Source organism: Schistocerca serialis, chromosome 1 (genome assembly GCF_023864345.2).
Source record: "Schistocerca serialis cubense isolate TAMUIC-IGC-003099 chromosome 1, iqSchSeri2.2, whole genome shotgun sequence".
Lineage (NCBI taxonomy): Eukaryota > Metazoa > Arthropoda > Insecta > Orthoptera > Acrididae > Schistocerca > Schistocerca serialis.
In genome coordinates this window covers 712,655,297-712,758,668 of record NC_064638.1, presented here as the reverse complement: position 1 = coordinate 712,758,668, position 103,372 = coordinate 712,655,297, and the positions used below count along the sequence as shown (strand labels likewise).

At 41.6% G+C, this 103,372-nt stretch overlaps 1 protein-coding gene across 1 annotated transcript; it reads right to left on the bottom strand.

Annotated features, from left to right (window-relative positions):
- Window positions 1-847: 847 nt before the first annotated feature.
- On the bottom strand, window positions 848-88,476 carry LOC126458104 (odorant receptor Or2-like). The gene is made up of 6 exons (XM_050094933.1): window positions 88,401-88,476; window positions 77,082-77,910; window positions 52,043-52,142; window positions 31,921-32,022; window positions 28,843-28,998; window positions 848-1,021 (listed from the first exon to the last, which is right to left on the bottom strand). The coding sequence occupies exons 1-6, from the start codon at window positions 88,450-88,452 to the stop codon at window positions 965-967; spliced, it is 1,296 nt and encodes a 431-aa protein (XP_049950890.1). The 5' UTR covers window positions 88,453-88,476; the 3' UTR covers window positions 848-964.
- Window positions 88,477-103,372: the final 14,896 nt, after the last annotated feature.

Genomic DNA, 103,372 nt, shown 5'->3' with positions numbered 1-103,372 from the left:
GCATGTTCATAACTTTTTAAAATAAACCAACCATTCCGTTCCAAAATGCGATTGATTCAGAAATCATCTCTTCACTGTTTGCCTAATTGTATCATAATGCTATTGATCTTATCTTGGTACAATTTGTGTCCAACACATTGCATTCAGTTTTCTAGCATTTCTCACACTATTTAATTCGAATTGACAAGAAAAATCACACTACAATATGCAATAAACAGCAGAAACGTTCATACTCATAATAAGATCTTAATGCAAATTGAGGCCTTTGCACTCATTACCTTACAGGGTCCACTTTGTAAACAGAATATTGGGTTCTTGTGTAGATAAACTACAATTATACTTAAGAAATACAGTGTCCATCTGCAACTCACTACCGTAGCAGGATCATATAATACGCCTAGTAATTTAGTACTTTTATGTCACTTCACGTTACTGGATGTCTATACTTTATCTATGTGATAATTGTATTGCAAGCTCTTAATGTGCTTTATTGCTAACTGCACATATAATACATCATCCTTATGTGAAAGATTTAGTATTTGCCCATAATCAAATGCTATTGTTTATCTGAAGATTGATTTCCATGAGTAAATATTAAGTGCACGCTCTCGCAAACAATCAACATGATTCGATATTCTAATTATGTAATTAACATATAAACACCATGATTCTCACAAGATTGTCATTGCGTTTGATTAAATAAATTATAAAACATTTGGTATGTATACATTTAACCCAGTGAATTTTTTTTTTCGAAATATGGTAGTCTAATTTTCGATATACTGAGTTAAAACAAAGTAGTATCTATCAAGTTTTTTTAATGACTAAGGAACGTGTTGCAGTTGAAATAACAATTAACCATCTAATAGAGAAATATTCGTCCTGTGTTTATTCATATGGCTGTCACTTTTGTTTTTCAACATCTCGCGTGTCTTCTGATCCATTTCCGAATGAGATAATCTGTTTAACGATTTCTCATTTGCCGCAGGAGAGTGTAGAACGTGTACGACGCATTTATCAGCTGGAAAGGAAGAGGAAGAATTATTTTTTTAGTTAAAACTAAAGTTATTATTTATGGCAATAACGCTCAGCAGCTAAATCGATAATAGAACTATCTATTACCTAGTTTCTTTAAAATATGACGCAGTATTAATGAACTTTGGTGTTACATGTAACGACTAAAAAAAAGCATCCCCATACCAAGACTACCAACCACACTGTTTGGAAACTACAAAAACAGAAAATTTTTAATGTTTAGAATTACAGTTAAAATAATATAGTTTACTGCAGTCCAAACTCACTATGTGATAGTGTGGCTATAATGGTTTAATTTTGACTGTCATTATCAGTACTGCTATAAATAAAATCGGGTCTATGTTAATTTAAAGAAGTTCGTGACAAATCATTACGTAACATATTCTGATGATCAATACAAGCTAAAGGCAAAACCTTGGTCAGTTGTTGCATCGTAATGTGTCAAGATTCATGTGCCCCTCCGGCTTTACACTATTTAACATACATGTTGACGATATTATCATCTTTTTTAAAGAATTCGAAGAAGATATTAATCTAGTCGTATGACACATCCAAAAATGCAATTCGAAGTTACAAGGAACACAAAATTACAAATTTTTTGCTGTCAAAATACAACATAAACAACAACACACATGAGTTAAGCATTTTACGAAAATCTTTAACCACAAACATAGTAGGAAACACATTTCTGCAGAGCCCATTAAATAAAACTAAACAGCTTTCGGTATTAGACTGTGGTATCTTACAGGTAAGCTGAAAAACTGATAGATAGTTGTATCAAAACTGACAATAATTCAAAATAATAAATAAAATAAAGAGAAATATACTTAAGTAACCAAAATACTCTACAATGACTTATAGAGAAAACAATTTGTGATGACATTTCTAAAAGCATTATTAACTGTGGCCGTAGTGGTTGCGTGTAGGTACTGTGATTGTTGTGAATAAATTATTTGTTTGGTACTATAATCAGTCACATTACTTATTCAATTTTATTTCAAAACATTTCAATGTGTTTCGAGCATATTTTGCTCATCATATGGTATGGTTTTGCTTGCTGTGATAACAAAAATTACTAAATTAAATATATGACAATTTATAAGCTGTGATCCCTGTAACGTTGAAGCAATCGCTTCTCGTGAGAAAATGATGTGTGAATCTCTGGGGGGTTCGAGAAAAGACGTCTAATAGCATCAGCTCTTGCTGCTGCTATGGTGTCGCGAACCACTGGACTTTACTTCTCCACCCTTCTCATTCCCCGTCACTGCTCGCTTTCTCATGAGAAGCGAAATTTTAACTTAAAACAGAAATTTTTGTATTGTACGACTGCAGAAAAAGGCGTAATGATGAACCAAACGTGTTCAAAGTACGTTACAATAAACTGAACTTATAATAGTAAGCCTAGTAATACTACGGGGGGGCGGGGGGTGGAGGGAGGGGTGCTGAAAAGTAATGCCACCTTCGGATTTTTTATGCTGTTCTCAATGTCGGTTGAGATATTACACGTCATGCATACACGGTCGACTTTCTCGCTTCGCTGACACAAGTTGCAAACCTCAGTCGCTAGAGAGCTTCGAACTATAGCGTGCAACATGGCGATGTGTAACGTGACTACGTCGGTGCGTGAGAAACAGCATGCTGTAATCGAGTTACGGATTCGAAGAGATCGCCCTCACATGTAGTACCCTCTCTTTCAGCGTGATACGGCCAGAAAACATATGAGGGCTGGAACATCGTCAACAATCTGACGCCTTGGCTGCACTGTCATTGGTCATCCTCCATACTTTCCCGACTTGACCCCTCCGATTTTCATCTGTTTTCAAAACTTAAAGAACACCTTCGAGGACCTCACGTTGATAGTGATGAAGTGGTGCAAGCAGAGCTGAGGTCGTGCTACGTCATCATAGGGAGACATTCTACAGTGGCGGTATCAATGAGATGGTGTCCTGTTGGGAGAAATGCGTTCGTCGCCAGGGTGACCATGTTGGGAGTTAAGTATGAATAACAAAGATTTATAATGTTAATAAAGTCTGTTTTATTTAAAAACCTTTAAGAGTTTTCACATAAAAAATTCGAAGGCATTACTTGATGATGTTTGGTTTGTGGGGCGCTCGACTATGCGGTTATCAGCGCCCGGGGGAATTACTTTTCATCACGCCCTAGTACAAGAACTGTATTGAAGTGAATATAGCCTTGCGCACAGCTGGTAGGCTTCATGACAAATTCACAATCATCATTATGAAGAGGGATGGCGATACACTTCAGGTGTTGCAAGGTATCACATTCAGGTTGTTTTAAGAAGTACGGTGAGAATATCAGCGTAAGGTTGGCAGTGCGGCTAAGAGAACACGGAGGCCACTAAAGCTATAAAGCCTGCCTTTGCTAATCATTTATTAATGTGAATATATCTCGCAGACAGTACTATATACGCACTGTAACTTGCATCATCTTGCAAGGGCTGGTGGCAACGGAGGAATAAGTAGAGTGCCTTGCATATTTCAACATGTGTATCACATCTACCGATTTCCATCCCATTCGGATAATTCCTACGTGGTGCGTCGTTTCAGTTACTATGTTATCGTATACATCGATTTTCAGATTGAAGGAAGCTTGCCGAACATGTGTGATTAATTTCGTTTTTCAAATCACCAAATTTCCCCTCTTAATTTCATGTAGAAGCAAAAGGTATGGCGTCTTCCCCCGACATACTGTACATGTTAACTTATTTTTAATTGATAATATACTTTAAGCTCACCATCCATTTTTTAATTTTTCAGTGCCATAATAAAGACCACTATCGCTTGCAGTCCGCTTCACATAGTCAATACTCAACGTATTGTCAGAGTAACGAAACTACGTTGACAATGTTATCGCATAATAAGCAGTGCGGCTCAAAAGCCACGCACGAAATTGCACTATGCCTGACGCTAACCATATCCACTGAAAATGTCGCAGGCATTTTCTGTTGCAGCCTGTCCTTTATTTCGAGGAACATAGTTGCCAACGCCGTCTCTTGGAAACGTTTTGCGGTCCAGCGAGTATAAATGCGTATTTGTTGCTTAGCAACTGACGCCAACCATCAGTTCAAAGCACATCGTTGACATATTAATGTGTGACCTAAATAAACGGCTGTTGTTATTTTGGAATAAACCGTTCTGACTTCGAGTTTCAAATCACGATAACCTCATAACGCGGAAGCTGAGATACCCTGCAAACATTTCCGCTTTGTTATGGACGTCTACAGCAGACGTAAAATTAAACAAAACGCAGCTTAATACGAAAACAACACAGGTAAGAATTTCAGCTACATTTTCACACAAACACTCACATCATTCAGAAAGTATGTGGAACGTCTGACCTTTCAAGGTCGGTGCTGAATTGGTTGAACGATGATTATGAGAACCTTGTCAAACCAGTTCCAAAGAAATTTCGTTTTATCTGTCCTGAATGTGAACTAAGTTCAGAGAAAACGATGAAGTAGTCATTCGAAAATACGCAACATGAGCTTTTATTTTTTTAATTTTTTACTGGATCACTCCTTCCAAGTAATAGCACAGAACTTAATCTAGAATTATAAAGAAGTTTATGTGAGCAAAATACGTGGAAAAGATAGTTTACGTTGAAGAGTTTCTTTTCTTTGTTACACATTCTTACTCTAAAATGCGCGCAATAGTCTGCTGAATGGTTGCCGTCAAGAACTATGCGGATACTTGACCCAACATGTTCAAAGGTCAATATCCTACACCGAAAATCTTGTGTAGACTCATCAAAATCTATAAAAATGGGAAAGGAAAAGTAATTTTGTGCCGCTTCGCTTTGTTGTTCCACTTTGTGAGATGAAAGCACTTTTACTTCTAGACAATGGCCAATCGTAATCATCGTCGGTTGTGCTTTGAACTTACCTTGACGCAGAAATATAATTACTTCTTCTGCTACTTGGTGCGATGAATGTACTTCGACCATTAGATGAGATTTTTCTTCCATTTGGAGATATTTTACGGAATATTAAGAGAAAACTAAGTTAATATAGACAAAACACTGCGGCTTCTAGTGTACCATCGTATCAAAATTCTTATGTTGCAGCCCACTGGCAATTCTGTCTCCTCGGTCTGAAACCAATCTAATCAAATACGATTGGCATTCCTCATAATACGCAGATTAGTGCGGGCACATTTCTAACTCTGGCCACGTCTGTCTGCGAATCACGTGATTGTCAAGTGTAACCTTAATTCAACGTTCATGATGCTTAAGAAATATGGTTTGCAGCTTTGGAGCAATAGTTCATATTTTTCAGATTGTTAAAAGGGATAAATTTTTACTTGGAAATCACGCATTTACTGCACGTGTTCTTTGCATATTCGAAGAAAACGGTGCAGATGAAGTATAAGTTGTATTTGTCTATGCAGAATTATTAGTCTCTTGATTCTTTTCAGTCAGCGGATACAGCGTTTCACCTTGTAAACCAAAGGCAGCAGTAGCGAAAGAGCACAGTTTCGCTTAGGACAAAAAAATCATGATTGTACATCAGACAGCTTAAAACTCAGAAACTATGCGAAAAATAATATACTTTCCCACTGTTATTTTGGTAGAATTCAGCTCATACAGTCATCCGAAATTCTGTTTGCGGAATTTGTTGTTTCTGAATCGTGGAGTAAAAAGCGGTTACGGTTTGAAATTACAGAAAAAAAGTTGGTTTTCACACAGAACCAATATAACACGAACCATTAAAAAATGAGGCACAGAAATTCTGCAAAAAGCTTCCACAGCTACGGTCGTAACAGTGGTGACAAAGATGATTTTCTAATAAAGATATGGATTCTAATTCATTATTTCCGGCATCCCGACTAGAAGCAGTGACTCTTAGTATTTCACTCTCGTAGGTCAAATTCTTGATGATGTCTAGTTCCTGGCAGCTGCTTTGTCATCATGTCAGCGATGTAAGCGATGTCAAAATTTGCCCCACTGTTATAATATCTTCCGAATGTCCTCTTCGCCGGCCGCGTTGGTCTAGTGGTTCTAGGCGCGCAGTCCGGAACCGCGCGACCGCTACGATCGCAGGTTCGACTCCTGCCTCGGGCATGGATGTGTGTGATGTCCTTAGGTTAGTTAGGTTTAAGTAGTTCTAAGTTCTAGGGGACTGATGACCACAGTAGTTAAGTCCCATAGTGCTCAGAGCCATTTTAACCATTTTTTTGAATGTCCTCTTCCGTAGCTCAGTGGTCGGCGTAGCTGACTGCTTTGCGGGAGACCCGACTTCAGTTCCCGGTATTGCCAGGGATTTTTCCTTGGCGGAAGAACTGCATTACGGACCACTCAGACTCGTGATGCCAACTGAAGAGCTACTATACCTAGTAGTAGCGGCTCCAAGGTCAGCCAAGGAACTCCTTTCCATACCGCACCCAGATAGAACCATTGGCTGAGGATGACACCACTGTCGGGAACTTGACTCGCCTGAGGCCAGAATGGGAAACTATATCTTCCGAATCAGTTTTTTCCATGATGAAATGGTGGCTATTATCAACGTGTTCAGTGCGACCTTTGTATCCACTCGCCTTTGACTGGTCAACTGCATCTTTGTTGCTCCTCTTTTGGAAGAGGAGGATATACTTATCTTTGTAGCCGTTTCAACCAAAGTACTTCCTGACTGTCAGAAAATAATGCCCATGTACCCTGCTTCTGCGTCGAGAGAGCTACTGTCGATGGTTTTTGCTGTTCCGAAATTACTTTCTACCACATATCTGGTGTCCCCAGCCCAGTCGCCTTCTACGTATCCTATCATGTCATGGCCCTTATCTGTAGGAAATTGTAGTTTGAAACCTTTAGATCCTTTTCGACGCCGTAGAATTCTTTTTACAACTTGTCGTTGAGGTATACTTGTGTTATTAAATCGACTCACCACTACAATCACATATGCAAGAGCTAGTCTAGCACCTAATTATGCATACGTTAGGCTTCTTTGTACAGGACATTCTTCATGACAGCTCTTTGTCTCTCTGTCTTTGGTCTCATTTCATGACTCAATAGTTGCTTATTATGTAGCTATGTGGATACCAGATGGCAGTCTTGCATGTTTTTTTTCTAAAATCTGATTTAAGTAATGGTTCTGATCGCAAATAAATCTGCATGTGATCTATGTCATCTAGAAAGTTGCGTGTCACGATAACAACCTTCAGAACTGTTATGTCTACCGTGTAATCTAAACTGCATATATACTGCGAAAGATGTTTCATTTACACCGTATGATGACGATGATGACGTTTGGTTTGTGGGGCGCTTAACTGCGTGGTTATGAGCGCCCGTACAAATTCCCAACCTTTGCTCAGTCCAGTGTCGTCACCTTCAGGAATGATGATGAAATGATGAGGACAACACAAACACCCTGTACACCGTATGTTTCATGCGCAGACGAATGTATGTTTTATTGTCGCAATGACTATGCTTTTCCTGAAATAATACTTACTTAGTAAAACTAAGTTTATGACGTTTGTTTTGTAATCTCATGTCACTGTCAACTCCATGTTTAAAGATCACGTTATTCTCATAATAGTGAGTGCACGTGGCAACCTGCTTCAAGCAACAACACTCGACTTTACAGACTTTCATACTTTCAGCAGGAATGGCAGTCTTCGTGAGCCACTATTATAATAGGTATATACATTTCTCAAAATTGCAATCAGCTGTATGCTTCTGCCATTTCCTTGTATGCTTTTCATGTCAGAAGATATGTCACCATCTGGAGATACAGCTCTCTGAGCCTTCAGTACATCACCTTATGTGCCACGTGATTAATGTGTCTTCAGATTTATGAATAGAAGAAGTTGGGTTAACAGTCTGAGCCAAACATACTCCTCGCACGTAACTTACCTACAAGGTGAGTTACCTACACGTTCTTGAAATCGGGTTATGAACATTTTACAAGAGGGTATGGACACAGAATTCATTCAGATATTCAGTTTACCAACTGACCTTTCGTTACGCAAAATAAGCTGTACGTATTTTTCAATATTACAGTCAGATAATGTTACAAACCATTTCTTGGGCACTAATCTTATATAGAAGAGGCATTTATTCAGGTTATGTTTCAGGATACATATTTACATGTCATCCAATAATTTGAGCACAAATTAGGCACCTTGCAAATAGCTGCGATGAGCATATCTCTTCCTTGATTTTTGCTGTAATCGCAGAGGTCAGATGTGGAGCTACGTAAATTTAAACCTTATTGAGCTTTATCTAGTCTGATGTTCTAACAGCGACTACCCTCTTTAACTCTGTGCTTTATTAAATCTATTAATGCTTTTGTCTTTTACTGTTTTGTCACTTGATCAACCATAAGAATTTTAACAAATTCTTTCAAGCTGTCTGACAAAAAAATTGTAATTACATTACAGTGATCAGTGTCTAAATCGTGTTTAGCAGCTATACTAAATAAATGTCTGAGTGAATTGTATCGTATTACTGATGCAGATGTTGCTTCATAGTCTAACCTTGTGCATAACGCATAACCACCAGACGAAATTTACCCTTTTAAGTCTCATTTTGTCTTAAAAATCTACATGGAGTCGATAGCTTTTGTTTGCTTGCACGAAGGATTGCCGATTCCCATTTGATTTTCCACATGTGACTTTAATTCTTCTGAATTGCACAAAGTGATTTCAGCGAGTCCTTAGACTGCGACGTTTCTTCCAAAGTGGGATTTTCTGATTCTTGGGAATCTTTTGTATGATAGGGCACATAATCTTCCATTTGCTTTGATCTCGGTGTTTGAGAAGATCTTCTGAGTACCTATTGAGATGGTTCGAAATCTTTTTTGTATTTCGACTGAGCCTGATTCTTCTAAAACGTTGTTTTCCGACCTGGCGCTCCTTCAGTCGTCATGTGCCTCAGTGTTTTTCTAATTCTGACTCTACTTCTTCTGATCGTGTTCTATTTTCCTCCGTATCTGTAAATGGAATAAATGTTTGGTTTGGTTCAAGCAGTTGATCAGATGTTCCTGGCTTTCATTACTCTTCTGAATTGATCCTTATTTAAATGTCTTCAGTCCATGGTCTCGTGATCTAGTGGTGAGAATCGCTGTCTCTAGTTGACGAGGTGCTGGGTTCGATTCTCACCCGGTTTGGAGATTTTCTTTGCTCGGGGAGTGGGTGTTTGTGTTGCCCTAATAACTTACTTTCATTATCATTGATGCGATCGTCGGGAGGCGGCCAAAGTAGATAGACTTGCACCAGGCGGCTGAACACTCCCAGACATGTTTCCCAGCCAGTGATGCCATCACTCATTTCATTTTTCGTCTTTAAGTAGCGGATAATATAATTCTTTGTTGAACAGCATGGATCAACCCGTATTACTTGCTGTCTTCGCATATCCGACAAGTATGCGCTCAACATATTGTTTTTGTCCCAGCTGCAGATTTTGGTATGTGGGCACATGCCTTATTACCAAATAATCTTAGATGTCGTAGGTCAGAGTATTTCATCTACCTGATACCCTACAAACATTTTAAAATCGTGATTAACCTCACGTACGTGGTATTTAGTGCTGACAGTGCACAAAAACAATTTCTCAAATAATCATCAGTCAGAATTAGAAAATACACTGCTACCCGATGGGTGTGGTTTGCATTGAGTCCACAAATCTGAATGTATCAAGTTCAGAACCATTTTATGTCTATAGGTGGAATGCGGCAAAGAAAGTCTAATTTGACAAACTGCCTATTGGCTTCTGGAGGGTAAAGCTTTGACAGTGCTAACCGTTGCTGGAGGGTAAAGCTTTGACAAAGCCAACCACTTGTGCTGGCGAAACGCCAGTAAAATCATCGGCCGAAGAACCCGAGACAGAAGCCAATAAGCAGTTTGTCAACAAGTGGCCACGAAAGCATTAACTATTTTGTGATGTCTAATTTGTTTACCTTCTAGGTACATAACGCGCAGATTGTCAACGGCCACTTTATATGTGATGCTACTAATTAAACCTTTTCGTAATTCTTCCATCACAACTAAGTATATTTCCCTAATCTTCTATGCTACTGATTTGCATTATTAGACAAGGATACACCCTTTGGCTCTATACTGTGGCACTTGGTTGATTCACTTTATACATTGCGTGGATGAACGATGCAATGGCTATAAATTTCGTCTTGGTACCACGAATGTGACAGCCTCTATCATAAAAAACGGCTGATCTGTCCTTTTACATTATTTCCTGTACTCAGTTGAGGCACGTAGAACCCATCTTGTCTTCGCCTGCTAGTGCTTCAGTATGTGTACAATTTGTCCCTTTTACGGCTAGGTTCTCTACGTTACCCACGATTATTTTTGAACTGACAAGTGAAACTCCCCATCGCAACCCCCCTCAAATTTAGTGGTAAGAGGCCCCATGGGACAGCCCGTCAAAAACTGAACACAAATTAAGTTCGAAAGCAGGAAGAAGGTGTATGTGTGTCATCTAATAGGGATCTCTTATCGAAGCACCTAATTTGTTCGACTGGTAAATGAGTCAGATATGCCTCCTTGTCCTATATGGGTGCTCCTCTGTGATCTGTCGAAACATACGTTTTTTTTAACGTTTGTGAAGTTGAGTTCCGTTTTGGAAGTCTTGACTGCTGAATTCCTTTGTTGTAACATAGTTCACACCCGTTTATTTGTTGTTTTCATTTCTGTGAGACGTCTATGTGCCCGCTCTCACTATTTATCACATTACTTGTGACGGTAACGTATTTCTACATATACATCTACATAGATACTCTGCAAATCACACTTAAGTGCTTGGCAGAGGGTTCATCGAACCACCTTTACAATAATTCCCTACTATTCCACTCTCGAACAGCACGCGGAAAAAACGAACACCTATATGTTTCCGTGCGATTCTGATTTCCCTTATTTTATTATGATGATCGTTTCTCCCTATGTAGGTCGACGGCAATAAAATATTTTCGCATTCGGAGGTGAAAGTTGGTGATTGAAATTTCGTGAGAAGATTCCGCCGCAACAAAAAACGCCTTTGTTTTAATGGTGTACCTCCCAAATCCTGTATCATGTCCTTGACACTCTCTCCCTTATTTCACGATCATACAAAACGTGCTGTTCTTCTTTGAACTTTCTTGATGTACTGCGTTAATCCTATCTGGTACGGATCCCAGAGCGCGAAGCAGTGTTCCAAAGGAGGACGGACAGGCGTAGTGTAGGCAGACTCTTCAGTAGACCTGTTACATTTTCTAAGTGTTCTGCCAATAAAACGCACTCTTTTGTTTGCCTCCCCACAACATTTTCTGTGCGTTCTTTCCAATTCAAGTTTTTGGTAATTGCAATTCCTAGGTATATAGTTGAATTTACTGCCTTTAGATTTGAGTGTTTTATCTTGTAAGCGAAGTTCAGCAAATTCCTTTCAGCGCTCATATAGATGCCCTCACACTTTTCATTATTTAGGGTCAGTTGCCAATTTTTGCACCACACAGATATCTATTCTAAATCGTTTTGCAATTTGTTTCGATCTCCTGGTAACTTTACTAGATGATAAACAACAGCCTCATCTGCAAACAATCTAAGACAGCTGCTCAGATTGTCTCCTAAATCATTTATACAGGGTGTTACAAGAAGGTACGGCCAAACTTTCAGGAAACATTCCTCACACACAAATAAAGAAAAGACGTTATGTGGACATGTGTCCGGAAACGCTTAATTTCCATGTTAGAGCTCATTTTAGTTTCGTCAGTATGTACTGTACTTCCTCGATTCACCACCAGTTGGCCCAGTTGAAGGAAGGTAATGCAATGCACGAGGATGCAATGGACGAGGCAATTCTTCGTGCAGTTGACGATAGCCCTAATGTCAGCGTCAGAGAAGTTGCTGCTGTACAAGGTAACGTTGATCACGTCACTGTATGGAGAACCAGTTGTTTCCGTACCATGTACAGCGTGTGCAGGCACTATCAGCAGCTGATTGGCCTCCACGGGTACACTTCTGCGAATGGTTCATCCAACAATGTGTCAATCCTCATTTCAGTGCAAATGTTCTCTTTACGGATGAGGCTTCATTCCAACGTGATCAAATTGTATATTTTCACAATCAACATGTGTGGGCTGACGAGAATCCGCACGCAATTGTACAACCACGTCATCAACACAGATTTTCTGTGAACGTTTGGGCAGGCATTGTTGGTGATGTCTTGATTGGGCCCCATGTTCTTCCACCTACGCCCAATGGAGCACGTTATCGTGATTTCATACGGGATACTCTACCTGAGCTGCTAGAACATTTGCCTTTACAAGAACGACACAACATGTGGTTCATGCACGATGGAGCTCATGCACATTTCAGTCGAAGTGTTCGTACGCTTCTCAACAACAGAGTCGGTGACCGATGGATTGGTAGAGTAGGACCAATTCCATGACCTCCACGCTTTCCTGACCTCAACCCTCTTGACTTTCATTTATGGGGGCATTTGAAAGCTCTTGTCTACGCAACCCCGGTAGCAAATGTAGAGACTCTTCGTGCTCGTATTGTGGACGGCTGTGATACAATACGCCATTCTCCAGGGCTGCATCAGCGCATCAGGGATTCCATGCGACGGGGGGGTGGATGCATGTATCCTCGCTAACGGAGGACATTTTGAACATTTCCTGTAACAAAGTGTTTGAGGTCACGCTGGTATGTTCTTTTGCTGTGTGTCTTCATTCCATGATTAATGTGATTTGAAGAGAAGTAATAAAATGAGCTCTAACATGGAAAGTAAGCGTTTCCGGAAACATGTCCACATAACATATTTTCTTTCTTTGTGTGTGAGGAATGTTTCCTGAAAGTTTGGCCGTACCTTTTTGTAACACCCTGTATACAAAGGAAACAGCAGAGGACCTATAACACTACCTTGGGGAACACCAGAAATCACTTCTGTTTTCCCTGATGACTTTCCGGCAATTCCTACGAACTGTGACCTCTGACAGGAAATCACGAAGCCAGTTGCAGAACAGAGACGATATTCCATAAGTAAGCAATTTCACTAGAAGTCGATTGTGTGCTATAGTGTCAAAAGCTTTATGGAAATCTAGAAATAGGGGACCAATTTGAAATCGCTTGTCAATAGCACTCAACACTTCGTATGAGTAACGAGCTAGTTGTGTTTCACAAGAACGATGTTTCCTAAATCCGTGTTGACTGTGTGGCAATAGACTGTTATCTTTGTGGTATTTCATAAAGATCGATCACGTTATATGTTCCAAAATAGTACTGCAAATCGATGTTAATGATATGAGCTTGTAATTTTGTGGATAACTCCTACTGCGTTTCCTGAATATTGGTGTGACTTGTGCAACTCCCTAGTCCTTGGGTGCGGATATTTCGTCGAGCAAGCAGTTGTGTATGATTGTTAAGTATGGAGCTATTGCATCAGCATACTCTGAAAGGAACCTAATTGGTATACAGTCTGGACCGATAGACTTGCTTTTATTAAGCGATTTAAGTTTCTTCACTACTAAGAGGATATTTACTTCTAAGTTACTCATGATGGTAGCTGTTCTTGATTCGAATTCTGGAATATTTTCTTCGTCTTCTTTGGTGAAGTAATTTTGTAAGGCTGTGTTTAGTAACTCTGTTTACGCAGCAATGTCGTCGATAATATTTCCATTACTATCGCACAGAGAAGGCATTGCCTGTGTCTCGCCGCTAGCATACCTTACATACGATAAGAATCTCTTCGCATTTTCTGCAAGGTTTCGAGGTAAAGTTTTCTGCAACAGTGTTTGACCCATTTTGTGTACCAAGGGGGATCAGCTCCGTCGTTCGTTAATTTATTTGAAATAAATCTCTCAGTTGCTGTCGATGCTCTTTCTTTGAATTCAGACCACATCGGCCAACACTTACATTGTTAATTTGGAAAGTGTGGAGATTCTCTTTCAAGATTGCGTCAAGTGAATTTTTATCTGCTTTTTTGAATAGGTATATTTGTCGTTTGTTTTTGGAGGATTTGGGGCTTATAGAATTCAAATCGCTACGACAACCCTGTGTTCATTAATCCCAGTATCCGTTTTGATGCCCTTTATTAGCTCAGGATTATTTGTTGCTAGGAGGTCAAGTGGACCGTTTACTATTTGCGTGGATTGGTTGGTTGGTTGATTCGGGGAGGGGACCAAACAGCTAGGGCATCTGTCCCATCGGATTAGGGAAGGATGGGGAAGGAAGTCGGGCGTGCCCCTTCAGAGGAACCATCCCGGCATTTACCTGAAGTGATTTAGGGAAATCACGGAAAACCTAAATCAGGATGTCCGGACGCGGGTTTGAGACGTCGTCCTCTCGAATACGAGTCCAGTGTGCTAGCCACTGCGCCACCTCGCTCAGTATTCGCGTGGGCTCGTGAAATAACTGTTCGAAATAATTTTCAGAGAATGTGTTTAGCATAATTTCGGATAATGTTTTATGCGTACCTCCAGGTTTAAACGTGTATTTTCGCAAACGAATCAAGGGTAAATTAAAATCACCATTAATTATAATTGTATCGGTCGGGTAAGTGTTTGCAATTAAACTCAAGTTTTCTCTGAACCTTTCAGTAATTGTATCATCTGAGTTGGGAGATCGGTAAAAGGATCCAATTATTATTTTAGTCAGGTTGCCAAGAATGACCTCTGGCCATACTATCTCACAGGAACTATCTCCTTCGGTTTCGCAGCTAGATAAACTACTTCTAACAGCAACAAACACGCCACGGCTAACTGCGTTTATCCTATCCTTTTGGAACACCGTTAGGTTCTTCGCAAAAATTTCAGCTCAACTTATCTCCGGCTTAGCCACTTTCAGTGCCTGTAACGATTTGAGCATGAGTGCTTTCTATTAGCACTTGGAACTCTGGTACTTTCCCAACACAGCTACGACAATTTACAACTGTTATTCTTACCACATGACTCATATTCTATAACCAACGCATAGTATGACAACTGCCGAGACTACAGAAAGAGAAAAAAAAAAAAACATTTCAATGAGCGGAAAGACAGTTCATAATGGTATGAAAAAAAAAATTGGCACGAGGGTATTTTGTAAACGACTCGGCCGCACTAACTTGTTTATTTGGTGTAAGATTTTCCTACTGTCTTGTTTTTGTTGCGACGATTCTTCTCTGTGCGCCCATATTTGTGCAACTGTGACATCTCAAACTTCTGGGAATGTACTGTGTGTTAATGTGGTTGTCCGTTTTATTTGGCTGAAGAGTTGCATCATTGAAAACCGAACTGCCGCGAGCATCATCTTCACTTTATGCGGTAAATTATTTTTAACGAAATCTATTTTTATCGGCGTGCCGGAGTTCTCTAAACTTATTAGCACTGGTTTGTACTCATAAGGCAGCTCTACTAGTAAAATACATCCTGCTCAAGTTAAGATCATTCAGTTTATTTGGCGCTGAATGATTTGACGAGCCATCCACTAGGCTATCTTACCAATAAATCTGAGGGGGGTGCTTTGGAGAGTTTCCCTTCCTACATAGACAAACAGTTCTCCAGTTGTTAAGAGTGTCTCGGCAATCATATTCTTCGGTGAAGTCCTGAGTTCTCGTAGATTTAATTTCTCCCGCGTTTCTTTCATAGTTGAAATGTTCTCTAGATGCACATAAACAGTAGGGTCAGCTCACAATATTACATATTTTAGTCCTCGCAGTACTCATGTAAATCTTCTGATCTCGCCCGTTAAGCACTGCCACAATTGTTCGTGTTTCAAGTAAGTTTTTGTCGCAAACTGCCACGTGGTGCAATTATTTCTTACTTTTCTTTATTGTTTAATGGCAACGTATTAGCACTGAATGAGCTTATGCTGTCGGTGTTCTACATTTTTCTCTTGAAATGAACTTTCTTGGCGTAACGGAGACATATGTAGCTTTCTTTGCTTCAAATAAACCTTTTTCTTTGCATAATGCTGGCGAAATGGGTGGACTGTGCGCATAACCTGTTGTTTCCTAATCCTTAAACAAAAAACGGTTACGGTTTGAAACTAAAGAAAATAGACTTTATCTTCACATAGGACGAATGTAACACGACCTGTTATAAATTGTAAAAGCACAGTAAAACCTACAAAAACTTGCATGACAACAACCGTAGAAATGGAGCCAAAGATGATTTTCTAGTAAAGCCGTGTATTGTAACACACAATTTTCTGCATAATACTTAAAGGGTAACTGCCAGATAGAAAAAATCAACACCGCGCCGGATCATGAGACAATCGAAACGCGTCGTCTGGACAACATTCATTAAATTCGTGGGTAGCACCATTCCAAATTGTAAGGAAACAAATAATCTATCTAGATTTCTTCCAGAGAGTTTGATGAGTGGAGATGTCTAGAAAAGTTAATTAAGGCAGCAGCAGCTTTATTCAGAAATTTATTACCAGATGGCTACTACGAGGGCTATCCACAAAGTACATTACGTTTTGGAATTAAAAATAAATAAAGTATTGGAAATTTTTTTTATTGTATACAGATGAAAGCCACACTTAAATACTACTTTTCTACAAAGTTGCCATTTAAATTAAGGCACTTATCGTAGCGATGGACGAGCTTGGAAATTCCTTCGTCGTAAAATTCGGTCGTCTGCGCCTTCAACCACGTGGTTACCTCTTCTTGAAGCTGTGTGTCGTCATCAAAATGCTACATAGCCAACCACTTCTTCATTGCTGGGAATAAGTGGAAGTCGCTCGGTGCCAGGTCGGGACTGTACGGCGGATGAGGAAACAACTCCCACTTAAAAGATTCGAGAACTTCACGAGTGGCATTTGCCGTGTGGGCCCGGGCGTTGTCGTGAATCAGCAAGATCTTTGAGCCCAACTTTCCCCTGCGCTTGTTTTGTATTGCACTTCTGAGGTTGCGCAGAGTTTGGCAATACCTTTGAGAGTTTATTGTAGTGCTTCTTTCCAGGAAACCCACAAAAATCACAGTCGCCATCACCTTCCTTGCCGACATTGTCTGCATGCATTTCTTGGGTTTTTGGGGGGAATTTGTGTGCCCCCACTGCATTGACTGCAATTTTGTCTCGCAGTTCACATGCTTAACCCATGTTTCGTCACCAGTAACGATGCGATCGAGTAATGAGTCGCCATCTTTCTCGTAAGCGTCCAAAAACGTTAACGCTGCAGCCATTCGCTGATTTTTGGGAATCTCTGTCAAGATTTTTGGTATCCATCTTGCACAAAACTTATGGTAACCAAGCTTTTCGGAAATGATTTCGTGCAACAAACTTCGTGAAATTTGTGGAAAACTCACAGAGAGTTCCGTTATTGTGAAATTACGGTTTTCACGGACCGCGGCATCGACTTTTTCGACAAGTTCGGCAGTCACTATGCTGGGTCTTCCACTTCGCTCTTCGTCGTGAACGTTACTTCGGTCATTTTTAAATTTTATGTCCCATTGACGCACTCCACCTTCGGTGATTATGTTGTCCCCATACACTTCACAAAGCTGCCGATAGATTTCTATCGGTGTACAGTTTTTTGTAGTCAGACACCTTATTACAGCAGGCTCTTCACACTTCACGGGATTTTCAATTAACTCTGACATTTCAAACTGTCACAGTAACTCAACGGAGTACAGCACGAACCTCTCACTAGAACGGCAGGATGCCGACTGAGCGGCGGAATGCCATGACACCAAGAAGGCCGCGCTAGCCCCGTCCATAACGGACACAAACGAAAACGTAAAGTACTTTGTGGATAGCCCTCGTATCTTAATTAATTCTATTAAAATACTCTGAAATCAAAGCTTTTTTTGTAGAAGAGGTATTTAATGCGACACACAGTCTATACTAAACGTTAAGGACTCTAGGCCAGCCGCAGTTCATGAGGAAGTAACTCAGAATTTTTTTGGGAAGTAGACGGTTCTATACGGACGAGAATCCTGCCACACATTTTTATTCTGTGAGGCGTAGCTAGCAAGTAACAGTGATCGCTACCACAATTAAACGCCACTTGTGGAGGTTGTCGTATTTGTTCCGTTTTAACGCCACCAGCGTAGCAAATTTCATGTTTTTACAATTTATTTTAAAGTATTGTCCTCTGCGATCTGGAGTGAGGTAAAGAAGTATTTTTACCCTTTGGACCATCAATTATCCTCCTCTTTACGGAGAAGAAACGATCCCAGAGTGTACAATTTTGCGTTATTCGGTCTGTAGCTCGTTGAATTACACGCTTTCGTGAAGAGCTCAGCCATTACAAGAGGCATAAGCATTTGAAAATCATTGCGGAAAAGGTACTAAAATCAAACGTATCTAGAACTGTATACGAGAGCATGCTTGGAGCTATGTTAAGAGCAATTCTGTTAACTCTTTATTTATTAATCAAATTAGAATTTTGTATTCCCAGAGTAAGATAATTTTCTACTGTTCCACTTTATCTTCCTTACCCCGTGCAAAGAGGTCTCACGATATTTAATTGATTGAAAGAATAATTAGATAGGGAATCGTGGCATTGTATTATACACACGAGATAATATTGCTATAGCACAAATAATTTCCGGTTGTTGCCACGTGAAGGAAACTGATATAATAGGAGGTACATTGTACTTACACAATTCAACGACTATCCTCCAACTTTCACTGTAATCAGTAAGCAATATTCAGTCAGGGTTTTCTCACCGCGCTGGATGATACATTTCAGTTGGTCCTGTACTAGTCCTTTCCCTACTACATAATGCAAAAGATTTTCGTTGAACAAAGTTGGTAAGAGTTGGTGTTTACATTATTACACTGATCCTACTCCAAAAGCACTTTATTTAAAAGAAATAAGGGAGATTATAACATTCACAAGAGACGAACCGTGCATACAGTATCTGCCTTTATAATGAACAACTAAAATAGTCTGTGCATTCGCTTTTGAACACGTACAGGTGACAAATATTGAAGTCTATGAAAAAAACGTAAATTAGTTACAAACTACGGCGTGCACACACTTTATACAACATGTAAACTTCACTACAGATATTCGGTTTTCGGTTAGGACATATTCGATATGCCTACCATCACTGACGATGATGTGGCGCAGACGAATAGCGAAATTCTGCTTGACCCGCTGAAATGAAATGAAATGTCGTGTGGCTAGGGCCTCCCGTCGGGTAGACCGTTCGCCTGGTGCAGGTCTTTCGATTTGACGCCACTTCGGCGACCTGCGCGTCGATGGGGATGAAATGATGATGATTAGGACAATACAACACCCAGTCCCTGAGCGGAGAAAATCTCCGACCCAGCCGGGAATCGAACCCGGGCCCTTTGGATTGACAGTCTGTCACGCTGACCACTCAGCTACCTGGGGCGGACCCTTGACCCGCTGAAGTGTCGGAACATCGATGCTGTCGATGACCTTCCGAATGGCTGTTTTCAGCTCAGCAATGGTTTTGGGGTTATTTTTGTTCACCTTGTCCTTAATATAGTCCCACAGAAAGGAGTCGTATGTGTTCATATCCAGAGAATACGGCGGCCAATCGCGGCCAATGCCAGTGAACATCAAACACACTCCTCCTTCGATGGGGTCAATTTCCGTCTTGCATGAACCCCATCTTGTCGAAATCAGTGTCACTTTGGGTAATGGAGATGAAATCATCTTCCAAAACCTTCCGTACTGTAGGGTAGTCACCGTGCCATTAAGAAATATCGCACCGATTATTCAGTGACTAGACATTGCACACCACACGGTCACTCGTTGAGGGTGAAGAGACTTCTCGATCGCGCAATGCCGATTCTCAGTCCCCCAAATGCGCCAGTTTTGTTTATTGACGAACGCATCCAAATGAAAGCGGGCTTCGTCCCTATGCCATACATTCGCATACTAATTTCCATCATCCCCGGCGGTCAACTTTACAGTTTGAACGTCCTAACGCAAACCGTTCATAAGTTACAACGATTTTATTTCATATACGAGTAGTTCAATAATTGTCACCCTGCGTCATGTGACAGGGTACGCAATGACAGATTCATATTAACGAATAGGAAACTTCGACTACTCGTGGTGTTGTCCCTAGATAAGGGAAGAGAGAACAGCTTTTACTTTTTTCAACCGGAGATATAGAATTATGTACGACTTTTTCTAACTGTTATCGCAAGCACCCAGTATAAAAAAAATTAGTCGAAGTTAGACATACCCCGGAGATTCCTTAATAATGGTCTCAATTCGGCGAGGAAGAGGCTCCACATGTTGCTTCAGCTGAAGCGAGTCGTTGGCGATTAGATTCCGTAGAACCACCAAAATACGGTGATGTTGTTCATCTGCTGTTCAAGAATGTCTCAGGCATTTTCTGACGAAATAAGATCGCATGATTTGGCGCGTGCGACAAGTTGAATGTTCATCAAATCACGAACACGCGCGATGCAGCCCTGTGAAGGCTGCTGTTCTCTACTTGGAAGACGAGAGAAAACTAGAGAAGTAGAGAAAAGGACTGCGTTTGATCACTGAGAACATTGCAATACTCATTTTGGGTTATGTTCACGGCAGTCCGAATGGTTGGTCGCAAGTCGTGGTACGAAAAACACTCCAAAAATATCACAGGACCGCTTTAGGCCTGAGCTTCACGCTTCATGCACTAAGGATTAAACGGCTAATTGGGCGGTTAGTGCACCAGGGCCCACTCTAGGTCGGGCTACCCGCACATTAGCCCGGGGCGCCAAAATTTAGGAGCGTCATTTTGGCTGTAAGTGTGAGAAAAATACCGACCTGTTAAATACCCAATAAGACAAAAATCTTAAAAACATAAAATGTAAACTACAGGGTGCTACAAAAAGGTACAGCCGAACTTTCAGGAAACATTCCTCACACACAAAGAAAGAAAATATGTTATGTGAACATGTGTCCGGAAACGCTTACTTTCCATGTTAGAGCTCATTTTATTACTTCTCTTCAAATCACGTTAATCATGGAATGGAAACACACAGCAACAGAACGTACCAGCGTGACTTCAAACACTTCGTTGCAGGAAATGTTCAAAATGTCCTCCGTTTGCGAGGATGCACGCATCCACCCTCCGTCGCATGGAATCCCTGATGCGCTGATGCAGGCCTGGAGAATGGCGTATTGTATCACAGCCGTCCACAATACGAGCACGAAGAGTCTCTACATTTGCTACCGGGGTTGCGTAGACAACAGCTTTCAAATGTCCCCATAAATGAAAGTCAAGAGGGTTGAGGCCAGGAGAGCGTGGAGGCCATGGAATCGGTCCGCCTCTACCAACCCTTCGGTCACCCAGTCTGTTGTTGAGAAGCGTACGAACACTTCGATTGAAATGTGCAGGACCTCCGTCGTGCATGAACCACATGTTGTGTCGTACTTGCGAAGGCACATGTTCTAGCAGCACAGGTAGAATATCCCGTATGAAATCATGATAACGTGCTCCATTGAGCGTAGGTGGAAGAACATGGGGCCCAATCAAGACATCACCAACAATGCCTGCCCAAACGTTCACAGAAAATCTGTGTTGATGACGTGATTGCACAATTGCGTGCGGATTCTCGTCACCCCACATATGTTGATTGTGAAATTTTACAATTTGATCACGTTGGAGTACATACTGACGAAACTAAAATTAGCTCTAACATGGAAATTAAGCGTTTCCGGACACATGTCCACATAACATCTTTTCTTTATTTGTGTGTGAGGAATGTTTCCTGAAAGTTTGGCCGTACCTTTTTGTAAAACCCTGTATAGTCATATGAGTGGTTTCGCATCGCTTACTTTCATTATTAGGACTTCTCTCGCTGCGCCGCCTGTTGCTGCGCGATAGAGAGCTTCCGTTAGATCTTGTCCACTCCCTGACGCGGCGAAGATTCTTCGCTCACTCCGAGACACCGTTGCGGCGGATGTATGACCTATTGTTCAGTGGCTCGCCTAACAATAGGTCATTCAACGAGCGGCAGCCGTGCGGCCGTTGCGGTACGGAAGCCTCAGAACGCAACTCCTAGTCGCGCTTGTCCGGTCTTATAAAGGTAAACACAGCTATCATCAAGCTGTTGTTTATACTGACATAACTAGTTTATCGTAGACCGATTAAGGAATCGCAACTATGACACTGTTTTTAATTAAAATAAGGATTTAATTTATCCGAAAAGGCAGTCTACTGAATAACAAAATATTGTATAAGATCTGAATGTTTCTATATGTACAATTATTGATATTTTTGCTTTATGAAGATGATTTTTTGAATCAATAATATAAGACATTTATTAAGTTCATTGCTTCGATGAAACACGTTTCATAATAATATATATGAATAAATGAACTGAATGAAATCTTAAAACCAAATTCGTAAAATTGTTTTTAATAACATGAATTTCAAAGGCGAAATGGAGAAACTTGATTTAAAGGAAAGAAAAATTTTAAGAAAAATCGTAGTACCAAAATTTCAAGACAATAAGATTATATACATCAAAAATGAATCTCTCTACAAGAAAATTAGAAAACTTTCAGATACTATGCGAAAAAGAAGGATAAAATTTTAGGTTCATCTTCTCAGAATGAATTGCACAGATTAACAAAACAATCTTTGACTTTTTCCGTAACCGCAAAACGAAACCCAGCTGGATTAAAGAAACTGAGAAAGACCTAGTGGAATTAAAGAATTCAGAAAATTCACTTATCGATCGAACAGCTAAATTAATTGCTAAAGATGTAAACACAAGGTTCCAAGACAAATCTACACAAAAGTCCAAACCCTTCAGCTCTGAAGAAGAGAGGAAAAGAAGATCAGAAAGAATGAAGAAATACTGGGCCCTAAGAAAAGAACAACCCACAAAGACATGATTGATCCAGCGTACCCCAAAGAGGGTAAAACGAAAGAAGAAAAAGGACTATAATTTGTTGAAATATATGTCATTAAAAATGCATTATACATAACACTAAACTTCCTTTACGTTCACAGGTACGAAACTTATTTTGTGTAGACCATAAATAATTCCAAGCAAATTGACAGAATGTAATTTTGAAGTTATGTTCATTAGGGTTTTATCTTACTTAGAACAAAAGTAAATCTTTATTTTTTGTGTTTTTTAAAGCTCACATTGTTTAATTTGAGTTATGTGCACGTCTTTCCCAGACCGTCTAGCAGTTAAAGAAAACTGTCTGATACCAGTATGAAAAACAAGGAGTGAAAAAGGAAATCGAAAGGCAAAAACAAGCTGGCCCGTTAAAAAAGCTGTATCGAGACTTGTACCAAAAGGAGCGATGACTCTGAGACTCCAACACCATGTACGGTTGTAAAAGAAAATACGGAATCACAAAGGATTATAGCGATAAACAGATGTACTAATTTCCAAAATCAGTTGGAACTGGCGACACTCTGACTCCATCGTCGTCAGAGGAAGTCACTGAGAAAACACCACCACCGTGACACCCACAGAAAGCGTTCTACGAACTTCAAATACTAATCCAGCATTGCGGCCAAGAATTTTAACATGTGTCGAAATAAGTTTTTTAGTAAGACATAGTTCACATAAACCATTACATAATTGCAATTTTTCTTCCAATGACAACAGTACACCTTTTATAAGCAATAGATAGCAAGTTTTACGGTACGGTACTCCACAAAACGCGTTTACGTTTTTGTCACAAAATTTTCGGCTGTGTTGTTAGTTCTCTTTCAAAGGATGGTTTTAAAAGTTGGAATCACGTCGACGAAAACTTTAAAAGACCATGAGATTTTCAAAAATTATATTCAGGCCCAAAAATCATGGCTAGAAATGATGAAAAAGTTAAAGTGTTGTAAGACTAGTACAGATATGGACACTCAAAGAATTATTAACGCTGAAACAAATCGATAGAACGTGGTGCTTCTAAGAATCGTAGCAATTACTAAAATACTTGGTAAAAATGGTCTGGCTTTTCAGGACACACGCGAAACGTTGTTATACTGTAGTAACGATACTTTTTTAAAAATAATTGAGTTGCTATCTGAATTTGGTCCCACTATGGGAGAGCACGTCCGTAGATTTCTAAGGAAAGAAGAGACTAAAGCTCACTATCTCATGACAAATATACAAAACTAGATAATAGAATTGGTACATCAAACTGTAAGATTTCATATTATTGATGAAATAAAACAAATTCAAATATCTTTCCAAAATTTTAGACTGCACTCGTGACAGTAGTAAGGTAGAGTAGATGACTCTTGCAGTTAAATACAGTATCGCTCAAAAGTATTTTGTAGAGGCAATACATTCGGAAAAAAAATTCTTCGGGAGAAAGCTTAAATGAAAGAACTTAATTATCAAATCTTTATAATGTGCATTCTATTTTCTTAGATAGATTTTACAATTTTTGCATCAATGATAAAACACAAATGAACAAATTACATAGGCTCAAAAGTATTTTGTCAGAACTAAATTGAAGATAAACAATAATGAAATCTTACCCATGTTGTTCTTGGCTTAACACTTGGTAGCATAACCGTTTTCGTGTATTGCAGCAGCACACCTGGACTGCATACCATTCGCGAGTTTGGCCAGTAGCGGCTGAGGGAGCTTATTCCATTGCTCACACAAACCTTTGTGGAAACACTCCTTGGTGGCGCAGTTTTGTTGACGAAGACGTCTATTCAGATCACCGAAATATGTTCTATGGTTTAAGTCTGGAGTTTGGTTTAGCCATTGGAGTACCTTTACTTTGTGCCGCGTCAGAACTGTCTTCACATGGCCAGAACTGTGCTTCGGACCATTGTCATGCTGGAATTGCTGGTTACGAGGCATATTTCATTTTCCGTGAACTATCATGTGGTCTGTTAATATTTCACGATACCTCAGACCATTCATTACGCCATGAATTTCGACAACAGGACTTACACCACTTCGTGAGAAACAACCCCACACCATGATACTTCCTCCTCCGTGCTTCATGGTGGGTACTTTGTACTTTCTGTCATTCCTCTTGTTTTTCACCGTCTAACGTACTGTACCCTTCGGAGGAGAAGAGATTAAACTTGTTTCAGAGGTCCATGAAGCGTACCTCTTAGCAAACTGTAGTATGGCCTTCCTACTTTTCGCACTCATCTTAGGTTTTCGAGAAGGCCGCCGTCACTCAAACCTGTAGCTGTTAGGCAACGTTTAACATTCGAAATATGGAAAATCACCCCGTGTTTTACCTGTAGATCACTACGTACTACCGGGGCTGATTTTTTGGAATCACCCATTGATTGCCTTCGGATGATCCTATCTTCCTTTTGGGTGATTATTCTGGGTCGATCACTTCGTGCATTGTTATTTATCGTCTTCCTTCTTTCCTGAAGAAGGGTCCAGATTCTCACAAGCTGTTGTGAGATGACTAAACACCTTCGCAAGGAAGGATTGAGGTTTACCTTGAATCAGTGTTGTTGAGATAGCTTGTGTACAGTATACTAAATATTCATTATTTTACGCATTGCTACAAGTAAATAAAAATATTAGAATTACATTTGCTTTACTTAGTTAAGTTCGTTCCAGTCTTTCTGTTCTACAAAATAAGTATGATCTACGTGGAAACACTGTTCACGACTAAAGTCCGTGCTTACCTGCATTCACCACGGGGAAGTCAAACAGTCTTCTGTCCGATCAACCGGTTTGTTTTGATTCTGCATGTAGATAAACACACATACCAACCTACTAGTTTAACTACAAAATACTTTTGAGCGATACTACGAATTTCAATAAATAAATTTGAGGTTGATGTTGAGATTAAAATTAGTGAAAGCATTTTATGCTTCTCACCGCTCGAAATATCCATAGGAAAACAAATATCGGATATTATAATTGAAGAACTAAACGACCAATAGCGGCGTCAGTGAAGCAGGGGTGCAATCTAAAATTAAACAATATAATTCCTGAGCATTCTATGCTCCATGTAGTAGCCACTCCCTCAATCCTGTTAGTGATGCGAAAAAAGCAACCTTGGAAGCCACTGATTTCTTCAACATTGTCCAAAAAATATTTTTTTTTTTTTTCGGCATCTATTTTTCGATGGGCAATACTTTTACAATATGTTCAAAGTTAGCTCTGAAACCACTGAGTAACACTAGATGTAAGGACACGATAGACCCTTTAAAAGTATTGAGTTTCCAGTTGGGAGATGTATACGACACCTTGCTAAGCATTTACGAAAACCAAAAAGTAAAGAGAATGAGATTTTCACTCTGCAGCGGAGTGTGCGCAGATATGCAACTCCCTGGCTGATTAAAACTGTGTGCCCGACCGAGACTCCAACTCGGGACCTTTGCCTTCGCAGGCAAGTGCTCTACCACCTGAGCTACCGAAGCACGACTGACGCCCGGTCCTCACAGCTTTACTTTGGAAGGTAGGAGACGAGATACTGGCAGAAGTAAAGCTGTGAGGACCGGGCGTGAGTCGTGCTTCGGTAACTCAGATGGTAGAGCACTTGCCCGCAAGAGGCAAAGGTCCCGAGTTCGAGTTTCGGTCGGGCACACAGTTTTAAACTGCCAGGAAGTTTCAAGAAGTAAATAGTTTAAGAAGACAGGAGCACTTGGGTTTATTAAGTTGTATTAAAATGTTTAAGTTTTTGTCTTCATTAATTATTTTCCATAAAATACTAAATTCCAGTACTTCAAGAAGCAAGCTAAAATGTAAATGTCGTGTGACCAGGGCCTCCCGTCGGGTTGATCGTTCGCCGGATGCAAGTCTTTCGATTTGACGCCACTTCGGCGACAAGATTTTGGTCTAGCATTTGCACTTGATCTGTTACAGAATTACAAAACATTTTTTACAAATCTTCTACCGGATTCGTCCTTCGATGAAACTATTATTGATGCAAAAGCACTTACTACCGAAATTGATGTGGAAGCTAATTTTGGAGCAGCAATTACACGAAACCGGCTTAGAAGAATAAAAAGGGGCTTCTCATACGAAGCATGAGATTTACCCATTAAGATCCAAAAGAGCAATATAAATTCCGGTTTTTTATTTTATAATTGATCAAGCACTGAATACACTTGATCCTAGATTTGAACAACTTAGTAATGACATTAATTTTTATATAACATACAATATATGAATTAAACACGACACCCAAAGAAATGATACTAAGTACCGTAAAATTTAGAACATATTGTAACCTATGGTGATCCTGTTTACATAAATGGAGTAGAATTAGCATGGGAAATTTCAGCATTATCTGGATTTTGGTCAAAAAGAAAGCCTGAGCAATGTATTGAACTTAATTATAAGATAAATTTTGCCCAAATATTACTATTGCTTTAAGAATATTGCTAAAATATCAATAACTGTAACTAGTAGCAGAAGCAGTTTCTCTTAGTTAAAAGTAATAAAGAACTTTTTACATTTGACTACTACACAAAATCGCCTTAATGGTTTGGCCATTTTAGAAATTGTCCATGAAATTACTGGTCAAGTAAATTTGAAAGATGTGTTAAGAAGTTTGCAGAACTGAAAGTAAGGGAAAAAAAATTGTGATTTTAGTGTAGTTGATGTTGTCTTGTTTTATTTTCAAAATAATAGCAGTTAAAAATCTAAAAAATTCATGTGGATAACAATTTGTGGCTAGTTGCAGATATTTCCTAATTAATTTCTACTGTTTAGTATTACTTATTAGTATTAACTAATGTTGTATGTTTCTTCTAAAGATATACTTCTATTAAAATTTAAATAAAACTATTTGTTTGTGTTCTGTTTGGCCCATTGAAGACGTGCAAACATGTGTGCCCCTGTTAGCAATGTACGTTTGCTAGGTATCAGACTGCAAATGACCACTACACGCTGTTCCCAGCGCATTGTTCACTCGGAAGATGATCGCGATGGACCTACATTCACTGACTTCTGCAGTTCCTTGCAGGTTTGAAACCGATGGTGATTGACAAAGCAAAGTCTCATTTCCAGTCCCTGTCGGTTAGGATTTTTTTACTAGCATTGTCCTCAAGTAATTTTACATGTCTGTGAGTGGTTCACCACTCCTTGTAGGCACGTTGGCAGTCTCGATGATGCATCAACATATAGGTTACTTTAGTCGCGACGTGATCATGGGCACATACAAGCACTATAGCTCCTTTCTACCATTTTGTCACGTCTCACCATCTTACCGTGCTGATTCCATGCAACAGACTATCACATAAAACCACTCTATGGCCATGATTTTCGTCGGTGGTGGAGGATCACTTGACCGACTGCTACCAGTCCTACATTGTCTATAGCGCTATATTTTGATCGATGAGATTTCCACACTACATAGGATGTGAACATATAATATCCATATGGATTATCAAAGTGGATTCTCACCGTGATGATATTTTCCACCAACTATCAATTTAACTGACTACAAGTCCCTTCGCCGAGAGGGAGGCATCCCTTGATTGTTTAGTGGCTTTGCAATATAATCATTCACTGAAAGATGACTTTGATGGAGCACTAGACCCGACACGATGCCAGTTACCAAGTGGATGATGCTCCAATGAGGGTGTCATTTTGCGGTCTCTTACAGAGCAGAAGCTGCTCTTGCAGGGTGGCCACTTACCAAACATAATCGACTTGTTATTCTCGAGGATTTTTCGGTGACCTTACGTTACTACTCCTCCTAATACGTACAATTGATATGAAATGCGAAGAAAATTCCGCCATCATTGTGGTAAAATTGGAAAAGTACTACTGTAATGGGAATAACTCTTCTTTGTGAGACAGTCTTCGCTTGGTGGTCAGTTGCGAAACAAAGATCCCCAGTGATAAGCAGACCGTACTTGGTCTCCACTTACTGTTGCTGTAGCAGATCTTGAAAACGACGCCCATTTACAGAGAATAAAGGGTCGCAATTGGAAGGATTTCTACGGTGCTCAGCTGCCGAGAGGAAGGTAGCACTGTTGGTGGGGTGGACCGCTTACCGACAGAAAGGTGTCCCTGTTGACGGGGTAGACCTTGCCGGCGGTGAGCTGCAGTGGCCTCTGGGCTCTGCACATGACGATCCGCAGCGCGCTGGTCACTCGCCGACCCACGCCCACCCAGGCGCAGCTGTACGCAGCAAGCGACACGGACAGGCCCTGTAGGCACCATGTGTCTCATATATAGAATGAACCAGAAGTTACACGATCCTAAATTCCAAAATTCAAATCTCTATTAATGCAGTTATAATGTATACATTCGCAGTATAGAGGGTGTTTCACAAAACATGTTACACACTTCTAGATGCTGTAGAGAGGACTTGGCAGATCAGGTTTTACATAGGAACCTATGTCAGGAACAGCCATCCAACGACGCTACAAATCGTAAAAGTTAATACGCGCCGCCGCCAGTAAATGTATGTGTATACAGGATGGTTCCGTGATGGGCCGGCCGCGGTGGCCGAGCGGTTCTAGGCGCTTCAGCCCGGAACCGCGTGACCTCTACGGTCGCAGGTTCGAATCCAGCCTCGGTCATGGATGTATGTGATGCCCTTAGGTTAGTTAGATTTAAGTAGTTCTAAGTTCTAGGGGGCTCATGACCTCAGCAGTTAAGTCCCGTAGTGCTCAGAGCCATTTGAACCATTCCGTGACGATGTTACAAACTTTCAAGGGTGATGGAGATGGATAAATGTATCAGTTTGAGGTAAGGGTCCTGTCCCGAAACGAACGAGTCGAAAGTTGTAAGAGAAAACCGTTCTGATACCTCTGGCCGTGGAAAAAATGTACTGGTACTGTTGTTGCTAAGATTTTAGGGTAGGCAACTTCGAGAGGTGTTGTATGGACCAAGAAAAGAAAAAAAATGTTTAGTGAACATGGGCTCTAAAATGCACATCTAAGAAACTATAAGCAGTTGATCAACAGAGGAGATGTGTTTCACACCAGCGAAGGTGAAAAAGTGCCATCTCAGAAAGTTGCATACCCTACATTCTTAGCAACAACAGTACCGGTGCGCGTATTCCACTGTCAGAGGTATCAGAATCATTTTCGCTTATAACTTTCGACTTGGAACCAATACCTCAGATTGATTCGTTTATTCTTGAAAGTTTGTAACATCATCACGAAATCACCCTGTATATACATAGATTTACAGGCGCCGGCGCTTATAACTTTGACGATCTGTAGCGTTATTGGATCACGTTTCGGACATGGTTCCTATGTAAAACCTGATCTACTAAGTCCCCTCTACAACCTCAAGAAGTGTGTAACATGAATTGTGAAACACTCTGTATATTTTCTCATAACATATGTTGAAAATGACCTCCGTGTGGTGTAACACAAGCTACAATATATTTTTTCATGTTAGCTGCTGCTTTTTTGGATAGTGCTGCACTATGCTGACTATTTCGTCTTTGATGTTCTGTTTCAGTTGTTCCAATGTGTGATGATTGTCATTATTGACGTTATCCTTCAGATATCCCCGTAGAAAAAATCGGGAGACATGAATCTAAGGATGTAGTCGGCCACAGACACGTGAAATAATGAGTCCACCAAAGGACTCAAGTAACGTTATCACGGTGCTATTCGCTGTGTGTGCTGCTACACCATCTTACTGCAGCCATCAGCGTTGCTCATCAGTCCCTAACAATGCTACGAATTGTTTGATGATGTCCTGCTAACGTCCAGCTATTATAATATCCGAAAAAAAAGGGCCTGCAATTCTTTTTCATGAAATTGCACACCAAACGCCGCCTTCTGTGAATGTAATGGGGTCTCATGGAAAACGTAAGGGTTTCCTGAACTCCAATATCTGTCATTTTAGATGTTAGACACTTCATGAGAGTCAGAAACATAACGCAACACCTGAAAACTGTTACGAATAAAACGCGAAATCCACTTAGCTGACACAGTTTTCGTATCGACTTTCATTGTGAACGTAGCTGAAACGCGCACATCATTTCCAATGAGGCATCACTTAACACCGAAGGTCCGCCAGAACTTTCACAATTATTCACACTACCAGTTTTTTTGGAACGGACGACTTCGCATGAAATCATTGATTTTCTAGACACGCTTGTTTGACGAAGAGCTACACTAGAGTTTTCCTGACATTTTAAGGAAGACTGCGATTTGAAGCAACTTTCAAGAAATGACACACGTTGAACCTGGGAAAAACACATGTCAGTTTGCACACAACTAACTCAGTACTGACATCAAAAGGGTGTGCTGTGTGTGCTGTTACACCATCTTCCTGCAGCCATCAGTGTTGTGTATCATGTATTTTGCGTCTCCCTCAAGGTCATCCGTTGCCAATGTAAGCATTCCTGCTGGTAACGTGGTGTGTCAGCAGTGTCAAAGTTTGTCAAGAATGTCTTCTGCCGCTCATCGCAATGCGAACTGGCGTTTTCGATCGCGAAATGTGTGGCAATCAACGCTCCAGGGAAAGTGGTGGTTTCATTGAGGCCTTTTATGCCACCCCATTGAGGCCTTTTCGTACCGATACTGAACGGCAGTGTGAAATGTTTTCCTCGGCCACTCACAAGAAAACCGTGTGATTTCAAAGCTGGGAGCCGCGGTCCTGACCTCTATGGCACAGGAGCCGAAGAAAAGGTTGAAATGTGGGTAACAGGAGTGTCACGAACTTCCGATCGTGTGATACGTCCAAGGTGGCACTGGGCAGAATTTTGGTGAAATTTGGTGCAAATATGAAAGCATTAACCCACCTTACAGCTCACACGGACTTCTGAGCTGTGGCCTTTCTTTCACATATGTCGACACCTTGCCGTTGAAGAATCGTTGAGTCCGAGATTGACGTCGCATGGCGCTATGCTTTTGCACCATTACAGCGGAAGGTTGTACGCACCTTTGAGCCAAATTTCAAACTCAAGTGTAGCCACGTTTAGAAATTAAGATATTTCGAAAAAGTGATTCTCTAATTCTGTTGAGCAGTGTAGTTTGAATTCTAAAGAAAGTTTTTTAAAAATGGCTTTAAAGGGTCTATTACGAAAATTCGAAAACTGTGGCAATTCCATTTGTTTGCTAATATATTCGTATAACTACCATTAATGAAACATTATTACTTACTGCTTCCATTATATCATGTCCACACCAGCAATAGACGAATATCTGTAGAGCCGGGATTGGAAGGAACATGGCGCATTTTATCACCCCACTGCCTTCGGGATTCTGAAAGGACACAAGGCAATTCGATAACTGATACCAGCAATAGCAGCCTAAAACTACTTTTCGAACACAATAGCGCTGTAGGTAAAGTTTGACCACCAAAATTCTGAGATAGTTTTCATGTGGAATGTTCCATTTTATTTCGAAATAACTCACTGTTCTTGTCACTAGATACCTTTGCTGTATGTCAAGATATCGATCAAAAACACAAGGTGATGTCAATGAAGTGAACCTGAAGTAAAGATTGTCACTTTGTGATATTGCTCCATTTGATTAAAGGATTCTCCTCCAGTTAGACAGCCATAGTTACCTTTCTCTTAGCACTTTAAGTATAGGAGTTGGTAATACAAATTATTGTGTACTGAATGGTCCTTTCAGTTAATGCTAGTGTTGTAAAATATCCTGACAATTATTTATAATCATTTAGCTATTCTTATTTGTTAAACCAAGGTCTATGAATAACCGTTTTCACTTTACCCGACCTCTTGCATTGTCTTGGAGAATAAATAAATTATGTTTGTTCATACGACTTTTTTAAATCGTGTTTACGCATATGATGTGCATAAAAAATAGAACATTCCTTCAGCGTAGATTTAACCTTAAAATACACAAAATTATTTTCTTTCCTGTATTTTCTCCTTATCATGAGCAATTCGTAACAAGATATTGTCTCTCCAAGGCAGGCAGTCTGCTTTTCGATTTCGCGAATGCTTGTTTCAGTAAGGCTGATATGATTACGGTTAAACCGCAACCACATCCAGATTCCTTACTGTTGAAAAGTGATGGTAAGGATAAAAGACAACGTGATTCAGAGAGGAAAACAGATTTTAGAGCAGGATATAAATTCAAATTTCTTTCAAGAGCAGTAATCAGTGCCAATCATCTTGTACTGCTGTAACCTAGCAACTGACGGGTAACTGACATTTACAAAATCACAGAACTTTTTGAGTCTTTCTCGTAGGGGCCTAAAATATGAAAATACTTGTAAACTTTATGTTGATATCAAATGGCAGCTTTCCATGGGCTGTTTCCAAACTGTAGATAATATATACCATGCAACCCACACCTATAAGATACACTGAAGAGCCAAAGAAACTGGTACACCTGCCTAATGTCGCGTATGGCCCCCGCGAGCACGCAGAAGTGCCGTAACACGACGTGGCATAGACTCAACTAATGTGTCAAATAGTGCTGGAGGGAACTGTCACCATGAATCCTGCAGGGCTGTCCATAAAGCCGTATAAGTACGAGGGGGTGGAGATATCTTCTGAATAGCACGTTGCAAGGCATTAAAGATATGCTCAACAAACTTCATGTCTGGGGAGTCTGGTGGCCAGCGGAAGTGTTTAAACTCAGAAGAGTGTTCCTGGAGCCCCTCTGTAGCAATTCTGGACCTGAGAGATGTAGCATTGTCCTGCTCGAATTACCCAAGTCCATCGAAATGCACAACGGACATGAATGGATACAGGTGATCAGACAGAATGCTTATATACGTGTCACCTGACAGAGTTGTATCTAGACGTATCACGGGTCGCATATCACACCAATTGCACGCGCGCGACACCATTACAGAGCGTTCACCAGCTTGAACAGTCGCCTGCTGACATGCAGGGTCCACAGATTCATAAGGTTGTCTCCATACCTCTACACGTCCATCCGCTCAATACAGTTTGAAAAGAGACCCGTCCGACCAGACACGATGTTTCCAGTCATCAACCGTTCAAAGTCGGTGTTGACGGGCCCAGGCGAGGCTTAAAGCCTTGTGTCGTGAACTCATCAAGGGTACACGAGTGTACCTTCGGCTCCGAAAGCCCATGTCGATGATGTTCCGTCGAATGGTTCTCACATTGACTCTCGTCGATGGCCGGGTATTGAAATCTGCAGCAGTTGGTGGAAGGGTTGCACTTTCGTCACGTTGAACGATTCTCTTAATTCGTCGCTGATCCCGTTGTTGCAGGATCTTTTTTCGGCCGCAGCGATGTCGGAGATTTGGCGTTTTGCCGGATTCCTGATATTCACGGTACACTAGTGAAATGGTCGTACAGAAAAATACCCACTTCATTGCTACTCGGAGATGCTGTGTCCCATCGCTCTATTGCGCCGATTATAACACCATGTTCAAACTCACTTAAATCTTGATAACCTGCCACTGTAGCAGCAGCAACCAATCTAACAACTGCGCCAGACACTTGTTGTCTTATATAGGCGTTGCCGACTGCAGCGCAGTATTCTGCCTGTTTGGAAGATCAAGGTCTTCATAAAGAAGTTGTTTGCTCCAAGGAGTTAATGTATTATTAACAATGGCTTCAGCTTTGATTCGTTTACAGCTGAACTTCACATCATAAAGTTTTATGTGTCATTTGTTGTACAATCCATGGAACTGTAGCTATGACTACGACAAACAGTGTGGTATGCCAAAGTTCCCTCAGCTGCAGCCAATATAACCTTTTCATTTCCTTGAATTTCACAAATTACGCTTTTACTATTCACCAAATCTATCCTGATATATATTAAAGCTCATAACTGTAACATGTGTGGTTCTCACTACATAGAACCGACCTTAATGAAAAGTCTTGTAGCAGTTAAGGTGAGGTACCAGATTAACCTTCAACGACAGTATTGTATCTTTCGTTGTTTAACTAACATAAAAGTTCTGTGATTCTGAATATTATGGATCTGGTTTCATGATAGCCCTTTAGTTTCATGATAGCCTTTAATAATGCATGTTTTAACTCTGTAAAGATATGTTTCATAGAAACAACGTAAGCAGAATTTCTTAGGATGTATGAAACATACTTACCCAATGTCTTTCTTTCTTTTGGTGAAAAAGCCATTTATTTTAGAACTTGCTGCAACAGCAGCTGAAGAAGCCATCATATGTTTCTTTGCCATGCTGAATAATATCAGAGTTCACACCATGTGCAATCGAAAAAGTGGCATTGCAAAAAGTTGGAAGAAAAGGTGTATTTGTGTTTAGGCATAATAACTTAGTTCAATCACCTGCCATCACTAGACTAAACAAATTTCATCTGTCTTCATTAGTAGGGGACAACCTATGTGTCACCCCACTCTTCATTGTTGCCAGATTTATTCAATATGGCGGCGATGATGTCATCCAATATGGCGGCATGTAGACTTGGCAACATCGCATGACGTCATCCAAGATGGCGGCTTTTGGTGGGAGAATAGTCCAATTGTGCTATGTCCACTAACCTAACATCAAGAAAAAATGGCGGGAAGTTTGAATTTTGGCGGGAAAATAGTCCAATTGTGCTACATCCACTAACCTAAGCCTCCAGAAGGAAAAATGGTGGGAAGTTTGAATTCCAACACGATAATGCATGCAAAAACCGTACTTGTCTTTGTTATTATTGATTATCATTTATTAACATTCATTATCATTCATTGTGATTTATTATCATTTATTGTTATTTATTATCATTTATTATTATTGACCTGCCTCCACTACAAAATTCCCTCCAAATTCAAATTCCAACACGATAATGGCTGAAGAGCCTTACTTTTATTTATTATTATTCATTATTATTTACTAACATTCATTATCAATCATTGTCATTTATTATCATTCATTATCATTTATTATCATTAATTACCATTTATTATTATAGGGCTACCTCCACTAGAAAATTGCCCCAAATTCAAATTCCAACACGATATTGTCTCGAACACTGTACTTCTATTTATTATTATCGTTTATTATTTATTCAATATGTCCGATTTTCTCAGTGAGAAAGCCACTTGCCTTACATCCATAACAAAAATCTATCACAAGTTCAAATCCCAACACCATAATTGATCACATGTACGAGCTTTCTCTGTCACTTACCTTTTTTCACTGGTAGCCTATCATAATCGTGTCAAATAATAAACTGCACTTATAGTAACATAAGTCACGTCCTTTGATTTTGCAGCAGGGGAAGGGTCTGAAGACTTTATTTCAAGCAGAACGGTCATCACTTGTTCTCCAACACAGTCAGCACACACATCTTTGATATTGCAGTGCAGTCACCATGACATCTGTACTCCAACTGAATTAGTTCAAACCCTGCCACCTCCTGGCCAGCGCACGGAGATACTGCCTACGCATGTCACGTGAGGCAGCCGGCCACTAGCGCGGGGAGCGAGCCCAGCGATTGCTCCCACGTCGTGAACATGTTTTCTCTGGACATGCTGGAACTTGCAGAGTTTGACGTCACAGCGGCCCCTTGTATGCTCACAAAGTGTATTCGTCGCCTCCGCACGCTTCCCGCCAAAATTGTCTGCCTCGGAGCTGAATCACACAACGGTCGACCGTTCGCTGCCACACTTTTGGCGCCACGTTCAAACCTGTCGATGCCAACCGCTCACCATCCACCACGTGTCCCTGTGCGAGCGAGAACGCAGTGCTACACTTTTGGCGGCAAATTTTGCTCGACAGTGGAATCCGCTATGACTATATAACAGCACTTTTATACCACACTAGAACGCCCGCTAGTTGACTCGCTCTCACACGCGCGTAATAAGTGTACAATCGCTGCGCCACCGCCCCGCTTATGTCACACACCCTCCATACACACAACGGATATAGCCTTCTGTAAATAACTGGAAAATGACTCTTTATTTCAGACATTACAGTCATGCAGGTGTGTCCCAGCTGACACAGCAAAACTCCAGAGCGCAGCTGACGTACACGCGGCCAGCTAAGCCCGCTCTATCGGCAGCTCCCTGGCCGGCTGATATCAAGCGACCAGTGGTGTCCGCACACCCCCTTGGCCAGTGCGCGAGGTTGGCGGCGAGCGGTGCCTCAGGCTCCAGCCACAAACGGTCAGCCGCATTTGCCTCAGAGTCCGACTACATAAACATCTTTCCGCATCCACGAGTCCTTAACGCTGGACAGGATGGAAACTGTCGACCGCGTGCCGGACAAAGGATACGTTTGGCGCCAGAGTTTGACCGACAGTGGAATCCACCATGACCGTATAACAGCGCGTTTGCTCGTCACGAGAACGCTCGCTAATTCACTCTCACCAACCTGCTATATTAAATAATTGAATTTACAATTTCATATACGTATGCAAACGTGTTCAACTCCCTAATTTCAACTACTTTTCGAGGACCACACCGCCACCTCCTCCTCCTAGGAACCAGCGCCAAGTTTGAAATCTGCCAGTAAACAAAGCCCACTTGCACTTCTGCCACCAACCTCAGAAAATTGTTTCAAACTAAGCCACTAGCACTCAACCTCTTCCTACACGTTTCTGGTAAATGGACTCACCCTGCACTAGGTCCATTGATGGAGGAACGAATTTACTTTGTTTAGGAATGGAGTATATGTATCACAAAGACATGTCCCACATCATACAGACCTGCAAAACACTCCTACATAACTCATTTATAATGTTCTAGACACACACTTGCTAATTGTAAACAGTTAAAAATAACTCATAGCATAACTTACAGACATGCGAACTGCTCGTAAATAATGTAAAACATTTACCTCCAAATAGTTAAACAACTGCTAATTTTCGGAAATAATTTCAGTGCATAGGCTGATGGAAGGAGGAATGAGTGCACTTTATTTATTTGTGATATATCTTTTTGAAACGTTTACTACTCATAGGTTTAGATATGTAAGCCTGACATAAGGCAGTTTCTGAACTCCAGTAGTGCACTACATTTGGCAACACAACCACACCCATCAAGATATTCATTCCAATGCAGACCTCTAACTCCTCTACAGATAAATTTGTCCAGTTATTTGTCTACTCACTCACATTGTGACGAGATTGCCGTTATTGCGCAAAAACAGCTCAGACTGCGCTGTGCTGCTCGGAGAAGTAAGGAAGGGCTGCACTCTATTTATTTGGAGCTCTTTTATTTAGTTGTGGAGTATATTTGTCACAACACACCTGCACTGATCCGACTGTGGTCACCTGACACAGGCCACAAACACGTAAACAACTCCTAATTTCACCACACAATAGCAAACAGCTCTTAAATAATGCAGTACACAATATCAGCAGACGAGCTCTATACTCTTAAACTCTCCAAATAAAGCACCGCACAGTGCACAGACATGCTCGCAAAATAGTGCAACAGACGCGCCCAAACACCACCAGCTGCCAAACCGACCAAAAGTCTCTGCTCGGCCTCTATTGTCAGAATAGCTCATAGCTTGTTGACACACTCGATTAACGAGGAAGGGAAAATATTTACTACTCGCATGCAACCGAGATGGTGACGGAAAATCAGTCACTCTGATCTGTGCTGCAGGCGCGTGTTATCATTTAGAACACTCTATTTATTTTTTTCGAACAACTTATTTAACCATACAGTATATCTATCACGCTATCACAAAACACCAATACCAGATGTGCCGTGGGCCATGTTGCACAGCCCACAGACACGCACCCAATCATAATTTCGTACACACTATAGCGAACTAAATAATACATCACACAGATGTGTAGGTACGCTCAGTACTCGTAAACTATCCTAATAGCGCATAGCAGAGCCTGCAGATCCGCTCGCAAAATAACTCAGCAGATGTGCGTAGGTACCCCCACTCTGCACCCTGCTCACAGGATCGTGAAGTCACCCATCTGTCTGATCTCAGACCTCTCACAGCCCCTGCTCGGCTTCCGCAAGCGTGAACTGGCGCAGTCAATGCGCTCGTCAGCGGTCAAAGCACACACATACGTCTGTCCAGGACCACGATCCCGAGCCGCGACCACCGAACACGGGTGCAAGTCAACTTTATATCAACGTAGCATAATTCCAAAACACAGCCTCCATACGCTAGACACATCATAGCAGTACATGTCTTTACCTCCTATGACACTGTAGCACACTGCGCATTGCTCCTCACACGACATTACACCGCCCTTTAACTAAACATAACTACACATCCCTGCTCTCGCCTCGTCGCGTGACCAGCCATCTAAAAACCTTCTCAATATCATTCTTTCTTTACAACATTTTTTTAAAAATAAGATCTAATTTACACCTCCCACCGCACCTAACCTCACACCTGTCCTACCATCAACATACGCAAACGTCCTCAACCCTATCTTGACACTCATATATCACCCCATAAACCATGCCCATCAATCAATTTACCATTCTCATCCCCTCTTTTAGAATTACAAACGTAGCCTCTATCTAAACACCAATCAACTCATCTTTCTCGCACTTTCAACAGTAAAATTAATTTTACACACACCCAGAAATACCAAACCCAAACAAAGAGTCTAACTTTTATACAGAGCATCAAGCACATACGACATTCACACCAATATTCAAAGCCTGGTCCATATTTACCACCTCTACCTTCAATTAAATATTATTACCATTGCCGCAACATTCTGCCAGCGCTCGATTTGTACCTATTTTTCCGCTCACTAGCGGTCGAATATCACTATCTATAGATTGCATTAATTTCCACATAAAAAAATTCTGCCCCCCCCCCCCCCCCCGCCCCCGTTAGAGACTCCTACATCCGAACACATAGCATCGTTCAACTATCACTTGCTCTTATCTAATAACTCATCCATCAGGTCTGGGGGCTACGTCATCCCTTTCTTTCTTTCTTTCCCTTTTTCAGCAGCAGACAGCTATTTTTTTTACAGTGGTAGCTAAACTGCGCCATCAACTTAAAGTCACCATTCGCGAAACGTATCTTCAAATACGTAAACACACTTACTCAATTACACAGCGGTCCTGCTGAGGACATGACCTTCAATATTACAGTTCTTCTTAATCCAATAACCACAGAAACAAGTACTAAATGCTCAAACTAATCCCATAGCGCCTTATAAAGCGAGTGTCCGAGCGCCGGCGGCGGCATGTCAAAGCCAGCAAACCCGACGTCATTCACCCATCGCTCACAATTTCCACTCGCATATATAAAACCATATTCACTCCTGCCAAAACTCACTTAATAATAAAAAAGCATTCTCACTTTCTAAGCATAGATGAGTATACATTTATCTTCACCCATCTGATCTCTGCAATTTAAGTCAGAGAAAGACATATCTATTACCTTCTGCAACCTGTCTATAAACAGAACGATCTCAGTTACTACAACAGGACCTTGTTTTGACCATTCGCTGGAAATGCGCGCAATGCTGTACGCCTCAAACTAGGTACAAGTACAACAGATCCTCAACACCCTATCATCTTTATCCTCTACGATCAAACAGTGAAAAAGTCACGAAGGCACCAATGCGATCCACCTCCAGCGCGGACAAACGAAATTCACAATACTCCCCCCGAATAACTCAGAGTGCAACCATCCAAGAATTCCTAACAGCTCGCCAAATCCATAACCTCAAACTACAGATGCCTATATGAACAAAATCATATTAAATATACACACACATTGCAGAGACCCCTTTAAAGTTTATCACCCATACTCTAAGCGAATGAGAAGCTGCCTCTGGCCCTTGTTCACACGGTGTTTTCTAACACACTTTTGCACACTGCCGAGCATTTCGTCTTTCTGCCGCGACTTCAAAGTCACTGTCTGATTCTAAACAGACATTAACACAGACTGATGCATGGCCTCTCAAAGGAAACTATACCTCACACCTTATAAATCATATTCTTACAGTCGATAGCATAACATTGAATGAATTTAAATAAAGGACAGCCACAACACAAGGAAAATAGAAGAGCCTGCTGGCGTTGTAGCGACTTCCCTCGAAAGTGATTGACCACCTCTACATTTAAACTGATATGTCGCAGTGACCGAATAGTTTATAACTTTGCATTCCATTTCTAGTGATTGGTCATTTTTGTACACAAGTACAGGATCACCGTTATCGGTGCTAGCAATCCTGGAAGTTGTGGTCCATCAACCAAAATTTCTCCCCCAACTCAATCAAGCGTTGTCAGTCAATCATTATCTCGTACCCAATGCACAGATGTGCACCACCGATCTACTGTAATATTATCCATCACAGCTGATATCGTGAAAAATTTTACAGTAAGTCCAACACTGGCCAATCATGTGACAACTTGTTTTCTTAATTTCAGTATCGTAGCTAAACCATACATTCTCTACTTTGCAAGTATCATTGCGACCATTCATAGACGATTGCCCAGCACGTCCATTCACACTTAATTCTCGAACACATAAAGATGATCGAATTATACCAGACAACGCTATACATATTTCTAAGACCTCGCGCACAGTACTCGATCAATCTCTCTGCGTATAGCGGTCACAGAGCTATCTAGTCCTCTTACGTTAAAAGACCATCCTCACCTCGGCATTGACCTACCTACCCCGCAACATCGCTACCCAATTATTCCTCAACCGAGCAGACGAATACAGCTACACTCCACCTCTATTGACTGAATAGAGCTTTCCTAGTCCTAACCCATCCAAGTGCACCACATTTCTCGAAATCTAAGCAAGTCTTGGAGCTTAGCACACCATATCGATCTATAGTAACAGATCTCAAAGTGTCTTAATTTAATAGCGTACAGTTAAGAAGAACAAGAACGGACCGATATTTATACACAACGTAGTTCGATAGATTTTTAAGAAAAACATCCAATTTATCATGTGTAAATTATTGTTCTAGTGTCCATGATCGGTGCAACGAAGGTTCCGGTAGGAGAGAGAGAGAGGGAGAGAGAGAGAGACCATAAAGACACACCCCTAAAACTAGAACGTTCAGCACTTAAAAACGGGCAATAACCTTAGATCGCTTACTTTTCCGTCCTGTCAGACATACATCCTTCTCCCCGTTAATCTTACGCTGAGCTATCTCTACCCCAATCGTAAAATTTTCCTTGCTATGATGCGAGCCCAATATAGCCCTGCGGACACGTCTAGTGCCCAATGATCACACGAGATCACGAGTCAGAAATAATACTACTACTCCATCAGGTCTATATAAAAAGTGATAGTTATTAGCAGCCGGTACATCCTACAAGCAAACAGATACGTATAACAGCAGCGTCCAACATGTGAAAATTACAAGTCATCCCGTCACCGATTCTGTAAACACCCGTCTGTCGGGTAAGTGTGTACACAATGATTACAGCCCCTCATAAATACCCACAGCTAACTTAGTTATGACGCTAAAGTCTCGATTTTACACCAAGCATGCGACAGGGTGGGGATCGCATAAATCAAAGTGCGTTTAGAGGAATGTGTCAACTTTCATCACACATGAGATGGAAGTCCTCTGATGACCGACGGGTTCACCGTTAACGATCGCAAGTAGACAGCGCCTTAAACCACATACCGAGCACGTAGCCGCATACGACTAGAACGCTGGCTATATCACGTGACTAAAGCAACTAAATAGAATAATGGAAAAAAAATCTACCTTCACCAGCTCGTCCTTCTCTAGAATAAATGAGTCAACGTTTGAATCGTACCTAGTTGCAGCTCTGTCTCAATCGATCATCCCGTACACTCTCTGTTATTTAACACAGATGTGAGTAAGTTTATACGTGAATGATTCTCTGTCCTCCTGAAAAGCATCAAATACAGTATTCAACTCGCGTGTATCACTGCTACCTCGGTAGACATACACTATAATACGAACTCAACGAGAAAAAATTGATTGCCTTCCTTATTGGGCTCGCTTCGACGTCATCGTTTTCCTGCATTCCTCTTGTTGCCGCATACTTGACTCCATGTACAAATTCCCCCCTGCGAACCAGAAGATAAGCAAGTACGTTCTCATTTTTACCGCATTTCGGTGTATATTAGGTTAGTTTATATCTATGCGCTAATCAGTTTTCGTATTTCTTTCGATTTTATGTCAGATCCATCCATGCGACCGTGACATTAGTTATCGTTCTGTGTTCTAAAATTATCTCTAAATGTAACCAAGGCGTATCCAGTCACCTCCACATTCGGAGTGCGCTAGCTCTGTTTTCTGTATCTCTATGTACAGTACATTTCGTCTTTCATATACATATGGAAACGTGTTCATCTCCCTAATTTCAACTACTTTTCGAGGACCAGACCGCCACCTTCTCCTCCTAGGAACCAGCGCCAAGTTTGAAATCTGCCAGTAAACAAAGCTCACTTGTGCTTCTGCCACCAACCTAAGAAAATTGTTTCAAACTAAGCCACTAGCACTCAACCTCTTCCTACTCGTTTCTGGTAAATGGACTCACCCTGCACTAGGTCCATGGATGGAGGAACGAATTTACTTTATTTGGGAATGGAGTATATGTATCACACAGACATGTCCCACATCATACAGACCTGAAAAACACTCCCACATAACTCATTTATAATGTTCTAGACACACACTTGCTAATTGTAAACAGTTAAAAATAACTCATAGCACAGCCTACAGACATGCGAACTGCTCGTAAATAATGCAAAACATTTACCTCCAAATAGTTAAACAACTGCTAATTTTCGGAAATAATTTCAGTGCATAAGCTGATGGAAGGAGGAACGAGTGTACTTTATTTATATGTGATATATCTTTTTGAAACGTTTACTTCTCATAGGTTTCGATATGTAAGCCTGACATAAGGCAGTTTCTGAACTCCAGTAGTGCACTACACTTGGCAACACAACCACATCCATCAAGATATTCATTCCAAACCAGACCTCTAACTCCTCTACAGATAAATTTGTCCAGTTATTTATCTACTCACTCACATTCTGACCAGATTGCCGTTATTGCGCAAAAACAGCTCAGACTGCGCTGTGCTGCTCGGGGAAGTAAGGAAGGGCTGCACTCTATTTATTTGGAGCCCTTTTATTTAGTTGTGGAGTACATTTGTCACAAAACACCCGCACTGATCCGACTGTGGTCATCTGACACAAGCCACAAACACGTAAACAACTCCTAATTTCACCACACAATAGCAAACAGTTCTTAAATAACGCAGTACACAATATCAGCAGACGAGCTCTGTACTCTTAAAATCTCCAAATAAAGCACTGCACAGTGCACAGACATGATAGCAAAATAGTGCAATAGACGCGCCCAAACACCACCAGCTGCCAAACTGACCAAAAGTCTCAGCTCGGCCTCCCCCAAACATGACCTCAACACAGTCACATTCGCACCTATCACCGGAGAAATTGATATCGCCTATGCGCCTTAGATTACGCTCCGAGGCAGGCTGCGTGCGCGTGCGGTCGGCGGGGAAAGGGGTTCCAGAGTCTCCAGCCAACTTCAGCTTCTGAGCACTCGTGGCAGCCGACACATGTGAAAGCTGCATTGTTCTTCTCATGTATACCGCCGACGTCACAGGTCTGGACCTGCCTTCACGTTTATTGTCAGAATAGCTGATAGCTCGTTGACACACTCGATTAACGCGGCCGGGAAAACATTTACTACTCGCATGCAACCGAGATGATGACGGAAAATCAATCACTCTGATCTGCGCTGCAGGCACGTGTAATCATTTAGAACACTCTATTTATTTTTTTCGAACAACTTATTTAACCATACAGTATATCTATCACGCTATCACAAAACACCAATCCCAGATGTGCCCTGGGCCATGTTGCACAGCCCACAGACACGCACCCAATCATAATTTCGTACACACTATAGCAAACTAAATAATACATCACACAGATGTGTAGATACGCTCAGTACTCGTAAACTATTCTAATAACGCATAGCAGAGCCTGCAGATCCGCTCGCAAAATAACTCAGCGGATGTGCGTAGGTACCCCCCCTCTGCACCCTGCCTACAGGATCGTGAAGTCATCCATCCGTCTGATTTCAGACCTCGCACAGCCCCTGCTCGGCTTCCGCAAGTGTGAGTTGGTACGGTCAACGTGCTCGTCAGAAGTCAAAGCACACACATACGTCCTTCCAGGACCGCGATCCCGAGCCGCAACCGCCGAACGCGGGTGCAAGTCAACTTTATATCAACGTAGCATACTTACAAAACGCAGCCTCCATACGCTAGACACATCATAGCAGTACATGTCTTTACCTCCTATGACACTGTAGCACACTGCGCATTGATCCTCACACGACATTATACTGCCCTTTAACTAAACATAACTACACATCCCTGCTCTCGCCTCGTCGCGTGACCAGCCATCTAAAAACCTTCTCAATATCATTCTTTCTTTACAACATTTTTTAAAAAAATAAGATCTAATTTACACCTCCCACCGCACCTAACCTCACACCTGTCCCACCATCAACATACGCAAACGTCCTCAACCCTATCTTGACACTCATATATCACCCCATAAACCATGCCCATCAATCAATTTACCATTCTCATCCCCTCTTTTAGAATTACAAACGTAGCCTCTATCTAAACACCAATCAACTCATCTTTCTCGCACTTTCAACAGTAAAATTAATTTTACACACACCCAGAAATACCAAACCCAAACAAAGAGTCTAACTTTTATACAGAGCATCAAGCACATACGACATTCACACCAATATTCAAAGCCTGGTCCATATTTACCACCTCTACCTTCAATTAAATATTATTACCATTGCCGCAACATTCTGCCAGCGCTCGATTTGTACCTATTTTTCCGCTCACTAGCGGTCGAATATCACTATCTATAGATTGCATTAATTTCCACATAAAAAAAAATCTCGCCCCCCCCCCCCCCCCCCTCCGCTTAGAGACTCCTACATCCGAACACATAGCATTGTTCAACTCACTTGCTCTTATCTAATAACTCATCTATCAGGTCTGGGGGCTAGGTCATCCCTTTCTTTCTTTCTTTCCCTTTTTCAGCAGCAGACAGCTCGCATATATAAAACCATATTCACTCCTGCCAAAACTCACTTAATAATAAAAAAGCATTCTCACTATCTAAGCATAGATGAGTATGCATTTATCTTCACCCATCTGATCTCTGCAATTTAAGTCAGAGAAAGACATATCTATTACCGTCTGCAACCTGTCTATAAACAGAACGATCTCAGTTACTACAACAGGACCTTGTTTTGACCATTCGCTGGAAATGCGCGCAATGCTGTACGCCTCAAACTAGGTACAAGTACAACAGATCCTCAACACCCTATCATCTTTATCCTCTATGATCAAACAGTGAAAAAGTCACGAAGGCACCAATGCGATCCACCTCCAGCGCGGACAAACGAAATTCACAATACTCCCCCCGAATAACTCAGAGTGCAACCATCCAAGAATTCCTAACAGCTCGCCAAATCCATAACCTCAAACTACATATGCCTATATGAACAAGATCATATTAAATATACACACACATTGCAGAGACCCCTTTAAAGTTTAGCACCCATACTCTAAGCGAATGAGAAGCTGCCTCTGGCCCTTGTTCAAACGGTGTTTTCTAACACGCTTTTGCACACTGCCGAGCATTTCGTAATTGTAAAGTCAATTATAGCGGGGTGGTGAGAGTGAATGAGCGAGCGTTCTCGCGACGAGCAAACGTGCTGTTATACGGTCATGGTAGATTCCACTGTCGGTCAAACTCTGGCGCCAAATGTATTGTTTGTCCAGCACGCGGTCGACAGGTTCCATCCTGTCCAGCATTAAGTGCTCGCGGGCGCGGAAAGATGTTTACGTATTCGGACTCTGAGGCGAGCGTGGCTGACCGTTTGTGGCTGGACCCTGAGGCGCCGTTCGCCGCCTACCTGGTGCGCTGGATGTGGGGGTGTGTGGGCACCACTAGTCGCTTGACGTCAGCCGGCCAGGGAGCTGCCGATGGAGTGGGCTCAGCCGGCCGCACGTACGTTAGCTGCGCTCTGGAGTTTCGCTGTGTGAGCATGGAGAATTCAGTTGGCACACACCTGCATGACCGTAATGTCTGAAATAAAGAGTCATTTTCCAGTTATTTACAGAAGACAATGTCCATCGCGTGTATGGAGGGTGTGTGACGTAAGTGGGGTGGCGGCGCAGCGATTGTACAGTTATTACGCACGTGCGAGAGCGAATCAAATAGTGGGCGTTCTAGTGCGGTACAAACATGCTGTTATATAGTAATGGCGGATTCCACTGTCGAGCAAACTTTGCCGCCAAAAGTGTAGCACTGCGTTCTTGCTCGCACAGGGACACGTGGTGGACGGTGAGCAGTTGGCATCGACAGGTTTGAACAGGTTGAACGAATACACGTGGTGAGCGGACAAGGGGCCGCTGTGATGTCAAACTCGGCAAGTTCCAGCATGTCCAGCGAAAACATGTTTACGACGTGGGAGCAATCGCTGGGCTCGCCCCCCGCGCTAGTGGCAGGCTGCCTCACGTGACAGACATAGGCAGTATCTCCGTGCGCTGGCCAGGAGGTGGCGAGGATTTGAACTAATTCAGTTGGAGCGCGGACGTCGTGGTGACTGCACTGCGATGTCAAAGATGTGTGTGCTGACTGCTAGAGAACAAGTGATGACCATACTGCTTGAAATAAAGTCTTCAGTCCCTTCCCCTCCTGCAAAATCAAAGGACGTGACTTATGTTACTATAAGTGCAGTTTATTATTTGACGCGATTATGATAGGCTACCAGTGAAAAAAGGTAAGTGACGAAGAAAGCTTGTACATGTGAACAATTATGGTGTTGGGATTTGAACTTGTGATAGATTTTCATTATGGATGTAAGGAAAAAAGCTTTCTCACTGAGAAAATCGGACATATTCAATAAATAATAAATGATAATAATAAATAGAAGTACGGTTTTCGAGACAATATCGTGTTGGAATTTGAATTTGGAACAATTATCTCGTGCAGATAGACCTATAATAATAAATGATAATGAACGATAATAAATGATAATGAGTGATAATAAATGACAATGAATGATAATGAATGTTAATAAATAATAATGAATAATAATAAACAAAAGAAAGGTTTTGCAGCCATTGCCGTGTTGGAATTTGAATTTGGAGGGAGTTTTCTAGTGGAGGCAGGTCAATAATAATAAATGATAATAAATAATAATAAATGATAATTCATGAAAGTGAATGATAATAAATGACAATGAATGATAATGAATGTTAATAAATGATAATCAATAATAATAAAGACAAGTACAGTTTTTGCATGCATTATCATGCTGTAATTCAAACTTCCCGCCATTTTTCCTTCTGGAGGCTTAGGTTAGTGGATGTAGCACAATTGGACTATTTTCCAGCCAAAATTCAAACTTCCCGCCATTTTTTCTTGAGGTTAGGTTAGTGGACGTGGCACAATTGGACTATTCTCCCGACAAAAGCCGCCATCTTGGATGACGTCATGCAATGTTACCAACTCTACATGCCGTCATGTTGGATGACGTCATTTTTGGCTACAATGGAGAGTGGGGTGACACATATGTTGTCCCCCTACTTTCGTTGTTCTCAAAATGCGCTAAACAAAGACAACAATAAGTGAGATAAACACTGTTTCTGCATTCCTCACAATAATAAATGGTAAAAATTGTTCGGCTTTTAATTTTGAAAGACGAAGTCAAAAGAACCGGGATCTATTCTCTTCTCAAGAAAAGCCTGGGCACGCGGGACACACAAGCAGAAAAAGTGGACTGTCCCTTTTTTTTACGGGATGATTGGCAGGATTTTCGTTATGGAACCACTGTGCTAAAGACCCTTGAGGATATCACTAGATCCTGTGTATTACAACGCTCCGATGCATACGTGAACTGCATTGAACAGAAATTAATCTGAAAGTCTTTTATGAAGTTTATTTAGAGAACCGACTCTTGACGATAATGCATTACCGGTTACACCTCATGATATCTAACAGATCTTATTTTTTCGACTCAGGTAACTTCCAGGAAGAAAATCAGTGACTGTAAGGTCAATATAGTATCAAATGGTAAACTGGATGTCAGGAAAGACAGGAAAATATTTAATCTCAGCAAAGTGGAATGGAAACATATTGCAGATTATCTGATTCATTAACATCATTCATTTCTTATGACGAAGATGTCGAATATCAATGGATAAATTTCGGGAGTATTGTATACTACACTTTGGCCGTGTACGTGTGGAGGTGGTCTGCGAGGGATGTTAAAAATCCTTCGTGGTTCTACAACCGTGTTAGTAAGTTGCTACGAAAACAGAGAGAGTTCAACGCAGATTTAAGCAAGTGAATGCCTTGTTGACATACAAAAAAGTTTGAAACTAATGTAAGCAGGGCATTTCGAGAAGTGGTCATTGAAGGCAAAATTTTGACGACTATTCTGATGAAAAGTCTAATACGTTTTGGTCTTGTAAAATCAGTAAACGGATCAAAATCTTCCATACATTGGCACAGAGATCATTCTGGTATCGAAATTAATGGAGAGAAAGCGGTAATACGTTACTAACATTGATAATTCGAACTCGTTTCACTGAATGGATCTCTAATACGGTCCCTTCTTTCCAACATCGCACTAACGCATAAATGAAGCAAATAAAAAAAAGTAATGGTCAAACGGAAAATCAATATAAATTATAGCAGGAAAGACAACTGAACCTGATGAGTTAAGCTGTACCTGTTCTAGGCACCTTATCCATATTTGTCCCATTAGCAGCAGTGGCGAGCTCAAGACAAAGAGACGCAAAAGCATCTGCAACAGATACTGAAGACAAAGCTGTCTCATGTTCAGAATCTGTTTTATATCCATGGTGACAAAAACTCATGGCTGAAACCTTGAGTACTGTAGACAAAATACTGTAAAAACAGGGGAGTCAGTTTGAAAGTTATTAAATCTGCAGGTTATCGGTTAACTCTAACTGAGATTAAAAAACATCTTTAAAAATGTTGGAGGAAATAAGAAAACGTGGGAAGAATTTTGAAATTCTTAATTTCCAAGAAAAAAGAAACACTGTCTAGTAAATTTAAGGATCGAGGTAAAGCGTCTAGAGCAAGTAAACTTAGTCATTTATGATGAGTGCTTACTGCATATTGAAACTGTACCAAAGAAATGAAAAGATGGATAACATGTGGAAAGAAACTTCTGAAAAATACAACGGTTGCGAACAATAAAATATAAGACATGATATAAGAAAGATATGTGAAAATTGACTTATAGGGAGTGTAGTTCCCGATGATTCAGGAACTTCGACAATAGAGAGAAAGAGGAGAAATATCAGGAAACCTTTGAAATCTGACTGCGGAGACGGATGGGGAAAATTAATTGGGTAGCCAGAATAGAGTGTGGTGGCGTGTTTGAAAGAGTAAAGGTAAAAGTTAACTCTCCTCAACTATGTTAGATAGAAATAAGCAAACTGAGTTGAATACATTTTAAAGAAAAATTGTTTGCAAAAGATTGTCATCGAAGGGAAATATAAGGAAAAAGAAGCAGAGGTAGAAGATACTGACAGCTGAAGGGAATAGCAAGTAGTACGATACAGAATGTTGTAGAGGACAGTTTTCAAATGGAACCTATTACTGAACGGATTTATATATGATGATGACGATTATGATGAAGGGTTTTATCTAGAACAGGGCCGGCCACGGACCGAGAGCGCGGGCCACGGCCGGGCCAAGGCCCCGCCTGTATCGCCTTTGCTCGGTCCTTCCCGAAGTAGTCTGCGCAGCGCGACATTTCGTTTTGTATTGCGGTGTGGCATTTTTCGTTCGGCACAGCCCTCTTCAATTCGGCAGAACTGTGGTGTAGCGCTGTTTGCCCTTCGATATTTATTCGTGGCATGAAGGACGTTCACGGGCCCAGTGGATATTTGCACAAAAAGAGACACTCTACTGATTTATCGTCACAATCCTTCAAAAATGAATGGGAATGACAGAAGAATGGGATTAGGATCCTCACGTGAGGGAGGGCTGCATATTTGCTACGAAACAATACTACATTACCATACAGAAAGAATTTAAAGATTTAATTGACAGTAATTGAGTAAAGAATTACAACGATCTACAGACGGGATTCATTGTACAGTACATCAAGAAGCACTTTGTGCTAAATTTGCAGGCATACTGCACGTGAAGACATTGCTGATACGAAGAGTAAGATATTGCAAGATGAGGAACAACTTTCTGATCTGATTTTGATGCTTTTAAAAAGGAATCGCGTAATAGAAGGGACACATTTTCACAGACACAGTCTAGTTCCCTAAGCTCACTCCCGTTACAGAAAACGCGAGGTTTGAAGAATTCATTATGACCTTTAAAGAATTACAAAGATAGTTTTCTAAACGTTTTTAGAATACTGTCAATCTTACATCTGTTTTCGAGCTGCTTTGAAGACCGTTTGCCATTTCAGTTGAAAGCGCCCTTGTGCATGTGCATATGTAACTGAATGACCTGAAATGAAATTCCCGTTTTAATGATAAATTGTTTCACGTTAAAATTGTCCAGGACGTCTACATCGTTTTCCTCAGGTAGAGTTTCCACGTCTCCATGATGTTGCAAAAGTGCTTCTGTATTTCGATGGACATATTTGTGTGGAAGGTCTTCCTTTCAGTTATGAAACTAAATAAGTGACGATTTCGTGGCAACTTGAGTGCGAAAATTTGGGCAATTGTCTGCGTCTGTGCGTATGCCGACAGCTTGTACCAGACAAAAATTGTCTGTAGCGTGCCAAAAATAATTAAATAATAATGAAATTTTGTTTTGTCTGTGATCTATGTTGTTGAGAAACGTGAAATATAAAACCAAGGCGTATGCAGTACGACAGCACTGTTATTTGAATGCGGCACGTTTGCAGTTTTCCCTCCTCTTTGCTCAGCGTGGCGTGGTGATGGGGGGAACGTGCGGCGAAGCTGAGCATTATGCCACTCGTGCCCAGGGTACGGCCCGCGAGCAGAAATCTTGGCCGCCCCTCGTATGTAACGTAAATTGTAATGTAACTGTAATAACATTGCGATACAATTCATTAATTTTCATGAACTAGATGTCAACATGACATTGAATCCTACTTTCCTATATTATTTTCCAAAGTGTGTCATGCTGTTAAAATTACGAACCACGACAGTCTGTATTCAGAAATATCATAAATTATTACAAAAAAAGTTTATTTCTCAGTTATGATTGTTAACATTTCGTCTTAGTTTCTTTGATATGTCACTGTCGCTGCTGAGATGACCGCTGTTTTGCTAAGACAGTTCGGTATCTCACACGTAACTTTCTACTCACAAATGTTATCTGGTACAGCGTGACACATACTGCTACCACGCTGCACAGGAACTGTGTCAACACCACAGGGCTCATGACTCTCTCCAAGAACTCCAAGTACCTGAAAATCAGAAACAGAAAGATAAAATTCTGGTATCATCGCAGTCGAGAATTCCAACGTTCCACAAATTGTGAAAGACTTTATTTTTGTCTTAGTTTGCAGTTTACAGTAAATGATGACCAGTTTCACATGAATTATAACTGTGGACGATATTTGAAAACAGTAATCATCGATCGTCATTTACTGAATTCTGTAATCTATGACTGGACTAAAGAACTTCTTCATAAACAGAAAGGACTGAAGGAGGCGTTGTGGTCCTGTGATGCTTTGTGGGTAGACAGAATCTCCAAGATATTACAGGAAAGGTATACAATGAAAGTTTTCTTGTGAGTTACAGATAATATGGGTGGAACACCGTGCTATTCCCCTGGGAACGAGAAACATTTATCTATGGTTGACATGAAATGTTTAAATGAACTGTTATTCTGAGTACAAAAGCGTATGTAGAAATATTAATTATGTCACTGTGATTTACAGGAAAAGCAGTATCGATAATGAAGGATAATGTAACAATGAAACAATAGAAATGGATTTTCAGATTTATTTTACTTTGGTTTGAATCTTCATACGAGAAAGACATGGTTGGGTACGTATGTATCTTGTAATATATTTCTGGTAAATATATGCTGTTATTTATAACCAAACTACTTATTTCAGTAGCGGTAGCATCCCTACAGGTGTGAAAATTTAACTGTACTTTTTTTTCAGAGATTAATAACGTGTAGGACAGCCACAGACATACATTACTAGGATGGCAATACCCTACATAGTATCACTGACTGAAGCCAGCACTTTAATACAGCAATGTGGCGGCGAGAGCAAACTACATGTAAACAGCTACTTATTTACTGATAAAACACTCGTAATAAATGGTGATAAACTGATATAACTACGTTACCTTCAGAGTTCTGACAAAATGGTTAATAGATACGTCGCGTTTGGTTGTAATTTCTCGTACTGTAGACGGAAGATACAAGGAAAGGAACATTTCACAGTGCAAAAATTACAAGAAACATGTTATATATTTTTGCTTTTGTGTTATTTGTAATCCTAAATAAATCTGTTACAGTTCTTTTCCTGTACCTAGGGTCAACATTGCCGACGCAGATACCCAAAGATGAAATTCTTTCTGTACTGCGCTGCAAGATAGCAAAAAACCATTTCCCCAACATATTTTGTTGGAAACGTACAGTTTACCCATTATCTTTTTCAATGACTATTGTTATGAAAGTAGTTGCAGCGACTTCATTTAATAGACATATCTGTGCTGGCATTTTAACAACTCCATAGTGTTAATTTGAAAACATCGTTAACAACTTTATTATCCCAGATTGTAACTGAACTGGTAATTATTGTGATACTGCTCAGATGGGAACAGTCTGAATGCTCCTGGCTGGTTTTATTTGTCGTCCTCGGTTTTCTACCACTGCCTGTAATCTTAATGGGGGAATTAACAAGAATCTTTCCGGGGAATGCTAAACTTTACCAGACTGTTTTCACTCGTTGCAGCAGTAGAGAAAGAAATTGGCAAAAAGTCATTAATATAATGCCCAAGTAATAGCAAATAACAATACAAAAAGCCTTATGTGATAGCTATCCTTAAATACTTGCTGATAGTTTTCTTAAACACAATTTTGAACTCACAATCAATGTAATCGATTGGATAACAATGCCTAGTGAATTGATTAGTTAATAACTATTTAGAACAGGTATAACTGCAAACTCGCTAGAAATGTGAACCTACGGGTATGTATTTGAAAAATTATGTATGAACAGATTAAGTAGTAACTGGTTAAAAAAATACGATGGCGAACCCACGGCTGATGTAAGTGTGTACAAACAACATGTAGGGAAGCCGCCTACTCACGCCTTATGAAATTCACATCAGTCTTTCCATTGTGTGCCAGCCAGTCCGCTGTAACTATCTCTGACGTCATAAATATTGCGAAATACTTTAAAATGAAGTAAATAACCTGAAACGTTTCTAGTATGTCAGGAGTAATACAAAATCAATATGTGTTGGATATCAGTTCAATAACTAACCATTTTCGAAATTTGGACGTTTTTCTGTAAAAATCATTGGCGCAACAGAAAAGAGCTAGAAACTTAAAAATTTATATTTAGATTCCTTTTGCATAATAATTTAGTGAAGCAGGGGATACAACCCGTCGGCTTTGACCAATGACATCATACATTAGTCATAGTAATGTCTTTACTTCGAGGCATAGATAATAAAACAGTTCTGTGCTCCGGATAAGCGCTATCATTGTACATTAAAATAATTATTCGTAACGATATTGAGGTAATTTGGAGTATTAGTTTGTTATTGTAGAACAATATTTAGTGTCTTATTTTCATTATAGGAATGGATTTGTCTGTTTGTGGGTATGTAATTTCCGTTAGTGTCTGTCTACGCGAGCTTCGGTTATTCCTCGTTATTTCCGTGTGATAAGTTCACTTTTCCATTTGCTTCTTTCACTGTATTTCACTATTTTGACATATTTCACTGTTTTATTCCACCAATATGTGTATTTTCGTGTTGTGTGAAGTACATAATAGAAATTTCTCAGCTGTCGATGCTCTTTCGTTTCCCAGCACTAGTATCAGTGACACATTTTCGAATGTGTACTTGCTATATTACAGGCGAAACCCCCGACACAACTAAAATTTGTATCCCGTCCTTCACTTCGCTTTTACACTGACGACACAATTAAAATTTGTATCCCATCCTTCACTTCACTTTTACACTGACACTATATATGTCAATTGGCGATCAAGATAACAAATGTAACGAATGGGATACTATTAGCGTCCAAGGCAACAAGAAAACTGTACCCCATAGTGAAGTACGGGATACAAATTGTACATGTGTCGTCTTCTTGTCTCCGTGTAGTTCAATTGAGGTACAGGTTGCAAATGTAACGTATGTCTATTTCCACCTTTTCGTTTCCAGTGTACATATATAGAGGTCAACGGAAGTCTGGTATACATATATTACATACATAGGTCCTTCTGTCATCAGTAGTACTGATATGTACGTAACAAAAGACTGTTAATAATAGCGGAGACGAAATAAACAACACATCAACAATTTGTATCCCGTTTTCCACTTAGGGTTTGATACATCGTTCAAGTGAAGAACAGGACAGTAATGCTAGTGAAAACGAAGAAATCGGCGTACGCTGAACTTGTATCCCGTACTGCACTTAAGCAATACAGTTAGAAAGAGTTTCGAGATACAACTGACACACATGTAACGTGATGTATTCTTTGCTAGTAATATACTTCATTCATTTCTTTCCATTGTATTTTGCGGAGAAATACTAAGATACAAACACGCGATATCGTTAACGTGAAAATACTACTGGCCCTTATCTATGTGAAGTACAGTTTTTCTCTCTTGCATTCCTTTGTTTCTGAACATTCTTCTCAGCTCTTTCATCTTTGTAATACATGCTCTCTGGCCAATTCTGACGTCATTGGTCAAAGCCGACGGGTTGTATCCCCTGCTAAACTAGACCCCAATATTCTGGATCTCACAAATTAAAATTTTAGTTGAAATTCATGATTTTCTGGTTTTTATCTTAAAAATTAAGGAAGCAAGATAGATTAAGTAGGCGAATAAATGAAGCTAGGATGTTTAAATTTAAGTAGAAGGGAGATCCGCTATAATCATAAAGATGTGAGAAGTTTCAACTGAATAACTATAAAACTATAGCGATAGCGTATCTCCAAATGGCAAGTTCAGAGCTCGTCTACTGCATGTAGTGTAATTAAATTAATTATCTCGCCCAAAATATTTGACTTAGCCACGTCAGACTTTTATTATGATTACTTACCTGTGTGCTGATTGCACATTTAAATTGAGAGCTTCATTGGCCATCAGCAAAAGAAGCAATGATTTATTCGATAACTTAAAGTGGTTCATTACTGGTCCAGCGGCTAGTCGGGAGAGCAGATTTGATCAGACGTTCCCTTAGCCGTCCGCACCACGGCTTTATATGTGGCTTTATATGTAAGAACGCTGCGCGAGGAAGGAAGGCCCCAGTTCTCTACAGACGCTTAGCACACCACCTGTGCCGGGAGTGGCGTCGCGTTGGTATCGTTGATATAAACAGCCTCGGATGCAGTAATAAGTTACTCGGGATACGCGTAACCATGAAATCGTTTTCGAGTGAAGTGTTAATTTTGGGATGACGTTAATGATCTATCTTTAGTTTGCGTATGTCGTATTTTCACTTGCCGCCGCAGGACAGACATTCTACCATTATTTAGCGTGGCATTTGATGAACATTTGGTCTGTGACTTTCAGAATATAGTGAACATTTTAGAGAGAATGGTTTTTGATTATGAATCCCAGACAATCTCCTAATTCCTCAGAGCTATAAGCTGTAGCTATAAATGTATTTCTCAGATGAAGTGGGCACTAGGAATTCTAATTACAGGTTCATGTTTTGCTAATCACTTTCTGGTTGCCAATATTGTAGTTAGAGAGCCAGTGTTGAGAACAGCAAACAGCATAAATACAAAACATTTATTCTAATATTCCACCCACCGCCCCACAAACAGAGCGTTACGAATTTGCTTTTTTGTTCTTGTGAATGCATTGTGACAATCTGTGAAGTGACGAATTGAAGGACAGTATGCGTGGAATTCCTGTCCAGGGGCCATTGAACTGGTCCTCTGAGTAATGTAATGAACCTGCTCAGTCGCGTTTGGTGGTAATAAAAGCCTATAAAAACGAGTCGATACGTGAAGTGTTCACATTTCCTTTGCATAGGTGGTCACAACAGTAATAATACCAAACACTGAGAAGCAGTTAAGGTGGAACCATTGGATACTAGAGCATAGGTACCGTTTACTACATACTATAATATTTTGTCAATTTACGTAGTGTTTCTTATATGATACGTCCATGAGCTACAGAAAGTGAGTATGTGGGACTAGTACATGTTTGACAGTGTGAGACAGTCCTCTTATTTGATGGTTTCCCAGGACCTAGCAGAGCTTTCGTGGCGCTCATATATTCATTCTGTGACATTTCCATGGCTCTAAGTAATGTATTATGATGGACTCAGTACGGAATAGATGTATGGAGAAGTCTTCAGTTACTAAAATAATTTCTTCACTGTATACAGTGTGTTACAAAAAGGTACGGCCAAACTTTCAGGAAACATTACTCACACACAAATAAAGAATAGATGTTATGTGGACATGTGTCCGGAAACGCTTAATTTCCATGTTAGAGCTCATTTTAGTTTCGTCAGTATGTACTGTACTTCCTCGATTCACCGCCAGTTGGCCCAATTGAAGGAAGGTAATGTTGACTTTGGTGCTTGTGTTGACATGCGACTCATTTCTCTACAGTACTAGCATCAAGCACATCAGTACGTAGCATCAACAGGTTAGTGTTCATCACGAACGTGGTTTTGCAGTCAGAGGCGGACCAATTCCATGGCCTCCACGCTCTCCTGACCTCAACCATCTTGACTTTCATTTATGGGGGCATTTGAAAGCTCTCGTCTACGCAACCCCGGTATCAAATGTAGAGACTCTTCGTGCTCGTATTATGGACGGCTGTGATACAATACGCCATTCTCCAGGGCTGCATCAGCGCATCAGGGATTCCATGCGACGGAGGGTGGATGCATGTATCCTCGCTAACGGAGGACATTTTGAACATTTCCTGTAACAAAGTGTTTGAAGTCACACTGGTACGTTCTGTTGCTGTGTGTTTCCATTCCATGATTAATGTGATTTGAAGAGAAGTAATAAAATGAGCTCTAACATGGAAAGTAAGCGTTTCCGGACACATGTCCACATTACATATTTTCTTTCTTTGTGTATGAGGAATGTTTCCTGAAAGTTGGCCGTACCTTTTTGTAACACCCTGTATAGTAGAAGTCTTGCTTACAATTATGAGATCTTTTTGAGTGTTAGAAATTCTTTTCTGTAGGTTTTCGTCTGGAGTGAAGCCTTGTACAGAAGTTTAGCGTGGACGATAAACCTGACAAAGCGAAACCAGAAGCTTCTGAACTGTGGTGCTACAGAAAGATGCTGAAGATTTCATGGGTAGACAGAATTATCAACGGAGAAGTACATTATCGAATTGGGGAGGAAAGAAATGACATGACTTGAGTAAAAGAAGGAATCGGTTGCAATGGCAGATATCAAGAAATTGTCAAGGTGATGCAGGAAGTGTGTGTGGCACTGGTGGAGAGGTGAGGGGAGGGGGGAGGGGTGGACGCAGTAAAAATTGTAGCGGTGGACCAACGTTGGATTACGATAAATAGATTCAGATGTTAATAGTTATCCAGCGTCACGGAAAGTTACAATAAATAAGTTTACTTACTGAAGGCCATATCAACAACAACGAGACTATTACAGGTTAGCGGTTAGCAGTCAAAGGTATTACAGTCTGCTGGAGTCGTCCAGTGGATATTTTCATGAGGTAATTACTCGTATATATGACATGCGTCCTCATAGTAGGGGAGCACATGCCACTGAATGTATTTTCTAGGGTACTTTGACGGCTGCAGTCTATAGGGATGACACACTGTAACGGTAAGTGCGAATCTCTTGTGACGCGTATGGAAACTACATCCAACTGATGAATGGCAATGACCGATTACACAGAGCTGATCGGGTAGACGAATACTTCCAGCATAGCCTGGAGTGGACAGTTTGTTTCCAGGAAGTAAATCCTACTGAACATGCATTTGTTGTTGTGGTCTTCAGTCCAGAGACTGGTTTGATGCAGCTCTCCATGCTACTCCGTCCTGTGCAAGATTCTTCATCTTCCAGTACCTGCTGCAGCCTACATCCTTCTGAATCTGCTTAGTGCATTTATCTCTTGGTCCCCCTCTACGATTTTTACCCTCCACGCTGTCCTCCAATACTAAATTGGTGATCTCTTGAGGCCTCAGAACATGTCCTACCAACCGATCCCTTCTTCTAGTCAAGTTGTGCCACAAATTTCTCTTCTCCCCAATTCTGTTCAATACTTCCTCATACGTTATGTGATCTACCCATCTAATCTTCAGCGTTCTTCTGTAGCGCCACATTTCGAAAGCTTCTATTCTCTTCTAGTCCAAACTATTTGTTGTCCATGTTTCACTTCCATACATGGCTACACTCCGTACAAATACTTTCAGAAACGACTTCCTGACACTTAAATCTATACTCGATGTTAACAAATTTCTCTTCTTCAGAAACGCTTTCCTTGCCATTGCGAGTCTACACTTTATATCCTCTCTACTTCGACCACCATCAATTACTTAGCTCCCCATATAGCAAAACTCGTTTACTACTTTAAGTGTCTCATTTCCTAGTCTAATTCCCTCAGCATCACCCGATTTAATTCGACTACATTCCACTATCCTCGTTTTGCTTTTGTTGATGTTCATCTTATATCCTCCTTTCAAGACACTGTCCATTCCGTTCAACTGCTCTTCCAGGCCCTTTGTTGTCTCTGACAGAATTACAATGACATCGGCGAACCTCAAAGATTTTATTTCTTCCTATTCCAAATTTTCCTTTTGTTTCCTTTACTGCTTGCTCAGTATACAGATTGAATGACATCGCGGATAGGCTACAACCCTGTCTCACTCCCTTCCCTTTGATGCCCCTCGACTCTTATAACTGCCATCTGGTTTCTGTACAAATTGTAAATAGCCTTTCGATCCCTGTATTTTACCCCTGCCACCTTCATAATTTGAAAGAGAGTATTTCAGTCAACGTTGTCAAAAGCTTTCTCTAAGTCTACAAATGCTAGAAACGTAGGTTTGTCTTTCCTTAATCTATCTTCTAAGATGAGTCATAGGGTCAGTATAGCATCGCGTGTTCCAACATTTCTACGTAATCCAAACTGATCTTCCCCGAGGTCGGCGTCTACCAGTTTTTCCATTCTTCTGTAAATAATTTGTGTTAGATGAACATGCATAGAATCCCCAAAACCCTTATTCCGCCACCAAGCAGCTCTGTTGGCCACATAAGGTGTTTCTGCAGTATAGGGGGGCGTTACCCCCTACCATCCTGAACATTACAATCTACATTGTGCGAGCATCATCGCGCATCCTCTTCCTTAGGCCAAGGGCACCGCTCGCCGTATTGTCGTTATGTATGCCAGTATTGGAGAGACTTCACACACGACAAATGCTACTCTCGTTACACAGCCTATTTTCAGGTTTACTCTATATGCGTATCACTGTGCCTTCGTCACAAACTATCGAGTGAAGCGAAGCAATAGTAAGATACTGACTCGCATTCGGGAGGAAGACGGTTCAAATCCCCATCTGGCCAGCCAGATTTCGGTTTTCCATGGTACCCTAAATCCCATAGGACAATTGCTAGGATGGTTCCCTTTAAAGGAAACTGGCGATTTCCTTTTCCATCCTTCCCTGGTTTGAGCTTGTGTGCCATCTCTAATAACCTCTATGCCAAAGGGATGTTACATCCCAACCATCCTTCCTTAACATACACAAAATCTTTCAGACAGCTGCACTGCTGAACATTAAAACTGCATACCAGGATGGATAGCAGATTTTCATTATTATGCTTATACAATATAATATGTAAAAGAAAGAACGCATGAATAAATTTTTAGTTGATTTTTAGGTACACGGGGTGAAAAATTTAGTACACATAGTTCTACCTCTGGCACTAACAAAGACTCTAGTGCGGTTGAGAAACGAGTGGAAATGAGTTTACATGGCAGATACGGATCGTCATTCCATGTTCGTTACCTCTGCACCAGAGATGAAGCTAGTGATTCTTGGCGCGCCGTGACTACGGCACGTTGACCAGGGCAACAGTCCAACACCCTCTGTATTGAGATAGGTCAGGACAGCATGAACAATACGTGGTCTTGTGTTACCTTGTTGAAAGATAACTTCATCTAAACGTCGAAGACAGGGCTCAGCCACCAGGATTAACACGTCGGAAGTGTAACGGCTTCTGTTAAGATTACCGGCTATGCTAATTAGAGGTTGTGCACCCAATGGTTTCTGATACCACTGCACCTGGTGCTGTGGCCGTATAATGATGGCGAATGCAATCTGGCAGCGTTCGTTCTATTCGTTATGTGTGTATCATGATGCTATACTTTTTCATTTTGAGATAAACAGTAGAATTCTGTTTTTGAGGGGGTCGTTGCGTGATTGAGCTTCGTTTTCGCGAGTGTCGGACCTGCGCTTAGAGCATCGTGAGCCATTGCTCTATTTTCAAATTGTCGAGATGGATAGTCTTCATATAGCAAACAGACTAAGTGTATTGTAGGATTTTGTTTCTTGTAGGAGCAATTTGGACATTCGGAGCCTGAAAACAAAAACTCAACCTTAGTTACACACAATGTTATATATATTTAAGGCTCTGCTACGTGACTACATCAGAAACGTTTTACTCTGTCTTGAAGCCTATGCTCGCTGGAAGTTTTAGAATTCTCTGCAATAGGAATGTGACATAATAAAATTACTACTTGAGGACTTGGAACCGAGTGCAATTGGAACATTTATGTGGCCAGCATTCTTTGAAAGTGTAAAATGTGGGCGTCTTTGAAAATGAATATATTGCATTATTCATTCATGCTGTCGGTACTGCGTGCCTGCGGTTACACTATGTGGGTTAATATTCGTAGGTGAGATCCTATGAACATTAATTTATGGACTACACGAATCTACAGATAAGAAGACGGGTAAATGCGTGTCTGATCAGATCCCACGCTATCGCTGTTCAGTTAAGTATTACGTACGTTATACCAGCGGCATGTAGGATGAAAATTTACACCATGACTCGACAAAAACATAAATGAAAGAGCGGAAAATATCTGCTGTTGACAACCATTTACTCACTCCCTAAGAAACAGGGAACTGTAACGATGTTGGCACTTTGCAGCGAATGGTCATATTGTTCCGTCACCCATTACATCACAGTCACGAAGAGATTCCGACTGTTACATAATTTCATATAGGTTGTCATCGCGTCAGACGACGAGGGACTATCGTGACTGACAAGGGGAGCCCACAACGCGGATTTACTAGAAACTTCGTACACTCGTAGTACTCCATGAGGACAACAAAATGTGTAAGCAGTAGCCCGTACTTTTCAAGCATTATTGAGAAAATCGCAAGATAATTTCGGTCGTCGAATATACATCTGTGCGTGGCCATTTTAACCATGAAGCTGCTGCAACCGAATGGTGCCGGCGCGGTGGCTCGGCGTGTTAAAATGGCTCTGAGCACTATGGGACTTAACTTCTGAGGTCATCAGTCGCCTAGAACTTAGAACTACTTAAACCTAACTAACCTAAGGACAGCACACACATCCATGCCCGAGGCAGGATTCGAACCTGCGACCGTAGCGCCTAGAACCGCATGGCCACTCCGGCCGGCTCAGCGTGTTCGGTCACAACTTTATCTACCCTTTATAATAAAAAAACTGAGCGAACGGGTCACCGATCAAACTGAACGGGTGTCATCGGACGTGCGTCCTGAACAAATTCAACGAACAATATACAAAAAAAGGGTTTTTTTTGGATGTGTTTGGCGTTCAAGCCCGCTGGATCGAGTTCCGTTCGTCAGGTTTTTTTGTATTTTCAACACAGTCATTTTCTTTATTATTTATATTACAATTGATATAATGGGGAAAATACGTGTAATCAGATGAAATTTTATTAAATTTACGATGTTATTTGGCAGTCTACTAATTTTTATTATCACAAATAATGTAATATTCATAACTATCGACTAGTAAACGACCAAACGCATAACTCCGTCTTCAGGCCACAAGTGGCCCATCGGGACCATCCGACCGCCGTTTCATCCTCAGTTGAGGATGCAGATAGGAGGGGCGTGTGGTCAGCACACCGCTCTCCCGGTCGTTGTGATGGTTTTCTTTGATCGGAGCCGCTATTATTCGGTCGAGTAGCTTCTCAATTGGCATCATGAGGCTGAGTGCACCCCGAAAAATGGCAACAGCGCATGGCGGCTGGATGGTCACCCATCCAAGTGCCGGCCACGCCCAACAGCGCTTAAGGGGCCCGGAACGCCCTATACTTGCAATGTTAAAATAACGCTTATAAATTACATCTTTCCTCACAAAGTATTTGAGGTAGGAAGTTGAACTTTTTACAGATTATTTATTGGAATATGGGCTACAACTAAACACAGGGATTTTACAAAATTTTAGTTCAGTTATTAAAGATGATTTTTTTTTCAATTATAATGAAAATTCACAACATTTTTTTGCAATTTTTTATTTATATATTCAAAAATATACAGTTTTTTGGAAAAAGGCTGTGTTAAATTATGCAGAAGGTACTGTGTAACATTTACTGAAAGTTTGAAACAAATATGTTTGGAAGATCCTTAGAAAACATGTAATTAGTATGAGAAAATAAAAGTTTTGGGAATCGAGCGACAAAGATTGGATTAACTTTTTAGTGCATTCCAGGTCCATAGGATGGATTATCTTCATCCTCTGCAAACTCCTCCTCCAGCTTCCTCTTGTTCCTCCTCCTGTTTACTCTTGCTTGTATTTCTAGACTCTTTACAGCTCTGTCTGCTGCCCGAAGGCGTTCCTTGTCTAAAGCAAGCATCGGCCGTTGTTGTGTTCATAGATTTTGCTACCATTTTCTTCAGTTGCAGTTACTGCAACACTGTTCCAAAAGGTGTTCATGTATGAACACTTATCACATTTCAGTTGTACTTCACTAGCAAGTCCTACGTGCTTTATTATGGAGAGTTCCAGACCAACTTCACTACAATGAATACATCTTACACAGTTTGAAAAAATTCCTTTGAGAACCGACATATCAAATATTTCATTCACATCCGATTCGCCCATAAAACATTCATAGTTTTCACTCATTGAACCAAGCTTCTTCTGTGAAGTATTTTCTTTCCCACTTTGACTGTTATGGGCAGGTGTACTTGAGAGGTTAGGTTCACTCACTTGGTTATCGTCTTTATTGTTTATTGTAATAACACATACCTTTGGCTTTCCAACATTTCTCCTTTTCTTAAAAGCCTTCAGAGTATTTCTAATAACTTTACTTTTACTCATTATTATACTTCAACAAAACAGAGACTCAAGAAACAGAATTAATTACGAATATTTTCGAGATAACGACAGAGTAAATAAACATGAAACAATCGACAATCACACCAGCGATATATATTGAACCATCACAGGTTAGCCACAACACATACTTTATCTCACATCACTAAAATGCACCTGATGAACACGGACGTTAATAATAACACCATTTGACAGCAGTTTAACAGCGCCACAGTGAGTCACGCCCATGTAGAACACATTTCAAAAAAAATTTAAAAATAGTTGTAGTCTTCGGAATTGAATAAATTATATATCTATTAAAAGTTAATGGTCTGCAGATTCAGAAAACGCAAAAAAGTAAAAATTGAACTTTTCATGATTTTGAGCCTTTCCGGAGCCCCTTAACTTCGGTGATCTCACGGGGACCGGTGTATCCACTGCGGCAAGGCCGTTCTCCACCAAACGCATAAAGTGATACTGAAAATGTACGCTTGTCCGTGTCTTCAAAACTGTTCGTATTTAATCGAAAGAGAACAAGAAATTGCTTCTCGGAAGACGCTATTAAAATACACTCAATAGTGCATAACCAATTATCAGCACCGATTTTTAAGGAAATACAGCGTTATGCATGGTTTGCTCACAAACTATCGTCTGAAAGTGAGGTTTTTGAAAACGTTAACGCAGTTTGTTTTTCCACGTAAAATGTCAAAAGACCTTGTGTATGCGGAAACATAGCATTCATTCAATGCAGATGGTGCCGTATAACTTCATGTTTTCCATGTTTTTACGAAAAATACCATCCTGCAACTTGCACTCGTAATGTCTAAAGCAACGAGTAATTGATATATCTTTCGAAAGCTGTCTGTGCCGGTCAAAACTTTTTGGAGGTAACAAGTCGTTTCGGGCTCCTCCCAGGCATAAAGGATTTCTCAAATCACGGACAAGGATACATTTTCAGTATCACTTTATGCGTTTGGTCGTTTACTAGTATATAGTTATGATATTACATTATTTGTGATGGTAGAAATTAGTAGACTGCCAAATAACATTGTAAATTAAATAAAAGTTCATCCGATTACACGTATGTTCCCCATTATATCAATTGTAATATAAATAATAAAGAAAATGACTGTCTTGAAAATAAAAAAAACTGACGAACGGAACTCGATCCAGCGGCTTGAACGCCAAACACTTTTTTTTAAATATTTTGTTCTATATTGTTCGTTGAATTTGTTCAGAGCGGACGTCCGATGACAGTCTTTTAGTTTGTTCGATGATCCGTTCGTTCAGTTTTATTTATTATAAAGGGTAGCTAACGCTCTGACCGAACATACTTTTTTTTTTTTTTTAATCGTTGGGTTTGGCCGTTGCGGACGTCACATGACATCCGTTAAAGTTCGTTTGTTGATCCTTCCACTCAGTTTTTTTATTGCAGAGGCCAACCAGCTCACTGACCGAACACGCTGAGGTACCGTGCCGGCAAACATCCATTTAGTTCGTTGTTGATCTATTAACTCAGTTTTTTTCAATTACAGAGGGCAGCTAACCCTCTGACCGAACACGCTGAGCTACCGTGCCGGCGCCATCTGAACTACCGTACCGGCGCCACTCGGCTGCAGCCGCTTCATGGTTAAAATGTCCAAGCACAGACATATATATTTGACGACCGAAATTATCTTCCGATTTTCTCAGTAACGCTTGAGAAGTACGCGCTACTGCTTACACATTTTGTTGTTGTCATGGAGTACTACGAGTGTACGAAGTTCGCTGTAAGTCCGCGTTCCAAACGTCGTGGCCTCCCCTTGTGAGAAGATATGAAGAGAGTGCACTACAAGTAACAAGTAACGTAGTAACCAGTAGGGGTTATGTTTCGACAATATAATATACATAAGGTAGACAATGCCTATTGACAAGTCTGGCTTCCTCCATGGATGATCATGCACCATCTGTATACATATAAGAAAAAAAGAGAGTTACTACATACTGGCCACACTGCGTCCAGCTTTGAGATTTCGTGATTTCTTGCTGGTAGGGGGTTAGTTTCCTGTTGATTCATTCTTCCAATATCAGGATGAATCTTCATGCATGTGCAGCATCTCAGGATATACATTATCATAGAGCTGCTATAAATTATTTCTCTAGAGTACACTAGCAGCGATTGCCAGAGATGATAGGCTGTCTATATTATGCATTAAGGGTAACCCATACATAAGCATCACAAAATCCGTCACTCTGGCAAGAATACCTGTCCCAGTTTTATTGTTCGGCTGTTATTAAGGTATTATAATATACTTTACAATTATCTTAGATGTACTGAAAACAACTGAAGAATAACCGTCATCAAGTACTACGTAACTGTTGTTGCTTTTAATTCCTAGATATTTTCAAATCTGTCGCAGCTGTTGAAGAAGAACTCCACTTTCTACAGTCGGCGACGCAGAGTATTTATGGAAACTACTTATGTGCAGTGGCGGAGTTACATATAGGCCCACTGGGCACAGGCCTAGGGGCGGCACCTTAAGGAGGCGGCATTTTTTGCTCTGTACTCATTTTAACCTTTTACGTTTTAAAATAACTGCGCTTACAAACAACAAAAATTTTTAATATTGTTAAACAACTTGCTAGTTTAAAGAAGCCTTAAGAACGAAATTCGACAATACAAGCTTGGAAATATACATAGTTTACTTGGTGACTGAATGGATATTTAACATTGGGTTTCTGTCTGGTATCATTTTCATGAACATTCAAAATATTTTGAAATAAGCTGTCGGGAGTGCAATCTACAATACAATGTTTGAAACGTTATTATTCCGAGAATGTTGTCGGCTTCTACTTAACCCTACCATATTTTCCCCGTGAAAATAGCGGGACCCCCGAAAAGCTGTGATAAACTAATCAGCAGTTTCTTAAATACTGTAACATGTGTGGGCCTCAGTATGTAAAACCCCATTCTACTTAAATTTCTTGTAGAAATTACGGAGAAGTATCAAGTCAGCTCTCCATTACTGCAATTAATGTGAAAGCTCTGTGGTCTTCAATATCTGAACTTTAATTTAATGACATCCGTTTAACAAAACATGTTGATACTGGGAATGTTTTACATTTTTAAACACATATTTATACGAAAAGAACATAAGCAGAATATCCAATGTGTGAAATACACTTCAAAACAGTTTAAAAATTTTATTTTATTTTTTACTTATTTACTTTTTTTTGCGAAAAAAGAAGAAGAAACCAACTGCCGTTTGTCTCAATTATTGCGCTGCATCCTGCATGATACCAAAGTTCCTACTCTGTGCAATCGAATAGTACGTGGCATTACAAATTTAATATTAAACTTCTTAACTGAGCTTTTTTTTTCTTCGAGGAAAGGTTACTTTTATTTCATGTTGGACAAAAGTTGCATTTGTGTGTAGACATAAGAGCAGTGTTTACACAGATGACAACACATCACATCAGCTGCCAACAAGACTACTTAAGCTTTGTAGTATGTCTTCTCTGCCTACAGCAACCGCTAAAATGCTACAAGAATAAGTTGGGTAAGAGTCGATCCAGCACACCTCACTGCAAGAAATTTCAGAAGTTCTTTTCTTTTTAAATCAGAAAGACAGCGTCAAGAATATTCAGAACATATTTGCGTCCCAGCAAAAATTCCGGCGACGCGGGAAACAGAAGCCAAAAAAGGGACTGTCCCGTTTTCTTTACGAGACGAATTTCAGCCGGCAGGTGCGCTTCTAATGTTCACTGACAACAGAGAAACAGGCGACAATGAAATTAAATTATTCCGGATTATCGTTCTTTCATAGCACAGTTACGTCGAGTAATCTGAGTTGGTAAGTTCATCGCTCCGTGTTTAAAGGAAAAATCTTTGTGCCCGTGTGCCGTGTTTAAAGTTAAAAGCTATGTGCTCATGTACAGTGTAGTACGACTGGAACTGGATACAGTCTTTCTTTCTTTCCTTTTACATTTTTTTCTTTTGTTTTAACTGTTGGTTGACAATTTTGTAAGTGCCTTAACATCAATAACGTGAAAAAAGCAAACGTGCAAAATTAACTGAGGCGGCATTCCGGAAATTATCGAAGGAAAGGCGAGAACGAGAAGTGAACGTTCTAAAAACGCTTGACGGAGTAGATAAATTTTTCGCAAAAAATGTTCCTGGTTCGACTTCGAGTTAAAGTAGCACGGATGATATTTCTGGAACTGCAGCTGTAGTAAAAGAAGTAAATAGAGACAAAACAGAAGTTTAAAATGAAGAAAAGCAAATTGTTCCTGATTTCGAGTTTCACTAAAAACTAAGTGTCGAGTCAGACATTACAAAAATAAATCGTGTGTCAATGAACCAACAATCGACATTCTCTTACAATGTGGCGTTAATCAAAATTGTAACGCTGATTTTTCTAATTGAAGAAGATCGGTAGGCGATAAAACCAGATATTTGAACAAAAATGTATTTTACTGTAAACTTTTAAATGGTGAATCAACTTTGCGTGATTTTCTAGTATACTCCTGCTTTTTTTTGTGCACCATGTAAATTGTTCGGAGGTATGGCCGCGATTACTACTAATGTTATTGCAAATTGGAAAAAATATTTCTAATATTTTATCTCATCACGAGAATTCACTTGAACACAAAAATTCTGAGTTATCACTCTTAAGAAAAAAGTCACTTGGAACAATAGATAACCATTTCGAGTCATGTGTTGAGACAAAAAATGTACTGGTGCACGGTCTTGAAAAGAGTGTTTGCAGTAGTGAAGAAGCTAATAAGTTGTGAACTTCCCCTACGTGGACACGTTGAAAGATTCCATTCATTACGTAATGGTCAATTTGTGATGTCTCTTGAACTTATAGCCCAGTTTGATCCTTTTCTCGCAGAGCACACTGAGCGATATGGAAATCTGTGCTGAAATAATGAGCTTCTTTCTGAACGAATAAAAAGAATTATCATAAGTGAAATAAAACAGGCCATATACTTCTTCATAATAGTAGATTCTACTGAGGACATTTCACATATTGATCAATTATCTTTCATATTAAGTTATGTGAACGAGAATGGTGAACCTGTTGAACGTTCCCTTCTGTTTTTAACAAACCCGGGACACAAGTCCGAAAACAGCTGAGGCCGTACGAAAAGTCCTGTCTACAAATTCCATTGATATCACTGACTGTAGACGCCAGTCATAAGACAACGCAAGCAATATGTCAGGAAACTACACTGGTTTGCAGGCACGCATTAAAGTACGAAATCCGAAAGTGCATTATGTGCCTTGTGCAGCACAGTCTTTGAATTTAGTCAGCACTACTGCTGCAAGCTGTTGTCGCGATGCATGTTCGTTTTTCAATGTAGTGCAAAACCTTTATAATTTTTTTCTCTGCTTCTACACAGCGCTGGGATAAACTTCCATCTTTCATGAAACCAGGAAGCAAAACGGCAAAAAGTTTATCAAAAACACGTTGGTCAGCAAGAGAGGAAGCGTGTGTAAGTCTATATGAAAACTCGGAGGGCGTTTATCAGTACCCTCACACATATTGCCAATAATACGTTTGAAAAACGACCTGTGCGAAATGAAGCTTCAGCTTTATTGTATCAACTCAGCACACTAAAAACAGTATTCGTGATGACAATTTGGAAGGACATACTCAAGAGATTAAATAGCGTAAATCTGAAATTGCAAAGTGTACATATTGGTACTAAAATAGTGCATGAATTATATGAATCACTTGTAGGTTTTATTGCATCTATTCGTGGCATGTTCGACTATTATGAAAATAAATCCATGCAGGGGCGGTGGATTATCATATTACACTGGATAAAATGACTTCAGAAATCAGCGAATATATTACTTCAACAGATTCAATCGTTTTTGTATAATTATGCAGCAATATACACTCCTGGAAATGGAAAGAAGAACACATTGACACCGGTGTGTCAGACCCACCATACTTGCTCCGGACACTGCGAGAGGGCTGTACAAGCAATGATCACACGCACGGCACAGCGGACACACCAGGAACCGCGGTGTTGGCCGTCGAATGGCGCTAGCTGCGCAGCATTTGTGCACCGCCGCCGTCAGTGTCAGCCAGTTTGCCGTGGCATACGGAGCTCCATCGCAGTCTTTAACACTGGTAGCATGCCGCGACAGCGTGGATGTGAACCGTATGTGCAGTTGACGGACTTTGAGCGAGGCCGTATAGTGGGCATGCGGGAGGCCGGGTGGACGTACCGCCGAATTGCTCAACACGTGGGGCGTGAGGTCTCCACAGTACATCGATGTTGTCGCCAGTGGTCGGCGGAAGGTGCACGTGCCCGTCGACCTGGGACCGGACCGCAGCGACGCACGGATGCACGCCAAGACCGTAGGATCCTACGCAGTGCCGTAGGGGACCGCACCGCCACTTCCCAGCAAATTAGGGACACTGTTGCTCCTGGGGTATCGGCGAGGACCATTCGCAACCGTCTCCATGAAGCTGGGCTACGGTCCCGCACACCGTTAGGCCGTCTTCCGCTCACGCCCCAACATCGTGCAGCCCGCCTCCAGTGGTGTCGCGACAGGCGTGAATGGAGGGACGAATGGAGACGTGTCGTCTTCAGCGATGAGAGTCGCTTCTGCCTTGGTGCCAATGATGGTCGTACGCGTGTTTGGCGCCGTGCAGGTGAGCGCCACAATCAGGACTGCATACGACCGAGGCACACAGGGCCAACACCCGGCATCATGGTGTGGGGAGCGATCTCCTACACTGGCCGTACACCACTGGTGATCGACGAGGGGACACTGAATAGTGCACGGTACATCCAAACCGTCATCGAACCCATCGTTCTACCATTCCTAGACCGGCAAGGGAACTTGCTGTTCCAACAGGACAATGCACGTCCGCATGTATCCCGTGCCACCCAACGTGCTCTAGAAGGTGTAAGTCAACTACCCTGGCCAGCAAGATCTCCGGATCTGTCCCCCATCGAGCATGTTTGGGACTGGATGAAGCGTCGTCTCACGCGGTCTGCACGTCCAGCACGAACGCTGGTCCAACTGAGGCGCCAGGTGGAAATGGCATGGCAAGCCATTCCACAGGACTACATCCAGCATCTCTACGATCGTCTCCATGGGAGAATAGCAGCCTGCATTGCTGCGAAAGGTGGATATACACTGTACTAGTGCCGACATTGTGCATGCTCTGTTGCCTGTGTCTATGTGCCTGTGGTTCTGTCAGTGTGATCATGTGATGTATCTGACCCCAGGAATGTGTCAATAAAGTTTCCCCTTCCTGGGACAATGAATTCACGGTGTTCTTATTTCAATTTCCAGGAGTGTATGATGCAATGTATTTCAAACACATTTTAACAAAAGAATAAGAGCGGAAAATAGCTCACTATCTAAACCAATAAAGGATATTTATCTTAAACGGGTGTCTTATTAGCTATTAATATACATTTGATGTATATTAATGTACGAGTACCACTTACAATATTCAAGAAAGATAAATATGCTGGGTTTACCTACCAACATTTAAATTGCTGACTGCAGACAAAAACTTCGAAAGCGCCGGACATCTGGGTCAAATCGTATAATTTTCCCGGGCACACACATTCTGTGGACACGTTTTTAACCTGAACTCCAAAACAGTTACCAAAAACTACTTTAAGCAACACTCAATTTTACCGATTTGTCGGTGGAGGACCCCAACTCTCCTTTTGTTAAGCGATATTCCATTCCCCCAAGCCCCCCCCCCCCCCCCCTCCCTTGACCGACTTCTAGAATCGCCCCTGAATCCATGGAGATTGTGACTGATACAGACTATGAATGTACCAATAAAAGATCATGAAAACACAAACTTCATGTTGACAAAGAAGCGGACTCTGAAGAAGTATTTCTGACTAGAAGGGGAAAATCTCTATTTCATTTCTTACGCTTTGCTACAGATTCACGTATTAATACCGAACGTGTTTTTTTATCTGCTACACATTCAAGTTATTAGATCGTAATTTAATTTTAATTTTGAACGCATCTTTGTGAGATTACATATGAATTTCTAATGTATGACACGTTCGCTTCAATTTTTAGATCGTAACACAACTTTTTTATTTTCATTTTCAACGGTTTCGTGTAAGAGAACGTATTAAAAGTAAATGTATAACAAAAATCCGTTGTTTCCTACACGCTCTGCTGAATTTTTAGGTCATAAAAGGAAAGTAATTTTCCTTATGTTCGTTTCTGCTGTCTTTCAACAGAAGAATGTGTTAACACAATGCGGTTTTAAGTTTGTTTTATCCGCTGCCGTACACCAAGTACGGTTCAGGAACCATATTACATTTTCATTGAGCGCGACTGGACCGCTGATGCGTCCTTCAAAACAACGAAACAGCTCACTGCGCTCCCACCTAAAACGGCAATTGTGAAGTGATCGGGCAATAGTTATTACTTAAAAGATGTTTTTGGTGCAGGCGCATATACGCATATAATATGGTATGCCTATGGCGCAAAAGTTTTAAATCCGCCACTGCTTATGTAATTAGTGTCGTTATGGCATAAACAAAGCACATTGGAAATACGATTTTATTACAAAGAGCTGTAAAAGGTCCAATGAGTAATATAAAACTGATGACAGAAACACATCAGGTTTATTCTTCTTCAGAGTGATCTCTATCAATCGCAACAGTCTTGTGGCAACGGTTACAAAGCGGCTGAGAATTGTCAGCCCGGGTCCCTTTGAAATCCAGTGCCTGACTAAGAACGTTTAGCACATAATAAGGGAGAACGAAAGGGAATGAACTTCAGTGTTGAAATGGGCTGTGATGTTATGCCAGTAATTGCAAAACTGAGTCAAATTTACAAAGAACTTGGCGGTATGAGCCCACTTAAAAGAATGACGTTGCATCCCCTCCAGCCAGGATGGATGCACCGATCCGGTTGGAAAGAGTGTATTAAAGCCGTTATATCTTTTCCTAAGGCAAGCTTGTCCTCAACTATTGTAACTGGTCATTGGTATCCTGGGTGCTGTCACTGGGATCGAGTTGACTTCTGAGCTGGTCCCATACGTGTTCTATCGGGAATAGATCTGGGGATGTCGTTGAGCATGGCAATATCTCAACGCCACCAGACAGATCATATAAGTACCTGGTGTGTCTGATCGAGCATTGTCCTCTTAAAAATGACACCACGATATTGTCACATGAACGGTAACGCATGAGGACACATACCGATGTGTCGTCAGAGTTCCATTAATTACTGCCAGCTATGCCCTAAAGTGACAACCGACACCCAGCTCCATACACCATGGTGCCAGGAATAACACCGTTATGCTCCCCCCAGAAGAATACGACCTCTTCCTAGGTCGCCGCCATATTCATCGACGACAGCTATCTGGGGCGGTGCAGAATCGCAATTCATCACTGAATCCAATGGGACGTCATTAATCAGCAGCCCACGCTTCCCAGTCATGGCACCAATCCAAATGCTGCCGTTTGTGTTGTACTGGCAACGGCGTAGTCTACGCATGACACGGTAATCCCTAGTCCAGCGGCTACTATTCTCCGACCAATGGTGCGAGATGATGCAGAATATTGAGGGAGTCCATTACGTGTTCTCGGATGGCAGGCGCAGATGTGAAGGGGTTACGATGTGCTTGGTGCCCAACACGGCGATCTCCCCTAGTCGTGGTCAGACGCGGTCGACTAAAGCACTCATGACGAGTATGCTTGCCTTCACATTCCCATGAATTCTAACATCGGGCCACTGTCACATATAAATACCGCACAAATCCGTGTATCGCACGATTCGACCAGCCAGCTAAATGTAGTCCCACAGTGAGACGTGTTTCATACTCTGGCAGGAGCCAAAAACGCTGTCTCACACAAGTACGCTTGATTTCAGTGTCCTTCACAGTGCTCACTGAACATCTGGCGCTGTCCTCGCTCCTTATGTACCGGACCGAGTTTTGTACCAACACTAAACACGACTAACACTAAACACTCTGGTGGCCGTTGTACCTGTCACCGTGAACTGTAATTCTAATCATTTGCATACTGACCGACGGTGTGTGTGTGCACAAAGTTACATTGTCTTCTGGGTGCTTTGTTCTTTTTTTCAGATAGTGTATATCAAAGATCTGTTGTCTCGATGTTTCGATGATTATCGATGTGTAACGCTAACAGAATGCACCGTGACGACTAAAACTAGTTACACTGGTTTTGTTGTGAACGACAAAAAATTACAGTGAGGCTCCGGCTTACACAAAGAGCTACATAAAGAGTAAATAAACTTTCTGTTAACGTTCCAAAGAGTAATCCTATAGATTACATTTGTGTAATATGTACTGATAATTAACTTTTCTGAGCCTATGAAAGATCTCCACATAATGTGTTTGTTTTCTAACACTTCCACGGTTATTCTGTAAGTGGAATTTATTTTCTGATGGATGTAAAAAAGCTTCGAATCAGAAGGCGTGTTGAGGCTACTGTAGTGTGGACCAACTTCTTGATACATATTACATAAGAGTTAAGCTTTGTGCTAAGGCAGGGCTTAACAACTGGCCGGTTTTGAGCGCGAGTACTCGCGTCTGCTCAGGCACGTGCTCGCGAGCAGGTGCAAGGTCCTGGAGCAGGGAGGGAGGGGAGGGAGGGGAAATGCGCGCGCATGCTTGAATAGGGCCGCAGCGTGCCTATTGAATTCGCGCCGACTGTGTAACGTTTAAAGTACTACGATCAGCTCAGATAACAGTCACTTCGCTGGTTAAGAATCATGTCAAGTCACCGTTGTGTAACCCCAACCATGCTTTCGCAGTTCAACCCCCTTTGGGATGAATTGTATCGGTTTACAGAAAAAGATGGTGTTGCAAAATGTTTAGTATGTCACAAAACGCTGAATTTTTTTAGGAAATTTAATTTGCAGCGACATTCTATGTCGTACCACGCGAAAGACTACGGAAGTGGAAAATGTGATGGACCAGATCGTGCACAGGAAGCTATTAAACTTAAAAGGAAGCTATCCGAAGAAGATCTGGACGACGAAGAAAAACCAACTGAGGCAGCTCTCAGAGTGAGTTACAAAATTGCTTTGCTTTTAGCAAAAGCCCTGTGCCCCTTCACTGATGGCGATTTAATAAAAGAATGTTTGGTAGTTGCAGCGGAACATTTGTGTCCATCTCAAGTTGAACAGTTTCGGATTGTGCCATTATCTAACATGACCATTATGTGTCTCATACAGGACATGGCATACGACGTCCAGAGCCAGCTTGCAAATATCTGTAAAGATTTTATGGCGTATTCTCTAGCTCTGGACGAAAGCGTTTATATCACTGGAACAGCACAGCTTGTCATATTTATTAGAGGTGTTTATAGAGATCTTCAGGTGAGGGAGGAGCTCCTCGATGTAGTAGCCATGAAGAACACTACAACCGGAGGTGATATTTGAAGTAGTGTTGAAAATATAGGATTGTCGTGGAATTCTTAAGTTTCAGTGTCTACAGACGGTGCACCAGCGATGACAGGGAAAAAATCAGGTTTCGTTGCGCTGTTGAAGGAGAAAATGCAAAAACTGACCGTGCCGAATGAAATAAGGGCCGTTCACTGTGTGATCCACCAGGAAAAATTATGTGCAAAGAGTATCGCTCTAAAAAATGTGATGAGTGTTGTTGTTCGTACAACCAATTATATAAGGAAGCATGGGCTACAACACAGGCAATTTAAAAGCTTTCTTGAGGATGTAGAAAGCCAGTATGGTAGCCTGCCTTAATACAGCGAGGTCCGCTGGCTTAGTCGTGGCGAATTATTAAATCGATTTTTTTGCCTATTAGATAAGATAAATATGTTCATGGAAATAAAAAACGTGTGTTCCTGAATTGAAAGAGCCTTCATGGAAATGTGATCTCGCATTCTTAGCAGATTTAACTAGCCATCTGAATGCTTTGAACATTTCACTACAAGGTAATGATCTGCTAATTACTCATTTCATAGATAGAATACGAGCTTTTAAAATGAAATTGACACTTTGAGTGAGTCAGCTGGAAACAGGAAATCTAGCTCATTTTCCTAAATTATCATGATGTTCACAAAGACTGTGAACGTTATTCACATAGTTTAGTTGCCCTTAAGGAAGAATTTGATCAACGCTTTCAAGGTCTGACAGCACTAGACAGTGATTTTGAACTGTTCTCCTCTCCATATTCGGCGAATATTGAAGAGATTCGTCCTGAGCTGCAACTAGAAATTATTGACCTGCAGTGTGACAGAGAATACAGAGACAAATTTCAGAACAAGAAAAACATTTTGGAATTCTACAGACACTTCCGTCAGGATAGATTTCCTCGTTTGCACAAACTGGCGGCTACAATTATATCAATGTTCGGTTCCACGTATGTTTGTGAACAACTGTTCTCTGCAATGAAATGTAACAAGACGCGCCTGAGAAACGCATTGTCTGATCGAAATTTAAAATGCACGCTGCGCCTACAATGCAAAAGAACAATTACTCCGAACGTAGATGCAATTGTAAAGGGCAAAAAGTACAAGATAACCGAGAACTCCACACTTCAGTGACACCTTTTATTGTGTAACAGTTCACAAATTAATGCGAATGTAGAGGCATACACTAAGCTAATAAAATTATGTGCCACGTGTACATTCTCCTTTATTTGTTTCATTTGTCGCAGTAATAATTCGTGAGTGACATCCCTGCAGGAAGCCGCGGATTTACATTGACTGGCGGCAGCTGTTGTGTACCCCACGTGACTCTCCCTCCTCTCCGCTCTGGTCCGGTAGTGGGGGTAGCGTGCTCGCGCTGCTCCGTGCTCGCGCCTTGCTGCTCGCAGCTTGCTCCGCGAGCACGTATGTTGTGAAGCCCTGTGCTAAGGGAAACTTACACATAACGTGTAACTAACTCAGTGAACTTACTTTAGTATTGCTTGATGATGTTTCACACACTCGCACAATTCGCTGTTCATTCTGGTAAAATTATCGGCGCTCCGCTCCTGATGTCGGTCGTTTCTGCTGAGGTTGAATCCAGTGGACCTGGATAGTGAAGCCCGGTCTTCTGTTGACCCTTCCTGTTTCAGCTGTGTCAGCCGAATGTTGAGGATGTTGAGCTGGCCCGTTACCTGGATCATGATCGAGGCGAAAAACATGTCCATGCCGAGGCTGGCGAAGTTCCAATAGAAGACGGCGTGGCACTCCACCAGGTAGGCGAACAAGTACCAGCCGCGATTCTCCCTGTGCAGGCCGGGCAGGCTGACCAGGGGCAGCGGACTCTCCCTGCTGTCTGGCGGCACGTGCGACACCAGCGGCACTACGCACCACATCTGCCCCAGGACGTTCATGTACGTCAGGCAGCCAATCGTGAGCCGCGCAGCCCTCCGGCACGCCTTGCGAAAGGCCGCCATGAGGTCGCCGTTCCCCTCGCAATATGGCCGCTGGAGCGCTACGAGGCCGTTCAGCTCGCTCACCAGCCGGCTGTACGTCTCGCAGTGTCTGAAGCAGTGGACCATCTTGAAGACGCCGTTGACGTTGGTCATGGCAGACACGAGGGCGAAGGTGACCTCGGTCATGTCCCCCCACAGCAGCCAGCTCCTGACGATGTCCAGCCCTATGATGTTGAGCAGGCTGCCACACACTGAGGCGAAGTACAGTGGGAACGCGCAGGACCGCCAGCCGCTTTTGGAAGCTGGCCGCCATACCCCACCAAATCGCAGAACCTTCACATTGCGACGTAAGACGTTGTTCCAGTCTGAAAAATAAAAGGCTTTACACTTTACTCATATTTTTAAAAATGTACTCTATCTGATCAAAAGTATCCAGACACCCCTACGTAATGCAGAATTGACCACTTTATGTCACGAGAGGCGGATCCTCCAGGATAAAAAAAGGTGAGGAGAGAGTAGAGAAGCAGTAACAACAGAATGGGTCGATCAGGAGAGTTCAATGGCCTCGAACGTGTAGTAGTCACTGTATGTCACCTGAGTAATAAATCCGATACTGTAGTGCCTGTGGTAGTCACAAGTACAATGCAATGTTGTTCACATGTGCATGCATTGCAATATCGCATTTATCCGCCGACACCTGACAAACGACTTTCCATTACGATGTCTACCCTGTACAGAAATACGCGTAATGGATGTACGAATGTAATGGAATAGTTTCTGTTGGGCGAATGCCTGGACAAGGTTACATGCCATCACGTGAAGTATGAAAGGGGTGGTGTTATGGTACAGGGGAGTTTTTCGTGGTTAGGTTGTGGCCCCCTTTCTGTGCCTAAATGGGGAAGGATATGGACACATTTTACAGTGTAGTGTATGGTTGACGGCATAGGGAAGTTTGGGTCTAGCCGTGAGGCATGCTCGGATTGCCTAATGGTACGGCGAACGCTAGCAATCCGAGTTCAAAAAAATTGTTCAAATAGCTCTGAGCACTATGGAACTTAACTGCTGAGGTCATCAGTCCCCTAGAACTTAGAACTACTTAAACCGAACTAACCTAAGGACATCACACACATCCATGCCCGAGGCAGGATTCGAACCTGCGACCGTAGCGGTCGCGCGGTTCCAGACTGAAGCGCGTAGAACCGCTCGGCCACTCCGGCCGGCAATCCGAGTTCAAGTCACGGTCTAGCACAGCTTTTCATTGTCATCATTACATTATACAGCTCATGATGCGAATACATTTTGTGAGTAACAAATACATCAGAGGCATTACAACCCTCGTGAAGCTGCCCAAGGCGACCGTTGTTGACATGATTGTGACGTACAAACTCGAAGGAACAACCGCTACTAAATCAGCTGGAGGAATCACTCTTGAGTTCCAGAGTGCTATCAGCAGTTCAGCTAGCTCAGTGACTGTGTGTGTAAGGAGCTAAAAAGAGTGGGATACAATGGTCGAGTAGGTCCTCATAAGCCACACATTTCTGTAGTCATTGCTAAGTGGCGCCCGAGGTCGTCTAAAGAGAGACGCGACGCCACTGGATGGTGGACGACTAAAACCGAGTGATTTGAAGTGATAAATCACGCTGCACCTTCGGCAATCTGATGGAATAGTTTGTGTTTGGCGAATGCCTGGACAAGATTACATGGCATCATGTAAAGTATGGAAGGGGTGGTGTTGTGGTACGGGGGAGTTTTTCGTGGTTAGGTTGTGGCCCCCTTTCTGTGCTTAAATGGGGAAGGATGTGGACACAGTTTACGGTGTAGTGTACTGCGTACGGTAGAGAAACATTCCGGAGACGATGATTGTTTGCATCAGCACCCTGTCATAAAGCGACATTTGTGTGGCGAGATTTGTGGGCAATAACATGCCTGAAATAGACTTGTCTGCCCAGAGTCTCGATCTGTACCCAATGGAACAAAATGGTTCAAATGGCTCTGAGTACTATGGGACTTAACATCTGAGGTCATCAGTCCCCTAGAACTTAGAACTACTTAAACCTAACTAACCTAAGGACATCACACACATCCATCCCCGAGGCAGTATTTGAACCTGCGACCGTAACGGTCGCGTGGTTCCAGAATGAAGCGCCTAGAACCGCTCGGCCAAACCGGGCGGCCCCAATGGAACACCTTTGGGCTGAGTTAGAACGTCGAATTCACTCCTGTCACCGGTGCCCAACATCACTACGTTCTTGGTTTTCGCTCTTGAGGAAGAATGGACTGGCATTCCTCCACAAACATTCACACATCTCGCTGAAAGTTTCTTCCTCAGGGTTGAAGCCGTTATAAAGGTTGAGGGTGGACACACACCGTATTAATGTCTACTAATAGGTGTCCGGTACTTTTGATCACATAGTGTAGCGTACGACTATTGAAATCATGATTCAGACTGCAGGGTTTGGACAAAACAATATGACTACACAAATATTAACACTTCACTCCCAGTGCTCTCTGTAGACTTCCATACATTTGGTAGCATACTATGAAACTGAAAAACAGAGTGCTTTAAAAAAAAGTGCCATTCCTCATATACCAGAATGTTATCTGAGTGTACCAGATTCATATCAGGGGAAATCAAGTCTGTATTGATACATGTAGCAGGGATTGTCATATTGTTTCTTTATTTACAAGATAATATTATAGATTTATTGAAAAATTAAATTGCCTAACAACAGATCACATACACCTATGCCCTCTGGGAGAAATGCTTACAAAATTTCAAGCCCAGCGATCATTGTTTTTCGATAGGGTATGGAGGGGAGCAGCAAGCAGTAGGTCTTAGTCCGTCAGTGAAACATATCCTGACACACAGCCTTGAGCACGAATAACAAGTGTCCACACTTGACTCTCAGACGGTGGTAGATTTGAGATGTGACGGAAGTTGCAAACACACTATTTCAGTGAGGCACCTAGGTACCCTACTCGAATGTGCTACTTCTACAGAAATCCTGAATATAAGATTAAGTTTATATTACTATAGACTACCAAACAGTAATTATTGTCATGGCGCGTGATTCAAGGAAAACCAGAAATTATAATGATATTTACTTAGAACGCACGTAGATGCAGATCTTAACAACTACAGACAGGGCCCTTGTGGTTGCTCTAAGTGATTCGTGGTTATGGTATAGCCTCAACAAGTGACAAAAAGATAGAGCTAATATTTCTAACGGCAGATTAGTATTCGACATATAACCTTCATGCAGCACTGATTTGTGTAATGTAATTTTTTTTTATATTGCGCTAGTGTCGACTCGATGCAAGGACAAATTCTTCGAACATGTCAGTGTTTAACGTCGTTTCTTCGTGGTTTGTAGCTCCCTGGCGCTCCCATTTAGTCCATTGTACGAGATTTTGACTGAAAAGTAATGCCTCCACCTTCGTAACTCTTCAACAGTTGGCATCATTGGCATGTGGCAGGTACTGGCTTGTTCCACAGCCTCTTCTCCACAGCTCCAGTTGGCGGGAAGCCTTATCGTTGAGCGGTTGTGTTGTTACAGTGTAAAGTATGGAACCCTGCGCAGACGGTCGGTCAGTGCGATTTCAGCAACGTGAAGTCGTTGAATTCTTGACAGGAGAAGGTGTCACCCCACAGGAGATTCATCAGAGAATGAAAGCAGTTTATGGTGATGGTGTTGATGTGAGCGCTGTGCGTCGTTGGGCGAGTAAGTTTAAAGATGTTGAGGATGGAACATCTGACCTGCGTGACAAACAAAGAGTTGGACGTCCTGTTACAGCAACCACCGAGTTTCACAAGCAAAAGTTGACATATTGATTCAGGCCGATCGTCGTATCACTCACAGAGAAATTGTAAGCACAATCGGCGTTTCACGAGAACGTGTGTGTCACATTATTGCTTTGCTCGGCTATCGGAAGATCTGTGTACGATGGGTACCATGGATGCTGACTCCTGAACTGAAAGTGCACAGACTTGAAATTTGCCAGGAACTCCTCTCGCGTTACGAGAATGAAGACGCACAGAACTCTCATCAACACAATCATCATAAACTGCTTTCATTCTCTGATGAATCTACTTTGGGCTGAAACCTTCTGCTGTCAAGAATTCAATAACTGCACGTTGCTTATCGCATTGACCGATCGTCTCCGCAGGGTTCCATGCTTTACCCTGTAACAACACAACCGTTCAATGCTAAGGCTTCCCGCCAACTGGAGCTGTAGAGAAGAGGCTACGGAACAAGCCAGTACCTGCCACGTACCAATGCTGCCAACTGTTGAAGAGTTACGAAGGCAGAGGAATTACTTTTCAGTCAACTCTCGTGTAACTGTCAGTCACTGTTTAACGTGGTATCTACACGATTATTCTGATTACACGTTGATCCACGTTCTCGTGTTTCACAGAGGGTGTAAGAAGCCATTTTCAAAATATCTCTCTCGGTTCCACTCTCGAATAGCATGAGACAAAATGGACACTTAAATCTGTCCGTACAAGCTCTGATTTCTCTAATTGTATTGCTATGGACACGTCTCCCTATGTAAGTGGCACACCACAAAATATTTTGGTATTCAGAGAAGGAAGTTGTTGATAGTATGCCTGCCAAATTGTGGCAACTGTTTGGAATAAAATGTTCCCTATTGGCTTGACAATGCTCCAGTTCACGAAGTTACATATAGTACTTTGGGGTTGGAAGAAAATATGGTGTATTCGCATTTACTGGACTGATAAAGCCCCACGTAAAACTCATCGACAATAACTTGGAATCACTAGTGATTTTAGTTATATGGGCACTAGGCCGCATGTTTCTTTGCCTAACGTTTCGCCTCCTAATACTGGAGAAATCATCAGAGGCTACAAAGACGACGACTGGGTCGTAACGTAATCCGATTGCTGAAAAAGATGACAGAGACGCGTAGGCGTATATTATGGAGCCTTTCCTGCAGCTGAGTAGGTGCTGTTTGCTTTATCACTAAGGACTACAACTCGACTCATTTCAGTCCTTCTTTTCTGTTAAAGCGCTATTTGTGGTTTTTGAATTTCTGTGGTACCCCTGTACATCATAGATTAGGAATAATTGGATCTTGATAAAACTGCAGTATCAGACAATCAAATTTGGTGGTTTCCTAGTCCTAGTGTATGATCAGCTACTGCTGATTTATCCACGTTTCCCAGACAACTGATCTTATGTTCATTAAGCCGGGTGTTGATCCTTCTGTCAGCACATGCCTTATGTGGAAAAGGAATTATTACATTATCCTTGAAGTCTAAAGGTAAATAGCCTGCATATAGAGACTGGCTCTCCCCAAGATCTCAATAATCGGAGGGAGTATTGCCTACCCCAGGAAACTGTTTCGACTTAAGTCTTTCAGTAATCTGTCGATTTCTTCTCTCCGCATAATATGTCCATTCTCATCTTCATCTGCTTCCTCTTCCCTTCCTACAGTATTGTCTTAAAATTAGCTTCCCTTGTGTATAGTCTCAGTATATTCCTTCAACATTTCATCCTTCCCTGTTTTGCTTAGTACTGTTTTGCCATCTGAGCTGCTGGTATTCATACAGGCGCTTCTCTTTTCTCCAAAACTACTCTTAATTTTCCTAAAGGCGGCATCTATCTTTCCCATGATCATACATAGTTCTACAGTTTTATTATTTCCCTTTAGATATCTCTGCTTCATCACTTTGCACTTTCTACCTATTTCACTTGTTAGACCTTTGTATTTCCTTTTGCCTGCTTCATTTGCTGCATTTTCATATTTTATCCTTTCGTCATTTGAATTCAATATGTCGTGTATTATCCGAGGATTTCTACGGGAACTTGTCTTTTTGCCTATTTGATCCCATGCTGCCTTCACTATTTCATCTTACAGTGCTACCCATTCTTCTTCTATTGTAGTTATTTCCACTGTTTCAGTCAATTATTGCCTATTGTTCTCTTTCAGACCCTCAGCAGTCCCTGGTTATTTCAATTTATCCAGATCCCGTCTCCTTAATTTCCTACTAGCTGAGTAATTTCTTTTATCTCATCACTCATTCTTTCAGTCCCTTCATCATCTGTGAAGGTAGTCTGCTCATAAACTTGTACTTCTGTAATGGCTGTTGCCTTTATATCTATCTTGGCTGCGATAATGCGTTCATTGTGCTGTTCATGGTACCTTACTCGCATTCCTGTTTTCTTATTCAATATCAGACTTACTCTTGCATTACTCCTATTTAATTTTATGTTGATAATCTTGTACTGATCAGACCAGAAGTCCTGCAACTGTATTTCATTAATCTTGTACTGATCAGACCAGAAGTCCTGCAACTGTATTTCATTAATCCACCTTAACCATACTGTTTCCTAAATTCCCTAACATGTCTTAAAATGTGCCCTATAAACCGATTTCTTCTTTTAGCGAAGGTGTGGCCCAATTTCTTTTCTCCGCCATTCTGTTCAGTACCTCCCAGCCAGTTACGCGATCTACCTATCTAATCTTGAGCTTTCTTTTGTAGCACCACGTTTCAAAAGTTCCCGTTCTCTCGTCTGAACTGTTTAACGTCCGCGTTTCACGTCCGTACAAGGCTACACTCCTGTCAAACGCCATCAGAATTGATTTCCAAACACTTAAATTTATATTTATTGTCTTCAGAAACGCTTTTCTTGCTACTGGCAGTCTACATTTTATATCCTCTGTACTTTGGTCATCGTAAGCTATTTTACCACTCAAATAGCAAAACTCATCTTCTAGTTTTGTTATCTCATTTTCTGATCTGACTTTCTTCCATAGAGCTAATGTCGGCAACCAGATGGTGACGTAGCAAGTTGGCGAACACATTAAAATCTTCAAAGAGAGGAGGAAATGATGGAGAAAGAAGAGAAACGGGGGCTTGGGCTTGGGCTCAGCAAGTACGAGTGGCCCATCTGGTGTGACACGAAACTGAACTGTGATTCGAGGAGCTAGCAATATTTCTAACGTAGCACAATTGTTTTTATTACATTTGCTGCCTTTTTAATTTGACGCAATTGACTTATGATTTATTTTATATCAAAATTTTGGCGACATTTTTATGTGGAAATGGCGCCAGAAATTGCTATCGCTGAGACTCGAAGGCGCGACCGTTTGGGAAGAGGTCTCATCTCCACGGGTGTGCCATATTTTGAGTGGCTTTCGTGATGACATTAAATCCACTCAAGACGTTTCGAGTCACAGAGAGAGGAAGATATTATTTATTTCTCTTGCAGGTATGTTTTAGATAGAGATAAAATGTTCCAGAAACTATCCCGTTAGGCAATTATTTCATGTTGTCTCAATTGGCCATGTTCTCTTAAAATCTTTTGCGTTTTACAGCAGAGATCACAATTCAATTTATATGTTTTTCATGTGGCATGATAAGCCACAATCCTCTACCAGATGCGACAAATAGCGGTGATATTCCCACATACATGTACACCGTGCGATTAGTTGCAGTGTTCGGAAATCATAGGTCGAAACATCAGTGACAATGGAACTTTTGGTCAGACCTGGAGGCGTGCTAAGGTATTCTAATGACTACAATGAAAAAGAGAAAGATTAGCATTTAACACTCGTCGACGACGAGGTATCTTTCCGATACCTCTTACCTCCGACAGTGGAATACATGTACCGGTATTGTTGTAGCTAATATTGTAGGGCAGGCAACTTCCAGAGGTGACAGTATGGACCAAAGAGAGAGAAAAATGTCTTGTAATCATGGGCTCTAAAATTCATAACTTAAGAGCAATGAGCACTTGTTCACCTTCAGTGCTGTGAAACTCATTTCTTCTATTGCAAATGGTTCAAATGGCTCTAAGCACTATGGGACTTAACATCTGAGGTCATCAGTCCCCTAGACTTCAAACTACTTAAACCTAACTAACCTAAGGACATCACATACATCCATGCCCGTGGCAGGATTCGAACCTGCGACCGTAGCACCAGGGCGGTTCCGGACTGAAGCGCCTAGAACCGCTCGGCCACAGCGGCCCGCTCTTCTATTGCAAGTTCTTTGCTTTCCATATTTGGAGACGAGGTAGTGTGGACCAAAAAAAGGAAAAAAAATCCGGTAAATATAAGCTCTAAAATTCATACCTTAAGAGCTACGGGCACTTAGAACTTTATCCAATCCATGTTTCATTTCAGAAGAAAAGTTGTTTCACAGTAGCGAAGATGAACACGTGTTTGGAACTCTTAATGTATGCATTTTAGAGCCCAAGTTTCTAGACATTTTTTTCTTATTTTGGTCCATGCTGAACCTGAAATATATCTTAGTGCGCCTCCAGATCTGACCAAAACTTCCATTGTCACTAATGCTTCGACCTATGATTTCCGAACACTGCAACTAATCGCACGCCGTACATGTATGTGGGTATATCACCGCTAGTTGTCGGATCTGGTAGAAGATCGTGGCTTGTTATGCTTCAGGAAAAATATATTGGGATATTGTTGATGATGTCATCATAAGGATTTTCGCATATAATTTTGGACTCGTCGTTTCCTGATCAGGATTTCTTGCCACAGAGTCATACATTTACCTTTCTCCATCATCCCTAAATGTTTGTAACATCATCCCGGAATTCAGTCACCCTTTAATAATCAGTCTTGTTGTCATATTTAATAGCTCCCCACGTCATGATTCTAGGAGACAGAGACGTATGGGTCTAGAGAATAGGTGCTTTCTTTGACCTTTCACAAGGTCGTTTACAGACAAGTTGCTATCAATCTTACGGTCACAAACAAAAGCAAGATTCATCACAAAACACTACAAATGTTACTCAGTGTCCCAGCTGATACTGACTTTAACTATATAACACGCCTCTCATATGCTGTCAGGAGCAAACGATGTATGGTGACTCTAAATGTCAACGCAGCTTTCAGTAATCAGATCCTCTGTCCGGATTTCCACTGTTATCATCCACCTGTTCGTCAGAGACAGCTGAACAATTCTACGGTCTTCTCGATCTGTAATCCTCCTTGGCACACTGTTGTTCCGAGTGCGTCTCGTCTCCGCTAGACTGTAGTCACGGCACAACAACCAATTTCTGTTCCATCTGCCGGTGTGATACTTCCAGGCCTTGACGCCAGTGATTCAAGTCCGAAAGATTGCGAAGCTGCATAAGCGCATCCCATGGGAAACCTGTGTTGCGATAGAGACCTGGAAAGTTCCAGTATTGTTAGACGCACCTAACAGCCATCATCTAATCATACCGTTCTTCATCTATTGTGTGATTCAGCTGGCCCTATCGATGTCGTTTTATGCAACCCGCTACGTAATATCTGGCTTTCAAAAACAAAATGGAACTACTGTGCTTCTAAGGGTTAAGGATGGATCAAATCTCAGCGTAATTAGTTTTAGCGTAACATTTGTAAAAGTCGATTTTCTTTCATTACCCTTACGGACAGGTTTAAATTAATAATGTTAATGAAATAGCCGATTATACTGGCAGCGTAACAGGTCAGTCAATAAGAGACCGAAAAAGGTCGAATATTTTGTGTATTCGGAAATTTTGGTACATTGGTAGGGGAGGGTGCCACGAACAATACACTGAAAATTCTGACTGGTGAGGAATGAATGTGGGTGTGGACGTTCGTTTGACGGTCATTTTTGTACGTTCTCCTTGAATAACTTGAAAACCGTATTCCAGTGCAAAATTTAACTACAGAAATTTCTGATAAAAAGGTCCTGTTAATTTTCTGTAGGATTGTTTGCGCGAAGCGAGCAAGAGAATACTAAAATCCTCACTCGTGGTTTTTAACGCCAGTTGCAACACTGCAGGCTGCATAAACGATATCGTTAGGGGCCGCTGAATCATGCTGTATATCAGGGGTGTACAGACTTGCTGGTACCGCGGGCCGCAAAAGCCTCACTGTAACTACGAAACGGCCGCAAAAAGAGAGAAAATAATTAGTTTACATCGTTTGTTTCACAAATATTTATTTTATTTAACAGACATCATTACAACACTTTCTTTCTACAGAAACATTGCCTGCATAAAATACGAAAATAACGTGACTTGATGTAAGTTATTATTCCGTACTGCGGGTAAAAAATAAAATTACAAGAAAGAACGGTGAGACGCGGAGCACCTTAAGATCAATGGCGGGCCGCATGCAACCCGCTTGCCGCTGTCTGTGCATCCCTGATCTATATGAACAGCTTTTCTCTGCACTGAAAATACGCTAGCATAATGTTGAAACTGTTACCAACACATCCCACAGGCATGAAAATGCTGAAGGATATGTTTGGTAGCGTCCGCTGAAGGTGTTCATACGGTGTAGCTCTTCCGATTTCCGTCAACGTGTAGTAACAAAAATATCGGATTTGCCCAAGATTTTTTTTTTTTTTTTACAAGCCAAGAATTGTAACTACTAAAGTCTTTTTGGTTTAATTTTAGCCGGATCGCTACTCGAAACATATTAGTATACCTTCTATTGAGAAATGTTTTACCTGTAACTGTCTTACAACGGACCAATGTAACAGAAAGTAAGAAAACTAGATTTCTTTCCCTGGTCTCTATTGTGAGAGACTATCAGAACTATTGTGGTTTTTGAGCTCAATTACAAATAAAATATGGTCATTCCGCACTATTTTTGTGAGACTACATGAGAAACAAGTGACAAGCTCTGGATGATACGCAGATTTCTTTCGTAGACAGCAGCTGATTTTCGATTTTCTCGAGATCCCCGTTCATTTCGTACTTGTACTAGCTATAGAAAACGTGTAGTTTTCATATGAAGGAATAAACACACAAATAGATTAATGTAACATCTTCTTAATCGTGAAGGAGTTGTTATTACGACGGTATCAGTGAATTAGAACATATGTTACATGTCGTAGAAACCTTACGTTCTCTCGTTGCCCCAAGTCGATGTCTGGCGAAGGTTTCCAGAACCGCCATTTCGAGAGATGTCACTCCCGCTGACTGGAGCTGCAGTGGTATAGTTTAATGGTGCTCGAATTGTTGCTGATATATTCTCTTACAGCCGTATTTGCTCTGCTTAAATCATAAGCGGGAGAAACGTTGCACGAGAGCCGCACCGATTCTGTCTCGCGAGCAGCCAATTTTGTTAATGAGGCTTTGACAGACTACAGCGCGTTCGTGGGCAACATCTGTTGTTTCCGAAACCTTTTTGCAGCAACGAAAATGTCCGCAGCCTCTTTCCCAGAAAATAAGTAATTCTCTTTAGCCGTCCAGAAAGAGACCTAATAACTCTGTCTGCGATCGCAGCTTCCCTGTCGTCTCTAATTAACGTGGACATTTTCGCACCTGTTCGTCGCTCCACGGAATCTATTGCTGAGGATTAATTCCTTTCACTCTGTGGCGAACGTTCTTTGCTATCAGTTATTTAACTACATACAGGAAGTCTGGTCATATTTTTCTGTTTGCTGCTCATAAGTTTGATCCTCGGAAATAGCCGTTTCCTTCTGAAGATAAAATATTATCATTGATTTCTCTCCCTGAAAATTACCTCCAGTCACTCACTGACACAGCAAAAAACTTAATAAACCCTTCAGCAAGCACTTGAGAGGAAATATTGTTTGTAATTTATAATAAATGAATCTAGTGCACTGGCATCAGATAGCGTGATCCATTTACGGACACAATGTATTCCTTCTGATTTGTAGTGCTTCTACACAACTCGGAACGGGAAACGTACCACCATCACACTCCTGCAGTAGCACATGTATTTTCTATTTGAATAAATATGTGGCATTACACTCAAGACGTATTTCACTAAAAACAGTGCAGGACGTAGTTGTTGTTAAAAGGGGCGATCAAAAAGTCTCCGATCGAGGGCCGTACAGTCCAGAATCAGTATGCAAATCAGGAAAAATCGTCGTGATCATTGAGGTAGTCATCCCACCGACGCACCAGACTGAAAACTACCCGTTTGGTGAAACGCCTTCTCCTACTGCGTGAAGAAGTCCGTAACTCCACATCCTCGTCCGACAGTAATTGTCGACCGTTCAAGGCCTTTTCTATGGTACCAAAGCCGTGGTAATTGCATGAGAGAGAGAGAGAGATCAGTGTTATAGGCACATGCTTGTGTGTCTCCGGCCGCGAGCGTTAGCCGCGTGGTGTAAGGCGCCTTGTAACGGTTCGCGCGGCTCCCCCCATCTGAGGTTCGAGTCCTCGGTCGGGCATTTGCGTGTGTGTTGTCCTTAGCGTACGTTAGTTTAAGTTAGAGTAAGTGGTGTGTAACCCTAGGGACCAATGACCTCAACAGTTTGGTCCCATTGGAACTTATCATCACCACGCGTGTCTCCCTGTTGAGTTGGCGTAGCCGGCCGGGATGGCCGAGCGGTTCTAGGCGCTACAGTCTGGAACCGCGCGACCGCTATGGTCGCAGGTTCGAATCCTGCCTCGGGCATGGATGTGTGTGATGTCCTTAGGTTAGTTAGGTTTAAATAGTTCTAAGTTCTAGGGGACTGATGACCTCAGAAGTTAAGTCCCATAGTGCTCAGAGCCATTTTTTTGAGTTGGCGTACCTTCTGCGTTAGTGACATATGAGATATGGGACATACGTTATTACGAAGCAGCAGCACCCTTGCCGCACCATTCCACAACATTGATTTTCGACAGACTTGCTGCGCCAAACCCATTATTCATTCTGCGATGGATGTCAACTTGTGTTCGTCTTCCGGCAGCTGAGTATAGAGTAACGGCACATTGGTCCTGTTTGGACACATTTGGTAATAACGTCGCCGCAGTTCACGTTCCCGCACTTGCCAGACGCACACTTATAATTACGAATGCCACACTAACTCCGTGGCTACAATGGCTCTGAGCACTATGGGACTCAACATCTTAGGTCATAAGTCCACTAGAACTTAGAACTACTTAAACCTAACTAACCTAACGACATCACACACACCCATGCCCGAGGCAGGATTCGAACCTGCGACCGTAGCAGTCGCGCGGTTCCGGATTGCGCGCCTAGAACCGCGAGACCACCGCGGCCGGCTCCGTGGCTACGTGACGGTCCTTACATGCCCGCATCGTAGTCGCACTAGGTTCCACATACGCTGCAACAACACCCTCAAATGGAAACTTCATATTGTATATTTATCTTGGAAAGATGTAGTTTCCAATATTGTTTTGTTTCTTTGTCGGTGCTTGTCAGAGCATGATAGTAATAAACAAATAAAGAAACTTTTGTTTGCATTCTGCAGTAATTTCTCTTTATTCACCAATCGGTATTAGTTTTCATATCTTATATTCAGGTTGCAGCAGACTGTCCAAACGGCGGATAAAGCAACCGTTGGGCAGACAAAAGGTGCGACATTTCCAATGATGAAATTGATCTTTCATACAGAATGCATACATATAAATCGTTACATTTTAAAATATGAAGAATGTGTTTGTTTTTACTGTCTAGCTTTTCCACCTATGCATAAAAGAAGTTTTAAGAGTCAATAAAAAGGATACCACGCCTTTTAGTGTAAGATTAAGCGAGCATCCTGTGTCAAATGCCCGTTGATTTATAATATTTTCAATAGTATCTTCTTCCTACCTTTCTTACTTGTATGAAGGAAGTCACATTTTATATCGATCGGATAGTTTTATCTTAAAACTTTCTCAGCAAAGATTGAATAATTTATCTGTAATCTCTAGTTCATCTCGTGTCCGGAAGACCCAATTCTCACAGCTCTGCTGGAATGACCATAATCTTTCACAGTGTTTGCAGAAGATTCTAAACACATCACTTCATGCAAAAGGTTCTATTGCATCGTTACTGCTGAATATAATCGTAGCCATTTTATTGCTGTTATAAAATGTATTACTGTATTCTAGATATTTTAATGGTTTTTCAAATGCCATATTCAGACGTATCGCATAGAACGCCTTTTTTGTTATTACTGATGATTTTAGACAGCTTACAAAAAGACACCATTTTACGCCTTTTTCTAGCTTACAATGTTTTCCACACCTGAGTTGCTGCTGAAAAAAGATGTTCGCTCTCACGCAATTCTGCTTGAAAGTTAGTTTCACGTCATACACACAGCTTAAAAAATGGCTCTGAGCACTATGGGGCTTAACTTCTGAGGTCATCAGTCCTCTAGATCTTAGAACTACTTAAACTTAATTAACCTAAGGACATCACACACATCCATGCCCAAGGCTGGATCCGAACCTGCGATCGCAGCGGTCGCTCGGTTCCAGACTGTAGCGCCTAGAACCGCTCGGCCACCTCGGCCGGCCACACAGCTTAACTGCGCCCCAGTTTACTGTCAAATTTTCTTTTATGTGCGTGTGAGAACCCAAATAACAGCAACTGTAAAAATGGCTCTGAGCACTATGGGACTTAACATCTGAGGTCATCAGTCCCCTAGAACTTAGAACCAATTAAACCTAACTAACCTAAGGACACCAAACACATCCATGCCCGAGGCAGGATTCGAACCTGCGACCGTAGCAGTCACGCAGTTCCGGACTGAAGCGCCTACAGCCGCTCGGCCACCGCAGCCGGCAGCAACTGTAACATAACCTTTATATTTTTAAATACTATAGTGCTGCGTATTGCATGAGATCTGTGTTTAACAGCTGCTTCACAATTTTAAATGTCGTAAATTGAATGTCGCCTAATATTTCTTTCTGTCCCATGGTCATTTTATCTGTTTCTACAACAGCCAGCAGTCAGCCGACAAAAAAGTCTTTTTTGTAACTGGTTTTCTGTTACACATGGCTGTGTAGGTCACTGTAATATCAACATATGTGTTCACTCACGCTTTTCAGTTCTTCCAGATACACATAAACGATTTGTTCTATTGCAACACAGCAACTAATGCGCTACATTAACTTTAGAAGGAAATGGGGAGTGACTTGTTATCTTACTTCCACAGATTTTGAAACATGATGGAAACGTGTGACGAGTTCGTGCTTTTGAACAATATTTCTCTTTTTCCATCGAGATTCTAACTTTTGGGTGTTGTAATATTGTGTATCATATCGTTTTCTTGTTATTGGTCGTACCTGTTTCCGCAGAAACTCTATTTTTTTTTGTACGAGTACAGTTTACAGCAAGATGTGACATATCGTGTGGCTGATGTTATTTGTTGTTGTTGTACCTAATGGTCTTTTTTTGAAGAGTATTTCCCTGTTCCGTTTTTTAATTTTTGTATCTTCACACATTTCAGGCTTTTATGATCTCGTCATATTTCTGTTGTAGAAGTCAAGATATATGACTATGAAATAGTGGATCTTACATCAAGATTTTAATCGTCTAATACAGTTGTACGATGTCTGACTGAATACGCTTATCACGTTTAATACTTCTTAACATACCATCTATTGCTTAGAAAATATTGGAATAATGTAAGCATGACGAAATTATGGATAATCTTACAATATTTTTGTAAAAATCTGTAGCAGGGTGAGACGTAAACAAACTAATATTTTCTCATTATTTCAGGTTACACGCTCATGGGCCAGAACACTATGACCCCCTGCTTAGTAACGTGTTGGACTATCTTAGGTAGTGATTCCGCATGACATGGATTCCACAAGTCATTAGTGGGTTTCCGAATGTATGCGACTTCAGATGTCTACGCCAAGATCACACAATTCACAAAAACTACAGTCCGGTGGTTTGTCGGTCCGGAACTGATGACCAATTGTGACCCAGACGTATTCAGTCAGGTCCAGACCAGGTGAATTTGGTGGCCAAGATATCAACGAGAATTCGCTGTCTTGTACTCAAACCACCATAGCACGATTCTGGTCTTTTGACACGACAGTTATCCTGCTAAAAAATGCCATCGCCGTCGGGAAAAATATCTAGGATAAAAGACACAAGGCGTCTGCAATAACGTCCACACAGTCCACAGCTGCCCTGGCGCTTTCAGTTACTATCACAGGTCCCATCGAAGCCCATGTGGATGTCCCTCACACCATAATGCTGCCCTCACCGGCCGGTGTCGGGTAAGTGGTGCGTGTTTCGTGCAGCCGTTCGCCTGGATGACGGCGTATCTGAGCACGCCCCTCGACCTGGTTCAACAATAAACAGCATTCATCCGACCAGGCGACATGATGCTATTGATCCGCCGCCCAATCTCGATGATCCCACGCCCACAGTAACCATAATTGACGATGTTGATGGGTCTACAGGGGAACTCCTCTGCTGCAGAACACCATGATCAAGACTGAATGGTGCGCCCCAAAACACGTGTGCATGCGTCAGCACTGTACTCTGTCATCAGATCTGCCACAGATCGCCGCCTCTCCTGCTTTAGAGAGTGGACAAGTCTCCAATCCCTATGTTCTGTGATGAGGCAAAAGCGTCCAACTTCTGGTTTCTGCATTCTTCAACCACTTTCCATAAATGCTAATGACAGGAGCACGCGTACGGACGACCAGCTTTACCGTTTCCGAGATGCTCGCTGCCACCCGGCCGTTGGTGGCCGAGCGGTTCTAGGCGCTTCAGTCTGGAACCGCGCGACCGCTACGGTCGCAGGTTCGAATCCTGCCTCGGGCATGGATGTGTGTGATGTCCTTAGGTTATTTAGGTTTAAATAGTTCTAAGTTCTAGGGGACTGTTGACCTGAGATGTTAAGTCCCATAGTGCTCAGAGCCATAATAATCTGGCTTTTGTCAAGGTCGCTTAAGCTGGCGGATTTCCTCATTTGCGATACTTATCATCGCTAGATGATTTCCAAGTGTCTGTGCCCCGCTCATCTACTTCTTATACGTCGTCACATGCCCTCAGAGCCACCAGCAGCGTGCAACCTCGCGGAGGGCAGTGGTCATAATATTTTGGCTCAATACTGACACCTGTTGGGCAGACCTGCAGCCACTAGCAAACAGCTGATTAAGATGAAAGAACATGTCACGAGGGGGCCGTGGCTGACCAGATATGTGACGCTACTAGTTATCGTACGATTTCTACACGAGCGATGTATAGCGCTACGCTACGCACCCACACAGTAGTCAGAATACTTAAACGTATAGCATGGAATCAAAGAACGCCTGGATGTGTTCTTCGGGAACTTTCCTACACATTATTGATATGTATGTCCACAAAGCGTGAACAGTGGTTGCTAGAGAACTGCGAGGAAATAGTTACCGACCAACTGTACCCAGACAGGTTCAATGAATGACATGAAATCGTATGGGCGAGGAAATCACTGGTACAATCCTCCTCACATATGGCCAGGCATTTTTCTGTTCAATTACGGCTTGTGGAGTTACCTGATGTAGTGGATGCTTTTTTGAGTGGCCTGAATATCTTGTAGTGGAGATCGGATGTTATGTCAGGGTCAGTTTAAGAGTAAGCGATACAAGTCACCGCTTTGGGCTCCAAACTGAGAGAGACGCCGAGTATCCACAACCGTAAGATTTCTGTACAGACCATATCACAATTAGTAGAGGCCAATTGGGAAGCCAAGCTGAGAGGAGCGTCAGAGGCGCCCCAGTGCAAGATTTGTATACAGCATCACAGTTAGCAGCAAAAACTGACACAGGTGTAAGTCTACTAGGGAAAAAAGGGGGGGGGGGGCAAATGATAAGTCGCTTGCATGGAAAATTGTTCTCGAACCGGCCCTGCTTATGTCCAGTCTCACCTCGCAGAACCGCATACGGCGTTCGCCCGTTTCGCTGCTCAGCAATACAGAATATCAAGTTGCGTCTACACGATGACGCCGCGCCGAGCTCGTGTTCAGCTGCCGCGGTAGGGGAGGTTACTAGCAGCCTCGTCGGAAAATAATACATTGGGCCATTCAGCAACCCATTTACTGCAGTCATGTGTCCGTTGCGGTCCACGGTGCTTGTGATTTCTGGAGAATGGAAGTCCGTGAAATTGAATACGTGGCTCCGTTTCAGATTAAGTAGACGGCGTTGACCAGTAGGTGCAGAGGTCGACGCCCATTACTGTGCTTCAAAGAAGAGCGCACACTGGACGACGCGGTACGGTTCATTACACTCAGTGAGGTTACCGTGTATCGAGATGCTCTAATGCAGGAATAGTGAACCCAGAGTCGTCTACAGTGCACCAAACATTGGTGTGGAGTGCTGTTCCCCTTGTATTGCTTACAGGTAAACAAAGCAAGGGATAATGGTAAATACTTTATCTAAATTAATTCTTTTTGTTTAATTTCGCCTTTCATTTCGTTGTTTTCACTCAGTGGCCAAATTTTTACATTTGCAATGTATAGGTGGCTGAAGGACAGTGCAACGGAAAGCTTGTGGACCAAGCGACGAGACGATTAAATAGCAACCAAATGCAGTAAAATATGTTCAGATAATTCCTATGAAACTGACATTAATCGACGTCATCGTGTGTTCTTATGACACACGGCGCCTTGTCTTGCATTTTTCGTTAGTTTCCGTTATACATGCAGAATGTAAATTGCTCTAGATGTTTCAAAATGGTTATAATGTTTCATTGTGTGCTACCAGTTTCTTTGACGGAATCTGTCGTTAAATTGGTTTTCCTGTGTTGGCATCCGGTGGCGTAGCAGCCATCAGTGCACTTTTCTCTACTTACTTCTGTGTTTACTTTCGAGCGAAAACAGAGAGTGAATGTTGCGCCCACCAAGAAATTGCAATAAAATCTTCGCGGATTTCTTACAGCTTAATATCGCTGTTTGAAAGCGACGTTTCTGAAAGATTACTCACATCCTCTTTCCATATTCTGGCGAAGTGATGATGTACTCCAGCTCGCTCTCGAATGACAGACATCGTTGATTGCGTGCAGGCCAAGCAGTCAAGTGCCATTCCTGCAGTATCTGAGTCTGATGGTTGTCATTTCATTCGTAGCCTGATGATTTGTCCTCTAGGTTGAGAGCGTCTTCCTTCTTCATATGTTTGCTGCCAGAGTGATTCACACTCGCAGCACGTCTGACCATCGCGTGGTCAGTCAGAAAAGCACCTTTTGTCACAGGTGCTGGATGAGCATGTCTCTCCACTTTTGTGCCTTGTCGTAGAAAAGGGTGGTCAAGTGGAAGGTGCAAGGCGAACTTGAGGGCTCGATTTTGCTCCCTCTGGAGCTGTCCGGCGTGCGTGGCAGTGCATTTCCCCACACTACGGCCACGTAATCCGGCACGGGTCTGACTAACGCCAGGTAGAGATTGATGCCATAATGTGGAGGCAGTGTCGATTCCGGATTGAGGAGAGGCTAGAGGATGCGGAGACGCCCCAGTGCACTGCTATGTCTTAGATCAGGCGTCGATCCAGGTTCACTCTCGGTCTATGCCCGTCCTGGATCACGGGATGCGGCCGCCCATGGTTGTGACTGGCGGCGAATCAGGAGGCAGCTTCTTCCTCGTGAATACGTGCGGCGGACTCTTAGCGGCATTAAACTACCAATGGCGTGGCAGGCGAACTGGATCCCTATTCTGTATCGTTCATACCGATCGGTGTAGTAGGTTATTCTCGGTAGTGACGTGATTTTCGGTTCTTTACCGAAATATCCTATTCAGTAAGCTTCTGAGACTGTTTCCCGAACGGCCCTCCCACCGATTTTACGACAATTGTACCGAGAGGTTTTGGATTTCGGTCTGGCCCTGTCGATCGGTGAGCTGTGGCTTATGTCACCTATAATTTGCTATTTTAAACATATTTAGCGGTTTTAGCTTTGGATTTAGTGATTGTGTTACTAAAGAATCACCAGAGGACGCATCTGGTTGGAAAGTGAGTTCATAATAGACAATTTTCCGTTGTTAGAAATATGGTTAGATTAGGTTGTTACTGTGAATGATTAGATCCAAAAAACACGTTTTCGGTCAATAATCTCTCAAAATACCTGTTATTTTTATGCAAATAAGAGTTTAAAGATCATTAAATATCAAGACATCGGCTCTGCTTACGTATATTACATGAGTGTGAACTGACGTTACTAGTGCCTTTGTGTACTTTTTCCCCCAAATGGTTTAGTTAGTAATTATCGAAACGTGTTTACAACTTTCAAGTAACAATGGAAAGCAATGATGTGAAGCCTGATATTGGAAACCTTCCAAACTATCACGCATTTATGACTTACGCAGCGCCGTTTGGCAACGAAGTCAGCCTACGTGGACTGTCTGATTGTTGTTTGGTGTATCCAAATGCGGTACTTAGGGGCACGGGTTCGCGCATGGATAGATGCAACAAAATTTTTTTTCGTCTTCATACATGCAACACGTTCTGAGACATTGTTATTCGTGTAAGTTAAGATTTTTCTGCAATATTCGTCATTACTTACATGTAAGAGCGCACTTCCTCAGTAATGATTTCGTGATTTCTGTGTGTTTAAAATACGAAATATGAAATTGTTGGAGATGAAATTACTGTGAGTGAAAGAACCGACAGTGACCTTTATATTTTTTCTTGTCAGAAGTAATTCACCATTTTTTTCCGAATATGTAGAGATTTCCGAGTATGCAGTTACACAGGAATCTAAGAGCACAACTTAAATCACTGGGAATGTAACTAGCAGCAGTCATCTTCACAATCTTGCTTGCCACAAGTCTTTATCTGCGATTGAATCCCCAACCACAGTAGGCAGATATGAAAGACCTCCGCCGTAATATTTTTAGACTGTAGTACCATATACGAAACATTTTCATTTTTTTTTTTCCTTTATTGAATTTCAATTTCCCCTGAAGGGGGCGGGCTGGCAGCAGCTTACTACGCCGCTCTTCAGCCTACAGAATTTGTGTTAAAAAGATGAAGATAATAAAAAATAACAGTTGGTAAAAAATAACAGTTGGTTTTTTCATTCATGAGATGCACGTTATAAACTTCGACGAACTGCAGGAGCTCTCGAGTACTAGACCGTTCGATGCTCTTGAGTACCGAAACGATCGGCACAATGGCGGAAAGATACAGAATAGGCACCCTGGAGAGGGCTGCGCAGCGTCTCAGTGTTCACGATGCGGACGAACAGAGTCGATTACTGTACGCGTGCCACCCTCGGAACGTCGGTCGTGTACAGGCAGTGCAGCAGGCCGCCGCACACCGACCGCTGTGGTACACCTGGACGTGTCGGCCGCTCTGTAGACCTCCCGTCGTCTGCACAGACGTGGAACGTTGTTTCGGGCAGAGAAAAGTGAAGCAGTCGACCATGCGACGTCGGCACCCCGTGTACAAAATTTCTTTGCACGAGACCATCGTTCCACAAGGAATCACACGCCCTGGAGACGTCTCAGACCACTACACCGTGATACCTACGACTCTCCAGGGCTCAAGTGCAGGTGTATCAAGGTCATTATCATTATATAGCTATCGGCGGCGGGCATTTAAACCCTACAATGGCCCCCGCAACAGCGGCCCTGCTGATTGTTAAACGCAGCAGGAAACTCGTGTTTGCCGTCCACTTTCGTCGTGCGCGATGCAGACTGCTGCATCTCCCGTCGTGTTATTTCAAAGGCTAGTTTCCAAGCTGCGCTTAGGGCAAAATACTTATCTGGATTAAGAAGAAACGTCGTCGCTCGTATCTCGAGTGTGTCGTTAATAATGGTATTCCAAAATCCATTAGCTCAGCAGATGACAGTCGTCTTTTCGAAATCGAATCTGTGCTTTTTGCGTTAGTTTGTGCTCATCCAGAACAGAATTATTCTTTTGCCCGTGTCTTACAGTGCGCATTATACATAGTGTATCAAAAAGAATCATCCGATTTTTAAAAAACCATAACTATTACGTTATTTGAGATATGTGCGTGAACAACGTATTGTTGGAAAGAGCAAACTCTCGAGTTTTACGTTGTCCCCCCCTACGTAGCAGCAGTGCGCACTCCCTTCAGTTCTAGTAAAAATGGTGTCGGGACAACAGAAAGCATTTTGTGTTCTACATTTTGCGCAGTGCGGGTCAGTAATAACTGTTAGCGTGGCTTTCGCTCTAGGTATGGTGTGGATCCTCCTACAGCACAGAGCGTTAGACGATGCCATGAACAATTCCGACAAACAGATTGTTTGTGTAAAGGCAAATCGCCGGGCCATCTCCGAGTGCCGGACACAGACGTCGAACGCATCTGCCATAGTCCCCCAAGGAGTCCACAGAAATCCGTTCGCCACGCTGCTCGACAGCTCAACGTGCCCCCGATGTCCATCTGGCATATGTTGCGTCGACGTTTACACATGAAACCATGCAAAATTCAGCTACTGCAAGCTTTTCGTGAAGGTGACAAAGCCGGCCGCGGTGGCCGAGCTGTTCTAGGCGCTTCAGTCCGGAACCGCGCGACTGCTACGGTCGCAGGTTCGAATCTTGCCTCGGGCGTGGATGTGTGTGATGTCCCTAGGTTAGTTAGGTTTAAGTAGTTCTAAGTTCTAGGGCACTGATGACCTCAGATGTTAAGTCCCATAGTGCTCAGAACCATTTGAACCATTTTTTGAAGGTGGCAAACAACAAGGTGTGGAGTTCTGTAATTTCGTTTTTGGCAAGATGGAAGATGACAGTTTTCTTCCACGCTTAGTGTTTTGTGACTAGGTAACATTCCCTTTAAATGGGAAGGTGAACTGTCATAATGTGAGAGTATGGGGTATAGAATAACCACATGAAGTTGTACAGCATGAGAAGGACTCTGAAAAATTTAAAGTGTTTTGAACAGTTTCATGAGAAAAGGTGTTAGACCACTTTTCTTTGCCGAGAACGCTGTTACAGGAGGCACATATCTCGATATGCTTTAGAACTTTCCTTTCCGACAGTTGGAGACTGATTCGAACGACTTCATTTACCAACAGGATGGGGCACCGCCTCACTGGCATCTGTATGTGCGGGAATTTTTAACTCAAAGGATTACTTAACGATGGATCGGTCGCACTGGATCAATGATTCAGCCTTACATTACTGACCTCCAGGGTCACTGGACCTGACTGTATGTGATTATTTCTTGTGGAGTTTTATAAAAGACTGTGTTTATGTGCCTCCGTTCCCAACAACAATGAATTATGTCCTACTTATTCATGGAATGTATAGCCAGACTATATATAATTTTATTTATTGACTGTTAGTATGTTGTTGAAACGTTTTCTGTGGGAGACATATCACGTTGTATGTAAAGCCCTCTACCGGTTAAGTTCTTAAGATCGGTGTGCACCTACATAACAGCCTGGCGGCCGACCCAACAGAGGGGGCTGATCATTGATCTGTCCTTTTTTCAGCTGTCATATAGACATTTTAGCTTTTATAGGCACTTTATAGGTTGCTACAGGCAAAGTATTACGTATATTAATTGTTGACCATAAATTCACCATAAAAAAGTATCGGTCCTATTCTCTTCATATATTTCCTTTTAATAATTTTATATGGGTGACTGTATTCGTCTTTTAATGTATCACAATTGGTTTCTGTGATAGTCATCAATTTTAAAAGTCTGCTACATGTAGTTTACCTAATGTGTTTTTATCAGATTATGTTTTTTGAGTAAATGATGACTACATCTAAGCCCACAGTAGCGACATCTAGGGAGGATGTAGACAAACAGATTTCTGGTAGCTACTGTACTTCAGTAGCCAGTTGCAACAGTGACTGTGTGGACAATGTGGCCTATTCTACACCTTATTTTAGATCTATGTGACGCTGCTGTGCTGATTATATTTATATGTTTTGACGATGCCGATATGGACTTATCACTTTAGGACAGGGTGTAAAAAAGGTACGTTTTACCGTATTTTATCTGTGCATTTCCGTGGTCGTATGATAGTATATTGTGATACGTATTGCTGTATTACGTTGAAAGACGCACTGCTCACTAGGTGTATATATTTTTATATTGTAGATCTGAGGATGGTCGTTACAGACTGAAACGGTCATCGTTTAAAGAACTGATATTGTGATCAAAGACTGGAATAAAAAACATTTAACAATCAATTAACTGAGACATCGCATTACAGCAGCTGTGGAAGCAGTAACTAAAGAAATGCTCGCTGCATTGTGGGAACAATTTGAATACCACATTGACATACACCGTGCATCCCAGGAGGGAGGGGGGGGGGGTGGTAAGAAAAAAAATTGTGAGTTTCCCGTTCATCAGAAAACAAAATTCATTGTATATGTTTTTTAGTTTCAGAAATATACACGTGCCAGATCGGATGATTCGTTTTGAAACGTCCTGTGTGTTCCGTGCAACTTAGGGATTCACAGCACTACATTCGTCCGACCTAAGATCTTCCACACTCGCACGGTATGTGATAAAACTCTCCAGGTGTACGAAGTCCAAGATTATCTTTCACACTGTCAAGAAAGTTCCTTATTTTTGCACGTAGTTGAAATATGGGCTTTGATACCTTTCTTGAACAGAGCAAGGCTGATTCCTGCAGAAGCTGCCATAACGTATCGCAGCAATTCAATCTTCTGTACTCTTTCATTGTTTTCTCCTTCTTTGCTCTCGTCGTTGCGTCTGTGTGCCCCCAGCACCTTGTTAATTTCTTCCATTCTGTAGCAGTCAGAAGCAAAAATCGTTTTTAGATGATCCATCTCCATCGGCAAGTTGCTATCATCACATACGGTCTTCGCTGTTTACACCAGCGCCGTCAGACAGTAGTCTCTTAGTCCTGAATGGAGGCACCTGGTCACTGGAAACTACAGGTCCATTGTGTGTGTGGGGTGGGGGCGTGGGGGAGGAGGTTTTCTGTATACTCCACATCCCAGAGAGCTGTTACGTTTCATAGGAACGTCGACATCCAGAAACGGGAGACAGTTATTCTCTAAAACCTCCGTGGTAAAATTAATGTTTTCATGAATCTTGTTGAGGTGGTGGAGGCATTCATCTAGAGAAACCCTCCCATATTGTCACACCACTAATGTGTTGTCGAAATAGCTACAGAACTTGTAAGACTCATGCTAAGTTCTAGATACGGATTACTTATGAATGACCGCGCGACTGCTACGGTCGCAGGCTCGAATCCTGTCTCGGGCATGGCTGTGTGTGATGTCCTTAGGTTAGTTAGGTTTAAGTAGTTCTGAGTTCTAGGGGACTGATGACCATAGATGTTAAGTCCCATAGTGCTCAGAGCCATTTGAACCATTTTTGAACTTATGAATGTAAGTCCGGATATGCCCTGAATTAAGAAAAATGCCCTATTCAGTACAATGTACGAGTATACACACACATATCAACAGTTTGTAGTAATTTACTGCATTGGTCTATACTCGTACAGTGATCAATCAATATTTTATAGACAACGATTTACGAAGGACACAACAAAAGGAATTTGAATTTAAGTGCACATGACTAATCGCACCAATTACCTCACCAAGCATAAATATGTTAACACAACGTGGCTTATAGACCTGTGCCGAGCAATGGGCATGTGTACTTGTTATGACTCAAACAGAAAGCAGTAAACGAGCACATTTTGCATAGAACAGAGCACTGCATCTCTGCCTGCCAGAACAACACCGGTATCTGGACACCTACCTTCCCTGCTGTAAAGCATGTAAAGATATGCGAAATATAATATTCGTAGTGATTATTAGTCACGCTACAGTTAATCGCTGTGAGAGATGTCTAAAGATTTGACCAATTGCTGAATGCAAATAGCACGTTTCATATCAAGTTACCGTATTCTAACTACTGCATGCAAGTCGGCACAATTTCTATAAATAGGAAAATGTGCGGCAAGGTAAATAATTTGAAAGAATATCTGACTGAAAATCCATATATTTGAGACCCAGAATCTAACACAGTCACATTAGTACCTTTAACATAATTTCTCAGAAAACACGTGCCAAACAGCGTTGTAGTACATAACAAAATCAAACAAAATATATTCCTTACAAATAGCAAAACAGTGACAAAGATTCATTGGCAGGCAGTGTCACCGAACTGACCATACTAGCATTTGGATGAATTAAGAACAAGCAGATACTGTACCAAGCCTCGAAACATACTCTCGTCACCAAG

What these genes read in the sequence shown, in the direction of transcription:
- LOC126458104 (XM_050094933.1), bottom strand. Translation starts at nt 88,452, where the DNA reads ATGGCGGTTCTGGAAACCTTCGCCAGACATCGACTTGGGGCAACGAGA. An exon ending in ACTTGGGGCAACGAGAGAAC is followed by an intron (nt 77,911 to 88,400) that starts GTAAGGTTTCTA and finishes TTTATTTTTCAG; the next exon opens with ACTGGAACAACGTCTTACGT. An exon ending in CGCTGTACCAGATAACATTT is followed by an intron (nt 32,023 to 52,042) that starts GTGAGTAGAAAG and finishes GTGTCCTTTCAG; the next exon opens with AATCCCGAAGGCAGTGGGGT.